At 38.0% G+C, this 144,179-nt stretch overlaps 3 protein-coding genes across 7 annotated transcripts in view; 2 read left to right on the top strand and 1 right to left on the bottom strand.

Moving 5' to 3' along the window:
* Positions 1 to 23,900, top strand: part of HTRA3 (HtrA serine peptidase 3) — a 23,952-nt gene extending 52 nt beyond the window's left edge. Inside the window, exons 1-9 of the mRNA XM_084517169.1 lie at positions 1 to 773; positions 8,559 to 8,658; positions 10,429 to 10,651; positions 11,331 to 11,525; positions 14,179 to 14,211; positions 14,865 to 14,979; positions 20,222 to 20,270; positions 21,883 to 21,978; positions 22,931 to 23,900. The exon at positions 1 to 773 is cut by the window's left edge and continues 52 nt beyond it. Of these exons, the coding sequence (XP_084373295.1) occupies positions 350 to 773; positions 8,559 to 8,658; positions 10,429 to 10,651; positions 11,331 to 11,525; positions 14,179 to 14,211; positions 14,865 to 14,979; positions 20,222 to 20,270; positions 21,883 to 21,978; positions 22,931 to 23,096 (1,401 nt within the window). The 5' untranslated portion in view covers positions 1 to 349 and the 3' untranslated portion in view covers positions 23,097 to 23,900. The remainder of the gene's footprint in view (positions 774 to 8,558; positions 8,659 to 10,428; positions 10,652 to 11,330; positions 11,526 to 14,178; positions 14,212 to 14,864; positions 14,980 to 20,221; positions 20,271 to 21,882; positions 21,979 to 22,930) is intronic.
* Positions 23,901 to 82,269: 58,369 nt separating this feature from the next.
* Positions 82,270 to 118,454, bottom strand: ACOX3 (acyl-CoA oxidase 3, pristanoyl). Of its 5 annotated transcripts, XM_084516430.1 has the most exons (19): positions 118,303 to 118,454; positions 116,153 to 116,226; positions 115,196 to 115,379; positions 112,744 to 112,977; positions 111,485 to 111,556; positions 110,239 to 110,328; positions 109,511 to 109,654; positions 108,760 to 108,848; positions 99,940 to 100,036; positions 99,361 to 99,543; positions 97,847 to 97,969; positions 94,869 to 94,989; positions 94,260 to 94,379; positions 93,471 to 93,584; positions 91,682 to 91,797; positions 88,790 to 88,964; positions 88,169 to 88,236; positions 87,422 to 87,508; positions 82,270 to 83,583 (listed from the first exon to the last, which is right to left on the bottom strand). In XM_084516430.1, exons 3-19 carry the CDS (start codon positions 115,361 to 115,363, stop codon positions 83,464 to 83,466), a joined length of 2,121 nt encoding a protein of 706 aa, XP_084372556.1. In that variant the 5' UTR covers positions 115,364 to 115,379; positions 116,153 to 116,226; positions 118,303 to 118,454; the 3' UTR covers positions 82,270 to 83,463. The 5 variants fall into 5 exon arrangements, with proteins under 5 accessions (XP_084372556.1, XP_084372554.1, XP_084372558.1 ...); XM_084516428.1 differs by lacking the exon at positions 116,153 to 116,226 and having other exon boundaries at positions 118,298 to 118,454; XM_084516432.1 differs by lacking the exon at positions 110,239 to 110,328.
* A 16-nt stretch (positions 118,455 to 118,470) lies between these two features.
* TRMT44 (tRNA methyltransferase 44 homolog) lies at positions 118,471 to 135,162 on the top strand. The gene is made up of 11 exons (XM_084516448.1): positions 118,471 to 118,933; positions 120,886 to 121,003; positions 121,842 to 122,061; positions 123,286 to 123,354; positions 125,612 to 125,719; positions 126,096 to 126,167; positions 128,676 to 128,782; positions 129,367 to 129,550; positions 130,396 to 130,783; positions 131,725 to 131,841; positions 133,418 to 135,162. The coding sequence occupies exons 1-11, from the start codon at positions 118,540 to 118,542 to the stop codon at positions 133,651 to 133,653; spliced, it is 2,013 nt and encodes a 670-aa protein (XP_084372574.1). The 5' UTR covers positions 118,471 to 118,539; the 3' UTR covers positions 133,654 to 135,162.
* The last annotated feature ends 9,017 nt before the right edge of the window (positions 135,163 to 144,179 follow it).

Here is a 144,179-nt window from a genome sequence, read left to right as displayed (position 1 = left end):
AAAACCCCCCTTGCTCCTCTCGGTCCTGCTTGTCCTCACTGCTTCCCCCGGCCCCCTTGCGCGGCGGCTTGGCCATGGCTGGGCGCCTCAGCGCTGCCAGCTAGTGCCGGGGAGCAGCTGGGCGCCGCGCCTCATAAGGACGGAGCTGGTCTTCATCCCGCAGCCTCCTCCTCCTCTCCGCTTTTCGCTCCTCCTCGGGGGAATCAGGACTTTCCCACCCGTGTGTGCACCAAGCCCGACTTTCCCTTCCCTCACTGCACCGCGACTGCACTTTTTCCCTCTCTCCTCCTCCTCCTTTTTCCTTCCCCTCGGGTCGGGCAGAGCTCGCACCCCTTCTCCGCCGCCGAGGATGCGGGTGTCTCTGCTCAGCCCCTTGCTCCTGCTCTCCCTCGGCTGCAGCCGAGGCTCCGCCGAGCTCCCGGCGTCCCGAGCCAAGTGCCCGACCCGCTGCGATGTCTCCAAGTGCCCGAGCCCCAGCTGCCCCAGCGGCTACGTCCCCGACCGCTGCAACTGCTGCCTCATCTGCGCCGCGGGCGAGGGAGACTCGTGTGGCCGCAAAGAGGATCCCCCCTGCGGGGACAGCCTGGACTGCCGCTACCCCATGGGCAAGCGCTTCGCCAAGGGGGTCTGCCAGTGCAAGCTCAGCGCCCAGGTGTGTGGCAGCGACGGCCGCACCTACGACAACGTCTGCCAGCTGAAGGCGGTGAGCCGCAAGGCACTGCAGCACGGTCTGCCCGCTGTCGCCCAGGTTCAGAAGGGAGCCTGTGAATCGGGTAGGAGCATGGCGGGGTCTGCCTGGGGTGGGTGGTGTGGGGAGTGCTGCTTGACAGGCCATAGTGAGGGGCTGGGGGCTGCAGGAGGGCTTCGAGGCTTCCCAGGGGCAAGGCGGCTCGTCCTGCTGTCAGCATTCACTGTGGTGTGGTGTAGGGGTTTTTGGGTGCTCAGGTCCTCTCGGAAGGGATCAAATCCCCTTCCTGTATCCTCTGGGTGGGCTTAGAGCATTAGGAAGGTTGCCCCGTGGCAGCATGGCCACAGGCACCTCAATGCTGTGCATGCTGCTGAGCATGAGACAAGCACGGTTTGTCGTGTGGCAGTGACCACAGGCATTAGGCAATCAGGTCAGTCACCCCTTTTCAAGGCACACTGTCCATGCTACAATCTTGCTCTGATATTGCCAGCATCACGTTTACTTCATAGGCTTGGTGCTCATTATTGATGCTTCTCAATGGCATTGCCTTTGTGAGCTGTGCTGAAAAACCATGGTGCCATGTCCTGCACAGAGTGCAGAGCTGGAAATGACTCTGCTCTGGGATTGTCCCTGGGAATGTTATCAGAGGTTGCTTTGATTCACCTGACAGGTATCCTGGCAACAAAGTGCCTGCTAAAGTAGTGTATCTCAGACAGTGCAAAAAAAAAGCACCAGGTAGTACATAAAACATCTAAACATAGTCTTTTATTTTCTTCTCACAAGATGTTTTACAGCTGGAGTCTTACGGAGTTTAAAGGGGAAAGGATGCCTGTAAACCTTCCTTGTGGTTTAAAATGATGACACTCACGATATCAAGCAGTCTTCTGTTTTGCAATAACATACCAAGGCCTTTGCTTGACCTAGGATATTGTAATAATCAGCAGTAACTTCAGGCTATAACATCAGAAAGCTTAGTAATCACCTATGTTGGAGTTCTGTTTTGTTTCTTGTTACTAAAATTGGTCACTTTATATAAGGGTTAACATTGCTAGTTTCTTTTTCCATACTTCCTTGTATGTTATTTTTAAGGGTGTGCTTCTACTAGCTTTCTAATACCGTTCCTAGAAAGAAAACTCATATGCATAGTGGGGTTTTAAGTCATGTATTAGGGCATCCATGTCAGGTGAACCACCAACCGTTAGATAGCAAACTTTCTAAAAGCTATTGGGAGGAGTTAGAGGGAAAAGGCCAACCGTTGTTGGCCTTTTAAAACCTTTCTGTGAATAGGAGGGCTTTCATATATCCCACTTTTCTGAGAAAGCAAAGGGAGGCAGAAAGAGGGAGGGGGTAAAATGATATTCCTGAAGTTACTTCTTGGCTTGTCAGAGCCAAAAACTGCTCCACTGCTAGTTGGAGCTGTGATAATCAGTCTCTCCAGTGTTTAGCAATCAGAAACTTCTGTTTGTCTATTCATTTTCTCACAAGCATCCGTTAGCTTTAGTACTCCTAATATTTGGTTGGAACTGATCCACTCAAAATAACAAGAATGTTTAACCAGAATGGGTGAGCTAGCCTGCAACTTAGGCTTACAGAGTGCTTGGGGCTTGGTACACATGACATTTTCTTTAAGGAATCCTCCTGAGTCTACTGTTTAATAGGCTTAGGAATTCAGAGCAGTAAGGTAGAGGTATGATTTATTTTTTTTTTCCAAGCAACTATTTTAATGTTCGCTTTATTTTGGCTTTATTTTTTGTCCCAGTAAACCACAGCTTAGATGAAGCATCTGGTTCTCTGTGAAGTTTTAATTTTTTTATTCAATTCTACAGCTGCACAAACTGAAGCTCAAAGAAACCAAGTGTCTTGCCCAAGGTCAAACTGAGTTGGTGGTTGAGCCAGGAATAGAACTCAATTATGTTTTGTGTTTTTTCTTTTTTTTCTTTTTTTTTTTTTTTTTAACAATAACATGCAATGGCTGTAATGAGAGGCTTTAGAAGAAAATCGACAGTTTAAAACTGCTGTTGAGTTTCTCTATTTTCCCTGTTCATGAAAGCAATCTGGCCTCAGATGACTCAGAGGTTGGAGACCTAAACTAGTTACAAAGTAAATCCAATTTTACTTAACCATACATACATTAAAACAATCTTAGATAATGGTAGCCTTACATAGCATGAATTAGGTTGTTTTCAGAACATGCAATGACTTGGAGAGCAGCTCTTGAAACTTCTGCTTCTGCCCATTTGTAGTTTCTTACCTTGATGCTAAGTTAGATGCTCGTTGTGATAAACCAAGGTAGGCTAAAAAAATTTAGCCGTAGTTTCATGGTGACAGAAATCTGGTGAATGAATGCATTAAAAAAGGAGTAGTAGGTGCAGAAAGGGAGAAAGGTGTCTAGAATGACAAAGCAAGTGATATTTCCAAAGCTTACAAACCTTAAATTTTGTTTTTTCCTTATTAAGGACCTGTATTAGCTTGAAGAACACCATGCTACATTGAGAGTTTTAGATGCAGGGAACTGCAAGGTGGTGGGTACTGCATGGAGATGCAGGAACTCTGTTATGGGTTTTCTTCAGTCTGCCTGTGTGCTGAAATGGTTATTCATGCAATCAGCCTTATGCATCTGAGCAAACCCATGAACTTACTGAAGACACCAATGGAAATTGTATGCAGAACTTATGGACATATTTGAACTATATACTACATATAATTGTGTGTTTGTTTTTTCCTTGTTCAACACAAGGTACCTTATGATATGGTAGCCTTCTGAAACAGCTAGCTTTTACCTGCCTTTTGTCACGTTCTGTCACAAAGACAAAGCAGTATATGCTAGTGTGTAAGTAATGGCATAAACATTGATAGAAGACAACCTCTGTAGTCAAAGACCCATTCTTACAGAGCTCTGTTTACCACTGTAGCAAATGGAAGTTTTAATGTCACACTCCTCACGCAAAGTATTCATTAGGTCACCTGTGATTTATTGCCAAATTATGTCAGATTTTTTTTCTTGCACAGAGGGTTGTTTATCAGCTCTCAATACGACATGCTCGGTACAGTTAATAATTCTCTGCAATGTTATTTTGCTAATGGTTTCTTGGAAGGCAGGTCATATGTCAAACAATTTGGGTTTTCTCTCCTAGGATGCAGAAGCAAAGGGGAAAAAAAAAAAGGAATTTAAAAAAAAAAGGTGTTGTTTCATCAGTGCAACAAGAAAAAAAATAGAAAACCTTTGAGGAAATAAATTCAATAAATTCCAGGAAACAAGACCCATTGGCCTTAATACTGATCTTTTGCAGGGTTCTGCCTGAGAAACTCTGCCCTCTGCATTGTGAATTGAAGTCATAACTGAAGTCACTGTCAGAAAGCAGTCATGATATAAAACATTACCCATGTCAGTCAAATCTTTGCAAGCGAGGAGTCTAGAAGTTTCACTCCTGAAAAGAAACACTTGAAAATACAGTTAAAGTTTGAGCAGGTCATTGCACACAGTTCTGCCTAGGGCATTTGGATTGTGTAAGAGTGTAACCTTGAAGATGCAGAGGAATAACTGAGGACATCATTACTTGCATTTCTGAAAAACTGGCCCAGTAAGAGATACTGAGGTCTCCTAATGGTATTATTGTCATCAGAACTTTACACCCGCCTCCAGCTGTATTTAGGGAAATGCATTGCGGGGTATTAGCTGGAAATAAACTCTAGTCACATTCCTTTACTGATTGTTTTCTTTATGTCTGAGTTTGGGTTTAGTTCCTGCAGGTGAGGATGAACATAGTACAATGTTTGGTATATATTCAGAGTGTAGCACTTCACTGTTTTCATAAAAGATATTTGTCAGGAAAGAGATGTTCTCATGTCTCATCATGAGAGTCACTTGGGAAGAAGGAATAACAAGCCTCTGAAGTCAGTGATGAGGTGGTTAGGTGTCTGTGCTGGAAGGCATGTGCCAATCTTTGTCTGGCTGTTGTGACTGCTGTACTGCACAGGAAAGCCACTTTGGTGTTGGTTCACCAAATTGTTTTCATCTGTGCACAGTAGACATCCACTGTATAAGCAAGCTGCCTGAACCATAAAGTGGCATTAAACCCACCAAGGCTTTATGGTCAGTGCACAGCTATGCAACTTGATCTTAATGCTGAATTCATCAGAAAAGCTGCCCATGAACCTATGTTTCCAGCAGATGTTTCTGTTTTTTAAGCAGAGACATTATAATCTTTTATTTGTCTTTCATTTCTTGCCATGAAAGCGTAGTAGGGACAGTGTTTATCCCTGGTGATCAGATCTGCCAGGTTGCAGTCCTCCCTTAGACATAATAATTTTGCTGAACATACAGATCCTTTCTGACGCTGGTTTTGGAAGGGTAATGGCAGAACAGCCTCAAAAGAATGGGTTTCCCAGGCTCACTAATTCCTAATGAATATAAATTTGTGGATTTTGATAAAATGTATCATCTTTAAGAAGGCGTTGAATACAATTTGGTTTGATTCCACAGGGAATAAGTTGGCAGATATTCAGAAATTTTCAGTCTTCTTCAACTGTAAACAGTTCAAGTTTTATTGTCTTCAGTGGGATAATGACAATTTATTTCTACTAATTATTTTTTTTTCAGTTCTTTTCATACTAGCTAACTCCACAAATTTGTTGGAGTTGTTCCTGATTTACAGCAGTGCTAATGTGGTTGGAGGGGGTCTATTGCCTCTGCAAGAAAATAGATATAAAGCTATTAAATGAACTCATAGGCTGTAGATAATGCTACTATCCAAATCTTCAGCTGATAATAATGGGCTCTTACCTGATTGTCACTTAGCTTTAGCCAATTGGATGTAAATCCGTAGTAGTTGGAGCCCATAGAGCTGGAAACGCAAGATCAAATTTAACAGACTAGACTGAACATCTTTAACTTCAGTTCATACACTTATACCCAAGTCTGGAATTTGAATTCTCCATGGGAGGTGCCTGAAAGCTTTTCAAGATTTAATGACTTGATTTAAATGGTAGGATGATACTTCAGATCTGCTGAATCTGGTTGATTTGTGGGTATGGATTGGAAAAAAAAAATCTAGCTATTTTGATTAAGAAAGATGCAGAGAGCTAAAGACTTTGATAATATAAGTTTGTTTTTGTTTCAGGTACAACCTGCTCACAACACTTTTCATGTCTTGGCTGTTCTGCAGAGAGTTACTTGCATCATATTACGCCTTCTTGCCAAGATAAATTAGCTTTGACTGATGTGAGATGATCTTGAACATGCAGCAATAACATGGAGAAGAGTGGATGCTATTAAGAGACCTTTAAAAAAATATGCAGCAAATCTCATTAGGTCAATAGGTCAAAAGCCCTGAAGCTGCTGTAAACGTGGAGCTTTTACATTCTCAGTCCAGCAGAGGTCTGAGAGCTGCATGAAACTGAGAGACAGCAAGAATGTCTGGCGGGGGAGAGGAAGGAATAAGATGTGATTAGTTTTATGTTTTAGTAAAAACAGTAGCTAGTCCTTACCACCTAATGCAAATTAAAGGATAGATTGAAGGTCTGACATAAAACCCTGATTCTATTACTCCAGCTGTGACACTTCTTTGAGGATGACTTTATACAGCTTAGACAATGCTGTATATTCATTCCCCATTCTGTTTCTCAGGCTGCAATACCTGCCTTTTAAAGCAGATTGAAAAGTTCTGATGAAAATCAGTGGCTTAACAACTGTGCAGCACGCTGTTATTGATTAGTAATAACCAACATTTTAGTTCCCTTAAATCAGTCTATACATCTGAGACCAAGTATTAGTTGCCAGTTACTTCTTCCTGGTCCACAGTTTGAGCTTCCTTGGATGCCATCTAATGTGGCTAAAGCTTCTTGTCACTCCCAGCTTGCAGAAAATGATTCAAGAAAAGTCAGTTTCTATGCAGGCATCTCAAGATTGGCAGTATTTAGCCCCCACCAGAAACTAATAAGAACAGCTCATCTCTCATCAGGCCAGGAGATCTTCAGCTAGACTTCGAAGAAAAAGTTTGCATGTCTGCTATTCTTGATCCTTCTTTGTTTGAAATTTCCCCTTCCTCCAAGGAAGGCAGGTTTGGATTCACCTTCACATCTGAGTGGTCATGGTTTCTGACCCCAGCACCAAGCTTCTGGACTTTGCTCAGACTGAGAAATGCTTTCAGTATACTGTGGAAAGACGAGATTTGCTTCAGTTTTACTCTCTTCTCTTTTACTGCATGCTATTTTCTTCCACTCTTTCAATATTTACATTAATCCACTGTTTCGTTCAGATTTTATCTTTCTGCTTACCCCAAATGGTACCTGGAAAGCCACTGCCACCCATGATGATTGCGTGGTGGTGGGTCAGGAGTGGTGTGAAGATGAGTTCTTTGGCAGGCTTCCTCCTCTGCTTTTGGCAGAGTGCAGCACTGTGACAATTTGGCACGAGTGGAACAGTTCAGCACTCAATAGATACAAAGCATTGTAGTTGCCCTGACTCACATAGTACATCACTTCACTGATGTACACCGACTGAAAAAAGCTTTTCACAATGCTTTACCCCCCACTTTTCTGATAGCTCATCAGCTGAGGGTCTAGCCAACTGATTTTCATAGATGTGTAGCCATTTCTATTATAATAAATGTGATGATAATATTATATCTTGTCAGTGTACACTGCTGTGTGTGCAACCATTTAAAGTCATGTTAGTAGACTTCAAAGGATATACTGCGTAATCTGGCAAGCTGCTTGTGAGCTGAAGGTAAGATCAATCTTCAGTGCCCCAGAAAGCAAAATAAATAAGTGTATTGTGCTTACATGTGTCTGCCTCTGTGATTCCTGTTTGCAGTGTTTCTTTTAAACCAAATACTGAAAGAAGTATATTCAATTGGATGGAAGGATTTTTCAGAGTGCGTGAGAATGTACATAGAAATAATAGCCTGAATCTGCTCTTGCCAAGTTGTTCTGTCTGTTTATACCGTACCATATAAATTTAGCTTGTAAATGTAAGCATGGTTTCTTTACCCTCAAAAGTAAATCCCATGTCCAGTAACAGGAAAAAGAACGCATGGACTTCTATGGAGAAATGCCTAATTTTGTTGATCTGGTTTCTTTAATGCTTTCTTCCTTCATACTGGTGGTGTGTCAATTCCAAAGTTCCCTTCTTTGCTACAAGTCTCTACATATTGTGGTAATGAAAAGAGTCTCACTTTCTGACTTTGTAGGTCCTTTAACAGTTTATTGTGAAAGAATTCTGAAAGACTATGTTAACTATGACAGCTAGTTAATTAATCTTAGGAATTAATTCAAAGAACAGGGTAGATCAGTGAGATGTCTTTTTTTTTGTAAATAGGTTAAACTCCATGGTGCTGTAATCTCATGACTCATAAACAACTTGAATACAAAGGTTTCATGGTCAGTAATACATATGTAGATATGGATTGGTGCAAGTGACCTTTAAATTAAGAACTATGCAGCATACCAAAATGTGCGAGATCTGTTTATCAAACTTCTCTCCTTCTTTTCTGTGTATCTTTCCTTTTTGGGTGATTCCCCAGGCCCCCTTTCCTTTTAAAGACTTGGGTAAAGGGCATCTGAAGAAAGAAGTGTATACTTTAGAAAGACAGAATCTTTATCTGTAGCCATTACTATGTTATGTCATCTAGAAATAAGCAAATCTAGTACTCCTGAAGACCAGGTGTTGACTTGGAGTACAAGACCTACTACTGTGAGGTCATTCTTCAGTATGAGCTGAACATAGAGAAAATCATGGTGGCACAAAAGCATTGCTTCTGATGATTTGATGTCATTTAGAAATTATAATGTAGAGCCTCTCCTTCATCTCACCTACTTAGTAAAAAGGGTATTGTCTTATTAACATATCCAATTCTTTCTGCTAGTATAGGTCACCTACAGTCCAGCAGCCCAAGATATAAATTCAACTTCATAGCAGATGTGGTGGAAAAGATTGCACCTGCAGTTGTGCACATTGAACTTTTCCTCAGGTAATTCTTCTAATTCTTTGATATGTAATTGCATTGTTTAATGAAGGTCTAAAGATTTTCCTTTTCCTCTGTTTGCAACCAAGTTGAATTGTGTGCTAACTTGTGAGTTCTTGATATTCCCAAAAGAATCTGAAACATTACAGAAGACCCATTTATTCAGAGAAGGTTGATACAAAGGTTGTGAAATTGAGGTATCACATGAATAATACAATTCCCATTATGTGTTTTGCTCCTGTTTAGTAGATCTACTATATTGGTTTTAGAGTCTTTTAAGTACTTTACATAAAAAATAAGTCTATTTCATCTTTGGATGTCTCTTCAGCCTTAACTAAGATGTGCTGTTTATTAAATTATGTTTAATATCTCCAGAATTTAAAAAAAAAAAAAAAAGTCCAGAAATAAGCTGAAAAAACATAGCACCTTGGTGTTTATTCCACTTTCAGTGAGACATAATGTCAGCTGGTTTTATTTGTCAGGGAGAACAGTAAGAGCCCTGTTGACCATCTCTATATAACCTATCTAAACACATAAATGATTTCTGTTGGGGAAAAATGATCTAAATTTGCTGACCAAGACATACCGATATTCAGTGTTACTGAAGCTGAGGAGCCAGGTTTGATGTTGAGTGTTCAAGCCAACCAGCTGTCAGAACAAGTTACTGCAAATATTACAGATGTTCCATTACCTGAATATCTCTCTACCCAGGAGATATTTTTACAGGCTTTTTTATTATGCAAAATCAAGATAATCAGATTTTCTGAGACCTTGCTTTATGCACATAGTCTTACTGGTCTAATGAGAGAACATTAAAATTGAATGTGTTTGAGATGTTTGCATTCTATATGTAGTCAAGATTGTTTGTTCTTTCCCTATAAGTAAATGTTTGTCCAGCAGCCTGCTGGGTGCTAATTGTAGCACTGCCTTCTGCCTGGGATTGATTCCAATTCTTTACTGCTGAATAGCCCAGAATTTTCAAACAATTTCCTAATACGGACCACATCTTGGAAGAAGGAAGAATTTGTGGACCTTTTCTCATCTTCTGCCACATTTTCCGTTCCCCTAACAAATTTAAGGTCATAACGTCAATTGTTCACAGAGAAAAGTCACAGTACTCTAAACAGTTTATAAAGTCTTAACTGTCTATATTGCAACAAATGTCATTCTCCACCAAATCTTACCCACTGTTAGTGTTTTTCATTTCTTTTGTCTTTTGTGTTCCTAGTCCTTTCAGTCTCCAGACATATTTTTTTTCCTGTCTTTCTACACTTGTGTTTCATGATTCCCTGAGAAGTCATCTCTTCCTTTGCTCCTCTGTCCAGCTGCAAGGTTCTTCTTTGTCCCTGGTCAGCTTTTTCCCATTAGAGGATCAGTCCATTTGTTAGCCTTACTATTTTCTGTCATCATTTTCTTCCCATATGGAAGCAGCAATTAGTGGGTCAGACGGGCTCCTTCTCCTTCCATTTTTGTTACCTAGCCTCTCTGCAAGGAAACCTATAGGATTAGAAACCAAAGGAAAAGGACCATGCCAGCTATCCAAAAAGCTCAGTTTCTATCTCCCTGGCTGACTACAATCAGTCTGCAAGAGATGCTTTCTCCATCAATGTATTTTTTGTTTGTTTGTTTTGTGGGGTTGTTGTTTGTTTTGGTAAGGGTTATAACATCCGTGATCAAATGCTTTGTTATTGGCTGAAAGATGGTAAATGATTTCTGACATAATCATCTCTACATTATGTTTCCCTTATGAATTACAATTACTTGCTTCTTGCACAGGCACCCCCTCTTTGGTCGAAATGTCCCACTTTCCAGTGGATCAGGGTTTATTATGTCTGATTCTGGTTTAATTGTGACTAATGCCCACGTGGTGTCAAGTACCAACGCTATATCAGGGAGACAACAGTTGAAAGTGCAGCTACAGAATGGAGACACCTATGAAGCAACTATCAGAGACATTGACAAAAAATCTGACATTGCAACAATAAAGATTCACCCTAAGGTTAGTAGCATAAAGACCTTGATGAATTAATTTGGTAACTTTATCTCAATTTCATTTAGTGCAGACATATTGACTGGCGTATATGCTTAGGGATTCCTTGGGAATATATCTGGAGACAACAATGTACTAAACAAACATTTTCTATTGGCCTGAAAAAAATTTCCCACCTTAGAATTAAATTACCTTGTCTTCTGTACTACAAACTGCTTTTTTTTTTTTTTTTTAATATATGGGGGAAATATAGTTCAGCTAGTATGTGGCCAGATTCTGCTGTCCTTACCTGAAGACACAGGGCATCTTAGTTAATCATTCTAGCTTAGTGCCAGTACATGCTCTGGCAGGTAATGCAGGGGGAGTGGCAGGCTGATCTACAGCTGGTTTGTATGCTGTTTCCAGGAGGAGGAGGTAAAAATCTGCTGGAAAATGGGGAAATCTGGTTCAGAATCTTGTTAACATTTTTCTGGAATTACTGCTGCTAGCAGTTAGTTTCTGAAGACAGTTTAAGGCAGTAATGCCATGCAGTATACTAATGGTATCTGATGTAAGTTTTGGGCATATGCTAGTGAGTTACATTAATGTAATGGAAAGTATGTGTTCCGAAGTTCATGCTAGTTTATCTTTCTAAGCAAGTTACTATCAATATAAACTAATGGCTGTTTCTTTCTGTGTTTTATTTAAGAAAAAATTGCCAGTATTGTTACTGGGTCATTCTGCTGATCTGAGACCAGGAGAATTTGTGGTGGCAATTGGAAGCCCTTTTGCCTTACAGAACACTGTGACAACAGGTATTGTCAGCACTGCTCAGCGAGATGGCAAAGAACTTGGCTTGCGGGACTCTGATATGGATTACATTCAGACAGATGCTATTATCAATGTAAGTACTAGGTACAAGAGAAACTGGGCTTCACAGTCCTGGGACTTTTAAATCCCTCCCTTTTTAACAGATAAATCCACCAAATGAACCCTGTGTTTGAAATCAGTGATAGGCACTTATTTTTATAAGACTATGCACTGTCTGTTAGCTGCACTCAGGCATTAATGTCATAAAAGGGATGTTAAATAAAACGGACCTCTCTGAGTTTATCCATGAAGATGTTACATATGACAGACCCGTCTCACTCTGTAGATCTCGTGCAGTAAGACATGATTATATAGACCCACAGTAAATCAACACATTTCTCTCTGTGCTTGTTCAGCTGGTCTGGCCCAGCATACTGTAGAATAGAGCCAAAGTTTCTTTCATCTCCATCCATTAGAACCAGATGGAGCAGTCAAGTTGATAGCATCTGCTTGAATTTAATGTGAGAACACCAAGGTAAGAACTTAAGGAAAAGGTTTTTCTGTTGTTTTTCTTTAAGGAGAAATGGGGGGAGGGAGGGTGTCTTCCTGTTTTGTTTTCCCTTTGAGCATCACATAATTCAAATAAGAGTCTAGATGTAAAAGAAATTAAACTTTGAAATACTGTACAGAGTTAAAGCCCCCTAGTGTTGCCTGTTGTATAGAAAAACACGAAAATAATACTCCTTCAGAGCTTCAGCTTGGAGAGATCCAAAGTGCTTTAGTGAAGTCCTTGGGTGTGTATATAACTTGTAGTGATTCTAAAAAGAGCACTGCACGCATATCTGAGGTTTTACAGCTTAAATCTGTTATACATTAAAAGAAAAATACTTTCAGCATTTATTTGCTGGACCTCGATACCAAATTTCACATAAACACTAAGCATTATGACTCATTTACACATGCAAAGCTCCTGACAAATATGTATCATCACAGAGCTATTGAGAGAAATTTTATGAAAAAAACAAGGTTAACTACACTTTTGTGCTAAGATATGACATAAAAATGAACTTTTTGAAAAAGGCTTTGTACGATTCAGAAGCTGAAGGTCCTAAGACATGTAATTAGAATTAGTTTCTTCAGTTGTAAAAAGAAGATAGGAAAACTTATGCAAAATGTTTTACTTGGAAGCACACACTGATTTGGTGGCAGAGGCAAAATTAGAACATGGGATTCTTGACTTCACGCCTGTGAACATTCCTCAAGATCAGACTGTTTCCTTGCATATAGTTAGGCATTCACTGCACTCAAAAGCTAGTGGACAAGTTTACACAAGGATAACAGTACATCAGATAATACTAGAGCAAATGGAATACTGATAGTAGAGTAGGTAAGGAAAATGACAACGTGTAAGTTGCCATCGGAGACCACAAAACATGAAGATAGTCCCTGGCATAGGGATGCTGTGTACTTAGCTAATGCACTAGTTTTCTCCTGAGAATGGGAGGAGTTTGAGTGCTGGTCTAGTCAGAGCATTCCTGTGGCTTAGCCAAGATGTTACTGTAGGAATGTGCATGCAGCTGCCTTCTGAGAAATGCTAGGACAGCAGGAGCAGGAGAAAACAGGACCGTAAGTTCCTAAATGGAGCTATATTGCATGTGCTACAGTTCTTTCACTGAGCAGATCCTTCAAGCAGAGGACAAGTGGATCAAAGATGGTAGGCTGAGCAAGTCTGAAAAATCAGTCTCAGTTCTTTTGAGTCAGTGAGACCAAAAAAAAGTAAGCGTGTAACCTCTGATCACTGAAAAGATACATTGTAAGAAACTGATCTCTTTGTTTAAACGTGAACTTTGAAGCTTATTTTAAAACGTTAATGTCTGTTTTACTGTTCTGAGAATCTATAAGGTTTGCTCAGTGCTATCTAAGTGTAAACAGTTTATATGGCTCACGTTGCTGTCATGCATCACTTAGCTTTTGTTTATTTTGAGTGGTAAGTTGCTGCTTTTGGCTGTTCAGTAGACCTACTTGAAAAGTCTGGCCTTGCTCAAAAATGAACTTGTTGAGCCAACATGAAGATGGACAAGGAAATTCTCCAACTCCCACTTCCTGTAGTCCTGTTGGATGTTTCCTTTGAAGGACATTAAGTATTAGGTCATTCCAGATTTTTCAGAGCTGCTATATGCTCTCCCTAGAGGGGAGTGCATCTCTGTGGCTAAATCAGTCCTTATGTAGAACCTACCTCATAGGTGATTAAACTTCGAAAGCACTGCGTTCTCTTCCAGTGGAGAATGAGAGATTGACAGTGCTACAAACCAAAGTGATGAATAAAACTACTTAAAAATGATGCATATGTTGAATGTACCTCCTTGAAATATAACTGTAACCAGCAATTACTTATTTCAAAACCTTGTTCTAACAGTGTTTAGAATAATTGAAATACCCATTTTTAATTAGCGATTTAGTGATTCTTCTTTAAATTTAAGGCAGAACTATTTTGAGTTTTAAATTGCTGCTCCTAGCTTAATTCCGGTTATTGAAAAGAAAAAATAATAATAATCATCATAAGAGGTGTGAGCAGGTAGTGTAAAACCTACTTGCAATACTGATCACAGAAGATTACATCCTTCATTGCTGCCTAAGAAATGCCTTGTTCTCTTTCAATTGCTTACAAACAAAATACTACTTGAAATGCAATCTTCGTTTCCTACGGTGGAGCACATATTTATTGTTCCCTTATGTCATTTTTACAGTATGGCAACTCTGGAGGACCTCTAGTTAATCTGGTAAGTCCAGGTGACTTGTCTTTAAGAACTAGTTTGAAATAAGTTGGAGAATATTTCTTTGTAATGGTTCATAGACTATACCATCTTCCAGCCATCCAGCCTAATGGTGGGCAGATAACCTGAAGCTAATACAAGCAACACCAATTGAGCTTCAGTTCATACATCTTTGAGAAACATTCCATTGTTGGGTACAGGAAATTATACACAGCAATGAGGAAAATGGGTTCTGGTAGGAGCAGTTATTTTCTTTCATGCTCTGAAACCTGGGGGACAAGGCAAAGATGGGACTTGCTCAATCTACACAACTGCTTTTAAAATAGATTACTTAAAACCAACCCTGATTTTGTAGGTCAGTGAATTCTGGCTGTAATGATAGTTGTGACTCTGCTGCCTGCTCAGCAGAGAGGAAATCTTGATGAGTGGTTGGATGTACCTTGGATGAACAAACTGTACTGTAATCTCTCTGGCCATCACAGTTAAATGTGAGAGGGATTGTGAATCAGAGCCCAGATCCTCCCTTAGAAGTAATGTTTATTTCTTGAGTGATTACAACACTCTACAATCACTTACACCAGACTTTAAAATGAAAGGCTAGGTTGTGAGCTGAATCCTGTCACTTAGGAGCACATTAATTGAGTGCTGTCTCCCAACAGGATGGTGAAGTGATTGGAATTAACACCTTGAAGGTTACAGCTGGAATTTCCTTTGCTATTCCATCAGATCGCATCACTCAGTTCCTTACAGAGTCACTTGACAAACAAAATAAAGGTAAGGTCTGCAAGATACAGTGATGATGTTATCTTCCAGTTATTATCCTAACCTGAAGTTTGGGTGAAATGCAAAAAGGCTCAGGTCTTGGATCCTACTGCTGAAAGAAGTAGCATTATTTTACCATATAGAACACCTTGAACTTGAAAATAGAAGACTTCTTCATAGAAGAGAGAGTGTTGCTTTATTATTAACAGCCCCAAAGAGTAGGTATTACCTGTGTAAATCTGGAAAAAGGAGCTCTGTGGTCACAAATGAGTCATGACAGTCTCAAATGATCTTGAGACCAGATGGTGACTCAGCAAGTCTTCTTCTCCTCTTTCACATTGTCCAAGCAAAAAGGAGATTAAGATGTACTGTGGACAATAAGGAGCAAACTCATAAAACAATTATCCAACAACGGTTTGTAGTGTGCACATTATCTGTGGTTGATCTTTCTTTTGTCCTGGTCATCTATGTCTGTGCTACGTAACTGAATATTGCGATAGATCCTCAGACCCATGGGGAAGAACAACTACGTGCTAGTTCACAGGAGAGGAAAAAAATATCTCAGAACCAAAGAACATATACTTCTAAATATATCAGCGACTGCATTGCTCTGGGGTTTTCATATGTGCCTCATGTCTAACACTGTACTAGTAGGTGTCATAGTATGTGCTACACAGCCAAAGTTGATCTAGCAATACTTCATCCAGGCCAAACTTTCTTTTCTCTCGTTTGCCAACTTATCTGTCCACACCCTACTCATCTTGCTTCACGACTGCTGGCTGTTGCTTTTCTTGAATCTTTTTGATTTTAATCTCATCCTCCTCAGTTCATCCAGTTTCTGATGCCAGAACTGCTTCCCTGCACTGCTGTCTTCTATGTTCTGTCAGACACTTTTAATTCAGAAACTTCCATTAGAGAATTCAAAGTTATGCATCTGCCTATATATTTGAGACCATCACTATTCTGACTGGGTTTCCTTCATTCAAGCTTTGCTACTTTCCCCAAATCAGGTTGCTTTCCCTTGTTGATTTGGAAAAAAATGATGAAAATAGGTACTAACTATGTACTGAAAAGTGCATTTCAAGGTAGCTGTCTTAATTTTACTTCAGTCAACAAGTCAAAAAAAAAAAAGTTTCTTTACTCAGTTTACCAGCTGTTCCATTTCTGTTGCCTTCTGACAGAAGCAGCCTATACTGTTGGTGATGCTGCCCTGCAGAATCAAACTGCTTGCTCCAAGACAAGGCAGAGTGATGGTGTACCCTGCAGGCTATTGAGGCTGAAAGCCTACCACCTGCCAGCAAATTCTTGGTCACTGTATGGAAGGTGAAGGCTGGATATGCCACCACTGAAACAAGCCCTCTTGTTTCCTTAGGCACCCTCAGGCACCTTTGCTTCTCCAAAGTGGTGAACCTGCTAGGCCCAGCTAGAGGACCTGGAGATGGTGCTGCCTATGGACCCCTAAAAAAAAATAGCGAAAGATTTAAGCTTAGTTGGCACGTGACACTCATTATTTTTGATCCTTCTATTTACCCTGTGATGAAAAGAAAAGGATTCACATTAACTCTTAACATCAGCAAGCTTCACTGTCTGACATATGCTCTTGGCACAGGCAATTTTTACAAATTTTTTATTTGTTACTTATTGAAGGACCTTGTACTTTCACTTCATGCATTTAGAGCCCTTGATGCACAGAGGAGGAGAACTTCTAGCAGATATTTTCATAATGTCTGAGATTTAGTTTGCATTTTTTAGACATTTGTTAATAGTTTTAATTTTTGTTTTATAGACGTTATTTCTTGTCATAAAGAATTTATGTAAGCAAGATTTTTGGGATGTTTTTATCATGCTTTATTTTGCTCCAGTTACATTTCAGTAGTTTCAGTGGGATCCACCCTTATGGTACAATTAGGTCATAGAAATAAATTTAAGGGTATTACCATCTTGCTGTAAATATCATATTGCCTGAAGATGATAAAATTCCCAGCGGAAACATCTCTTTCTTCAGAATCTTTTCAGATTCACTTTGGCCTATAGGAGATATTCAGGGTATTATTAAATAAGTCTGATTTGAGTCTTTTAAATCTCAGTTGATCAGTTAACTGCCAGTTTCATGTAGAAGGCATAAATTCTCGAAGTCTCATCCATTATATACCTGGAAATATACAAATATATAGTCTACCTAAGTACAGGGCAGAGGGGAAGTAGAAGAGAATGGCATTTGAATTAATTATCTAAACATTCTTTGTTACCAAATATATTGTATGGTCCATACAAAATAATTTCTAATGTATTTTTACCAAAAACATACCGTGCTTTGTACAGATCATGCTTACTGCTTGAAAGGTCTGGAACTTTGCTAATTTTGAATTCAAGTCATAATGTCAACCTACTTCCATAGTTATGAATTCCTAAACAGGTGGATGAAATTAAGTGTTTCCATCTATGTCTCAATTTTAACCATGTGTTGTGTTTTTACATGTGGAAATCAGTCTATATATTTTGGCATCCACTGATTTATTATATATTTTTTATTTTTTTACTTCAGTGCCTTTTGCTAGTGTCCAACAGGAATTTCTTCCTACTGAATTAATTAAGCTCTGCAGTTTATATTGAAGATACACTACACATAATTCAGCATTATAGTTTGGAGTTATATTTCCTGATTTCTTTTTGGCTGTGGAATATCTTTTGTAAATGCTTTCAGGACTGCTCATGCAACCTGCAAGATCTAAGTGTAGAAGTGGGAATTTTGTTTGCCATTTGAATAAAGAGTGCAGGTTTTGTTCCTACAGTCACATCGTGGTGATATCCTGGACCCACTGATATTAACTGCTCATGTGACAGATGTTCATGTCCATGAAGAGTCTGAGTGACTGACTCCTTAATTTAAATTTATTGGTTATTTTTGTCAGTTTATAAACATTTCTGTCTTCAGCCTCTGTTTATCGAGCTGCTTTGTATATCTATATACAATCTATATAGATTGTATATCTATATACAATCTATGTATATTGTTATAAGCATCAATTAAAAACAGTTTAATAGTAAAATAAATACTTTCCTTACTGTGCAACAGAAAGCTCCTTAAATAACGAACTGAATCTAGATACTTGATGTCAGCTGCTTGTCACTTTCCATTAACACAAAACAGATTTAATTTTAAGCTGATGGCTGAGGCTGGTTTACTTGACTTTGTACCACTGGAATCAGTGTTCAAGCTCACCAGGTGTCCACAAAAACTAAATGTGATTTGAATCTCTCCTTCTGCCATGCTCTGCTAAAACTCAACGCTGCAGTGATTTCACAATTGTTCAAACTGACTGTTGTAATATATTAACCTTCTTTTAACCTCTGCTGGGACTTAACCCTGGTGATGTGCTTATTAAATGTATGACCTCCCTTTATTCCAGTTCTCTCAGTTATTTTTCTTCTTCTGCCTCGTGATTGCACAAATTGACAAAATGATAGGTTTTGAGTCTTTTTATTTGCAGAGGAAATATATGACGGGTAGTTCCAGGTGCTGCATACTGTTTTGCCAATGTGACTCAATCCTGACCCATCACAAGGCCCCTTGGGATGATAAGACAGTACAACTGGTTGTCTGTGCCCATTCAGTCTCTGTTGATATTTCTAAAAAAAAAAAAAGAAAAAAAAGACAATTTTACTTGTTGTTCATGAAAACTTAGTGTAAGACTTTTGACTTGGCTTAAATTGGATGGACTTGTACAAAACAAAAGGCTTGAAGCTTTCTTTACCTTTCTTACCTAACACATTTTGGTTTACAAAATGACAGTGATTGGGAAGGGGAGGAATCTAGATTCTGCAGCTTAAATAACTTATGCCTCATAGCTTATTGTTCGTATTCTGCATTTCATAGGCAATGAGTGACAGCAAAGTGTTCAATACAGACAGTAAACTGTCCCCAGAAAATTTGTCATCTATGTGGTCTAAGGAAGTCTAAGGATGACAATTTCATCACTTAACTGTCCACATTGCAGAAAAGGGGGGGGAATTGTTTGTCAGGTATCGGAGTTACCATGTTTATTTTTTATTTTATTTTATTTTATTTTATTTTATTTTATTTTATTTTATTTTATTTTTTTTAGAGTGGACATTTAAGTATTTGTATATGCTGTGTATGCTTGTGAAGCACTGTGAGCGTGCTAGTTCATGGCTGTGCCCAAGGCTTATGAGACTTCAGTTTTGAGTAATAGGACATCTTTGCGATACTTACACTAAAGCTGATTGTGATCTCATTAGTTTCACTAATACAATAAAATACAAGAGACAGAACATTTCAAGGAAAAGCAGAGATGACGGTTACAGATATGACTGTCCAGAGTGTCGTAAATTCCATGTTTTAGTACTCAACATTTTCACTGACATTAATGGGAATATTGGACATGCTTAATATTTAGGACTAATTCTTTTACTTGGGACTATTTTTCTTGGAAAGAATAAGAGTTAGAGGAGGCTCTACATCTCCTCTTCAATCTTTTTCCTCACATGAGAATATAGAGAAGCTCAAAGAAATTGTGGAGTAGTTATGCTGGAACAAGTAAGGGGAAATACTGTTTCATACCGGAGATAACTAACTACTGAAGCACTCACTTCAGGAAGTCATCAGACTGCATTTGTTCACAAAACAGCTGTGCAATATCATGACTGCTAAAAGGCAGATACAGAAATTTGGTGCTGTTCCTGAAGGAGTGAATTTGTACCATTTAAAATTCTGTAGAGTCCTGGGTAAGGTCTATGGTGTCATTTTGTTATTTTTTTTTAACTTACTTTTCATTCTTTGGAGTAGAACTCGTGAACCTTTCAGTTGTGTCTTTATAAGGCTGTCTTTTCTCTGAAAGGTGGAAATTTTCCTTTCTTTAAATCCCATTTCTACAATTTTAATGAGGATACTATATGATTAAATTGTTTTGACCAGTTTCAGATGAAATGGTAGTTGGTTATGAAATCTATTCACTGAAGTAGTATGATACTAAATCACTGATTTTTTCCTAAATTTCCTGAAGGAAAACTCTTAGAAAGCATAAATGAGTTTCTCTCATACTTACTGGCAGAGAGCAGGATTGTCATTCCATATACCAAGGTTAAGCGAAAGATGACCTCAGCGTAGATGTGTATGACTCGTTTTTAGATTTATGATACTTCCTGTTTTAATTGACAAGTACTTTAGGGGAAAAAATAGTTATTTTTTGCAGTATTTGTCTGAATTTTTCAATATTTTTTATGTTATTTTCAGATAGCAAGAAGCGTTTCATTGGCATCCGAATGCTGACAATAACACCTGCGTAAGTATCTTGGAAAGGTAGTCTGTATGACTGTGCATAGCATGTGTGGCAAGATACGTCCAGTTGTGTTTCAGAACTTCACCATTCAGCTTTTGCCATAAGTCTCCAGAGAATCGAGAAGTGTGTGGATTACACAGTTAGCTTCTTGGAAGTCTGTTAATAATTTAATTGTATTGGTGAAATGTGTGTTCTCAGACTTGAAAAAGCTGTCCTCTAAATACTGATAATGGTAAATGACTTATTGGAAGCTGAGGGAAATTAGGGAGGGCTTGAATACTTCCTTTCCTTCTTGACAAGGTTGTCTGGAGTGACACCAGGTTATTTAAACAAGCTGCTGCATTCAGGTGACTCTGAGTGCCAGTAGCAGATTAGCTGCCTGAGGGTTTGTTGATGTATTTTTCAGTGCCAGTAGAGGCTATATGATATGAGATTTTATGTCTAACCACTAACTGGGAAGAAAGTAGTTGCTAAAATTCAAAACTATGCTTACATGTTAACAAAAGCAGGATATGGACACCTTCCTCCATTTTTTTTTTTTTTTTTTTTTTTTTAATTTTTTTCTTTCTCGTACTGCTTTGTGTCTTGCTGTTATTCGGACATGTCCTGGGATTACAAATGAGGGTTCTTACACTTTTGTTCTTTCTCAGCAGTAGGCACGTTTCCAAAGTGGCAGTAGACTAAAAAATTAAACAAGACAATTTCCAGCTGGGGTTGTAGTAAAGCCATCTTTATTTATTGAGTTACACTCTTGCAATCCTCCCCAAAGAGTCAGATCCTCAGCTGGAACAAATCAGTGGAATGGCATTAACATCACTGGACTGCCACCAATAAAGAGGAACTCAGAATGTTTCTCTGTGTAGCTATGACATGAACACAATGTGAGATTTTACTGGCTTTGAGTTGTCTAATGAACCAGTGTAAGATGTCTCCAGGCCTATTTTCAGGAAAAGGCTATTTCACTCCATGTGTTTGCTTTAGTCATGTAATTATGTTTGCTTCCTTAATAAAAAATAAAACAAAGTGAAGCTCTGTGCAGCCATTTGAGCTTTCTTTCAATCTGAGGGTTTTCATGACTGACAGCAGAGAAATCCATCATTAATTAAAAAATTCTCTGTTTCTGGAAGTGGGTTTTAACCTACACAGTACACAAAGCTGAAATAATGTCATCATCTCAGAAATTAGAGAATGTTTTTAATGCCTCTATTTTGCAGCTGGTTCCTGTCTTCTTTCTTTAAAAAGACGAGCACAACCCATTTTATATGTGAGAAAATTTGAGGAAGATGAAGTTTCCCTGGAAAACTCACAGTTCTAATCTCCTACATGACAACTGAAGTTGTCAAAAGCTATGTTGTTCTATGGATTTAGACTATCTTTTAAAATGTAAAAACGCAAAAACATTAGCAAATTTCTGCATCGTTGCCCGTGTTAGCTCTTTAGGGCAGAAATGTCTTTTGCCTCTGTAGTGCGTAGGACACAGTGCTACTATTTCTGTGCTGCATTCAGTTTTAGTCACAAACATTTGAGAATAAATAAATTTGAGGTTATATATGAATTTTTGAGTGCTGCTGCTTTTGTAGTGGATTCAAATGCTATATAATTGTGTTCTTTTTAGCTTGGTGGAAGAATTGAAACACAATAATGCTGATTTTCCTGATGTCAGAAGTGGAATTTACGTACACGAGGTTGTTCCAAACTCACCTTCTCATAGGTATGTAGAGCACATTATTCTCTTCACCATAAACAAATTTCCAAATAGATATTAGTAGGTAGTATTCCTATTCATATTCAAGTACATCATTATATCAGTCTTGATTTCTGTTTAAACAATTTAAAATAGTGCCTGTGTGGGTTTAAAAAGAAAAAAAAATGTGCTAAGATTCTACTGCAATGAAATATTTTGATATCAGAACTATTCTAAATGACACCAGGCAGTATTGAATAGTGTGCAAATTTAAATAACACCCTTCATTTAATGAACCAAAGTTGTGTTTGGAAAGTATGTTGAATATTTATAAATAGAAACTTGGACTTAGTTTAAACAGGAAACAGGATAGCACTCACATAAGATACTGTCTGAGCTATTGTCTGAGACAATGCTTTATCTTAGAGGAAAAGACTATTTTACAGAAAAGCTGGAAAATAAATAGCATTTCTATAAATTATTTCAGGAATGATTAAAAAGATGCAAAAGCCAATAAAAGTGGCTATTGTGGCCTATCTTTGAACAGCAAGAGAAAAATAATTTGCCTATTGTTCAGTTGGTACATCACTGCTTTTCTTGAAATTTTGATAGTGTTCGATTTCCAATGCCTGACACTCTAGAGATAAAAACATATTCTTGTAAATGGATGGAGTCAGGAAGTCTTGGCTAAAAGTCTTTTCTATTTCTCCTCTGCTGTAGTTTTGATGAAGACAAAGAAAACTAGACTACTTTAGCTGTTTTCTGTTTTAGAAGAAAATCCTCAATGAAATATTGTAAGATAAACTGCATTTAGCAGTACTACAGTTTATTCTGTTCCAGTCAGAAGGGTGAAATTCCCTTTCAGTGGAAACTAAAACACACAAAAATTCATTACATCAGCCATAGAGGTGGTGAGTTTTGGTACTTCTCTACACAGAAGGCAAGGCATACTTATTGTCTGTTTCTTCTGTCTTTGCAGAGGAGGGATCCAAGATGGAGATATTATTGTTAAAGTCAATGGGCGTCCTTTGATGACTTCCAGTGACCTGCAAGAGGCTGTGATGAATGAATCACCTCTACTACTTGAAGTCCGAAGAGGAAATGATGACTTGTTATTTAACATTGAGCCTGAAATTGTCATGTAAATAGAATTGAGGAAGCTCCCACCATAATTAAACTCACTTATTCTGGAACACTAGATACCTCCTTTACAGCTACAGTAATTGTACTTCCTGTTGACTAATGACAAGGTGGACTAACTTAATTGCCTGAACCATTTCTGTACATAGTAGCTAGAATAAATTCAATTATGCCACGTATTGCAGGTTTGACTTTCAAAGCAATTTAAGACACAGGTTCTGGGGTTGGGGAGGAGGAAAGTAAGTTTTGGGTAGCCAGTGGAAACGGGGCCTACTTCCAGTTTGAGGAGATTTCAGAGTAGGTTTAATTCTTTGTTCTGAAAGATGAAAATACAACTGGAAGCTAGAAAACACACCAAAGGGGTAAATTATTCTTAAATTACAGTCATAGCTGCAGCAGAACCAAGCTATTGCAATTGAGCTTTTTTTATATATAACTTTTTCAATGTGAAACTACTATTGGCAAAGCTTGTATTTGTTCTTAGTGCTTGTATGCTACATGTCAATGCAGGTAGATTAAATCTGTAAATATCGAAAGGAACAAAAATGGTATCAGGCTATAGAGTGTTACACCTAGGTCATGCGATTTTGGAATATAGTAAATGATTCTTATAGAATTAATGCCTTATATAAATCAAAACAATGTGCTGAACAAAGTTAAGTTTGAGAAAGTGCACAGTTTTTTTTAAAAAAATGATACAAATTAGTTTTGCATTTTACTGGTAAGCTTTGCTGTAAAATTGTTATACTACTTTTGGCTTGTACTGTGTAAGTTTCTACTGTAAGGAGATTAAAGTTTACACAAATAAAGTGTTGGTGTAAACCTCTTTTTAAACAAGTGTTTTCTACCTTCCCTATTCTATCAGACTGGAATAGACTCTCTCAAGCCAAAATTTTCTTGCGGAAAATTGGGTCCTGATGCTCTGAAACCCCTTTGCAATCCTATGGTATAATTATTCAGCCCGTATTTAGGCTATGTTTAGAAATGCTTTGTACACAAGTCATTTATTTACGCTATTTTTTTCCCATATTTATGAATCATGCTTTGATGTAATTTAGAGACTATCTAGCTGGGTTCCTGTTATGCTCTATTCTGCAAATACGTGACAAGAAGCAGAAAGGAAGCACTACTAAGCTCCAGCTAGAGTGTGTGAGATATATGTGTAATAAATACAGCACAGAAATTTCTGAAAGCTAAATCCTGATCTCATTTTGAGGTTTAGGATACTTATCTTCTTTCTTAGTGAATATTGCTACCATTACCAAAGAGAGACAGCAAGTTTTTATCTGGAGCATTTTATACATCTAGCTGTGGTTTCTAGACTTCTATTTAGATTACTTGTGCCTTTAAGACATTTTTTAATCAAAGCAAAATCCTTGGGGCAACTAGAAGCTCCTCTTTAGGTAGCCGTCAACTCTAGACATGTGGGCTATACCAACTAACTTGTGACAATTCTTGTGCCTTTGTGGTCGTATGATGGCAAGCATGTGGAAAAGAGAAGTCTTGTTACACACTGGCTATCTGTGACTGCAACTATACAGTTGAAAAATGGGTCATATTAATCCTGAAAGTGAATGTGTTTTTTCTTCCTTCTCATTATTGCCTATGTCTTTGGTAATGGCATGACACCCATGTTGTCACTAAAATGTGAGCTGTAGACCCTGTCAACAAATGTGTCTTAGTTATATCTGTAGAGTATTCACTGTTCAGGGGGATTAACTACATTCCCATGAGTTACAAAATTTGCATCTAAGCTCGCAAAAAAACATAAGTATGTTGAATTTAAGATAACTGTGGCATGTAGGATACTGTCACAGCTAAATTCAAGCCTATACATAAGTGTGTACCATGTTAGGACTACCGTATTCTAGTTCATGAAGGATATTGGACTGTTTGTATCCACTTATTAATATTAGACAAGTTTAAATATTTCCAACAGTTATTAATTTTTCAAATTTTTGACCGAGTATGTGGTAAGATCAACTGAGTGATTAGCCATTTCTGTGGTGCTTCTTGTAACAGAAGCCTTATGGCTTCCTGATAAAACAACAATGATTTTGAAATAAATTTCTTACAACTCTTGTTACAATAATACTGAACAGAGTCTGAAAGTGACAGAGCAATGTTAACATTTAAGCAGTGCACTCTATAGAGTGCATTGGCCTTTCAGTCATCACACTACAGAGGAGAGACACTACTCATCTAAAACTCTTGTGTTCCACCAACACCTCCCATTTTTCAAAGCTCTGTCTGAAAATCTTGTGGAGCTTACACATCCAACAGTCTCAAGTGCCTTTGTATTGGGGGGGATTTTACTCTGAGGAAATAAGTGTCAGATGTGGTTCTCTTAAGGAGAAAAAAAAAAAAAAAGTCATTTCCTTTGGACACAATAGTGTCTGTGTCACTTCAGCTGTTGTGTGACCCTTTACTGCTGAGATATGAGAGCCTATTTTATTAATTGCCACTTGTTCCCTGACTTTGGTCAGTGCTGAAAAGGTTAATTGCTCTGTCATAAGACAGAGTCAGCATCTACTGATAACAGCAGTTAACACTGGATCTATAATACAGCCTTATTATCTTTCTTTGTTTCTGGGCTAAGACGTTTGGAGTAAAAAATGGCAGTTGGTGTCTCTTTACAAAAAGAAATGTTCAGGCAACTTTTCTGCAGTATGCAATTACTGCCTGTCTCTTGTTTAAAAAAAAAAAAAAAAAAAAAAAAAAAAAAAAAGTTAAATAAATAAATAAGTTACAGAAGCCCAATCTCAATCTTTCAAAGAAACTGGCAGCTACAGCTTTTCCAAGTCAAGTTTGAACTAGAAAGATGAAAATTTTGGTGTTCATTTGTCCAACAAGCCTTTTATTACCACAAAGATTTCTAAAGCCAATTCATTGTTTCTGCAAGGCCCAATGAGCAAAAGTAAGGAAGTAGAGAGATCAGTAATCACAGAATCACAGAATTGTAGGGTTTGGAAGGGACCTCCAGAGATCGCTGGGTCCAACCCCCCTGCCAAAGCAGGTTCCCCAGAGCAGGTTGCCAAGGTCGGTGTCCAGACAGGCCTTGAATATCTCCAGAGAAGGAGACTCCACAACCTCCCTGGGCAGCCTGTTCCAGTGCTCCGTCACCCTCACCGTGAAGAAGTTCTTTCACATGTTGGTTCCTCTGCTCCATTTTGTGGCCATTGCCCCTTGTCCTGTCCCCACAGATCACTGAAAAGAGGTAGGCCAAATCCCTCTGTCTCCCACATTTCAGGTATTTATAAACATTGATAAGATCCCCTTTCACTCGTCTTTTCTCAAGACTAAACAGACCCAGGTTTCTTAGCCTTTCCTCATAGGGGAGATGTTCCAGGTCCTGTATCATTTTTGTGGTCTTCTGCTAGACTCTTCCCTGTCCTTTTTGTACTGGGGAGGCCAGAACTGGACACGGTACTCCAGGTGAGGCCTGACCAGGGCAGAGTAGAAGGGGAGGATCACCTCCCTTGACCTCCTGGCCACACTCTTTTTTATGCACACCAGGATCCCATTAGCCCTCTTGGCCACAAGGGCACACTGCTGGCTCATGGCCAACCTGTCGTCCACTAGGACCTCCAGGTCCTTCTCAGAGCTCCTCTCCAGCAGGTCATCCCCTAGCCTGTACTGATACATGCAGTTATTCCCTCCCAGGCGCAGGACTCTACATTTGCTCTTATTCAATCTCATTTTGTTTCTTCCTGCCCAGCTCTCCAGCCTGTCCAGGTCTTGCTGAATGGCATTACAGCCTTCTGGCACGTCGGCCACTCCTCCAGCTTTGTGTCATCAGTGTACTTGCTGAGGGTGAACACTATTCCCTCATCAAGATTGTTGATGAAGATGTTGAACAAGACTGGACCCCTGGGGAACACCACTAGTCACTGACCTCCAGCCGGACTATGTACTGCTGATCACCACCCTCTGAGCTTGGCCGGTCAGCCAGTTCTCAACCCACTTTACTGCCCACACATCTATTCCACACTTTCTCAGCTTTGCTAGCAGGATGTCATGGGAGACAGTATCAAAAGCCTTGCTGAAAGGCAATCTGAAGGACATGAGCATTTTGGGAAGTTTCTATGCTGCAGCCCAGCAAGGCCTACAAAGCACAGCACTCTAGCAGGCTAACCCCTGACTTCAAGCTCCCTCTCACCCACCCTGCCTACCTGTGGCTGCTGTGGGACTGAGGAAGTTAAAGACAACTTTACAGGTTCAGTGTACATTAGAAGGCAGGAATGGGATGGTATCATGCATAAAACAGCGTTAGTAAATGGCAATGGTGGCTGTTACACAGTATGCATGAAGTAGACAACAAGAAGAGGAAAGAGCATGAAATAACAAGAAAAAAAATAGTCCCTGTAGGAGATAAATCTTTTAAAGACAAAAAATCTTTTATATAATTATATAGGCACGACACTGGGCCAAGACTACTGTACAGCTGCCTCAACTAGGTATTTGAAGACCCCTCTCTGCAGGGTTGGCATCTTATTATTATCTCGGTAACCTCATAGCAGTTTGGTTCAAGGGAGAGGTAACATCCCTAAACATGCACAATTCTTCCTGAGAGGAACAGGTGATAGAGAGAGAGACTGCAGTCAGTGGGGCACACACCTTCTCACTTTTCCTAAGCCCCATCCTCAGCAACAGCTCCTGTGGCTGATGATTTCTGCCTATTTTCTCCTCCACTACGCAAGTGCCCCGTTGCACTTGTACTTCTGATATCAGTTCAAAAATATGACGTCAGTGGAGAGACAGGCTTTTTCTATTTGCAAGCAATGAAAAACAAGGGAGTGCCTTTCACTTACAGAGGATTCTGTAGCTCTGTGAAGGAACTGACAGGAAATGAGGTGCATGAGTTGCAGCTGGCTGCAGTTGAAAGGCAGGCAAGGAAAGCTGGTGATCTGCAGTCTGTAGCTGTACACCACAATGCAGTCGTACCTGCTGCAGCTCCAGGAATTTTGGCCTCTGGGGATCTGAAAAATCTTGAAAAGGTTGCAGAAATATGAGCTACTGAGGAGCTTCAGTGGTCACAAAGAAAAATCAGTGCATGGCAGCTCTTCTGCAGAGCCTGTTCCTTGCTTGCTGTTCTGTATTTGTTCTGCATAACCACAGACAGCCAGCAGTCCCTCCTTTCTATATATCTATTTTGACTGCTCCTGAACTGGCTCCTCTCTGCAAAGCTCTTCTGCATGGCTTCTTCCACCGTAGCTGTTCTGCACTTTTGCATTTTGCCCTCTACAGCAGCTGCTGTGTTTATTTTCTCCACTGGTTTTGCACCAGCTATTCTGTAGCACCATATATCCCAGACAGTCATCTCACACTCTTTTAATTTTGTTTTGACTGCTTGTTTCTTGCTTGGGGGTTTGTTGGTTTACCAGAAATCCAGAATAAATAGGATTTATTTATTTATTTCTTCATAAGCTCTGAAGTCTGGAGTGCTTTGCTGAGCATTTCAGGTCTGTAACATAGTCTAGGGTAGTGGTTTGGTGATTTTTAATTTTTTTTTATATATATAAACTGAAGATACTACAGGATATAAAAGATGATGCTGTCTCTGTTCAGGCACTGCTGGCCAGGAAATGGTGTTCAAAGACATGTGAGACTGAGAGTTTATCCCAGAGGTGATGTTATGGATAGTATGGGTATGCTCCCTGTACCCACATCTAGGGCTAAAGTCTGAGGATTACTTTGAAGTGGGAAGAAGACCAAAACAGGGAAGGAAAAGGGGATGTAGCAGCATGTTTATTTTATTTTATTCCCTTTATTTACTTGGGTTCCCGTAATCTTCATTTAACTGAAGGTGCCTGGGGAAACAAACATCCAGGTCTGTGTTCGTTCCCATCCCTCTTCCCACAGTAGCAGATTATTTTTGCAACTTTGGTGTTCCACAAATAGTAGATTTGGTCTTTTATCCAGACCCTCCCAGTGCTTGGATCAGCAGACACAGCTTGGTGGGGTTGTGCAGTAGAAAACTGTATTGGCTATGCCATGGAGTGTAAACCTAGGCTGAAAGAAGCAGAACCACCAGCAGTTAAAGCAGAGCTGTTTAGAAAAGATTGTTGGCTGGTCCAAATCTCTATCTTTTGGCAAGCATGCAGGGCAATGCTATATTGCATTTTTCTACCAAAAAGTGCTCAGCAAAAAACAAAACAAACAAAAAAGAAAGAGAGAGGGAGAAAAAGATATTTATTTTTTCTCTTTTTATTTTTATCCTCTGGAGAGAAAGGTCAGACAAAGCAGGTCTCCCCCAATCCTCCTTCCTCTTCCCCTCCCTCTCTATCAAAGGGCTCCTCTGGAGACTGTGAGAATATGTCAATATTAAACAGCATTTTCCCTGTAAGGCTCCCTGGAGAATAACAGAAGTAACTGCTCACTCTTTCTTTCTTCAACAAACACCAGCCAGCCTTCACAAACAGCCAACTGAGGCATAGTCAGGAAAAAACAAGTTCTTAAAGGAAGCAGTCGCCAAGGAAAATAATTGGGCAGCATGAGGGGTTTGGTGACGCAGCTGCACAGCTGCGAAGTTCAACGACTTCTCGATTGCAGCATCTGAAGTTGTGCTCCACTATGAAAAGATCTACCTCCATAGCTATAAATAGTTGGGCATGATGGTTTGCTGCTTGAAATCCCAGATACAGCTTGGGAAAAATAAAACAAAATCAAACCCTGACAACTAACCCAATGCATAACAAGAAAATAAGAAGCATTCAACATCTTCTCAGTAAGATCCTAAATGGCAGAGACAATGAAGCTGGAGAATACAGTGCTAATGTCTTCGAAGATGATTTTCTAACTTCTCATCTGGTCTTGAAGATATGCACTGATATGGCAGCAATGCCAACTTGTCTGCTCTCCTGGGCAGGCGGAAACCCACATCAGGGTTGATGTCAGGTAGACTGACTGCCAGTTTTGCATCTGAGCTACCTGTCTAGATGTCCTTTAGCATCAAGATAAAAAAATGGTAGTTTCATCTTTTCAGAAAGTGTAAAACAGATCCAAAAATTGTATCCTAAAACTATTTACTACAAGCCTCCTTCCTGTAAAGAGGGCCTCGGGTGACTAGAATTGATGTACATGTCTGGGTCATACAAATCTCAAGGTTGGTGAGTTTCAACCCGCTGATCTTACAGCAGGCTGTAACGAAGGTTTTGCCTCTGGTTACCAGCATACTTTCAAATAAGTAAAAAAAAAAAATCAGAATATTGTCTCAAGTCCAGGAGAAGTAATTCATAAAGTTCTGGTCAATCGGAAAAATGAACTCTGAGCGTAGTAATAAGTGATGTTTCATGGTATAGTCTAGAAGGTATATTCGCAAAAGCATTGGATACCTTTTTGAGTCGAAGGTAACAAAATGATTTCTGCCTTACACAAAATGTTATCTGACAAGTTATCTGATCAGAGTCTGAAATGCATTGATTACATTCATCTTTCTAGCCATGTTACTTCTCAAGCAGTTTCTTTCCCATCTGTAAGTCCAGATGTAAGGAACATAGGAAATATAGATTGAAACCACAAAAAATACTCCCAAATACCTTTTTTATGTACATAAAAATATCTGAGCTTGAAAGTGCATTATGTTGGTAGTCTTTGTGATCAGACACCAGTGCTGTTTCCCATTGCAAGTTGTGCAGGTCACCTCCTGCAAGCTCTATATCCCCCTGAAAAACCTGTTATTGATTACATTAGGGGCATAAACTGCCAGCTGTGCCTCTACAGAAAGATTTCAACATTTGAATTACATTACTCCTCTGGGATTAAATATTGCCATTCTGGTGTACTAAAATATTGCCATTCTGGCCTATAAATCTTACAATGAAATCCCATATTCAGGGGAAAGCAGGAAAAATGTTGTGGTCGGTCAAGGGAGTTCTGATATTTTGAAAAGCCCTTTACAGCTTCTCAGTGGTTTGGGTTGTCAGATGTTATATGAAGAGAAGAAATCAGTGGGCAGAGTGTGAGAAAGTGATGAGAGGTACAGTGATAAATTTATACCATTGTTCCACGTTTTCTTTCACCAGAATGCATATACATATGGTCTATGTTTTTGCTGGTTTTGCTTTTTTTTTTTTTTGTTGTTTGTTTGTTTTTTAACAAATTATCTAAATGCTAGTGAGATTTTTTAAAGTAAAAGTTCTCTGATTTCTTGCAGACCAGTACCATTAGTGTTATTGGTATGAGGCTAAACAACCACAAACAGAAATCTAGCATGGTATGAGGGAGCTGAGGGAGCTCTTTCTTTTTTTTTTTTCTTCTTCTTCTTCTTTTTTTTTTTATTTTTTATTTTTTTTTGGCCTCACATCTGCAACAGCAGCTGCAGAAAAAAGAAAGACATGAGTAAATCCTGGCAAATCGAAAAAGAGCAGCCTCTGAAAGCAGCCTGCCTAACTCCTGTAAATCACCACCAGCCCTTTAAAATACAACAAGGTTTTCTACAAATTAGTTGTACCACTGAAACAATTTAATATGTGTTGAAAATTAAAAATGGAATCTGTACTCGTTTTGCACTGATAGGCATTATGAATTTACCTTAACTTGGGACAATATTTACAAAACATACTTTTTGAACAACCATATTCCAAAACAGGATAGGTAATTAAATAAAATTGGAACAGAAAAGTGAACCTTGTCTAAGAGTATTTTTTTTTCATTGGGACATATTTTCATAACACATTTATTTTGCATAGTACTGAGGAAATTTGACCCAGTAGAGTTAATTGCTAATGCTGTCAACCCTAATGGCATGGGGTCAGGCTCTGAAATTAAAGATAAAGGCACAATGGCTCTCTAAAGAACACCTGAAAATCATCCCATCAACTAGCAAAACCCTCCTTGGATTTTGGGTAGATTACCATAATTCTGTGGGCTGCTGCAGGTGAGGCATACCTTTGCCTGATGGCAATAGGTAATTGTAATGGTTGTGGGGGTTTGCAGCAATTGCTATTAATTACAACATCTGGGCAGAAATTATCTCTCCCAGCTTGCTCATATAAAAGAGGTTCCTTATCCATCTCCATCTGACCATGTTCAAGAATGTGCTTCTGCAGATGATAAAATGGTATAAAATATAGCATTTTCCAAGAAAACTCTGATTCCTCTTTAATGACACTGCCATTCCTCTTCTATAAGGTAAAAATTTGCTACAGTTATCATCTTGCTCAGGTCAATGAACAGACAGCAAGGAGTTTTGCTGTTTAATCCTAGGTTTTGAACAGAAAAGATTTTGATGTTGATGCATTTAAATTTTGTATGTGCAAGCATGGATTTATGAGTCACAGATGCACCCTCTGTGAAATCAAGTCTCTGTGGTCCTGTTTTTTTGTTTGTTTTATTTTGTTTGTTTTTGTTTGTTTGTTTTACAGAAGAAAAAGAAAGGAAGAAGTCTCTGAACAAAAGAAAAAAAAAAAAGAGCTACGCACTGACCTCTTTCCTCTGTTAACATGGGTGAAGAAGAGGAAGTGAAGTGTCAGTAGGCTCTGCCTGGGATTAGGAATAGCTGGATTATATAGAGATTTATTTATCTGTGTCTTTATACAAACCTATTCCTATGGCATTTGAGGTCCAGGTTCTCCAGAAGATGTAGGTGGTATGTCCTGAATACCTTATAGATTATGTGATTCATCATGTGTGGCTCATGGGTACTATATCTGCTAGAGACTGACCATAAAACAAAATTTATATGTGTGTGGCAATTTCTGACACCACAGCACTGGTCTGTGCCCTGATTCTGGGGAGAAAATGACAGAATATAAACATCTTTCCTGGAGTTAAGATTTCCCACCAGTTCATCTTGACAATTCCAATCACACCAAAACATTTCAATACATGTATTTGTCTCCCAAAACCAGAGCAGTACCTCAGACAGAAATTACAGTACTTTACAACACAGAGCTCACAGAGAACATGGAATGAAGATAGGAAGAGAGAAGGCTTTTTTTTTTTTTTTTTTTTTTTTTTGTATCGGAAGTTATTAAAATGCACAGAAATTTGTTAATAAGTATATGATATAACTTAATCCCACACTATGTGTGAGTAGTAGGTAAAGAAATCTTACCAATATTTGGTCTTGCTTATACAATCAAGGAAAAGAAAACCATAAGAGTCATATTTTGACACTGTATACAATTTATCAGGATTTTAATGGCCAGTATATATTAATAATAAGGAACAAATGGAGTTTCACTCTAATAAAGGTTTTAGGGTAAAATTATACCATTCTGAGAATCTGCTTCAGGACCAGTTTTTAAAGTTACACAAAACAGGAAAGAACTGCATGAAGTTAAGCCTTACTGGTTAAAAAACACTGTGTAGCAGAAGTGTTTCTGCTGTTAGTACCAAAAATGTTTCACCCCATTCTCACAGATAATTCCCCACGTATTTTTTGCCAAGATTAGCAAATAGAAAGTTGTGTGGAATGTAATGTGCTACACAGGTAGGGTAGGTTTGGATTGAAATTATCCCCTCAAAACAGAAACAAAAAATCCTGTCAATGTGCTATTCAACTCTTTTCATCAGTGAGTGCAGAGATTAGGAAAGGGGATTTTAACTGCACAGAGGGCATTTTGGATTAAACCCAAAATCTAATCCCATGTCTGTAGCAATAGTATTTTGAAAAATCATTTTCAGCTGCTATGGTAAATGTTTCTAAAAACAGAGGAGAGGTTTACAATCTGTTACAACAATGAATCAAAATAACTCTGCTCGTTTTCCTCGTGCAGTCTCAAGAGCCTTGGTAAGCACCACCTTGACTCATTTGAAATGGAAGAACGATTGACAAAGTAATACAGCTCAAAAGCTGAAAAAGAAAACAGGTAGATTAATTATCCATTAAATTAATACTCATCTGTTCCCAAGAGTTCCAGTCATTGAAGCTGGATGTCCTTAATAAATTGTCTGTGGCTCCAGTATGAGTGCACCTTAGAAACCTAGGGCCTGATCCTAAAATCTGTGAAGCAAAACATATGCTAGAAGTTAAGTACATGATCAATACATCAGTGAACACTGCGGTCTGGGCCATGCTGCAATTCTCCTGATGTGAATTTTAAAACATCCCTGCAAATTTCTGCAAGTGATTGATCGCAGTTTGCTGTTCCAACAAAAATTTTGTATGCCATTGGTAGCAGGCCCATGGTATCACTGATCTTATGAATGACAACACAGCATACAAATCTAATTAACCCCAGGTTATAGATACTATAAAACATGCAAGATGCGTTCACTTTTATTCATTTCACATGCATGTATACAGTCTATACATGTATAACAAATAAAAAGGGAGATGAATATGCAGAAGAATAAAAGAATTGCAGAGGTATTTATCAGGGAAATGCAAAGATGAAAGATGAATTCTGTGCCTTGCAGATGTTAAAGTATCTGATACTGGGAACTTAAAAACAGCTGTTCTAACTGACCCTTGTCAGATAAAACACCCTGCTCAGAGTATTGGCAATAGTGCAGAAAACACATTGTCTGACAGATATTTCCTTCTGTGATTAGTGCAGAGGTATTATCAAATGAGATTACACCACATGTGGTGATCAATAGGATGGTGCTGAAATTCTTTGTAGTTTAACAGTAACTCAGGGTGCAGTTAGACAGCTATATCTAGAGCTAGTTTTGTTTATTTTTTATTGTTTTATCAGCAGATACAGATAACTCTTATCCAGCTGTTTTATAAGCTGTCTAATGATTCATATTAATTTTCTGTAAACCTTTGAACTGTAGCGATGCTCCATGGATTGCTTCAGGTGAGACTGGAAGATCCCTGACATTTTTAAGGCCTTCTAATTAATAAGCATATAAATAAGCATCCAAGGATAGCTTGTGATGTGATCTTTGAGTCATGCTAATAACTTAGCAGCTCATGTAATGAGTTGAAATTGGAAATGATAAACTGATCTGAATGTCTGGGGGAGGAAAAAAAAAAAAAATTTTGTTTGCATTTTATGCAGACCACAGGAATGAGTTGTGTGACAGTATGAAGGCAAAAGAGGAGGTGGCTAAGGTAAATAAACTGTAGTGCAGATAAAATGTTTTCTGCAACTCATTTGAAAATTAGGGGGTTTGCAATTCAAATATATTCCATACAGTGATGCTGGATTAGTTGTTCAACGTTCCTTATGCTTCAGCCCCATACATTTACTGTCACTGGTTACTGACATGAAGCACTCAGGCAAATAATATTCTGCTATCAAATCACAAATGCTGTCTCTGTGTGATTAAAAAAGAAAAACACCACCACCACCACTAAAAAAAAGAGGCTCAGTGAGCCTGTGTGGTCTACAACAAGATAGACGTCTAAATGGAGATTGCCTCCTCTCTGGTTTTCAGTCTCGTCACTGAAACCGTAGTTCATGACTGTGAATATGTGCTTTTATAGATGTCTGAATTCAGTGTCTCAGCAGGGCAAAGGCAACGTGCCCAATTACCCAGGATGATGTCTCTAAGCCTCCCAATGTTTAATTTGGACTGCATTTCAGCTGACAATTTAAATTTCATTGATTATTATTATTTGATCTTGATAAGCCACAATCCATTGTCCAATGTCCAGCAGGTTTTGCTTTCCTGGCTTCATTTCATGCTCTCTGTTTCTCCTTTGTCAGAAAACTTTTTTTTTTTTTTTAATGTATGTTTGGTTTGTGTCAATTTTCAGCCAGAAAACAGGGGATTAAGGCTCTTATAATTTTAAGATAGAATAGTAAGAAAAATAAAATTATCCCTTGGACCTTTCTTTTTTTAACCTCTGTAAACTAATGCAGTTCATAGGAAAAACGCAGAGCTAATGCCAAACAAGATAAATTCAGCCTTGGTTGAAGATCTTCCACTTTCTTTTAACTCTGTGAGATTAAATTTCTAGCACTTGAATAAAAACTGGAAGCAGTCAAAGGGAAAGGATGTACTCCATTTTTATAGGACTTGGAGGGAAAAAGTCCCAAATGAAATTTCCCTCCAATGAGAAATATTTTGTGAAATGTGACCTGCTGGTCTCTTTCCTACGTGTTATGAAATATTTAAAGAAGATTGCATTAATATTTGGATATATTAATATGACAGATCCATTAATATGATCTGTTGCCATCCAAGAAAACAAAAGGGCACCAAGTAATGGCAAGTTCTCGAAGTCTATGGCTTTAATCACATCTCTAGGCTGTGTCGAGAGCTTGACCATGGTGTGTCCCTCAGACTGATCTCAAGCAGGTAGACGTGTGCCTCTGGCCAGTAGCAAAAGGGCCTGGCTGACTTTGTAAAGCGTTATTATGCAGAAATTGTGTCTGTGCTGACAGATCTTATCTGCACAACGATCCACAACAACATGAGCAGACACTTGTCTGAAATGGTCGGCTTTTTGGCAAACAGCCTTTATTATTGGCCATCTGCAAAGTATCTCAACATGCGAACAACCAGGAACAGGAAAAAAATCCTCATAAATATCTGCGCACGTTAACAACGCATCTGATTCTGGAAGGTCAGAGACATCTGGGAGCTGTTTGGAAAGCTGGGAGTGTTTGCACTATGAAAAACAGCTGACAGCTTTAAGGTGCGCTGGAAGTGGCTAACTACGAGTCACCTGTCAGCCTCCTCATAAATCTGTTAGAAAGGAGATTATGCACAAACTGGCTGGTATTCTTTATTTTTATGCACAGAATGATATAGCAACAGGTGACTTTAATATAAGTCAAGTAATTTGTGCACATTATGCAATATAAACTCTTCAGGCAGCTATTTTGATACTGGCAAGACTTCTGAGCAAGCCAGTTTTCAGGAGAAAAATAGAAGACAAGATTTATTCCGTTTTCTTTGATTCCTCAAGATGCAAGAAGGCATCCAGCCTTCCTACTACTAAAGCATTCAGAAGACCCATTAGAGATCATACTAGAACTATATTTCATGTGCCTCACCACTTACGGTAGGTCATCAAATTAAATAGCCTCTAGCTTTGTGAACCCTGCCTTCCCACTCCCAAAAATTCCTTTTTGCCAAACCATCTTTTCCAAATAATTGTAGCAAAAAAGCATGGGGAAGTATCTTGCAAAGAAAGGGATTATTTCAGAGCAGAAAATTCTGAGAAATTCTGACTTTTTAATGAGAGTTTCTACATTGTTATTACCTGCATACAATACTGTAAATCTAAGAGGAAACTTAGTAAGGCATTATTTATTCATTAGCTCTCATGAAAGGAAACCACATGAAAAATTTCTTTTAGCATGGAAAATAGTAAATTCCCCAAAATAGACTTTTTTTTTTTTTGGGGGGGGGGAGGGGGAGGGCAATTTAGGGGAAAAGGTAAGCTGATAGATACTGCTGAACTCATTTTTAGTGGTGAACCAGAGAAGTGATATGAAGAAGCCAAAAAATAAATCCAGACACCAATCAATCACTTTCCTCTTTCTTGCAACTACAGACAAGGTTTTGCCTTTGTGATTACAATAGCAAACTGCTGAGAACTGGACTAAGAGCAACAAACTCCTTTTACATTTGTCACAAAACAGCTATAATTTTACATGAAGGGGTGACCTGGATTTGAGCCAGCTGACCAGCTGGAAAATATACAGCCAGTTTTAGGATCTGTATAAATTACTACTTTGACTCCTTCTGAAGAAACCAAGCTAAAAGTGTTTAGATCCCTTTGAAACATTGCAAGAATCAAATTGCAGATAAATCAAATTAAATGTGGACCACTGGCTATTCTATTCTATTCTATTCTATTCTATTCTATTCTATTCTATTCTATTCTATTCTATTCTATTCTATTCTATTCTATTCTATTCTATTCTATTCTATTCTATTCTATTCTATTCTATTCTAATGAATAAATATGTGACTGAATAAATAAATTGTGACTGTGCAGTCATAGCTTGTTATTCTCTGATTCTCTCCTCAGGAAGAACATGCAATCAATAAAAGTAACATGATTAAGCGGTGATTTATAGTTTTTAGCTAAATCAAATCAAAAGAGTTTTACCCTGATCAGGATGAATTTCAGATTAGCTTAAGAGTTTCCTTAATTATAAATATACTTAGCTCAGACATTGACAATTGTGGAGTAAAGGGATCAGGACCTTGAGATTCATTTGAAGTATGTGGGGAGTCAGTGTTGTACCCAAGTTGTCACTGAGATGTACTACAGTATTTTGCGTTAATATTTCCTAATGGATGAAGGGTTTTAGACTAAATACATAAACACTGCTGATGTTGAAGTGAGAAATATAAAGGCACAAGTAACTGTGATTACTTGAAAGAGAAATTAGAATAAGTTGCAATAGCAACATTTGGTCCAAGTCTCTATTACTGTGAGAGTTTGTCAGTCTACCCCAGATGTATAAACATGGAATAAACAGGACAGGATTTCCAATATAGATTGCTGAAGCAAGATAAAATATGAACCAATAGGAAAGTCAGTTTCATAATGGTTTTTATGGAGTAGGATATACGAACAGAAAGATTTAACTTCAATGACAACACTTAGTCTGTTACAGCCTGGAGACACATTTCTTATACGTGTTGAAATTATTTACATGCCATCTCTTGCAAGAGTACCTTATTGTTCAATAGGTTTTGAGTATGAAATAGATGTATTTTTCTAACTCTATGAATTTGTGACAACTGTTTCTTTACAACAGATGTTTTGTTCCCCTGGGAGAATCTCACAATTATTGGTGACCTTCTGCAAGACTGTTTTTAAACAAGGTTTCTTAAATCTTTGGCTGAAAATTGAAAAAATAGCCCATAGCATTTTATTGTTGCCTTGAATATTGAGTCTGTACTTGCTTACTTCTGCAATTAGATCAGTTTTTTTTTTTGTTTTTTTTTTTTTTTCTTCCTGTTACTTTTCTAAACCCATTTATGGTGATGCAGAAGGTAATATGGCCAATAATGGAAGATTTAGAAGGCTCCCATAGAATAGCTTTAATCTGATCCTCAGCAGAGTGTAATAAAATTCTATCCGTTAGTAAAGAGCTATCAGATCTCAGAAAATGACCTTTACAACCCTACTTTCCAGTTCTAAATAAAGTAGATGTAGTTCTGATACAACTGTTACAAGATTTTTTTTCCCCTTTTCTTTCTGGGACATAAATGAATACAAATACTACTTTGAAAAAATAGACAAGTAACTGCTCCATGTACTGCACTGAATTGGGTCTTCTTTCCTACTGGTACCTCTTCAGAGCAGCAACTGACTACTCTGTGCATGCACAGCCTGTAGTCTATGGTCTGAGCCCAGCTATTACTGAACTCTAAATAAGTGTATTGACTCACACACTCACTCTGACTGAGCCTAGATTTGTGGTTTCATGTATTTCCCAAAAGCTTTGAGAATTTAGGCTGAGATTGTTTGTGTGCCTGGCATATGGCTTAACGCACAAACAAGAGTGTGGGAATACATTTTTTTTTTCTACTTCTCCCTCATCAATAGTAAAAGACTTCATCTGTGAAATTTCCTAACCCCAACTATAGTGCAACTACAGAGCTGCGGAGGTAGAAGCCAGTGAACAGAAGTTGTCATGGACTGAGCAGTTCTGGGATCGTTCCTACAGCTTGCATGCAAACTCTCATCTCCATCTCAGCTTCTCTGATGTTGTGCTGAAGACCTTATCCCAGTGTGGGCTATAGGGAATATCTGTCAGTCCACCCCATACAGCAGATGTGCTGCAGTCAGGTCCAACCTCCCTCATTAAGAGCAGGAAGGGACAGCAATTGCCTCACTTTTGTACTGAATGGAAAACAAACATTATGGAAAATGTCTTTTGTTGTTGTTGTTGCTTTTCCATGACTTTTATTTCTTCATTTCTGCATAGGAGATGGAATTAGTTCATTCAGGCTGATTGACCTTTAAGTTCTCAACAGATCCGTTTCATGAATCACAATAAATATGTTAGCTGATTGCACTAGGAGCAAGAATGGGGAAAAATTGAATTTCTTATTCAGTATCCTGTGAGCAGGGTGTGATTTCTGCCCCAAAGGAAAAAACAAAGATCCAGTCTGATTAAACTAGAATATGAGGAACAGAGTCTGATAAATTATCTCAAATTATGTCTTAACTGAGATTAAGTATTGAGGTATCACAATATTGAAATCTCTCTAAAGTGTCATCAATGCTGAGAAATGTCTAAACTCCATGCCTCTTTTTTATAGGAAACAAACAAAAACATACACACTGCTAAGGATCAGATTAAAGCTATTTTATGGGAGTCTTCTATATCTTCCATTATTGATCATACTACCTTCTGCATACACCCTTTCAATACAGTATACTTGCGACACTGCTGCTTGTCCAGGAAATGTGAAATCAGGCTTTGATTCAATTCTGTGATTAAGGGAGCTCAAACTCGTGTCTCCTATCTCCCAGTGAATTGCCTTAACTAAACCAATATTGGAGAAATGGTGAAAAAGGTGTTGCTGTGACAAAAAAGATTCAAGAATTGCCATGGATGCAATGTTCCTGGGTTAATTTTGGCTTTAGAGTCCTTTCCTATCTCCTGATTTTTTTAATTGCACTGAGTTTCTGGCTGTTTTTAGTGATTTTTTTTTTTTTTTTTTTTTTTTTTTTTTTCCTAAAGACAGTAGAAGTGAGCACTGAATGGGCTCTCCTGATGGAACAAAGTCCTAAATCAATGTGAGATGTGCTCAGAAAGGGGTTGTCCATACATATCCTTTCTTCTTTGTGGGTGGCTCCAGGGAATAATGATGCTATTGCTTATACAGAAGCAAAGGGCAAGAAAGGGGAAAAAAGCTGACCCAATGGCAACCATCACTGCAAGCAGCTCAGAAGGATGAGAGTAATGCAAACACAGTTCCATAAGATGGAAATTGCTTTATTAAAAGCATCTGGCATGGGATATTTTGGCACCATCAGAAACTTTATCAAGACCTAGCCATGTAAGGCTGTGTTGATTGTTATTTATAGCATTGGCTTAGAGGGGGTATGGAAATTATACCAGGAACCTCATTAGTATCAACATGAGAGTCATGGCCAATCTTGCGGCTCGAGTGATTGTGTTCATTCCATAGTGCAGATATTGCAAGCAGCCAAGGAAAAATCTTGGTGCCTTTCAGCTTTATTATGGAGGAAATGTGAAAATGGAGTGACTACAATACTGACCAGACAACACCTTTCAGGGTCCATTAATTATTTTCTAGAGCCAAATACATATTCTGAAATATCCCGTCTGCTAGCTTCCAGGGAAAAGTAGATTTCTATTTTCTTCAGAAATAAACCCAGTAGAAAGGGGAAATTTCAAGAAATAAAGCTTTAAAAAATCAGTGATTTTTTTTCCTTAAGATAAAGTGTAATATAAACTGAAGTTATCAAGGGATGACATATGCCATTAGCAGATTTGCAAGTTATCTGTTGCATGCATTCAATGTGGCAAAATCTGGCATGAAGTTGTTTTGATGTAAACCTCTTATCAGTTTGAGAACTTTTCAGTCTTGCAGGCACTTTCTTTAAGTTGATCACCTGACACTCAGTCAAGTAAAAGAGATGTCTGATTTATTGTTTAAAGCAAGATGCTGCCAATTACTAACATTAACTACACAATACACCCACCCACTGTAGGTGTTGGAGCCCTGACTTATCTCTAATTTTCAGGCTGCATGTATCTGCTACAGGCTCATTTTGACTGTTTGGTGTGCTTGTGGCTTTTTTTTTTTAAGGAAAGCCCTTGTTGAAGTCCAAGCAGCTGGTGTTGCTGTCACACTAGCTCTTGTCAAGGGAGAAGCTGAAAAGGTTTCATTTCAAAGGATCTAAAGTACTGGTACATGTGCTTGCTAACTGCATCACCAGAGTTACAGAGGGGAAAGGCTGAACTTAAGGAGTCGCCATGTGTATAAAGAGCAGAGCTGCAAAAATGTTATTGAAAAGAAAAATCATGGCTTGAATTGTAGAATTTTCCCTCTGTGCTTGCTACTGCTTATTGTCTGAATTTAATAACATATCCAGATTTTTTAAATTCAAGCTGCTATGCAATCCTACTTTAATCTACTAGTTTTATATCAGGTAGACGAGTGGAAAAAGACATGCAACAGTACTCAGTACTGTATTTTGAAATTTTGCATTCCTGTGGGTGTCTGTTAATTTTCAAAGGTTCCAGTTTAAGCTGGAACAACTGGGATAGAAGTTACAGTCTGAGAGTTTTAAGTATTATACCTTAGCTGAATCAGATTTCTTTTTTTTAAATTTTTAAATCAAGGTTGACAATAATATATTTTATTTGCAAGATTCTTTATTAGTAGTAATCTGAGTGATAAAGTCCACATGAAATACAGCCATGTCAGTAACTGAAACATCTGATTTAACTTGTCTCTCCAGTTTGGTGCAGCCATTCCTAATTGCTTTACCTCTGAACTTTTCTCCTCTGTGGATTAATTACCCAGGAAAATTTATCAGCCTCACTAATATCTGGAGTTACATTCTGTTTAACCAGTGCCTCCATCCTTTTTTTTTTCCCCATGGGCTGAATGTCAGTTTAGTACATTCTCTTGTCTTTGGATATTACAGGAAAATCTGAAATGTCTAGGCCTTGGCATGTTATTTTCAGAAGGGATTTTTATACGCAAATTCATTTTCTCTTTAATAACTCTCTGTTCTGATCCATCCTTTGCAATAGTTCCTTTCCAATCCTTATAAGAGCCAAATAAATTTACTATAACATATGGAAATCTGAACTGCCACTTTAAAATTTATTCTTATATTTTTTTCTTTTCTTTTTATATTCTATTCTTTCCCCTTATTGTTAAAAATTAGGTAGCCAAACAACACATATCCTCAAATGACTACGTGGTATAATTCTTACTGCCAGTGCAGAGATCGTTGTGTGTCATTTATCCTACAGCACTGCTTCCTCTCCTTGATGTTATTACATTTGCAGACAAATTTGAGGATTCATAAAAGGATTTTTTACTGATAAATTACCTGCAATACACATTTGTCTGTAACTTCTGAAAAATGTCTCTTATTTCCTGATAATGTTTATGCTGCTTAGTTTAAGATTAGACTCACGCAATCAGAAACATCCAACCCCCAAATAATTTTTTAACTAATTCCCCTGTAAGCTGTTGATAGGTGACTGAAGTTATATAATCTTGTTCTGTGTTTTTTGTGCCACAACTGTTGAAAATGGAATCACCCTGTTGTTCTCAAATGAGGTTTAAATAATGATAGAGGATTGCATGGTTTCTGGTAACTCCACTTAGAGTGCAGCAGACAGACGTTAAACATCCTGTGCCTCCCATTTGTATAAACACTGGTTTGGAAATCAGTAGGCTCAGTAGTCTTCAAAATCCTCAGTAACCACATGGCTACCATTAGAAATTAGAAGTACAAGCCTGACTTCAGGACACAAGTGACCATTTGGGAGATGTGGGTTCAGGATCATGCCCAGGCTATGACTAACACCTGAGCTGGCGTGACATCTGGCAGCCAAAGGGATGCTCTGTACACATCACTTGATAAGCGGCAGAAGGAGAGGAGCAGAACATCAAAAGGACCACTAGCAAGGACCAATGGCTTTATATTTATACATTGCAAGTCATCACCCCTTTTCACTCCTTAAAAATTTAGCAGGAATACAGAACCACAAGAAAAGAGGTTTCTGTTTTCCTAGAAAGAAATTATGTTTCCTGCATGAATGCTTTTAAGGCTTCAGTATCACAAATTTTGGATTATTTAAGGATACTCACTGTGTCTAGTACCTGTGCCCAAGTTAGAAAAAACATTATTCTCCACTGACTCTGTGGGAAATGAGAGCTTCTTAAGGTAGTACCGACTGTTAAGATATGAATATTTCCCTTTGTAACTTGTTAGGCATCCATTTGATTTTGGTCAGGGAAAGAGCAGTATTATGTTTTAACTTTAGAGTCCAGAAGTAAGAGTTAGGGACACAAAATAATTATGAATATTATGGAGAGGATTTCACAGAGATCATGACAGCTGAGGAAAGAATTTGATCAAGAAGGGAGGGAAGGAAATGCTATTAGGCAGGTAGGAAATCTGGGGTAATGTGGTGAAAAGGAAAAGTCTGAAGAACAGATGAGTGTCTGGCAAATGTTATATAACTGGAGTTATTCTGGACAGCTTTGGGTAGAGAAGAGCCAAAGCCCAAAGCAGGCTTTGGTAAGGACCGCCCAGAAAGAAGTGAAATGGAAAAAACTTGTGAAGCACTTTCCAACTGTCCCAAATTCCTTCATCAGTAACGTTGAGTGTGCTTTACCAGTCACCTTGGATGGGGCTGGAGGTGATGAGGTAGCGTCTAAGCTTCAACATATACATAGCAGCTTTCATGCACACTCAAGTTGTACTGGAGAAAATAAAAGATGAGTACCCAGTATTTTTACAGGGGAAAAAAAAAAAAAAAAAAAGAGCTCTGCTTAATTACTGAATTTTGCTTAGTTCGCCTACCAGCAGTAAGCCATTGTAAGAACATTCAGCTCATTGTCTCCAGAGAAGACGTTACCAGTGGAGCAGCTGTGATGTTTCATGAAGCATCTAAAATTAAATCACATGAAGCTGTCTAATTTCTTATTTTCCCATTCCAGTAAAGCCTGTTTTCTGGTTCAAAAACATCTCGAATGCCCTCAGCTTTTCATGACCTACATTCCATGCGTTAGATAGTCTCACCCTTCCCCCCGCCAGTGACAGACACCCAAGGACTAAATGTCAATAATATTTTCCCAGAAATAGAGATGTTGCATGTCTGAGTCAGGAAAGGAGAAACCAACGGGTGTATAAACAATATGGGTCCAAAAAGAAGAAAATAATGGAAAAGAGAATCTGAAAGAATTTGTCTTCATAATTTTACATGAACGCAGAATATTCAATATCTAAGTGATGCTATCTACCGTTCAAAGACTTGGAGATGAAATAATCATTGCTTCACCATTTTAAAGATACAGTTAAATTAGGCTTCTAATTTAATTTTTTATATAATTCTCTATTTTGTAAATTGATCTAGGCCATGTTTTTAATGTGTATACCTCAAATATATGATGATACAATTCTATTTTTTTTTTTTATTTAGGTATTTATTAATGACAACTATTAGCATGACATATGAAGGTTGTAACTATAGATTAGGTATATGTTCTTGAAACATGTCTGAACAGTGTTATTACTGAATTTGTGAAGCAGAGGCAGAAAGATTTAAAGATATGACAATTTTTAGGACTACCCAGGGAAACCAACAATGTCATAGACTGACACTGATGAAATCCTTCTTAAACGTCTTAGCCCACTTTTCTATCTTGATCCATGTGATTACAATCTCATGATTTGGAATATTTGGCTTTCTTAGCACTATAAGATTAAAGACTGTGATACAAACCTGGCAGTTTTCAGCCTGTTGTTTTTTTAAAACAAAACCCCAGATGATGAACTTAATAGGGTATGGAAAGAATAAAGGTATTTTTAGCCTTATATATATAGGATATACTTATCCTATATTTTACAATGGCCAGTAACATCTCATAAAGAAATAGAGTAAGAACAGGGCAAGTAATCAGTGACATTTTGTGCTTGTGTTATATTCCCAGAAAAATATTCCCCTGTGATGAGGGGATTTTGAGCTTCAGGTTATATCTGTATTTTTGTGTATAGTAATATTCTTATAAAAGACTTCCCTTTCCTTAGTTTACCCAGCTGCTGTAAGACTATCAGTCTACGTGCTCCTTCTTTAACATATTCTCCCTAAGCATTTGCAGAGTATTCTCAAAGACAAAATACTAGACTACATTACCAGAGCTGGTTCTCCCTCTGGAAAGGTGCCTTCCGTTCAGTGATAAATTAGTAGGCTTCTTTGCTTAGATTGACTCATGGCTGCAAAGTTGTAGAATCTTAATTCTTGTAAGGTTTCCAAGATTAGGCTGGACAAATACAGGTGACTGGACCCAGCACTGGTGATTATCCTGTTTCCAGTAGGAAGCTGGATCTCCAGAGGTTCTTTCCAATCAATATTTCTATGATTATGATATAACTGATGTGGTTGAGATAATCTGAAACAAGTTTAATTTCTTCTGCTTAGGCATTTGTAACACTTAAGAATGTAATTGGAAAATGTGGATAAATCTAGTATAATCGTATGTCTCTGTAGTCCCATTCACATTAAGGAGAAGCTATAATAGATTGAGCTAGTTCAACCACTAGCATTAGCAAACTAGTTGCACAGGCTTCAGTGGAATATGCTGGATGGCTCCAGTGGGTGGATGGAAAAGTGTTTAATCAGAATTGCAAAGTGGCAATGCTCCAGTCAGTGGTTTGCTGTGACTGTGTTACAAAGGTTCTTTATGCCTCCATTTCTGTGTCAAAAAAAAAAAAAAAAAAAAAAAAAAGTGTTTAGATTCTGTAATATCTTTTGTAAATATTCTGTAAATATTATTTGTTGGGGTTTTGTTTGTTTGTTTGTTCTGATGGTAGGTCTCCAGGCTGTGAATGTTTTGGATAAGCCAAGTAAACTGAGAAACCAAATTTTGTTACATACACAGGCAAGAAACTTCATGATATGAATCTATCCCAGAGGTACCTGAGCTGGTTTTCTATGAGGACTTTGGTACCTTTAGACACCAGCATTTTTAGTTCATTGACCCTCTGAGTGCAAAGAAGTGTTTATGAAGTACATAAACCCTTTGAAGAGCAGAAGGAAAATTAGATATCTTGGATAATACATAACACATTCATTAAGCAGGGAGAAGGTTAATGTTAACCAATAGGAAAAATTAAGAACAGGGACTTTATATGTTATGAATACTATCCCTCTCCAGAGCATAAACTCTGGATTCAAGCCTACAGAATGGTGTATCCATTCATTTTAGTGCCTAGGGTCTTCTGTGGCTAGACATTTACATCTGTGTTTTTTTTTTGAGAGAATAAGGCTCATGAAAAAAAAAAAAAAAATGTGGTGCTCTTGTTCTTTAAGGACTTAACAGGAAAACGAGAGACCGCTGGTCCAGACAGGCACTGAATATAAGGTGTTTGACCATATTGTTCATACAAGTGGCCTGGCTTCATGGGCTATGCTGTGGGGAACTGGAACTTTCCCTTTCCTTTCCTATTGTGCCAGATCCTCTCAAGGTCCAGAAGAGAACAAAGAAAGTGGGGTACACAGCTTGTGCCCAGTGTGGAGGAGAAAATCTTTTAGCAGAACTAAAATTTTCACTGAAAATTATTTGAGCAGAATATGGGAAGAAAACCTCAAGAAAATATACAAACATTAATCTGGTGTTTTTGTTGTTGTTTGTTTGTTTGTTTGTTTGCTTTGTTTTGTTTTTAGTGTTAGGATTTTCTTGAAATTACGAATCTCTCAGAATAAGCTGCCTGGGCCTCTGTGAGCATAAGCAGAGGAAGGAGTTGTTCCTTTGTCCCAGATGAGCATGGGGCAGCGTGCGGCCCCAGCTGGGACAGCTCTCAGTGCTAAAAAACTGTTCAGGCAAACCAAGCGCTGTGCTGACAGCAGGCACCAGCTAGGCTGAGGTTTGGGGGCACTGAGGCCTTTGTTCCACCAAAATCCTTGCTTTATGTGCTAAATACACAAGTAGTTTCCTGCATCTGGACTGGGGCAATCCCAAACACAAATACAGGCTGGGCGGAGAATGAACTTAGAGCAGCCCTGAGAAGAAGGTCCTGAGCTGGTGGTTGAGAAGCTCAACACAAGCCAGCAATGTGTGCTTGCAGCCCTGAAAGCCAACCATGTCCTGGGCTGCATCAAAAGCAGCATGGCCAACAGGGTGAGGGAGGGGATTGTCCACCTCTGTTCTGCTCTTGTCAGACCCCACCTGGAGCTCTGCCTTCAGCTCTGGGGCCCACAGAAGGACAAGGGGCTGGAGCACCTCTCCTGTGAAGACAGGCTGAGGGAATTGGGATTGTTCAGCCTGGAGAAGAGAAGGCTCCGGGGAGACCTTACAGCGGCCTTCCAGTACCTAAATGGGGATACAGAAAAGCTGGGAAGGGACTCTGTCAGGGAATGCAGTGACAGGATAAGGAAGGGGGAAAGGTTTTAAACAGAATGAGGGTCAATTTAGATAAGATATAAAGAAATTCTTTACTATGACGGTAGTGAGGCACTGGCACAGTTTGCCCAGAGAAGCTGTGGATGCCCCATCCCTGGAAGTGCTCAAGGCCAGGCTGGATGGGGCTTTGGGCAATCAGATCACCTCAGCCTAGCCTTCAGCCTTGCTACAAAGCCATTGCTCCTCAAATGCATAGCACTGCTTTAATAATCAGCCTGCAGGCTCTTAGGCTTGTGGATAATTTCCTCCTCTGATAATTGTTCTCAGATTTCTGCCATTTCAGGAAGGTGAAAAGGCTTTTCTAAGAAAATCCCAAACCAATGCTGCTTGATCAGAGTGCTAGCAAGTAATTGAAACCTTTCTGTTGAGCCTTGCAGTATGAAGACTTGGAGAGCAAAGACAAAATATAAGCTGTTTTAGCTCAAGACAGGCTTCAATTTTTTCTGCTGCAGGCAAGAGGAAGAATTTACCTCCATGGAGTTTCCTGTGTTTGATGCTGAATGAAAGGGAAAACTTTGTTGGCACTGGTGGGCTACAAAGTTAAAACGTTGTCATTTTTCTGTTTGTTTTTGTGTGTTGTTGTTTAGTATATGAAAATTGGAAAAGATATCTAGAGTGATTTTTCATTTTGTATTTTGATTACACAAATAAATGAACACTGAACTGAACTAGGGGCAATATGAAGTCTGGTATCCAGCATAAGATTCCTTACATGAGGGTCACAGATAAGGAAAGCTGATGTGATGAAAAAAATAATGCACAACAAACAATTCATAATTTAGGAAATAGGTGTAGGCACATATGGAATATTTTAACATTCATCTAGTGATGGTCCAGCTGTGGTGACAATTAAATCCCCCATAGAAAAAAATAATCAACTTCTTGGCAGAGTGGACAGTGTCATCTTAAACTACCTTACCTACTTCTGTCAAGGCCTGATTTCCTATTTAGTTTCTTGTAAAAGAAAGAGAGAGATGTCATTGCTGACCTCAACAGGGTGCTGTCAAGTAGCTTAATAATTTACAGCAGAAGTAAATTGACATCATTCATAGAAACCAGCTGCAGAAGAGAAAAATACACATAGATCACCCCAATGGGTTTCGCAGCTACTATCTGGCAACAGAGAAAGATGAGACTTAGGAAGCTGGGTGCCCACTGCAAGCTAAAAAAAGTATGTTATGACTCCCAACTTGTCACTTTGTGTCTCATCTTTTCCAACATGTTCATATGACTGCATTGATTCTCCTGGGCTTCTTATTCCATGTAATTCAGCCAGACCCAGTTCCCATCCTCTAGGAAAGGTTTAAATATTTGTTCAAGAATTTTCAGAGCATCTTTCCCTTCACCAATCCGTGTTTGCCTCCTCTTTCATTCTCACTAGCCAATTTCTCCTCTCTGTTCCCTCACATCCAAGTTCTTTTTTCCTCTCCATTTGCATTACTTAGCTTCCCCTACCAAAATGTCTGTGCCCCAAAAAGGAAGGAATCTGGAGAAGACAGGTATCCTATGTCTCATTCTGAAAGCCCAGAACTATGGAAAAGGTAAGAAGCTTGACTGCTCAGTGAGGACAGCTGATGCTGTTTAGATTTTAAAAGTTAAGCTGTTTCTGCTGAGCCCATTTAAGCTGTGATTTCATACAAATTTATACCTTGTAAAACTTTATCTAGATTTTGTGGAAAACAGTGAAAGCATTCTCTCTGTAAGAAGGCCTCTTTTCAAAGTCTTTCCAATACGTATTGTAATGTAGACTTCTAGATTCTCCAAGAAAATATCTGTATACTTTTAACGTCACAAAAAAAAGTTTTATTTTTGCAGTTTTGTTATTGAAAAAAATGAACAGTTATGCAATTCTGGATAATATTTTCCAGTAAAATTTAGCCCAAGGCTAATATTTCCATGCAACATGTAAAATTTTAGCACAGATTGTTCAGGTTTGGCAAAACTATCAGCTGTTGAATACAAGGTCTTATAAGTGGAAGCGTTAGAAGAGTTTAACAGTAAGCAATGCTACCAACTCCACCTACAATATATCTTAAATCTACCATTAGATCTATAAATTAGATCATGGTAAAAAAAAAAAAAAAAAAAAAAAAAAAAAAAAAAAAAAAAACAATAACAAACATGTTTAAATAGAACCTGATATGTAATAAAAAAAAATTTAAATGCTTAAGCCGATATATAAATTTGGGTTTTGATTTTCCAATATATCCTAGCCAGAGGCAGAAGTTGAAACTTTTCAGTTTTGGTCTTTCTATTCCCACAATAGCCTGTTGGCTAAGCTTCACTGCCTTGATCTTCTAAATAAATTTTCCGTGGGAGTTCCTGTGCTCTGCAGTTCATGCCCTGAAATCTCTGCTCAGTCATTACATGACCAACTCCCACTGAAGTCAAGTTTCCCTGAGAGAGTATTGAGCAATGGCTGAATAAGGACCTCTGTGTGTAGAAACATTTTTACTGTAACTCTAGTCATGTAGCGTATTTTCTGTGATGTTTTTATGATAAGGGAGAGCAGGATCAGGGTGTGCATATGGAGGTTGGAGCAAGAGAGCAGTGTAATAGCTAATATCTAGCAGACCTAAATTCTTTGTCATTTGCTGCAAAGCAGCTGTTAAAGTGATGAAAACAAAAAAGAAAGAGCACAGTTGTTTCAGACAAATAGGTCCACCAAAGTTTTCTGAAGTATATGTTGAAACTGTGCTAGACAAACAAAAGGGAGAATGGAATGAAAAAACAGGTATCCAAACAGTGGTTTTTTTTGTTGTTGTTGTTTTTTCTTTTCTTGGATAAAACTGGTGGACAGACCAATGACACGATGGCCCTCTCTTTCTCTCCTTTTCTCTTTCTCTCCCTCTCCCTGCCCTGTTCGTTTTTCCTCTCTCTTCACTTTTCCCCTTTCTTTGTCCTCCTCCTTCATTTGTCCTCCTCCTCTTTTGTCCTCCCTTTCCCTCTTCCTCCACTTCCTTTCTCTTTCTCTCTCCCCTTCTTCAAGTCTGGGATTCTTAAAAAATAAAAATAAATTAAAAATAAATAAATAAAATGTCATGAAATGGGCAAGCTCCCACAGGTGCCACAACTTTCTCTTGACACTTCAAGATCAATCAAGATACCCCTTTCCCCTCCTCTCTCTCCCCCCTCATTGTGCCAGATATGAAGGAGCCAAATCGCATTGTTTCTTCTACCTGTTTCAGCTAATCTCTAACCTCTTGGGCTCCCAATGTCCTTTCTTTTCACATATATCTTTTTCTCTTACCACTTTATGGCTTTGCACAACATTTTTTATTGCTTTTTAAGAATTAATGGTACCTACGTAAGGCTCCTATACTATTTTTGTTATCTTTTTGCACAGAGGCAGCTGTAAGCATCAGCTTGTCTTATCCACAGCAGTCTTATCAATTTGTATGATCAAAAGCACCTAATGGGATTTTGTGCTCCAAGTCTTCTGGACTGAGATGACAACTATTGGCTGCCAACTGAGACTGAACCTTTGCTCTTCTTTACCTCTTCCCACTCGTGTATGTTTATTCTGCAGAATCAATGTTATCAAATGCACAAACTACTCCAGCACCATCCTTGTTGATAATTACTTTACTGCCTGAGGAATTTTATTACTGTATTTAACACTATCTCAAAGGTTGTCAAATTATGCTTTTCTAGCAGAACAAGGCTCACCAAAATGAGGGAAGAAGGAATGAGGAATACTGTCAAGTAGAAAGTTTTGCTTGCCACTTTATTCCTATCTTTATTTATATTCTTTATTATCTTTAAGAAAATACTGGAGATTTCTAATTGCAGTTGTTGGTACAGGACTAGCAGGTTGATATTTGAAATGCTGTATATCACCAATATCTAACATTTTTTTGGGACTCTGGTTCTAGTTTTTCATATAAGTGAAATACAAAAGCAGATGCCTGTCCCTTTTCATTCCTAAAAAGTTGGAGAAAATCCCCCCTTCTTACTGGTTTGGGAAAGAACCACTTCTCTATAGCTCCCTTTCCCCATGGATTTAATGGAAATAATTTCTGCTACTGCATTGCATTCTTATGCTCTCCTGTGGGGTGATGGTTTGTTAGTTCTTCCCACTGCAGAAGGTAAGCTTTTCCTTACTTAGGTTCAGAGTTCCTGCAGTCCCAGTCATGTATGAATCAGAAGATTTTCAATTCCCTCCATTTTTCTTATCAATAAAGATGAAGGTGGAAAAAAATCAAGCAGAGATGGACTTTCAGTGAGGAAAAAGCTAACCATCTTTCTCACTGATTACTATATAGTAACAGGAAACAATAATCAAGGCAATAAGGGCACTATGGGGTGGGGTAACTTTAATATAATCTTAAGACCTGTGAGAGCAATTACTATTATAAAAGAAGGTTTTGAAAAAGAGAAGGATTTAGTCCTTAGAGTACAATGAGATTGTATTGAATAAAACAAGGATAATCATACAAAACTAATTCCCCCCTCAGAATGCCAACTTTCCTGAAGGTATTTAGAAGACTAATACCAATACAAATAAACTATGTTTCTAATAATGTGGATGAATTGAGCTCACGCTTATGAATTCTTGAGGAAAATGAATAAAAGCAATGTCAAGCTGGTTCCTTGGCATAATGGTAAAATAAGACGTCTGTACTGCTGCTGTACATAAAAGGCATATGAGTATTTCTGTATTCTAGAGTCATCTCTTCAACCTATCACATATATTTCCCTTATTCTTTCTGTTCTGGGAATGCTGGTTCTTAATACTCCTTAGGCTTTGTATTCTCCTCCGACTGACATCTCTGGTAAAATGGAGTGGCAGGATTAATATACAATAGGAATTCAGAATATTTGCTGAATCTGGACTCTATAATAGCATGGCATGGAGTCTCATTTTAGAAATGAATTAAAAATGACTTGGATGACTATGCTTTCAAGTAGGCTGGCAAGCAGACAAGGGACCATAAATCAAGGTTAATGATAATGGCAAAGTACCAATTTGGAAGGGAAGATGAACATAAGGAGTATTGCAAAAATTGGTGCTAGGCCCAGCTATACTAAAAGCCATTATTTATTATGTTACTGGAAACTAAAGAATACTGAAGTCAAAGCACTTGCCAAAACCTGTGGAAGATGGAGAAGTCATCTTGCCTAGTTTCAGCCATCTGAGCATTACTTGCTAGAACATGATAGTTTTCTAAATTCTCCTGATAAAAATGGAGAGAAAAAGGTAACTCAAAAAGAAGTAACCAGACTAAGAGCAAGGATCTACTGTCTAGAAGCACCTTTTTATAGATTTGGAGAAAGCCTGGAAGACTGTAGCAGTTAGATAATTGAAATAATTTCAGTTGAATAAATTAAATTAAATCTGAAAAAGGGTGAAATTATATCCCCCATTTGATTTGCTTTGAATTAAGACATTCAACTGGAGAAAGATGTTTAAAAATATTAGTTTTAATAAAGAAGATTTAACAAGGATCAAGAAGTGAAAATTAAACTTCTAACACTAAATAGATCCAGAGTCAAGTGTACTGACACTCAAGAGAGTGTTTTAGAGCTCAATATGTAAAAATCAGACAGGTATTAGATAATTTAATTGCAACAATAATACAAAATATATGTTGAATTTGAAGAACAACAATATTGAATGAGAAATCAAAGGGTTAATTAAACAAATCATGCACTGAAAGATTAAAAAAAAAATCAAGTTTGGCCTAAGGATGAATAAGAGATAAAAGAAAACCTGCTAAAATTATTTGTTTAAGGATGAAAACAACAAGGGGAGTGATAGCCCAAGGGGCATGAGTAAGGAGGATGAACTCAGTGTAACTACAAGATGAATATTAAAAGTATTGCTTAATACTAAATGTCTTTATATTGAAATATTTTGCAAGAAAGGCAAATGAAGCTCAATATCATCAGCATTTTTTTGCCTTTGTTGTTGTTGTTTGTCATATTATTTTCAACTAGTTTTATAAAACAAAAGAGCACACAACAGAGTTGTGCTATGCTTAAGGAATGTGCAAATTAGAAATGAAGTGACCCTTTAAAGATGAAGGAAAGAAAGTTTCTGGCAATGGTATTGTAATAAGTGTTGATCACGTTCTTAAAGCAAGGAAAAGTGCCTTCCAAGGAAAAGCGAATGAGGCAGAAGAAGCAATGAAATCAACACTCTAATCTAGTAGTTGGGTCCTTCCCTGAAAGATTGAAGACACTCTTCCAACTTCACTGCATTTGAGAACTGTGCATCCTATTTCTACAGTATCCATAGTAACTAGACAAGATACCTAAACAGTTCTTACAGTTAGGACTGGAACCCAAGTCCACTGTTGCAAAGGAATTATTTAAACTGAAAAAAAAAAAAAAAAAAACCAGGATATTCTTTTGGCATAGTGATACTTTTATAACTACAGGGAAATTTGGCTGGCTAGAGGGGTGCGTGAAATCACCGCCCGAGAGCTCAATGTTTATATCCATTCCTGGGACACATGTATTTGATATTTCTTAGGCTAAAAAAACAAACAAACAAACAAAAAAAACCCCTGGAAATAGGTGTTTCACAGGCTGTGTGAGTGCTCTGCCCAATGCATTCATTTATGGATGACAAATCAACCTTACAACCGCCAAAACTTTTGCTGGCATTTCCATGAAGAACCTTGCCCAGTAGACATGCTCTAAAAATCTTTAATACACTAGAGATAGAAAAGGAAATTTGTTGTCTTCTGAGGTAACTGATGTGCTAGACTTTTCTCCATTGTCAGTGCTAGAGCATATGTGGAAGGTGTTGACCAGGCCTATAAGTTACTGGTGCAAATGGAGACATCAAAAGGCCACCATTTTGGAGTTAAGCATACAAATGCAACCTGTGTCCCATATCCGACTTTATATCACTGATTCTAAAAAACATAATGTTCTGACAGAAACATCTGCCTGCAAATTCACTGGAGAGGATTGTCCCACAGTCAAAAACTCCACAGCTGGCTTTCAAGAAGCAGGAGTGGAGAATTTACTTCTTTGAAGGCCACCTACTTGCACTATATCATCTTTTTTATTAATCCAGAAAACTTTGTCATTGTCTGGAAACAATTTGCTTTGAATATATGCAGGAGTTTTTGACCCTGTTTCCAACTGCCCCAAAGCAATTCCCTGCACTACAGGTAGTCCATTAAATAATACATAATTCCTGTTTAGGGTTTAAAAACAGGTTTTTGTCTTTTGCATTTCTGATTGCATTTTTATTGACTGCACATAGTAGAATACTGTGTCACTTTCCCTGTAAAGATCTGGAAGCTGTGAATAACATAAATGTCAGAAATAAAAAGGAAAGGCCAAAGTCTGCAAAGGAGTATAAGGTACTTAAATACCAAACATAGATCCTTGGAACTTTTTCATATCTTTCAAAGAAATAGAATTCCCATCTGTGCAGATTTCTAGAAGTGTACAATTCTAGTGTTGGAAACATGAATTTCTTTCAAAATCCTGATAGCAGATCAGTATCTAAGTCCTCTTGGGGTCCCTAGGCTTCACATGTTTTGTCAGTCTTCCTCCTAAGGTCCATGTCCCCCCTCTCCCAGGACACGTTCCAACTGTGCAGAACAAAACCTGAGCAGAAGGTGAAACCTCTTTTGAATTTTTGACAGAGCAGTGACCAAGTGACACTCTCTTGTTAATTCAGGCAACTTTAATAATATCTGTATGTTCTCATGAAGGTTGCTGAACCCTTTCGTATCTGCAGTTCCCCTCAGTCTTTTGTGAACATCGTCTATCCAAAAACAAGTGCATGCCAGTCTGTCAGAGGGGGTTCAAAACATTGGGTTGCTCTTGGACTTTTGTAATGGAAATATAATGTTGTGGATATCTATTGAAAAATCACTCATTTTGTGGAGGAAAGTTGTGAAAATATCATCTGTCATCACTTGCTAAGGCACCATGCCTAGAGTGTAGGCAATGCAAACCTAGGTCCCCTACCTAGATGAGTGCCCTAGTTGTGTGAATATTTGGCAGCAAGAGGAATCTGTATCTTCATTTAAGGTGCTTCACTGAAAATTGCTAGGAGAAACTGCGGTCTAATTCCAGCAAAAAGTTATTCTGGATCCTAAGGGAACCAAGCACCATAAATTTTGAAGAATATGGCAATCAATCCATAGGCCAATGATAGAATAGATACATGTAAGCAGAAGATCTGATCTAGGTTCTCAAGAGTTCAGGAAATTTCAGGTTTATGTGTCTGAGCAGGAGTCCCTAACCAAAGGGGTAAGGGGTTGTGCTAGGGTGAGTTGAGACACTCATGTAGTAGTGATATGGAAAAAAAGGAACTGTGTCTCTGAACAGGCACAAGTAGGCCATGGCTTTCAATGACCAGAGAAAATGAATTTCAGGATGGCACTCACAGAAAAACTGCCAGGAACATCATTGAAATAGTTTTCTTGTTTCTCAGTTGTGTATACCATTACCTACATCATAGGTCGGCTCCGGACAGATGTTTATAAAACTCTTACACAGCCTCAAATAGCCCTTGGTAGCTTCAGATTGCTGCAGGCAGCCCTCCCACTGCCTGCAGGGTGTGTTAAAGTGAGGCTGAAGAAGTGGGAATTGGAACAGCATTCTTTAGGTGGGCGGATCTGCTTGTCACCAGCTATTGGCAAGGTAAATGCTGTGTCAGGGTTGTGCCTGCCTTCAAGTTTGGATTTTTAGACAGTGTGTTCTTCTCTCAGATCTTCAGATATCCCTGGTGTTCTATGTCACTAGTAATGAGAAAAATCTCTCTCTCTCTCTCTCTTTTTTTTTTTTTTTTTTTTTTTTTTTCCCTTCTGTTAAAGATCTGCACTAATTTTCTAGCTCCAAATGCATCTTTGCTTTTCTAAATGGTCACTGGTTGCCTTTTTAAATGGTCACGTGGGCTGCCTTTAAAGTGAAAAAAACATTTGCCTCTCTTTGAGTCAGGTTTTTCAACTATGGCCTCTTTGCAAATGTAATTTCCATCTAATGCTTGAACTAGACCTTGTGAAATAAAATGCCAAGAAAGATTTACAAGTCACCAAGGCTTGAGCTAATGTGCTGATAGCTGCGGAATTTCAGATGTTCAAATAGAAGGCCTCACAGCTGCAGGAGGAATTTCCTAATTTGCCAGAATATCTTAGAAAATAACCCTCCAAACAACAGTAACTGAAGGTTTAAACTTTATGTGCACACTTTATTGTTTACAAATTTAAATAGTTCTTACAATCAACAAAAATAATTTTGGTATCAACTTCATATACAGAGGTAATTCTGAGGATGGAGCAAGCAAGGGATGCTGAGGCAGATCTTTCAGATTGCTCTGCCACTGGAAAGTCTCCTTGCCATGTACACCTGCTTGCACCTCCCCTGCAGAATAGCTGCGAACACATCCAAAGTCCTCTGGGAAATCTGTTACTGGCTTCCATTTGACTGAGACTTTCCTCAGCATCTAAGCACAACATACATAGTTGAATACTGCCTTGAATACTTGTTTGAAATATTCAGTGATATTAAGTGAATATTTTACTTAGGCAAAAGCTAAAACATTAATTTAATCATTAAAAATAATGGAGGATTTGATGCAAGGGAAAGCTGATTTACTAATGTGTAACATGCTGAATCCAACTTTCATTTTTTTGTTTCACTTGATGTTATTTTGAGGCATTAAATGGTCCATTCCCTATGTTATTTTCTGCAGGAAAGATAGAGAGCAATCCTCTTTTATACGTTTCATCCTTGAAGTAAACATTCAGAAGAGGGATCAAAAGCTGCTTAAGTATCCATCAAGGGAGATAGGCAGTGCTTATAATAATGAAGCTGGAATTGCTTAAGAATGTTATTATTTTTCCAATGTATATATCCTGGCATAAAGTTGGTTTGGAGAGAGATAAAAATGTATATTAATAAAAAGTTTTTACTGGTATAATTCTTTCCCTGGCCAAAATCAGCCATACAAGTGTAAGCATATGCATATAAGCATAGCTATGTTTATACAATTACCAGGCACAGTTGAAGCTGGATAGTGTTTCATCTAGGCAAGCATAAGTCCTTCATCTCTTCAGAATACACCAAAATGACACCCACCTTAATGTTTAGAGAGCATTTTTGTGATCTAATTATAAATCACTTTTCATTCCCCTACATTTGGGGAACAGTCCTTAAGCAAATATGTTTCAAGAGAAGACTTGCTTCCAATAGACATTGGAAATATTCATTTTTTTTGTGTAGCGTTTTCAAAAGCTAGTTACAGCAAGCATGCCAAGTGTTTGATGTTGGTAAACTGACACTAGCGCTTAGAAATATGTTGTCTGTGATCTGATTTTGGAGAACACAAGCATAACTATTATTTGATGAATCCTTGACACTTTAGTTCTTTAGGGAAACTAAAGAACTAAAAACAATAAACTTCAGCCACTAAAACTCTATTCTATTGCAATTGCATCCAGATATCCAACTGCAGGGTAATGAAAGTCAAAAACATTCAGGTGGAAAAAAAAAAAAAAAAAAAGACTGCTGGTCAGTACAATCCTGTGAGAGAGCATTGCTTTCACCCTACAGTGCTTCTTCAATAGTACACGGAGTTATATTAGGACCCGAAGCAACATTGTCATGTCCAAACTAGTAAAGAGACACAATAGAGAGATGTGGCACAACATCTAATCATCTCAGAAGAATCTCCAATGACCAGCTTGATTGCCTATATGTCCATAGTATTATTTGCAACTCCGATAGTTGACTAGCCGATTTTGGTTGTGAATGCATGTACGGGTGAAGAAAATCATCTTACAAAACAGTGGAAATTTTCAAGGTCTGTCCCAAAGTTCATCGAGGTCTATGGATGATTTGGTGTTGTTTTTTGTGGTGTTTGTTCCAGCCTCTTAGTAAGTCTGTATGTGTAATATCTGCACTTCCATGGTTCATTATATTGCTCAGATTTCACACTGAGATGGAATAAATGCATGATATCAGTTTGAGGAGAGTAAAAAGCCTTGGAGAATTGTCTCAAAGCCATTTGGGACAATCTATTACAAAATGCGGTTATGTATTTTCAGTCCTTCATAATGCAATAAGTCAGTATGTGTTATTCCAAGAAGAAGCAGTTGAGTTAGGATGATTTCCAGGCCACTGTATGTTTTCAGGAATTTGCTGCAACACATGAAAAATCAGTCTGTCATATGAGGATAAGGAGTCTACGAGACATCATTGGGTGTGTGGACTTGGATGAGCTCTACAAAACAAATATCTTCCAAAGGATAAGAAACTTTAGATGTTATTTGAATACTGATAAAATAAATGTGTTAGACACAGGCAGTTCAGAGGAGGCTACAGTAAATTTTATAGTTTGCAAAACAAATACCTTTGCAAGTGCAACTTCAGCATTCGGTCAAGGTCTGTGGTCACAATGAAGTCATCACTATTGTTTTCCTTTGTTCATTATTTTTTTTCCCTTGTAAGATTATTTTATTAAAAAATTCTTTCATATGTCATAGAAGACTTTTCTAATTCCCTGGTTATTTATAAGAAATATGCTGCTAAAAAAAATTACTGTTCAAAATGTCAAGCTTCCCGTAATTTTCAAGTTGTTTTAAAAATAATCTATAATTAATTACTGTTTAGTATAGGAGTCAGAATCACAGAATCCAACCTCAGGGTTGGAAGGCATCTCTTGAGGCCATCTGGTCCAACCCTCGTGCCCCAGCAGGGCCACCCAGTGCAGGTTGCCCAGGACCATGTCCAGGTGACTTTTGAAGATCTCCAAGGAGGAGACTCCACAACCTCTCTGGGCAACCTGTGCCAGTGCTCATTCACCCACACAGCACAGCAGTGCTTCCTGATGTTTAGAGGGAACCTCTTCTGTTTCAATTTGTACCCATTGCCTCTTGGCCTGGCCCTAAGCACCACTGAAAAGAGACTGGCTTCTTCCCCAATGAACCTTCCTTTCAGGCATTTATAGACATTGACAAGATCCCTCTGAACCTCCTCTTCTCCAGGCGGAGCAGCCCCAGCTGTCTCAGCCTCTCCTAACATCAGAGGTGCTCCAGGCCCTTCAGCACCTTGGTGGCCCTCCATTGGACCCTTCCCATTATGTCAATGTCTCTCCTCTACTGGGGGCCCCAGAATTGTGCACAGTGCTCCAGGTGTGGCCTCACCAATGCTGAGTAGAGGGGAAAGATCACCTCTCTTGTCCTGCTGGCAATGCTTTGTCTAATGCAGCCCAGAATACTGAGCCTTCTTAACAGCAAAGGCACATTGCTGGCTTTTGTTCAACTTGGTGTCCCCCAGGACCCCAAGGCCCGTTCTGCAGAAAAGCTTTCCAGCTGGGTGGCCCTCACCTTGTACTGGTGCCTGGGGTTACTCCTCTCCAAGTTCAGGACTTTGAATTTTCCCTTGTTGAACTTCATGAGGCTCTTGTCAGCCCATCTCTCCAACCTGTTGAGGTCTGGATGGCAGCATGACTCTCTGGCAAGTCAGCCAGTCCCACACAATTTCATGTTGTCTGCAACACTGACGACAATTTTGTTAACATGGCTTGTATGTGACATATTGGTATATACAGCTTTATTCTCTAATCATTAATTTTGTTTGAGATAGTAGCTGTTTCATGTGCAGCTATTTCAAGCCAAACTTACTTTCTAAAATCCTTCTAATCAGATTGGATAACCTTCTGATGTAAATGCTTTTTTTTCCAAAACACACTAGTGATCATTTTGTATTGTAAGTTTCAAACTACTCTTATGAAGAAGGTGCTGTTACACTCCTATAAACACTAAGACATTAACGTTTATCTTCTACTTCCTAGACAGCTTGTATATACATACTACTCCAGTACAGTTAAGTAGTTTAATATTTAGGACTGAATTTGGATGTATGACATTGTTGTGTATGATCCTGTCTGTAGCTCTAGTAGGAGATTTAAGCCCATATTTAACAGAATACCTAAATTAAGACTGAAATTCCAACTTAATGAATTTAGCAACCTTTGGTAGGGATGGAGATGACATGCATTGGGTTGGTAATGCAGAGTAGGGCTTGTGACAGGTTAAATGCACCCAGCACCCATGGATGGGCACTGGGAACCACTGAGAACCAGAACTTTCATATGTGGACTTTCTTGAAAGCCTCCGTAGAGGCCAATGGGATGTGTTGTCATCACACTAGCACGCATCATCTGGGTTTCCAGCCTCAGCAGACAGGGTAAAACTCAGGCTTTCACAAAGAAACAACTCAGAGATGACTTCTCAAAAGTAGCTGGAGGTAGAGAAGTTTGAGCCACCATTAACCTTTTAGGTCATATCCTAATGCCTACAGATTGGGTTAGGAATTGAGAGCTCAAAAATTACTGATTTCATTTACTTACTTATTTATTTATTTATTTTGCCTTTTTTAGGATCTCCAAGTTTTCATGCATCTTAAAAGCACTCCTGGCCAGGCTTGACCTCTGGGCTGTTGTGGTGAGGAAAGTGGTTATGTACACCAGGGAGACTTTACAGAGAAAAGTTACTCTAACAGTAAAGCACAGCTTTTTCTGGGATTAACAGCAGCTGAATGAGTTTTCTATATCACACCTATGAATTTAGGGTATTAGTCAATTAGATCTGACTTCTTTGGAGCTAACCTTTAACCTCTCTGCCAGTCTTTTACACTATACTGGGGATATGTACCTCCCTCCTTGTACCTTGAAGAGGGTTTTGATATCTATATTACCTTATACCTTCCATGTTCCTGACAGTGTTTGATTGTTTCAGGGAGAAGTACTTAGGACTTTGTGTGGTCCAGACACAAGAATTCCAATTCATTTTAGCAGTAGAAATGGTATTCCAGTTTAAATTTTCCTAACTTCTTCCTATGAGAGCTCATCTAATTACACCAGGCAACTGAGCCAAACTTAGTTCAGCCAAATTTATGCTGGCTAAGTTCAAATTTGATGAGTCTAATTTCCCTTTAACTTGGAAAGCCCCTTGCACGTGTCTGAATGGTAAAGCTAAAACACTCTCCTAACAGTGTTGAATTGGGTTTCTGAGATCCAAACACCTTCACATCTTGGCGTAAGTCTAAGTGAAAGCTTACTTCTTGGGATTGTATCTCCACCATCCAGCCAGATTTTCCATCAGTTTAATATCTCTTCATGCCAGCTGCTAAGAAATCGATTATTTTTTTTTACTTACAAAACTGAACTCTTGCATTTTTAGCCAATAAAAAATGTCTTCTTCAGTCCATTGCAGCCACTGCCTTTTATCTTCATTGGGACTGAATCTTATTTCTGTGTTTCCACTCCGTGTTTCACTTCCTGAGTCCAAGTTACAGGTAAATATGAAATGCTCTGTGGCACACTGCAGTATATGTGCAACGTACACTAAGTATTTTTAAAAGTCTCTGGAAAATTTTGTGTATTTAAGATGGAAACGCTTTTGTTTCTAATGTGCAGTTAGGGAGTAGAAAATCTTTCATGAAAATCTGAATGGTGAGGATAAAAGATTCCAACAGACTAATATCCCTTTAATATCCAGGCCTGGTATTCAGATTAAATGTCTCTCTTTCAAGGTGTGACCATTTTGATTCTTCTCTTCATGGCCACAAAGTACCGTTTAGTAAGTCTAAGATGCCTACTGAGAAAAACTGCTTCTACTGCTCTACAAGAGAACAGTTCTCCCACCCTTCCGAAAGCTGGGAAAGAGTTGCTTAAGCTGTGACAGTTACCTTAGTAGGATAAATTGTTCAATGGGAATTGGGCCAGGTTTGGGTCTCTTCCAGAGCAATTCCTAGAGCAGCAACTGTGAAGGTCCTATAAAAACACCAGCCTGAATCATTTGCTTGCTGTCCTTTGCCCCTATCTCTGAACAAACTAAAAATAGAGATGAATTATGGGGCTCCAAGTAACTATGTAGACTGTAGCATTTGAGATGGTGGTGTGTATTCAATGAGAAATGCTTTATAATTGAAATAGAAATAGTAGGAGCTAAATATAAACTTCCTAATTCATTTGGAATCTGGAGTTGGCAGTTTCATCATTTCCTTATTTGAACCAATATGAAGTGGGATGTATTTTTTTTTTCCTTTTCAAACTCCAAGCATTTCAGTGATCCAATGTTTTTAGTACACATCAGCATGGACAATCTGACAATTGCAAGTCAAAATTTAAAATCAGACTTTGCCCCCTTGAAAAGTGCCTGTGAAGAAGAGGTCAAAGTAGGTGTTAGTTAACCCTCAAAAGCTGACAGAGGGAACTACGCATTTTTGCCAAATCTTTCCCTTTTTTTTTTTTTTTTTTTTTTTTTTTTTTAACTTCAATAAGCAAATCTAAGGTGTTGTTACCTTCATTCTGGTTGTAGAGATATGCAAGTTACTTCCTCCCACATTAATCCCAAGTGTTCAGGGACACTTGATGTTGATGTACATCTATTTATTGCTGCCAATCCAAGTTACAGAGTTGATATGTATGATCTCCTGCTTGAAAAGCTCCTGCAGAAATCTCTACACTTCCCTGCAGGTGTAGATCTTCTCTAAATTCTCCTGGGTGAATAGGAAGCAGTCCCATTTTTTATAGAAGAGGTGTTGCATGCTCAACAAAAAGCAAAAGCACGTCAGGTGAGGCATGGCCTGTGGATAACCAGCTATTACTGAGCAATACAAAGTGTGGCAGAAAAGCAAGCAGTGGAATGCAAAATAAAATACCAAGGTTACTTAGTCATTAAATTGCAGAGTAAAGGGGTAGTAAGCCACTAAGAGTAGTTCTCTCATGTGCCTGTAGCTGCCTAGAAGTCTAGTTTTAGCTAATTTTCTCCGTCTATAATTGTGGAAAAAGAGAATTCATCCCCTTAACACTAAGATGTTGAGTGCTGCCTATTGCAATTTGGCCTCTCTGTACCCATTAAAAAGCCTGGATTCCACTTCAGGGCAGCTAAAACCAGAAGGGAAAAATTCTAACTTAATAACAGAATAATACATAAAAACTCAATATCAGAAATTAACATCGATCAATAATTAACTTGAAGGCATCCCTTCAAGAGAGATTTTTGTACATTTTTCTTTCCAAAATAAATAATTTTGCTAAAAATAACTGCACTGCTTCAGTTCAATCTCAACAAAAATAACAAACAAACAAGAAAGTTTTTCATTAAAGACTACAATTACTGAATAACAGGATATGACTTTCCACCACATCCTATTTCTAGCTGTAGGCTTTTTGAAAAATGCACCAGCAGAACTGGTGGTGTTGACTGAGCTTGTTGGCAGCTGAGCTTTCCAATGACAGCAAGTTTTGCTTTTACCTCTCCATCAAATCTGCCAGTGGCTGAGTTCAGAATTAAGTCAGGAGGGGCAAAGACATCACTGCATCATCTTTCAGCCCTTCGAAAAAAACAAAGAGCACATACTTGGCAGTACTTTAATTTCTATGGTTACTGATGAATAACAGCACAGCTGGGGAACTGTTGCTACAACCCACTAGCAGAGATAATTTAAGAGGTCACATTTAAGCAGCAGATCCTTTATAAAAACACTGGTGGTTTCTTTCAAAGATAATAAAGCTGAAGACTGTATGTTGTACTCTTTGGATTAGTATCAAGTAGACTACCCAGATAGTCATAAATTTGTCCTCATTACTGTCCTTGTTTAGAAAGTAATAAAAAAAGGAGGGATGGCTCTTTACTTAAGATGCTAAACCACTGGTGGTGGTCTCTGGACAGAATCTTGACCAGGACCATGATTTTCTTGGATTTTGTCATGGTCTCAGATGGTGGTATCTCCCTTGTTAATGCAGGCAAATGCTCCAGGCAGCCTGGAGAACCTGTCTGGCAGGGGAGACCTGTATCAAAGCTTTGCTTGCTACCAGGGAAACAGTGATACATGTTTCCAGGAAAACACAGAAAAATTAAGTGAGTAAACCTGAATCAGAATGGTTTGGGAGTTCTGACATAGACTTACTGCATGACCTGGGTGAAATGGTTGTTTTATTCTTTCAATTTTGATCTGTAATCCCTTTTTTATCTATTAGGGTACTAGTCCTGCAGCCATGGTGACTTCACTGCAATAAAACATATCTGTAAATAATGAGAGGTGAGACTATAAAGGTCTTTAGGGCAGGGAAAGCCTATTACTTTTTTCATACAATGCCCCATTCAGGAGGGAAATGAGGACAAAATTCACTCTTCTTTTAGCCTACCATACCTAGACAGGGGCTTGGCTGAAGAAAATCCATTTGTAAAACAGCCAGCGATAACAAAAAATATTTTTGTTTTTAATTTTGCAAATTCAAAAAATAAGAATAAATAGTATGTAGCTAAGGAATAGAACAAACCTTATTTTATGTGTCTGTAGGTATAGTTTTAAAAGACCTAGTTAAAAATATAAATCAGTTGTTAATGGGCTGAACTTTTGAGTTGGTCCACTGAAATACACTGTTGCTCTCAAAGCAAATGTTGCAATTTTGCATTTTATTCAGTGTACCCTAGGATTAGTGTTAGAAAAGACAAAGGAAATCCATGCAAGTCCTTTTGCAAGACTTCTCTTTCTACATGTTGTCTACACACACTGGAACAAACACATCATTGAGAATAAAACCATTGACATCAGTAGTGTTTCACCTGGGACGGATTTGGCCTACTTCTGCTAATTGCGTCATTACCCTCAAGCTATGCTGAACAATTCATTAGTGGCAGACAGCTGAGTTTCTAAAAGTGTGTGTAACCTAACTCTAACCACCAGCACAGTAGAAACTACTCTCAGTAGCTCCTCTGGGCAACCAAGGACACCGTGAGAGTGAATAAATAAGTATAAACAGAGAATGTTTTTCAAGTTGCTCTGCATCTGGAGTACTGGACATTTTTCCAGCTCTGAAACCAAGGCACGTTTGCAGACTATGACCAGCAGTTCTCTTCACCTTCTCCTATTTCTGATGATCCCAGTGCATTTGACAGCGTTATTTCTTTCTATAGGCAAGAGATTTTTCATTATGTGCTGTCACTCCCAAAGAATAAGTCAATATGCCATTGGCTACTTAATTTTTGAAAATTTCTGCTGAAATGTCTTTTTTGCAGCCTTGGGCAGCCCTTCCCAGCAATGTCCTGGCTTTTCCTGGGGCTGTTCCTGGCAGGTGGTGGCTGCAGGCCTCTGCCCTGTCTGGGAGGTGACACAAGCAGACAGGGCTTGTTCTGTGCCAGCTGGCTTGGGTGCCTGACAGCTCTCTGAACTTGCTTAATTTACTAGCAGAGGTGCAACAGAGTCTGCAATAGTGCCTTTGCTGGCAGCTACAGGTTGGCTGTGCGTGCTTGCTTTCTTTTGTTGATAATCCATCTTAAAAAGGAATGGAGTTGATTAGTCCTTTTGTGTTAGACTGTGGATAAGCAGGTTGTGTCCTACCAAACTTGCAGTTCTGCACTCCCAAGAGCCCAATACTCAATGTAGGACTTCAGTAAGCAAATAACCCCCCACCCAAATAACCTGATCGTAAACCTGAAGTTTCATGCCTTAAGACATTCCTGGATTGAACTAATCTGAAGTGTTATTGCGTTCTTCTTCTTCCTCTCTCTCTCTGGTTCGTGTTCATACTTTTGCTCAGTAAAGGTGCTTCAGGAGTGGAGGGAAGCTCCTTCCATCTATGGGATATCTGGGTAGATATTCAGAGGCTTGTGTCTGGGTCTCTCTGGGTCTGGTTGGCTGCAAATGCAGCAGATCTGGGGACATGTAAATGTAGACTTAGAAGTATTGCACCTAAAAGATGTTCCAGTCCAGAAATCAATGCCTTTCTTAGTGTCTTTGATCTTCAAGTGCAGTGGAGAGGGCTATTCATCTCATTCCAGCACAAAAATCTGAAACAGGTGTGATGAACCGTATCATTTAAGTGCCTGTTTCTATTCAGTGATTCTAAAGGGAGTTGAGAAGATCACCTTACCCACACCATTTGATCGATATCTAAGGTCAAGAGAGGTTGGGTCAGATGCCAAATTACTGTGCTAAGTCTACATGGAAGGTTGTTCATCTTGTACCTTGAAGAGGTACCACAGAAATTAGGTGATTTCCTTGCTCAGATACTGTCCACAAAAAGAAAATATGAGATTAAATCTTCCCATTCTTGTAGAGGTCCCTCCACACTCTGGTGTGTTCAGGGCCCTTTGGCCAATGTCCAGTTTATGGGCCTAACCCAAGTTCTCCTTCAACCCTGACTCGTATTTCAGGAAGATCTCCTTTTTCTTTCCACAGAATTAGCAGTTTTGTCAGTTTTTCAGGAGATGTAGTCATGCTTAGAGCAGCATATTAATTCTGGAGGTGCTGGGACTCAAGTTTGTGAATATTCCTGATAGATGTTGACTAATGTGCACCTGCTGCTCAAACAGGCCTCAGTTAACCTACTGGTCATGGTCTTGATTTGCTGTTGTCTCAGATGTGCTGATTCATCAGAGCCTCTCCCCTTGCTTGGTGGTGCTGTCTTCCCCTTTCTCCTGGATCTGAGTCCGGACCTTACTGCATCCAGTGTTCCCAGGAAAACAAATCACTCTTCCTGAATCACCTCATAAGGCAGGCATTTAATCATCCTCCACCTCTGGTGATCTACAGAGATCCTGTGTAAATAAAGGAGATGATTCATAATTTTCACAAATGTTTAACTGTCCTTAGTCTAATAATAATAATAATTTAAAAAAAAAAAATGTATCAAAAGATTTTTATACTGTACATGGCCAGTTTGTCCTGCTTCAGCAAAATGTAGCCATAGACTACAGAGATGCTGATCAATAAGCGGAAGAAAGCTTGTTCCTTATGTATACATCCTTTGACTCCTCTTTTCTCGTCTTCTCTATATCTCTTTCCTTCCTTTGCCTTCCAAGGAAGTAAAATTGCTGGTGACAAAAGAAGCAACTGCAATGGCAGTTTCTCACTTGCTCTAGTTCTAGGAATAAAGGCCAGCTAATGCCTGATGCTGTCCTGCACCTCCTGCCTGCCCAATCAACCCAGCTGCTGCAAGTCCATCCATTTTAATGCTTCTCTGCATTTAATAATCCTTTGCCAATTCTTAAGTGCTCAAGCAACACATTACAGGTAATCAGTGATAATCACAAAATATCACACTGAGACTGTTCCAAATTTTCTTAAATACATGGAAAATTTCTAGTCTAGTGGAAACGGATCATTCTTGAAACTGTGGTAGCTCCTGCAGACCCTGGTGGGAAGTGTAGCCCCACGGTAGATGTGATGCATTTACACAGCTGATGGCACTCCTCATGCCAGGCTTCAGCCTGAGCATGGGTCCTGTTGGGAGAGTCTTCCTTGCTGCTGCCTGAGATATTCCTGATCTCTGACACACCAAGCACTTCATTTTAGGCACTGATACTGGCTCTTTCCAGTGTCTCTGGATCTTTCTTCTGGTATTTCCTCTGCCATTTTTGGTTCCATTTTATATGTCCAGGCAGATGAGACGGTTCACCTTTTTGCTCAGATTTGAAATGCTGTTTCAAAAAGGGTGCTCCGCTAAGACAGCACCATCTCATTCCAATTTATAATAGATACGTATATATTATAAAAGCACATTTACATGCTTATAATACTTATGTTTATGCTTTTGCATATTATACCCTTTCAACCCATAGTGCTAAGAGGTTTTGAGTAACATAACTACACTGAGTTAGATTAATACTTCAAAAGTAATGTCAGAATGAGCATTGGCATGTTCAAAAGGTGCAAAGGACAGTGTAGGTTGGGACAATAAACAGCTGTCCTATTTAAAGCAGATCCCATGCCACAGCTATGTCAAGGAAATATTTTTGTCTTGCTCTGTAAAATGGCTAAAAGGTTTTTGGGACCATTTAAGTATATACAGTCCAAGGAGATAAACAGGACAACAGAAAAAAGAGCTCTTCAAAATTCAAGGAATTGTAGCATGCAGCAATGGTAATTTGGCACAGAGCTTGCACAATAGATTTCATTTTTTCTTAACAGAATGATAATTGAAAACTGACTTAGCCTCTTAAATAAACCAGTGACAGCTGGGAAAATCAGCAGATTGGCCCTTTATGCCTGTTTATAGTAGATTTTGGCAGCAAGATAGTTGATGCAGTCTCTATAGGACACGGTCATTATGTCTTCCAGATGTGCTTGACCTTTATCTTGGATAAAAAAACATCTTGCCATAGAAACTATCAATTTATATACTCCTAGCCCAAGTCATCAGCTACTTTAAGATGCTGAAAAAGTCTTCTTGGGATGGTTATTCTTCCATTGCCATTCAGTACAGGTGTCTAGCGTACACGAGTGCTTAGATTTTCACATGTGGGTATATAATTTCAACTCAATGTGCCTGCAGAGCTCCTAATATGAGGAAGATCTGTAATATGATGAGACTTGTTCAGTGCTTACAGAAGGATATTCAGGAAGTTCTTCCCTGGTTGTAGTGGGTGGAAGGAGAAAGAAAAATTGTGACAGCTTCTTTGTGTCTTGTCCTGTTAGTACTTACTTATGTGTACAGGATGATGCTACTGTTCTCTCTGCCTCTTTGGGGAAACGATATCAAAGGCAGTTACCAGCAAAGAGTTAAGGTACAGACAGCTTAATGCCAGGGAAGCTGCTCTGAGGAATGGACCTTGTAGCTGAGATGGCATGGGAACCACCTCATAGCTATTGACTCTAGGGTACTTCAGCAGGAATTCCACCAATGCCAAACCTGCATCACTTTAAATGTCCTACTGGCAAAACCCCAGAGCCAGGAAACAAAACAAAACAAAACAAAAACAAACAAACAAACAAACAAACAAAAAAGGAGACGAACTAAAAGAGGATTTTCAGTATATTAATTTTCAATCAGAGAGGGACAGGCTGAGAGGGTCACATCATAGAATCACAGAATGGCTCGGGCTGGTAGAGAGGACCTGCTGTGTTGGGAAATAAAACAAGGCATGTGTTAATTAAGTGGTTTGCACTCACTGTCACATGTCCATGTCTCCAGAATGGTAGCTGAAAAGTCATGGTGCCCTGCTCCTACTGGAGAGTCCCATGGTTGTTCTGGCATCTGAGCAGCTTGGTTAACCTTATGGTGAATGAAATTCTTGCCTTTCCTTCTCATATAAGCCAGATGTGAGAATTTCTAAGGCAGAAATTGAAGTTCAAGTTCAAAAACAAGAAAACAGTGAAACAGTACTCTGATGAGTCATGCAACCTGGTGAGTGCATTCCAGACACCCGCATTGCAGCACTGCAGATATTCTACCATCCCCATATTTCCAGCGTAGTAGATCATAAATCTGTAGACCAACTGAATCTAGCTCTGTGCCCTTATGCAGGAGCTAAGCATGTGTGGCAAGCTGGTTATACACTCAGAGATACCTATGGATGGCACCTATAACATTTTACTGCACTCCTTCCACCATCACACGAGCCATATCTCTTGGCCTCCTGTGATCAGACAGACTCAGAGATGTGTATCCAAGGCATAAAGCTCCCCCAGGGCCACCTCATTACATTAATTTGAATACTGATGCCTTGTGTTGGGAATTTGAAGGTCTGGAAGGGGTATGACAGGTTGGATTAAAGTTATGGCAGAAGAAACCTGGCTTAACGAAGTAGAAACCTGGCTTAACGAAGTAGAGCCAGGCTGCATGAGTGAGTGACCCACCAGTACGGCCCACAGATGGCAAATGTGGATGTGACCACGTGGCTCCACAGAACCATCTACATGGCTCTGGGACAGGCAGATGAGCTTAACAAAAGCTAGAGTATAAAAATGCTGAGTAGAAAAGACAAGAGGGGCTGAACAGATTGCACTCTTGTCCACATTTTACCCAGAGATAAAGTTTTCTGAGATCTTGTGACAGGAGAGTAGGCCAGTTTCAAAGGAGTAGGAGGATTCTGGAATGCAGTGTCTGGAAGACCACGTAACACTGTTTCTGAAACTGATTTTCTGAGGAGTTGTTTGTGGGAAATAAGAAAAAAACATCATAATTGTTCAAATTGGACCAAAATTGCATGCAAAACAGAAATCTTGCTTTTCAGCCTTGCTGGCTGTCTTCTGGCTTTTCTACTGAGGCTAAAATGCTAGCTGGCAACAGACGGACAGTGGTTTATCTGATGTTGTTTCCTGGAGATTGGAATATTTTTAGGCAAGGTAATAGGCAAGACAGAGCCCTGCTCCATCATATAAGCCACTGGTGTAATGTCCTTGGAGGGTATGACTTAGGTTTGCAAAGTGGCAGCTCTGAGCAGGGCTTGCTGTCTGTATGTAGCAGAGTCCCCCCTAAGGATGAATTCTGTCTGTAAATCCCTGTTTCTTTCACAGTTGAGGAGGATGTAATGGTACACGTGCTGATCTACCTATGTTAAAAACTTATATCATTTCATGGTATCTTTAACTCAGGAGGGAAATTAGGAAAGGTAGGAAAGCAGAAGGGTATATGATTAAGTATACTTAATCAAAATAATGAAAGTATTAATATAACCAAAAATAAAAATAACTTTCACAATGTGGGAGGAGAAAACAGCTCTGTCAGCTGTTGCACTGCTGTGTAAACAATTCAGAACCATAATAAAGCTGCTTCTGGTCATACTGCAGCACAAATAAGAAGGTTGTTTTTTGTTTTATGTTTTTTTTTTTTTTTTTTTCCCCATTTTGTTTTTTTTCTCATTTTTTCCCCCATACTTTCTTCCTCTGTTTTCAGATGCCCTCCTCCCAAATCATAGGCTGTTACAGTAATTTGGTAACATTTGGTGAACTGTGTTTGCAGAGTGATGTGCAGACATTTCAGCCTGAGCCTCCACAGATGTTGTTATTGTCTGGACCACTAGGGATGGGCAGGTGCAGCCACAGCGCGCTGCCAGAGGTGCTGCTCTCGGGCCATGTCTCAGCTTTGTGTTTGGGCTGAGGAAAACCACAGACTGTCTTCTCCGTACCCCTTCTGACTCTTCCAAAATCCATGCTGTGGCTGCTCAGAATTAGCTTGTATGTATGATTTTTGCCAGATTTAACCAGTTTGAGAACAAAGAAACATGACATTTCCCAAACTGTAAAATCCACCAGTTAGAGTGATGGACCCTTCCTAGCTGAAAACTTGGCTCTGGCACCAATGCCTGAATACAGATTATTCTTTTTATTTTATTTTATGTTATTTTATGTTATTTTATGTTATTTTATGTTATTTTATGTTATTTTATGTTATTTTATGTTATTTTATGTTATTTTATTTTATTTTATTTTATTTTATTTTATTTTCAATGTTTGTTTTGTCCTAATTTTGTTTTGTTTTCCTTTGTTTTGGTTTGCTTTGTTGTTTAACTGTTGCTTGCTTTCCCACTCACAAGCACTGTAACACGTATGAGACACCACTATTTTTACTGGTGTGCATTGCAGTGAAATTCATATACTGCATAGTAAGGAAGGCTTTTAGAGTGAGTTTGCCTTTGAAGTGTGGAAATGGTAAAATGTAATTATTTATAATTAAATGTGCTTAAGTAATTAGGTGTGAATGCATTGTAATGAAGTTTGCATGAAAACTTCAAGCTTTTATAAGCATTCAGAATTTACATAGCTATATGTTAATCCACAGACATTATATAGTTTCTCGTAGCAACCAGAGAACAACAAATGATTTCCCTGGGCTATTTAGGCATACCACTGCTATTAGGTTCTCTGGTTTTTAATTAAAATAAAATAGCTTATTTCTGAGCCCTATCCATCTTGAGGTAATTAAAACTGTAATATCTTCTGTAGGATGCATTTGTAACAATAATTCCTCTCTGTGAGTTTATTACTTAAAAATAAAACAGCAACTTCGTTACACAAATGAGACTATTTGAATCTTTTTCATAAACTTAAAACACAAAATATGCTTGCAGTTCTGCTGCAGTTCTTGAATGTAATAAGAGAATTTCCTCTCCCATTTTTTTTATAGTATACTTCTTGAGATAATAATCTTGTTAACTTTCATTCTAATTTAGAAGTAGTATTCCATATCACAAATTGCTCCTTATTATCTCTCTGCCATTCATAATGCTTTTATAAGGAGTTAAATACTGTGCTATTGTTGTGACTCCTTGTTAAAAAAAAATATCAGATTCAAATCTACACACATACCTAGCTTTACACTTTCACTTCTGGCTGAATTCTGACAAAAAGAAATAACAGCCAGAGGGAAAACTGGCTAAGCCATTTTTGTACATGCACTTAAATATTGCTTACTTTTTTGTCTGTACACACATGCATGGATTGAGTTTTGTAAATGTGTGTGTATGAAATCTGTATCTTTAAAGTTAAAATGTTGCAACATGCTGAAACAAACCACTGAATTTCTAGATGTTTTCAGAGAATAATATTATTCCAGGTGTTGCCTAGATACATATGGAAGCAAAGAATAACTGAAAAAAAAAAAAAAAAAAAAAAAAAAAAAAACAGATGCAATTACTTAAAGTAATGGTTTAAAGAGCGACTTGCATTGTGGACGAAATCCTACTGTCAGACAGTCTATTCCTTATGCCCAAGCTCTCAATCATTATTTTTTTGGGGAGTTTTCTGCAAAAACTGTTGACTTTACTCTCTCCGACATGTAAAAACTTACTCAGTCATTTCAGTACCCATTTCTTTTTTGTCTGGCCTTGGTAGAAGCTGCTCTCTCCACATCATTTCCATGAGATTATCTGTATGTTCTCTTAGCACAGGACCTTGGCACTCTCCCTTGTTCTCTGTGTCTTTCCACTGTCTTCTGCACTAGATTAAGCATGAATTCTTGGTCTTCACTCTCAAGACTCCTCATAGCCTAACCCTAATTTTGAAACCTTTCATCCACTGATAATGTATTTACTCAAATATGATGCCATAATTGTTGACAAGCTCTGGCTAACTATTTTCTCATAAACTTCCTTTCCAAAGCAGGAAGGTCTCATAAAATTTCCAGAGCAATCTCCCATTATCTCCTTTTTAATCTCACATTTAAACTACCCTGACACTGAGTTTATAAAAAAATAAAATAAATAAATTAAACGGCCAAAATAGGCAACTGGAACACTACAATTTCTGCACATAGGGCTATCCCGTACTGACATTAATCTGCTCATGATTCATTATTTCTTGTCTTCTATTTAAATTGCCAGGGTTTGCAAGATAAGGGAGCATATATTTGTGAGAGCTTTGTACAGTACTTAGGATGGTGGGACTCTGGTCTGTGACCTCATCTCCCAAGCATTCCAGCAAGTCCTCTCCTCTGAGAATCCCACAAAAACATGTGAGGAAAAAATACCAGATTTCTAGAGTAACAACCATGCTTGCTTGTTCCAGAATGTTAATTGGAATTCAACATTGAGTCTATATCTGAGAAAATGTCAGATTTAAGGACTAACACAGATATAGTTAACGCTGTCTTGAAGAACAGTTGAGCAGAAGACATCTTGAGTCACCATAAGACTTAAAATGTAGGAGCACCTACATTTTACAGACCATAAAAGGTCTGTACCTTTTATTAGTTTTTGTCCATCAATTATTTCATACCTGAATGGGAATTTGAATACAGAAACATCCTGGCCATTCTGAGGTGATGTGATGGTACTGAGAAGTGGTATGACACACCCCATTACTAACGACAATGCTACCATGTCCCTCCCAGACAAAACAAATACTAATCCATCATGTTGTAAGTTGGACATCTCAGGAATGTACCTTTTTGCAGAAGTTTTTGCTCTTGAACTTCAACTGAAGTAAAACATAGCATGACTCTTCTTCAACTCTGAGCTTTCTTAGGTCAAAAAGAAAAAAAAAAAAGGAAAGTTTTTTTTTTTTTAATTTTATTATTATTATTATTTTTCTCTGAATGTCTAAAATCTTGTCTTGTGAGATTAGTTTGTGAATCAAGTTTTGGATAATATTATTATGGGAGAAGTCAAGCAAACAGAAAGATGACTCAAACAGTTTAGTGCCAGGACTATTTCTTAACACACAGGAAAATCATCCCCTGGTTGCATATGGAATCCTCCCACAATGAGCAGGGACCCTGGCAACAAAAGTAAAACTGCAAATTGCTCAACTTTTGCTGCAGAACTGGACACACAGTGGAAGTATAATAAGGAAAAAACAGAAAAACATACACTGTCTGAGGACGAGAAACTATGACGTGGCTAAGTAATGTGCCTAGTTCTTTGCTTGTCAAAATGTCAAAACAGACAACTTAGTAGATAGAAAGGTAAAATTTTCTTTAATTCTTCCTCCCTCCTTCTCTCTCTCTTTCCTTCCCTTCCTACCAAACAAATCAACCAACCAACCAACCCCCCAAAACCCAACAAATGAACCCCAAAGCCCAAAGTAGCCTGAATACTGAACACTGCCTCAGTGTTCACAATAGCCTGAACACTGTGATGGACTACATAGGCTAAGAGTGGAGAGCATAGCAGACCATAGGAGGACAGCACTGCAGCAGCTGGTGACTGTCGCTGGGCCACCCTGAGTGAGACTAAAGAGTGGCTCTGACTGCATCCACAGTGATGGATCATGCCTTGCATGAACAATGCTTGGTGCAACTGACTATTGGGAAAAACAAAACAAAACAAAACAAAAAAACTGTTTTAATTGGCTGTATTGCATAGCTCAACTGCACGAGTGCTTCTGCATTGAATGAAGAACTGGACTTCTTGTTGCTCAGTGTCTTATGCACTTCAATGTTTCTTCTATGTTCTTGTCAAAAATCAGATGGTGGTACCGTCCCTCAAGTGGTTAAGGAAGTCTTTCTACAGAAGTACTGTGTGAAAATTGCACTGCCACTGCCCCATGCTGCTGGCTGTGGGGTTTATGGCATAATAGCGTGGCTATGGATAAATAGGTTTGGACTGGAACAGAATATACAGTCTCTATGAAGCTGGAAGACATCCTTTCAACAAGAACTTGTAAAGAGATCAAAACAAGCACAAAAACCCAATTCCACCCTATATGTGTCAAAAATAAATTTACAAGTGGGAATACTCCCCAGGAGATATGTTTTTCCTGGCTCCTCCATCATGCTAGTAAAATACAGCCAGCACTCAGTTTTGAACTTTTCAAACACTCATCATTGATAAACTACATGAAAAAGCCAAGAGTTTGTGTGGGCTTAAAAAAAAATCACTATTTAATGACACTCAGAGAAGTACATTTGGGGAGGGTAGTTCAAATGGCACCAGCTGTTCTGAAAAGGAGATTTAAAAGATCTTTGTACAGCATATAACAGAACTATAGACCATTGTTTGGTTGTCCCAAATAATGTGTATATAAGCACACACTTTCCTTCAAAGTAAACCATTTCCTTAAATCTCTCCCTAGTGATTGGACACAAATTAGTTTTGTTTTGACATTCAACATTTTGTTCCACTTTTGGACAAGCCAATAATACTGTAATCGCATCATATTTTAATCTCCCCTTTGACATGCTAAACATTGAGTTCTTCCAGTTTCCTGTTGTACCACACTTTTCTCCAGCTTTGAAGTCAATATTGTTGCTTTTTTTTTTTTTTTTTTTTTTTTTTTTTTTTTTTTTTTTCCATCGTTTCCTGTTTTTTGAACAGGGGAATCAGTTATCTGGAATCTGGTGTCTGTGAGCATGGACAGACACAAAATTGCCCTCTTCCACTCTATTATCCTAAGTTAAGCGCATCTAAAAAGGGTTACATGAGTCTTTGTTACCACATCATGCTGGGTGATCACACACTAAATTGCCTGTCTGCCTTGACTGCCTTAAGTTTCTCTTATAAATCTTTGTCTTCCACGCTAGTTTCCATTCTCCAGGCAGGCCTGCATTTTTATGGGTTCAACTCTTGATGTGTTCAGGCAAGAAGAAACTTCCATTATGTCAAGGTTGTTAGGATCTCTTGTCTTCTTACTCTTCTTCTGACACTCCTGTAACCTTTAAAAAATTGTAAAACACATCCTTGTCTCCCAAATACATCAAAGCAGTTGTTGATGAGAGCAATCAGCTAATGTGGAAGGAAAACGCTCACCTTATCTCAGCCCACGCTGACCTAGAATGACAAAACACCTCTCTAGCCCTATATTTCTGAAGGAGCTCTTTGCATAGTAGAAATCAGGAAAAAAAGACTGGTTTGAACTTATTAGCTATTTGAGACTATGCTGTATGTCAAGTCTGTTTTCAGCTCTATTTACCAGTCCACCAATTCTGCACATTTTAATAAAAGAGATTTTGCAATTATTTCCAGCTCACTTGTGAAAATAATAAGCACTGGCAGGTTTAGCATTATCCCTAATAACATACCAAAAGCCAGACAATAATTTCTCCACTGATAGGTTTCTAAGCGGTATGGTTTCTAAACCATATCGCTCTGATAGGTGATATGGTTTAGTGGAAGACTGTTAGTGTTAGGTCAGAGGTTGGACTTGATGATCTTGAGGTCTCTTCCAACCTGGAAAATTCTGTGATTCTGTGATTCTGTAAGATCTTGTCAGTTTAGCAAATGCTTAATCCAATTCATGTGTGTGCTACTGATAGATAGAATGCTGATTTTTTTATATCACAACAGAACATAAAGCTAACTATAGTGTCTTAGATGTGTATATGTACATTGTGTGTCACATATGCTAAAAAGAAATAAAGAGTTTGGGAACACCTGGGAACTCCTCCAAGAATGAAATCATGGTAATCTGAAAAAGTCTATTTCCTACAAACCTTTTTATTGACATTTATGGTACTTCTATATGCTACTTGTTTTCTTAATTGAATCCTATTTCAGATTTTATGTTATTTTGTTTATGGTAGCATCACATTCTCCACTTTTTTATCCTTTCAAAATATTGCTATTATATTCTGCAAACACTAGTAGAATTTTTTATACACTTAAATGTAACAAAAATGAGTATCAGTAGGCCACTGATCCTTCTAGTCAAGTCTTCACAATCTTTTGTTGCCGGTTGCATTGGTCTGCTGATTTTGAAGTGTTCACCATAGTACATGTCGCTCAACATCCTCCCTCATTACTATTGGACTGGAAAGTACTCCACCACATCCCAGTGATAAAAGCATGTAAGTACAGTGCAGAATCACTTGACTTCTTTTTTTTTTTTGCCCTTTTTTGACTCATCATAAACAATTATATATGTATTTATATAGCTCATTTTTGCTACAGAGAATGATGTCTGCATATAAATTCCTGTTTTGACTTTTATATTTTACAAAGATGTTATTACATTGTTAAAAGGTTTCATGCTCCATTGCTAATGTACAGGCTGCCCCCAAACACCTCACAGAGGTGGTGGGCTCACTGTGCAGTTTATACACATTTTGTATACAATGCTAGTAGTAGGTTGCTGTTTTCTGGATGCCTTAGAAGGTGGCTTGGCCTATGGATCACCTACTGAAAGCACAAGGCATGGCTCTATCACAGTCTGACCAAACTAGAGCTCCATGTTGGTCCTTACACAGGCTATTTCAAAATCCTTGTTCTCTGTGGCAAATATACTGCAAGCAATTGCCCCTCTAAACAGAATTGCCATTATTGATTGAGAAATTTCCTCTTCAAAGAACTTATTGTTTAAAGATATTCTTTGCATAAAAGGAGGAGTAACAATGGACATTTTAGTATTTGGCAAACTGCTAGTTTTTAGCAAAGCTATGAAAGCAGAGTAGGTCAAAACTAGGTGACACGAGCTGGGCAGGGCACTCTGCAGGAGGATGGAAAAGCACAGGCAGACTGGGGGTGACAGACCAGTGGCACTGTGTTGTTGGAGGCTTATGTAGATCCCAGCAGATGCTGGACACTGAAGCTGACCATGGTCAATTTGCTATAAGAAATCCACTGGAAATTGTTCTAGCCACATACTCGCCAACCTGTACTTTGACATGGTGAAAGAAGTTGTGATGGAAGTGGTATTTACCCAAGACTGATTCATGCTGAGGGCAGACTGAACAAGTGCAACCAGACTGCAAAACTTTGGGAGAGAAAATGGCAAGGAAACCAGCAAAACTGTTGCTTTCAGCAAAAAATAAATTCATCCCTTGTTCTGCCTCTGAAAAGAAATGATGTGAAGTGCTTTGCTTGCATTTGATAAACCATTGACCTGACTTGCTTGGTGAAGGGTGAAGCTTTGTGCTTCTGTTCCCACTGACAGCGTTGCGGGCTGCCTGCTGTGCTCGCAGCTGACCCTCCCTGGCTGTAGCTGTCTGTCTCCGATTATGCTGTCACATGGCTGTCTCATGCAGCGAGCTCCCCTCTGCTTATGGTGCTCCTTAGGCCAGTGAACCGAGCTAAAATGATCTGGAGCCTTACTCTGACCTCGGGCTAATGAGAATTGGGAACAACAAAACAGTACCAAGACCCATGGAATTACAGGGCTCCGAGAGGAAACACGGGCCCTGGGATGTTCACGTTGTTGCATCTGAGACGGAATGGTCATGCTGACAGCAGTGTGTGCTAGCATTAAATCACCACTCAGGTCTGAAAACACATTATGTCAGTAAGGAAAATCCATGAATAAAAGCAAACAGAAGAGAAACTTGCTACTCTGCAGAATTCATGGTAAAACATTTATTATAGTGGGAAAGAGGTTTACAGACAGAAATGGAAGAGCATGAGTCTACGGCTTAGTGCAGAAAATAAGCACCTCTGGGAAAGCCGTATCCCCAGATCCGCAGCTGTAAAGCTGGGAGGACTTCCATCTGACTCCCTGTTCTTTTCTTCTGACACCATCACTCCTACAAAAGGTGATGTGAAATATCTACGTATGTCTCTTGCCACACCAGCAAAGGAGGTGTGTGCATTCAGTGTCCTAATGCACATGAATAATACATTTTTTTCTTATATAAAAAAGCTTTTTTGCTTTAATTGACTCACATCAGCAGAAATATCACATCACAGAGGAAAGCAGTTTGAAACACCCTTGGTGGGGACGCAGCCTGACAAAATCTCAAAGAAGAAAAATGCCACTACTTAGGAGACGAGCCACCCTGGGCACAGTGAAACCTTGTTGATCAGGGCTCTTGCAAAAATCTACTTGAATTCAAGTTTCTGGTGACAGACTTAGCTGCCTTCATGTGGCAGCTTGAAAGGACAGATTCCCATGGCCAAATTGTTTTGGGTTGAAGCTATTTGACAGCCTTTGACCCAGCTCTCTGCCCAAGTTAAAATGTCAGATCCAACCTTATTTGGCTTTTGAACTGGGAAGGAAATGACTTTTCTGTTCAGCCAGAAGTCTCTTTTATTTAATGTCCTGTGAAGAGGAACAAACTGCATATAACAATGACATCTTGTGGTAAGTGTTGAATTATTGACCTATGATTTAGTAGAGAACTGGATGCCAAATTTCATTACATCTTTCTCCCTCCATGCTACTCTGCATACAGCTTCTGGCCTCCTGACACACTGGATATAGAAGTCCTCTAGAACCTCTAGCTTGTTACTGACTTAAGAGGAAAATGATCTTGCTTATTTGGTTGTGTTGTTCTGGCTTAATACACAGACCAGAACTTCATAGTAGTAACTGATTAAGGAATGCTTATCCAGATATTCATACATAAATTATTAAGGCTTTGGTAATCATTGAGTGCAGAATGCCTTGGAGCTACATAGTGAGCCTGCTGCACTGTGGCTCTGCATTGAGTGTGAGAGTAAATGGAGATAGCCTCTGTTGGCAGCACAGAAAGCCCAACAGCTGCTGAACACCTGGCACTGAGTGTGCAAAGTCTTGGTGAGCAGCCACCATCGCCCCCTCGGATGGGGTACAGAGATGTTGAGTGTCACAAACTCCCTACGGTCCCCATGTACATCTGCTTCATTTTTCCTTGTTCCAGTTTAGCACTTTGTTATCCAAGGTGTGGTAAAATGTGTAGGTGGCCAACTCCTCCCATGACTGTATGGGTATTCAAAGATCCCATGAAGCTCTAAACTTGCAGCAAGCCGCTGGGTATCCAATTCTGCCTACCCATAATCATATGCTTGCTGGCAGACTCTGCAGTGCTTGTTTTAGTCAAAGTTAGGAGGTTTTCAGTACAAACATCACATTTCCCTGTCAGTTTGTAGTCCTTATCAGCACGGAGGAGCTCAGCTTTTATCAGGGATTTTGGATGTTGACTTAATAGTAGCCATAAATAAGATTAGCTGGAACTGTTTAGGGATATATTTCTACAGAAGTGATAGGATTATGTTTTTCCTGTCATGTTTGGTAGATAACTTTGCGGCTTACTGTGTCTTCAGTTCGGTTCTAATGCAAGACAGCTGATTTTTCTGTATTTTTTTTTGAAGAAAAAAAAAAATGCAAAACACTCTTCTTCTGGACTGCAAAGGTCTCACAAATAAACTTCTAGTATATATGCAAGATATAAATACAGCTCTGCTATGTTTCTTCTTCCTAGGTGTGGAAAGAGGCAGGAAAAGACTGCACCACTCACAAACAGCTGAGAGGTGACGGTGAAATCCCACATGTGTAAGACAGTTCAGACATAACGCTGCTGTGATCAGTTGGTAGTAGTGAATGTGGAGTGGCAGATCAGTGCTGCTGCTTGCTCCATTTTGTGCAGAGCAGCATCTCTTCTCCCTCTTGCCCCTTTTGATACCAGCAATCCTGGTATTCACACCAGATATCAGGCACAATGTGCTCTACCTACTTCCACCAGGTCTGCACACATGCAAGTAGTAGACAGCTGCTGGATTCCCCAGTGATACAGAAAATAGATAACGTTAATTATGTGACTATAATTCTATAAAATCTAATCTAGCTGTAGTGATCTAATATTTTCCATGGGATGATGCCATCTATTGGACATCCTTAAAAGAACCAAAACAGTTCAAAGAAAATAAATACTTAATACTGATTTGTTTATCAGCAAAGATGGCTAAATTTTTACTGTTTCATACAGTTCTACAGACAAAGAGCTTGCGTTGGAACATCCTGAACTGTGGTACTTCGTTAGAGAAGAAGAAAGAATAGAGACAGAAGAAGAAAGAATAGTTCCAATGGAACTACACAAAATATTTTTGTTTTTAATAAAGTATGTTGCAGGTGATCTTATAATTGACCATGAATTGCTCTTAAAACCTTAAAAAAATCTGTTTGGTAAATAAATGTACCTTGAGGTCCTCTGAGGGATCTTGACACTGCCCTTTCAATGCATTCTCCAGTAATGAAATGTTTCCCGAACTCTGTGAGATTTGGATGGAACTGTAGAAGCCTCTACAGAACTACCTGATCACATTGTAGCAGTCTGTAAAGACTTACTTTCAAATATTGACATTGCAGCTATCAAGGAAATTGTAAATCTCCACAAAGACAAGGGTCTGATTCTGCTCAAGTAGAATTCAACACTCAAGTATTGAATTCACATTCATTTAATAGCCCAAGCCAAAAATTATCCATAATTAGCCACAAATACTCAACTTTTGAATTGATAAATAATCTCTTTGGCTTGAAAGGACTGTTCATAACAAAAAAAGAAACAAGATTTAGGCATAACAGTACTTCAGTTCATAGACACAATAAAGGAAAAATTAGTTTTTCACAACATATCTGAAACAAAATATTATGAATTTTCAAAGTTCTGTTAGTCTTTTCTATTTCTGAAGAAAAACAAGTTAAAAACATCTGACAGTTAATATAGCTGAAAGAGAAAAATACTAATACATTTAATAATGCCTATCACTGTTGTATGTACTTTTAATTCCTTATTTATAATAATTCAAGCATATTCTGACCTAAAACATAGGTGCAATTTCTGTGCGTCAATATATCCCAGACTTGATACTAGTTGTGCAGCAGCAAAAATGTTATAATCAACAAAGAAAATATATACAAGACTTTTGAATTTGTAGTACTACACATTTAAAAAAAAAAAGATGCATGAATCATGTTTGATTTGTTGTATGTACAGATATACACACGATTCAAAGGCAGATTATCTACAAATCCAATCCTTTTCTTGCATTGGAAGAGCAATTAAGCAGTTTAACACAGACGTGCATGAAGTGAATCAGAAGAGCTTCATAGCTGTCAGGAATTAGGTTTACCACTGTTGATGTTCTTGATGTCTTTTTCCTTTTTTTCTTCAGATTCTCTTTTATTTTGCAAATATTATCCTAGAATCTCAAAAAAATACATTTGTTGAGCTTTTTCATATGCCCTGGAGGAAATGTTTTTTGATTATTTAACTTCTGCAATATGCCAGTGGTCAAGAGAGCAATTGGAACACTTCGTTTACAGAAACTTTGCAAAGCAATGATCATTATGAACCTTCATTCTTTGTATTTAACCGAGTAAATATGAATAGTGTGCAGATGTGTTGCTCCCACTCCTGTCATTATTATGTTAAGAGTCCTTGAGACCAAGTTGGACCTGATTTCAAAGTTATTTTAAAACTTGGCACTTCTATATGAAATTTCTTGCTTTTCAGTGTTTGACATATGGTCTCATTTCCTCTTGACGTTTGAAATATGGTATCCATCTCAGGCCTATCCGGCCTTTTACAAGTTGTTTGGTTTACAATCTTGACCTCAGCCTGCCTGTAACAGGTTTATTAATACAAAATTCTGCCCACCATGAAGGTCTGTTCAGAGCTTTGTTGCCTTGAAGGATCTCCGACCACATATTTTTATATAACTGAAAAAAAGAGAAAAATATACATAAAATAAATCCAGGAAAAGTATCAAACTTACTGGTTTAAACAATACCGTGACTGAATTTTTAGGTAATTAATGTGAATAATTATGTACAGATGAGAATAAATAAAAAGACTAAGCTCAAAATTTCTAAGTACTGCTAACATCAGATATCCACCCAAATCATTTACACCATCTTTGGCATAAGAACAGGGAAATAGTAATCTTTATGATTTTTTTGTTACATATTTTACAGTAGTTGTATTATCAAAGGCAGAAATTTGGAAGCAAGTTAAATTAAGCTAATCTTTGCTCTGTCCAAACCTGAAGACTGTTGGAAAGCACCCATGCATGTCTGTTTTCACCTTTATTTCAACCCATTTCTCAACAGTACTGCAACTTCTCTCCCAGATGTGCACTGTTCAGTCTAAGAAAGTTCTCTCTTATATGCAGACTGTTAATTCGTCACTCTTCATCAATTTGCAATTTAATGTGGAACAGTTAAAAAAGGTACATGAGAGGTACATTCTGTAGAAGTGTAATTTCAGAAACATTTGGCAGCTCATAATTAACTTAAGCTTAAAGCTTTAAATAAAGTTATAGAAAGGTGAGGTCTGTATCTTCAGCAGTAGGGCTGAATGCAGCACAATACCATATTAACTTAGTATAACAGCAGTCTCATACAAAGTGAAAAGCCTTTCATCCACATCAAAAGAAGGATTGGCCCTATATATTTATGGTGATTTAAATAAATACTGACATAAATCCTCTGAGTATTAAATGTATTTTCACATTGATTATGTGGACTTATGTTAACTATCTCACCCATTCCAAGCTTGGCTTAACATTGTCTAACAATTTTTAATTAACCTTGAAATAAACACAGACATAATTTTACATACTTAAACTGAGATTGTCAAAATTTCTTTTAAATAAAACCTGAAATCTTATTCATTGCTTAAAGCTGCCCATAATAGATTTGGAAGCTTCTGCTTATGAACTGTGGCTTGTGGTGAAAGCCACTCCACTTCAGTGCACCATAGGTAATCCTGAATTAAATTCATTTTCCTGTTATGTTTGGATAATCTATTCTGTATCATACTGTAATTTGTACTAAAATGATTGCATTGGTTTTGTTAAGTTGCAAAGATGGCACTGAACAAAGAATTAAATATAGACAGTCAGGAGACAGGGAGCTTGAAGTATTTTCTCTGAGTGAGGGATTGGCAGACTTTTTCAAACTAGAGTTGAAAATACATGCACAAGTTAAAAACCACAGACTTTGAGGCAGTTCAGAAAACCTCCCTGAATTCTGCAGAACATGGGTTAGATATCACTGCTTAAAATTACTTTCTCAATATAACTCAATTATTTTAGAAAAAAATTAGCAAGTATTTAGTATACTAGGAAGTCAGTAGTGTTTACAGTCCTAATCTGCTTGTCTCACATTGTCCAATGTCTGTACTGCAACTGATGTGGTGGGTTGTCTAACGGTTTCCAAAGTCCTAAAATGCTCTTGAGCTAAAGATACACAGTTGCTGGAATAAACTGACATCGTTCTTTTGTGATAGATTTTCTAAACAAAGGAAATTCTGTAAGAATGGGGTAAACGGCATTGATTTCAGTGATGTACATGGAAATAAATTAGTTTCAAATTCCCAATATTCATCCTTAATAAGTCTACATGGCTTCTGTATTTGTGTGAGTAATCAAGCCAAACTTCTTGTTAGAGTGCACAAAATAACCCCAGGTAGGGATAGCCAAATCCACCACATGACAGTTTTATCAGCTAGTGATAAGCAATCTCCAGATGACTGACAGGGAGTAGTACTCTAGGAACAGATCACTGTGTACTAGCCATGTATTCTTGGCTATAGCATCCACGGTCAGCTTCTGCTAGAGACAGGACATTGGGTACCAATGGGCTTTTGGCCAATACAGATATTTTTACAGTCTTACAGATGATGTTCCTTCCTTTAGGATTACATTGGGAGCTTCCCTCCCTCTTTCATTAATTTAAGCCTCAAAATCTACAGGAAGGAAAACAAAGCTTCCTATCATGATTACAGTCCTCTTGTTCAGGTGGCTTGATATGTAGAGCAAGCCCTTCCTCCTTTATTTATAGAGACTGTGTTACCAAAGTAATCATTCTGTGAGGTCAGTCTCTTCAGAAACATTTGGGCTGCCTTCTGTATTGCTTGATCACCATGGGAACTATGGACAACTCGAGACATAAAGACACAGACAAAGAATATTGAAAACCATTGAGTACACTTGACTCAGCAATCCTGTCAAACTTCCTGGCACTCTCCCTAGGCTCTACTGATTCTCTGCAGGGTCTCTCCACACTAAACCAAACTGCTGTACTGTGACACCAATCTCCACATAATAGTTATCCCACAGCTTGGCCCTGCTGAGTAGGGCTGGCCAGTAAGCAATAATTTTTGTTTTACTGAGGCTTTGGAATGAAACACAGCTCTTTAAATATGCCAAGAAAAAAAAAAAAAAAAAAAAAAAAGCAGAGAGGAACCATGACCTAGTAAAGCCAAATCCATGGTGCACCCACATCCTGAATCCTGCTTGTAGGTCTGGTGACACCTCTGAAAGGATATAAATTATATATCCACCTACATCTGCTATATTTTATATATATAACATATATATAAATAATATATTCATTAAAGCAAGGAGAGGTGCTCACAAAACACTGACTTTCACATCTGTATTGAGATCACTGAGACCCCTTGGGTAATGCTGTACCTTGTACTGGTTAGCAAGGGAAAACTGCTAACATACTGCTTGGTAAGACATTTGGGAAGCACTTCATGACAGGTTGTTCCTACATGCTCACAGCAGAGTAGAAAGATGAGAGTAAGGAGGAGATGCTGGCTTCTAGGAATCTATCACAAATAAAGTAAACAAAACCACAGTTTCATAACAACTTATCTGTCAACTTGTGACAATTGCTGTGTATATTCTACAATTCTAGCAACCCTTAACCTTTGGGGCTTGTGTTTCCTAGGCTATGAATTATGTAAACATACACTTACATTGAAAGGTTTCTAGGAGCTTTAATTAAGCGGGATTTTTAATTATTCCGAGATTGCTAGATGAAAGATAGCGTAAAAGTACTTGGTGAGAATTAATGACTACACAACTGCCAAGGGTTACAAACATACTGGGTAGATTAATTAATTTGGTTGTGGTGTGTGCCAAACTCCCCTGATTTACTAGGAGAATGATGGCAAACTTGAATATCAACTTCCTCGACTCTCCCATATATGCAAGAAATTCCAAACAGAGCTGATTTTGGTGTTGAAACATGCTGGCTGTAATTGTACCTTGGAATATGTGACTTGTTGCTGGATGTTTGACACACTGCTGTTGAAAACATACCAATTTATTTTTGTCTTGAAAAATACTTACATATTTGAATTTAAAATTCTCATTTCTCCTACTAAAATTAATATTTTATGAAAAATTAAGAGAAGGAACTAATTTTTACACCATTTAAAGGTACATTACACAAAACTGGGAGTTAAGTGAATACCAATAAATGCAGCACAAGGTATAACTTTTTTTTTTTTTTTTCAGCAGCACAGGTCCCCGAAAGAGCAAATTCAAACAATACTGTACAACTTTTTTACTAAAGTGTATCTCCAACAAATAAATTCAAAACGTAATGCTTTGCTGACTTCGATTTAACTAATATAGTTTCTGCTGACAAAGGGTCATCTTTTCTTGCCTAGCTGTGAAGTGGTTTGAATATGTTATGGCTATTTACAGGACACATCATTCTTAATGATTAGACTTAACAGTGCTAAAATAGGTTTTCTTACCTCACCACTAGCTTTACCAATGGGAGAGTTGAGAATGAAGTCAGGAGGAGCAAAGACATCAACAAGGGCAACTGCATCATCTTTCAACTGTTTAAAAACAAAAGACATACATTTGGCAACTTCTGAAGTCCTCTACGGCTGTCTGTGAACTACAGATCAGCATAAAGATTATTTCCATAAAATACCAGATAGCTGTAAACTTAAGAGAAATACACAAGGAGACTCAATTTGTTTTCCTGTTTTTCCTCCCAGTGAAATTGCCAGAAAGAGACTGTTTTCTAAAACATATTTCAACCAAGATCATACTGTTTATACACTTAAAAACATAGAATTTAGAACTTTAAAGACATAACTTCTAGATTCTTCTTTTAAATTTTACTTACCTCGGAAAAATATGACCCACTCTGAAAAGCTTTTGTGCTGAGAAAAACAATTCATGAGCTAACACAATAACGAAATAAGGAGCAGTAGATTACAGTATTTTGATGGCTTTCCAACAAAGACTGCAAGACTACAGGTAAGAAGAGTTCATTATTTTGTGAGTTAGACCATTTCTCATTTTCTGTTAAATAAGCTAGGACCAGATTCTGGCTCAATGAATTACTAATCTTCTCTTAACATCAAGTTATTTGGAAACTACTGAGGCAATATCCTCCTAATTTATCCCTTCAAGTATGGAATATATGACATCTCTTTTTTAGTATCTATATATTTTTTAAACACAACAAATAATATTGATTTGCTTACCCTGTAGCAAAGCTCCAGAATAGCATTCTGAATAAACCTACCAGCTTGTTCACCTGAAACATAGCCACCTGCAAATACATTCACAACAAAATGATCAAAGAAACTTACAGCAGTTAAGATTACACTGATACAATCCTTTTAGTAAGGAGTTAAAAATCCTTTTAAAAATTCTAAAAATCCTTTTAGTAAGGAGTTTATCGGTTCAGTATTCAAGAGACCAAATGCTCCTATATAATTGGATTGACTGTCGTTTATTAATGAGCTGGCTGCAAAACCATTAGGCTAAGACACTGGGAGACTTTTGCATGAACGAGCATCTACTACAACATTTGGCTTCCTATCCTGCCATCTCCCCCAAGCACTGGGCCACATCAAAACTTGTGAATCCTCCATCACCTCAGAGCTGAGAGAGTCTTTTGGGTTAATTTGTAGCTTCATATCCCTGCTCCTGAAATTTTTGTCCAGAATGAACGTTCTACGTTACACAGGCAGTAAGAAAATGCTGTAATCATGGGGTCCCTCCCCCTGCTAAAATACAACTTAGGAAAAAAATCCCTAATCTTTAGGTTAGGGCTTTTATAAAGTGACATGCATAATATGTAGTCAGGGAGCTGATCTCACCTTGGTAGAGCACAGCCAGATGTTTACTTAAAGACCAGAGTCCATACAGAGCACTGAGATTCTTAAGCACTGTCTGCAGAGTAGATGGTATGTTGGGATCATGAGTGTAGTCATGGTATCTTTGTAAGACTGTTTGTTCAATAAAAGCAATGGCTAGTGACCGACAGTAGTACACCTTAGGAAAGAGAAGAGAAGGATATTGAGTAATGAAATACAAGGAAACAATCCTCAGCTGCTGCAAAATGGCATTGCTGTGGTGGTGTCAGTGGAGAATTGTTGGTTTAGATCTGCTGTTGCAGCTTGAGATAAAAGAAAGTCTAAGACAAAACTCTAGAAGAAAAAACTCTACAATTTATTTGCAAAGGTTTTATATAAAAGACTGCATGAAAATCCCCTTTAGAAATAATACCCTAATTTTCCACCGTGTTCCAGTTTGAGTAGTCTCATGCCGATCTAAAGGGAGCAAAGATTGTATGCCTAAAATATAAACTGACTTGGCAGTGCATGTTGCACCCAGACCGTATGGGAGCAAGTATTTACATTAGAGAGAAGACCAAGCAAAATTAGGACTGCTAACTTCAGGGTCACTAATAAACCCATTTAACTCTAAAATTATAAAGGATGGTTTATATTTATTTAATATTATGCAGAATTTTATAACAAGGATAAAAATGTCAAAGGTGTTCAGTAACCTACTGAAAACTTACTACAGTCCATTCAAATAATAAAATCTGATCATGTTAGCATGAGTCTATTCAGTGCAACATGCTTTGAAAGAACTACCCAACGAATCCCTGCCAACTATGAGATCAGAAAGGCAAAAGTGACCACTTACTAATCACTGTTATTATGGAATATGAAACTTTAAGTGATTGTACTCATACAGAAAGGCTTGTCCACTTTTTTGTACTTCACCTTTGTTGTATGATGGTGCATGTATGTCCTGTCCTCAGACTGCTGACTGAAAACATTTTAGTTGAACAGAACAGGAATATATAGAAAATAGAATATAGTGGCTGATTTGTAAACTGATGTTTGCTTTTAGCCCATTTGTTCAATTTGTTTCATTTAGAATTGATTGATTAGTTTTCCTTTTTTAAAAAATAATTTTATCATCTTTGCTTTTAAATCAATTGTAGCATTAAAAACGGGCATATTCCAAAGATCACTGTATCTCTATTGATAACTGTATAGTGGCATACTTATGACCAAGCTCGGATACAAGTATAAATTGCAAAATTGCTATTACCTGCAGGTTTAGGGATGACTTCCCCCTTAATAGACAGACTTTTTAATATCAGAATATTGAAATGTCAGTTCTCTAGTCAGAATGAAATAGGTTTCAATATCCCAAATGCAACACTAACAATTAATTCCCTATTCTTCTCTCCTACAAATTCTATTTCCTTCTTTACCTTTCCTTGCAATTCTGTATTGTTTCTATCAAGCTCCTGGCTGAAAAGAAATGGACCTTCTTGCTTCCTGAAGTTGGTAAACTTCCAACCAGTGTGAAACATCATAGACAAGTAATATAAAGTACTTTCTCCTTTCTGCCTCGGGACCTAAGTTAGGAATCTCTTCCAGATTTCCCATAGCAAGAAAAAATACTATATATTAGTCAGTCAGTGGGCTGACAGAGAAGTGTTTCTTCATGCCCAGAAAGTTTTAAATCAAATATGCATTAAAGCGCACCCTGTAAATCATTTTCAGATGGTTTTGAGGCATGTCATTTAAAATAAGAAATCCCTCTGTTCTGAAGATGAATTGTAGGGAGAAAAGAAAACCTAATGACCTGAGGTATATCAAAGCCTATCTCAAAAGCAGCTGTGTGCCTAAATTTCTTTAAATTTTAGCACACTGAAGAGAAGTGAGGTGAGTAATCTTCATACCGCTGTGCAAACCATCCTCTCTGGCCCTGGCACAAGCCTCCCAGGAGCTGGCCAACTGACAAGCAATCAGATTTAAATTTCTGAAACTTATCTTGCATTCAGCTGTAGGGCAATTCTCATTCTGAATTTCACCCTGAAGGACACCTCTAATAGACTGCTTCTAGGGTAAAAGCAGGAAAGGTTTCCTCTCCTCTACCAGTGGTTTTACATAGATTATCCCTTGTTGAAGCCAGACTGGATCTTTCTAGGTGAAGAGTTGAATTTTCCTTCCTGCTGCTTTTTAACGAGCTTTGCAGATAAGGTAAACCACATTGCCCATCTTCAGGGAACAGATCTCTTTCCTCGGTGACAAATGACAAGTCTTATTTTCTTGGATACAAGCCAGTTTCTCATGAAGGTACCAGAAGAATTTGGGGAGCTTGGGGATATAAACCAAAATTTGGAGTTAAGCCATTACTAGCTGTTAGAACTTTCTGGTGAGAGAGTGGATCTGCAATTTGTAGATTGTCAACGTTTCCTTTTCAGGTTCCAATGCTTTCAGTCTGGTATCTTTCATGAGTGCTTTGCACTACAGAAACTGGAGATGGAAAAGACCTATTAGGTCATCTAGTCTACCTATCTGCCAGAGCAAGATTCTTTCCTACAGTATGTATTTGGCCACAAGAGCAGATGGAGATGTAATAATCAGATGCCACAGTAGATTTAGTAGTAGCAGATTTGGTTTTCAGAAGTTGTGATAAACTTATACACACCATCCAGCACATGCCTGCAGCTTTTCTGAAAGGAAATATATCTTGGAAGACTTCTGCTGATCATAACTGTCCTCCTTCTATCATGTTCAATACGATTCATATGGACAGGAATTACATATTATAAGTTATATAACTTGCTGCTTTTTGCTTAAGGAAATTGTACTTCCTGACGCAAGAAGATAAAACTAAAAGGATCTGGCAAACTTGGATGAAAATAAGTAAACAAAATAGGAAAGCTGAATAAGCATTACCTGACAGTTGTTTTTTGCCTCAAAATCACTCTGCCCTGACTGCTTCTCCTTCTTCAGCTTTAGGTCACTTTCTCGGAGCAGGTAGCAAACCAGCCACTTATATGCTGCTAAAGGAACTGTGGAAAAGAGAAGTCACATGCAGATTCTACTGCAGTCTCAGTGCATTTTTTTTTTTTGTTTTTTTTTACCTAAGATGAAAAGTGAAGATGTTAATCAATCCATTAACATGACACTTTGCCCATTATCGTAGCTGCAGTAAATAAATGTTGGGTAAAATAGATTAAAATGATACAGCGAAGACCTACTGTACCTGACCATGTACTAGTTCCAACTGTGCCTAAGCTAAAAGACAAGATATGTCCACAGCTCAATTTAGATGCATTTTCTGATTTGATCATTTTTTTTACCTTGTTATACTCTCTTCCATATTAAGACCTAGGTCTATAAGATACTCATTCTCTTCTGAAAATAAAAGAACAGAAGAACACACACAATCTGTGGGCCCACTCCATTTGCAGGTATGATGTTACATGCTTGCAAAACACATAATTTCTAACACTGCAAAGGTGGCCAAATGTAATTGCATGTGAATGAACTATTTCGTATGCTTGTGCTACATTTTTTACAGCAGCCTGGAACTAGTAAGGGGACAAGTACACCAGCATAAAGTCCTTTTAATAAATCTCGATAGCTTGTGTGTTAGCTGAAGATTTTATGTAGGATATTATCTAGGTAATTATGAGGGTTCACATGCTGCCTAAACCTATGCACCTGTTTTAAAATCCCAGCTTCTAGCAGAATGCAACAATCAACAGATTCATATATTTTTTAAACTGTAATCTGGTCCAGTAGGAAACACAAGAGAAAATATTTTAAGGTATCAGTTTGTGCTCTGTTGGATTTCACAAGCTGGAGACATACAACAAAGAAGAAAGCATGCAGTCATTCTGAGTTAATCTTTTCCTTATAAGCCTTTATATTTTGAGTTTCTTCATATTTTCCCCAAATCTATTATGGTATCATATTACTACTTTGCATCCCTATCTAAAGCGGAGGTTTTTTTGCAATTATTTGAGCACTGAAATGGTTATTGCATTCAGAATCAATATTATTGTCCCTTATGCATTAAGACTGGAGTTTCTTCATCTAGTATGTTCTCAGTTTCACAAATCCACTTTTGCTCATTTCCTTGTCACTATCTCATTATCTCTTCATTTCTCTGTTAATTTTTGCCTCTAAGGGCCAATCTAGGCTCACAGTGATACAGAAGTGGGAACGGCATGTCATGTCATACTCGATTATAGTACAGTAAGCCAGAAAAATTGTAGGGAGTTTTCTTTCACCGTTACTCTTTTTTCTCCATGCAACCAGAAGCAATTGTCAAGAGTGCACACACTTAAAGACCTTCCCAACACATTTCTAAATCATGTGTATGCTTTCCTAAAATAAGAAATTTTAAAATTCCAAGGTAGTAACGATCAATGTCCCTCACAACAGTTTCACTTGAAAACAATCATGTAGTGGCAAAAAAAATAGATTAGAAATTATATTTTAGAAGAACAAAAATGGAAGAAAAACAGCTGATGCTATCTTTGATTCTAAAATTGAGGCTGGGGATAAAAAAGCATTATTTTGAAATGAAAACTGAAATGCATTTAATACAAAGAAAGTCAGCATATAGCAATGTAGAAAAATATGTAATAAATAGCAGAAAGTGAATCTCCAATCTCTAGATCTGGAAAGAATTTAAGATTCTAGAGTTTAGAATTTAACAACAACAAAAGGCTACCTGAGGAGTCCATGCAATCTTCAACACTAACGGCAGTGAATTTCCTGCCAAGGATGTGATGGTAGTCTTGCAAAAAGTTTATTGTTCCAAGAGGGGATTCGAAAGGAACTTTATCTGAAATACCAAAGACAATAAAACTGATTTATGAGAAAATAAATTAGACTCTTTGGAACTAAAAACCTATTACAAAGCCATGCATACCCTTGAAAGGCCAGATGCAATTAGGACATAATATTTATTTTATTATGGCCTAGTCCAGCCAAATGAGATGGCTGACAAGTACTGAAAAAAATTACATCACTGTGTATAAGTCCCATAAGATTCAACTCCTATTGCTGTGTTTTCCAGCTGGTGAAAATTACTGCTAGAAAACTGAAACAAAATCATCGATCTGAAGAACTACAACATGTACCGATGAAGACTGCAACCAAGTTAGGTGGTATGAACTGTTTTAAGTATAATGAACAGAGCATATGCAGGCTTACAGTGATTTTAGGAGTAGTTCCATTGAACTAACCTGCACTTCACAGGGAGTAAAATACTGCATAACATGATTAAGAATGGCAAAACATCTAGTTAGCTACTGCAAGACACAGGAAAAAGTATATTTCTTGCAGCAAGTATCTGTGTATTTGTGAATGTATCATATGATGGAGTCTGTAGCACATTATTTATGCTCTACAAAATAATTAAATGACTATCAGTTGCTTTCAGTATGAAATTACCTCCTAATTCCATTACCTACTCACTGCTGGGTCCAACACATGATGCCACAATAAAAAAACTTACCTCTTATGCAATTCATCAAGCTCATTAAGTAGTTGCTGGTTTGCTGAAGCAGGACATTGTTATCTCCCTCATATGTGCAGTTTGGATCATTGTCATTTCGGATTTCACCCAGACGATTCACTTATAAAGAACAAGTGAACACGTTAATATATTGCAATGCACCAAAAGGAAGCTAAAACGGATTAAATAATTATACTGTAACAAAATGTAAGAGTTGTCTGTTCCTGTATATATGGGTATTCTTACAAACATGTGAGCTTGAAAGTTCACTTGTTAGCTTGTGAAAATGTATACTGTGAAGACTTTAGAGAAGTGTGGCATTCAACTTAGAAGAAGAACTTTCCTCTATAAAATCTGCATCTTTACTTCTGGAATTGAGACTGAAAAAGAAAGTCTTATTTTGTCCAAGTGCTGCTGCAGATACTGCACAGGTTTAGTTCTTTTAATGTGGTATTAGGAATAAAATTTTAAAATATGGATGTGAGGAAAAATCCCTTTCTAAAATTCGGATACCTTCCTAAAATTCGGATACCACGATGTAACAGTCAAAATACACATGAACATAATCATTTTATTTCTTATTAGTGCATGCAATAGTTTGTGACTTACTTGCAAGGTAACCATGCCCTCCACAAGCTTCTCGACACTCCTGGGCTGCCTGCTGAGCAGTCCAAGAAGACAGTGGTTTGCTGGCAGCACATAAGGCATGAATCTCACGTCCCAAATCAGCCTTGTAAAAACAAGCTACAAGTTAGTAATAATTTTCACGCAAAGTAGGCTTCTGACCAATAAAAGCCACAGCTCAGTGTACTGCTTTTAAAGAAGAAAAAAAGAAAAAGAATAACCTGAAATACATACATACAAATTTCTGAGATCTATGTAAGTGCAGAATCTTTTTTTTTTTTTTTTTTGAAACCCCTCCCCCCCAAAAAAAAAGGAAAAAAAAAAAACTGCCATAAAAAACTTGCTAGATACTAGCATTCTTACATGGAACTGGAAAATTTTGTGCCAGGTAATAGATACATGGCTCAGTTGTGCCAGATGAAATGGCATTACAGAATCACAGAATCACAGAATTTCCTAGGTTGGAAGAGACCTCAAGGTCATCGAGTCCAACCTCCAACCTAACGCTAACAGCCCTCCACTAAACCATATCCCTAAGCTCTACATCTAAACGTCTTTTGAAGACTTCCAGGGATGGTGACTCCACCACTTCCCTGGGCAGCCTGTTCCAGTGCCTCACAACCCTTTCAGTGAAGAAGTTCTTCCTAACATCTAACCTAAAACTCCCCTGGCTCAACTTAAACCCATTCCCCCTCGTCCTGTCACCAGGCACGTGGGAGAACAGGCCAACCCCCACCTCGCTACAGCCTCCCTTGAGGTACCTAAAAAGAGCGATAAGGTCGCCCCTGAGCCTCCTCTTCTCCAGGCTGAACAAGCCCAGCTCCCTCAGCCGCTCCTCGTAGGACTTGTTCTCCAGGCCCCTCACCAGCTTCGTTGCCCTTCTCTGCACCCGCTCAAGCACCTCGATGTCCTTCTTGTAGCGAGGGGCCCAAAACTGAACACAGTACTCGAGGTGCGGCCTCACCAGAGCTGAGTACAGGGGGACGATCACCTCCCTAGCCCCGCTGGTCACGCTGTTCCTAATACAAGCCAGGATGCCGTTGGCCTTCTTGGCCACCTGAGCACACTGCTGGCTCATATTCAGCCGACTATCAACCATCACTCCCAGGTCCTTCTCTGCCTGGCAGCTTTCCAACCATTCCTCTCCCAGTCTGTAGCTCTGCTTGGGGTTATTGCGCCCCAGGTGCAGGACCCGGCACTTGGCCTTGTTAAACTTCATGCAGTTGACCTCAGCCCATCGGTGCAGCCTATCCAGATCCTCCTGCAGAGCTTTCCTACCCTCAAGCAGATCAACACACGCACCTAACTTGGTGTCATCTGCAAACTTACTGAGGGTGCACTCGATGCCCTCATCCAGATCATCGATGAAGATATTAAAGAGGACCGGCCCCAGCACCGAGCCCTGGGGGACGCCACTAGTGACTGGCCTCCAACTGGACTTGGCTCCATTCACCACGACTCTTTGGGCCCGGCTATCCAGCCAGTTTCTAACCCAACGAAGCGTGCGCCAGTCCAAGCCAAGAGCAGCCAGTTTCTTGAGGAGAATGCTGTGGGAAACAGTGTCAAAAGCCTTGCTGAAGTCAAGGTAGACCACATCCACAGCCTTTCCCTCATCCACCCAGCGCGTCACTCTGTCATAGAAGGAGATCAGGTTCGTCAGGCATGACCTGCCTTTCATAAAGCCATGCTGACTGGGCCTGATCGCCTGCCCGCCCTGCAAGTCACGGGATATTGCACGGGATAGCTCACTGACTGCCGATCTATTCCTCCCAAAGATGGAGGAAGGTTGTTGAAGGTGGTACATCCAGAGAAAGCTTCTTTCTCCTCTTTGACATAAGCAATCCCTCTCTCCTGAGTCAGAAAAGGGATATTTATATTATTTACTGCTTTTTACTGCATTGACACTAATGTTGTTGGCCTTCCTTTGAAAGTGTGCTTGGAACCTTCATACTACATAGATTTTCTAGAGGTGTTGGGTTAATACCACCAAAATTGTTTGAAAGCAAATAACGTTTTTTGTCTTTTCTCTTTTTTTTTCCTTCAGATCTCCCATACTACAAAAGAAGTTCATAAGGATTACATTCTTAACACTGTCAACAGGCAGATTTTTTTGTTACAATCTGAGTTTTATCTAGGATTAGTGACTGCACTGGAGACCTCTAGAGATAAAATAACAGATCAAATAATCAATCAGACTCTTCTGTGGTTTGTGCAAAGAGGATAAATTACAATACCCAGCCACTAGTACAGAAATCTATCACAGGCTTTATTTTAGCTGGAAAAAAAAAAGACTGTTTAAGTGAGATCTGAGCAATGTGTAGCCACTGTGTAGGCCCTTACAGTAAAAAATGTCAAGATTTAAATACACACACACACACACACACACATATATATATATAATTTATATGCTATAAAAAAACATACTGCACTTACTTTGGCTGAGAATCAGTCCGTGCAGAGACTGATTGATAGATCAAACTACTTTATAAAGGGGTAACTTCTGATTGTCTATGAGTAGTTGAGAAATTCAGCATAAAAACTCAAAAATATTAACGTTTTTCTCCAAAAGCATATTTCCTAATGCATGAGTATGAATTGCAAACTCAAGCTAGACTTGCATGGTTTGTGCAGTAATTACGAATAGTACCATTTTGGAAAGTGCTTGATATATGCCCCCTGCAATATCATTTTTATAACAGTCATAAACTGAATTTACATCATCATATACTTATGATAAACAATTTGCAAGGGGACATAGTCTTAAATCCCAGTGAAACCAATAAAACTTTAACCACTCCATTAAAACTCATCTGGGGGCTTTTCCTTATTCATCCATATTTCTGAGACATTGCTCTATCATTCTTGATCATAAGACAGCCTACTTCTAAGTAGGTCCTTCACTTAACAAATTCCAGTTTGTTGAAGTAAGAACACAGCTAAGAGGAAATGTGTAGATATCTCACCTGCCTCTGACTCCTTTGCTTTGTCAATAAGCCTGCAAAAAATTCAACGAAGTTCTCGAACAGTGATTTGGAGAAATAATCTAAGACATATGCAGCAGCCAAATAAGGAAGAAGACGCCATTGCTAGAATAAAAATTAAATAGATTTGATTGTAAACTGATAAACATATATACTTTGTAATTATATGTATAAAAAATATCATTTGGGAAACAACATTCCTTTTTACCTTTTTTAAACTGGAGATGTGTGTGAAGTTATGGTGAAGAGAACTTAGCAATAATAATTTATAAACATAATTAAATATAACTATTCTGTGAATAAGTCATTTATATTATTCCAGTCCATGGATTTTGTGAATTTGTGATCCACATCCTACATCCTGTTAACCCAGTGCAGAAGTTCACTGCAGCTTTGCGGACCAATGACATTTTTTGCTCTGTGTTTACACAATGTCTGGCATACCGTGGTCCACCACCATGGCAGAGGGTATAACTGTTTCACTTGCTTGTTCATTAAAGAACCTAAGTTAGTAGTGCTCTTTGCACTTTGTGAGGAAAAAATAGAAAAAAACAGGGCTGGAAAGAAGAAAAAAAAGCATCTTTATATGCAAATCAGATGGAAGCCCATGAAGGAGAAGGGAAACTGCTTAAAGAAGCTTTTGTAGTAGAGAAAAAAGGGAATAAAGGTTCAGGAAGCAAAACCTACAGAATAAGCTGAAGTCGAGCAAAATAGAGGTTCACAAAGTAGTGGGAAGTAGAACCAGGTTTATTTAGATGAGGTGGAAAGAAGGCAGCTTTTGCTAGAGTTTGTTGAAATGCATGAAAACTTAAAAAGTTGCAAGCCTGGAAAAAAGGCACCTACTTTGCAAGGACAGAATGGGTGGGTTGGTTATTCTAGCACTTCTTACCTAACAACCTTTCTCATCCAGCTGATCTGAGTTTTCTCACTCTTTTCTAGTTTACCATTACTACCCATTTTACCTTTTTCAGACCAAAAAGTGTTTTTCATTTGCATATTCTGTGGAAAAAAAGGTTGGCTGTATTCGACTTAAAATCAGTGCTGGCTGGATGTTCACTACAATGATTGTCATTGATTTGTGTACTTTTAAATAATAAGGTCTAAAAAAGAGAAAATGAAGATAGTAGCAAAAGATGCACTGACATTTTTTAATGCTAGTTTCTTCATCAGTACTTTTTTGTGCACATAGAAGACAGCCTTTCTCTGAAAAGGTTACTATTTTAGAAGACATATGGTTCTAGGTACTTCGGAGAGACATAAATATTTTTTTTCTTTTGCTTGTCCAAGAACTTATCTCAAAAGTCTGATCATGCCAAGAGAATGGGTAAGAAGCCTTAAGCTGCAATGAACACCCAAAGCTACACTGCATCTACACTTCAGATGAAAAAGACAATTTTAATTTCATTAACTTCGGTGTCACTATTTTGATTTGCAGTAGCTTTGAATCTGAGTGTCATTACATAAAAGTCTATAGATGCAAAGTCTGAAGTTTTTACCTGTGTTTGGTATTCAAGAACAGGTATTTCCTCTTCATCAGTTGGTCCAAACTGATGGCGAGTTGCTGAGAAGCGAATGGCTATTGATAAGGCAAGCTTTAAATTGGTTGCAGAAACTGCTGTGATCAGAATTCTGCCGATGGACAAAGATCCAAGAGATGCGCTAAAACGCTCTTTAACATCCTAAATGGATAAACGGCACAGAGTAAATGGAGGAGCTAACATTTCATTTGCCTACCCCATAAAAATACAACTCTGGAGCATGATCAGAAGCCCAGAGGGCTGGACAATTTTATTTACTGACACAGTCAGTTAAGGTGTTTGGAAAAGATCCAAAGCAGTTTCTTTAAACTACTTTGGGACTGCTGTGGTACCTCAAAAAGCAAGAAGTCAGTAAAATCAATAAGGTGAATTTAGACATCACTGAAAGACAATTAGAAAATCAGCATTCATGCGACACTGTGTCAACAATCATTTAGGTACTAGTGCTTACCAACATACGATGCTCATGCTTTATCTCATAACCTACTTGTGGCTTTGTATATTTACATATTAATGAAACAAAACTTTGATTCATACCTTGAAAGAACTGGAGTATTTCCCCTCAGCTGTGACGTCTCCAGCTATATTCAGGATGTTTTCTTTAGGTATCCTGACATTGTGAAACATGGCAAACCTAGTCAAACAAATACACAAGTAATGTAAAATCTATCTTGACATAGTTTAGGGTGTCTACATTTCAGAAAAAGGTCACAGCATGCATATCAGTAAACCCATCAAGACAGGTAGGTAATTTTTGGATAGTATGTATTCATACTCAGGCCAGTAGAGGAAATTCAATATGGGAAATTATTTGCTGTCACTCTTCAATTCGTTTTTTAAAAATTAAGGTGATGGTTAAAAAACAAACCCTCAAGGGACCCTTTGAGCAACTCCATAAGAAAATAAGTTTAAAAAAAAAACAAAAAAAAAAAAACACACAAAACAACCAAACAGAAGGAAGAGCAATTTATTCTCTTTGAGGACAGGGACAGTCTTCTGGGTAGTTACTTATCAGAGACCTTATACAGAGTCTGTGTGATAGACGCTTTCAGCGACAGAGTATAAACGTCTCAGTCTGCATGAACTTAGGAAAGTGAGTTAGCTTGGTGACTCAGTTATCAAAAAGCTTGGGAAGATGAAAAATTCAACTCTCTCTGCTGCTAAAACCAGGCTGGGCCATTCTGACTCCAAAGAATTCCTTGACACTGTTAATTCTGCTGAACCAAATGTCTTATTGGCTTACTGAGGGGTTGCTCATTGCAGTCTAGAGAAGGTAGTGCTTTCGAAAAGGGGGAAGCTATTTGTGTGAGTCTACAATACAGATCCGTGAGGGTCTTCCATGTTTCTGTAATACAAATGAGTACACAGCTGAATTAGTGCACTAAGAAGGAACAGAAAGGATAACCTTCCTTTGCTTGAACTCAGACTAGGACTTCTATTCCCTGGAATGTGGCATCTTAAGAAGGGATGAGTGACATTGTCTTTTCTAAATTGTGGCATCCTAGCAGCAATAAAGAAGGAAGCTGTTAGAATAGGCAGACTGTCCTAAATATTCATATTCTTCAGGAAGAAAGTGTATGAACTGTTTCACCAAAATGGGCAGTACAACTAGGCTCGATAGGGGTAATATCTGCTCCACTCACAAATATCTCAGTATCTAATAGCACTTGAAAAGCTGCATTTGTAATCAAAGCAAATTCCTTTTGCCTGCCAATACAGGCTGATCTACTTAATAAGGCCCCTGAGAGCCAGGTCTTTCACATTAATAAATTACATAAGGGCTGCATTGCTGCATGTGCTTTAAAATTACGAGTTGTTTCCAAGGAAACATATCTGCATACTGAATTTATTCAGCCTTAGAGATACAGGCTATTTTCAAACTTAGCCACAGAGAAAAGCAGGCTATCCTAACCAAGAACCAGCTGCTTACTGGCCTTATAAATGTGCTTTATTAAGTGCGAGTTTCAGTGAGACAACACTACATAATAGAACCAAATTCAGAATTTCCAAAGATCTCATATACATCTTTGTTAATATTTCTTCTTATCACTGAAAATAAAAAAATCTAATTCCAAAAAGATATTTTGGCTAAATTCGTGTTCCCTGCTCCCTGTACACCAAATAAAATTAATCACATCTAAGAAAGTATAGCAACTCTATTATTTTTAAGCAATAGCATGCACACTAGATAGAATTTGAACTTTTTAAAAATTATTACTTTAATTACAAGACAGTGTGTGTAGCAAGGATTAGATCCCTAGTTTAGCACTCTGCTTAGCGAGCTGTACATCCACAGAACTAGGAGGTGCCTTCTCCTTTGACCTTACAACCAAAGCGCACAGCAAGAAACTACCTATATAGTTCAAACTGTGAGGCAGACACTATCTGCTACAGAATACTTGCTTGATGTATCAGCCAGTCACAGTAGCTAATCATTTCTTAATCATAACCATTTCTTACATGCCATTAGAACAAATGAAAACTTTAAGGAAGAATTTGAGTGATGAAAGGAAGCCTTGTAGATTTTTCTAAAGAATCCCTCCCAAGCAGGAAAAGATGCATGGAAGAATGCAATGAAACATCATTTAGAAAAGCTACTGAATGGTGATAAAAACTGGACTCGTGAGCCAGGTTAGAGGAAAAGTTGACTTAACAAAGACATGATACAAAGAAATTTCAAAAGGCTCCAACTCTTGGGACTTCTATTTGCAAATATACATCTGGAGTAGGTTTAGACCTGTGTATGATGATGGCAAGATTCATAGTAGCATTAATGATGAAGATGACAAATTGTCTTTTAGAGTTTTACACTGTAGTGATTAGTTCAATTCATTAAACAATGCTGTGCAATTGTAGAAAGTCATTATATTGATGTGTGCTTGAAGCTCTGTATCTACTAACATACACATCTTCCATATAATAATAACCTGTTTTTAGGAAATGCAAGTTTACTTACATTGAACACATTGTGTGTCAAACAAAACAGCTAGCAAAATAACCTGAACAGTTTAACTCCATTTCTTCAACTGTAATATAAACCTAAAAACCTAAACGTAGAATAAGTCTTTATGGAAAGAGAAAACCTTGTAGAAAGTTTTGTTATAACCTGTCAGCCATAAGTGTAAGGTAGGTAGGTCTGCACGTTATAAAGTGTTACCTAGAATTATTTTGATTAAAAAAGTATACCTTCTTATAATCACTATTCTTCATAGCTAGTGAACAAGAATACTAAATTTCTACTCATTATGTAACAACCTATTTTCTTATTATGAAAATTGATTCAAATAATGCACACTGAGACAGGTTTTAGAAGTTCGGATTTCTTTCCTTGATATTGGCCATTAAAGATACTTTATTTCCTTCTTTTTCTGTAAGCTGCTATCAAAATAGAGGCATGTAAAATGGCAAAAACTTTAGGAAACCAAGGAGAGAGATAGAATTAGCAATTAAAAAACCCACAGAAAGCTCCCGTGCATTAAGAAATATGATATATTGCCTATAAGCACCAATGTTGAAAATAAAAGCAGAACCTTATAGGATCTGGGAGTTAGTCGACGTTATGAAATGACTGCCAACTGCTGTTATGCTCCCTCTCCAAGAATTTTGCTATTTGAAATTATTAGACATGCTGGCCAATTTGAACTTGATATTGGAACGTATTAAAAATAAATAGTAAGCTTTAATGAAGTCAACGATCACATTTCTAATGGTTATTAGCCTAGGAAGCACAGTGAATAGACATGGACCACATCTGTCAACGCATTTAGGAGAAAATCTCCTCAAATAATTGAAGAGAAGTAGAAATATCTTACAATAATGGAACTGTATATACAGCCATGGGGATATCAAGTACCAGCAAGTTTGGAAAATGTCTGTGTTTCACATGGTGATGACAAGACCATAGGTTTGAAAGCTACCCTAATTAGGGACTCTTCTGCACAGCAATTAGTGTGTCTGAGATTAAGACCTCTCTGCAAAAGAGACAGATAGCTGCCACTTTAAATATGTTTCACAGAGCTCTAAAGAAATGTGGAATTTTACAGAATCTAGTACACAGGTAAGACAACTGTATTTCATACATTTCTTCTACCAAGATTAGCTGAGCTGAGTGAAGCACTATTCCAATAGTAACATTTTTGTTTGGGTTCTTTGGCCGGTGGTTTAGGGAACATTTCAAGTAAAGTTAATCTTACTGACTTTAAATCATGCAAAAGTAATTCATCTGGTGTGCAGTAATGCTGATTAAAAAAAAAAAAAAAAAAAAAGAGCAGCTGGAAAAGCCACGAGCTCCTTTTGCCAGTACTAAATTAATAAGCTGTTACCTATGGTACAAATAGCTCAAATATGCTTTAGTGAATTTCAGACCCACAAAAATGCCTGTCCTGCCAGCTTTTATTACTGACTCTGTTAGAGATGGTGCAGTGACAGTTCTGTCAATCCTTTTAGCCAGAAACAGAAAGCAGGTGAATGGTATTGAAAAACTGCAAGTCAAGTGATCTCACGGCTGTTTATGAGACACAGTAAACCTTCGGAAGAATAACATTTAAGAGGTTTGGTGAAAAACTTGTGGAAGAGAAAGAAAACAGCCGCATATTCCAGACTGAAACTCACAGAAAGGTTAAAGTTGAGAAGAGTTACAGTGAGGCTGAGGAAAACTGAAACGCGGTATTTTAGCTCCAGTTTCTAAGAACAAAACTAATCTAAGAATGCAGGTCTGTAGAAGAAACATTCAACAACAGTAGTAAAACAACAGAGGCCTCCTAATCCTATCTTAATGGACTCCATGGAGACACAAAAATCCAGTCACCCTACAGTTCTTATAAGTTAAGTGCCAGTCAGGCAAGGAGTTCAAGGAGTTCCGGATGGTTAGACCCCTGCAAAAGTCAAGAGCAGACAAAGCTCTGCTAAGGAAAAAGAAAAAAAAAAGGCTGTCTGAAATACACTACAGATGTGAGGCCCAGTTTCTGCAGGTGATAAAACAACTTTGTGATCAGATCTGAATCTGCCTTTCCCCGTTAGTACCATCAGTGCCTGTCATTATGACAGGCATCACAATATGTCTTATTGGCTATCGTGGCTGAACTAGCTGTGGTTACGCTGTTGTTGTGTACTTGCAAGTGATAAAAATGAGAAGGGGATAATGCATTTAGCTCTTTAGCGATGTGACCACATCTTAGCCATGTATGCAGCATTATATGTATCCATACATCTCACCTTGACTGTAGAAACTAAGTGGAGAGAGTGAAACAGGGAAATATCAGTGAAACCACTGCAAAATCACTGTTTTGACTTAAATTGCAAATATACAAGACATGTCTTACAAAATATTCCCCACAAGGACTGACGGTAGTGTATTCAGGTAACTTAAGTTCACGTACAGGTATTTTAACTATTATTTGTATTTTATAGCTGCTTCATCTGTTCTCTTCAGACACTTGTTTGTGGCTCTGGTCAGTGGCTCAAGGACAATAAAAACCTCAAACAGGCATGAGCTTGTTATTTCTAGAGAAGCACAACTGACCTCTATGCTTGCTTTCTTATTTACATCCCTATACTGTCACTTTCCCTGTACCGGAACAGCCTCTACTGTGGCCTTGCAGTGAACCAGACCTGACAAATCATCTGCTTGAAAATAGACTTTTTTTTTTTTTTTTTTTTTGGTGAGATTAGTTTTCAGACAGTTCCTGTTCCCTAGCTGAGTCCACTGCACAGCACAAATGTTTGTCCCAGCACAATGAAAAAGGCAGTGTGGGAGTAGAAACAAACAACCAAAGGACCATAGTGTGCAACTTATCTTCAGCAACTACTGCTCTGGATTGTAAAATGAAGCTCCAAGAGACTACTTAAGCTCCAAAATGAACTTCAGCTCCAACCTTCCAAGTGAAATAACTGCAAACATTGGGAAATCTAAGATTTAAAGGCATAAATTCTGGGAGACAAAAATCCTTTGAAGGACTAGGCTTTCATTTGGTCTACACTTCACATCAGCAGTAGCAGAATCTTAATTTATTGTGTGTTTGTTAGTATTTCAGTTTCACTGCCAGTAATTCATTAACATTCTGCTACTGCTACAGCTACCAATAAATAAATTAGCTAAACATTTAAATGACATAATACAAAGGACTTGAATTTGTATGATGTATGATATCTCTAGCATGCAAGGAATTGCAGTGAGGGCTTTCAGAACCCTCAGTTTCTTTCCAGGAGGGCTTCTTTTACAGGACTTACTGCTTTTCTGTCCAACAAATTCCCTTTACCCATTCCTCTTGGGTTTTGTGTTTAGTTTTCAGCATTCAGAACTCTGAATCTAGCTTTGTTGTTACAGAACACATTGAATGTCACAGCAGGTTGTATGTGCAGAGATCACATGCTAACTGTATATGAAAGGTTGTTAAAACTGCTAGTAAAAACCCTTCGGTTTTCTGAAGTCCATCATTAAATTAGATACCACTAACAATTCCTGTTCACCCAGAAGACCCTTTTTTCCCCTACAAACAATTCAGTTCAAATAAACAGCTTTCTCTTTGGCAGTGGTCTGCTGTATTATTGATAGCTTAATTTCACTAGTTCTTCCCTTATCATAGGTTTTGTCTGCTCAACAGACCGTATCCACACTACCAGTAGATACAGCTGAATGAACTCCGAGCACGTTTTATAAAGACAGGCATGTTCAGCACTATTTAAGAAACACAATTAAAACTAATTTTCAAACTCTTTCCAACATAAATTCAGGTGGGCATGTTTTCTTTTTCTGAATTGGAAAAGCAGCAGTTTACTCTTAGTTACAACAGGATATGAAATTGTTTCACTACTGATTTGGTGGCAATCATTTACTGAGGTGCGCTGCATAATGGGAAGGTTTGGTAATGTTACATTACCCAGAGTAGACAAAAAACAAAACAAAACAAAACCAAGACAAAGGGGAAAAACAGAAATGGCCATCAGCAATTAAGCTCTTGTTTTACGTTTCTCAACTTCTGTACCTGCCATACATGTTACTGAAAAGCCCCTGGATCCTAACTACACTTCTGTTTTTTTTTTAGTGCTTGTTTTTTTTCCCCTGATATTTCGATTTTGGGACCACAGTGAACAGCATATTTCACAGAGTGCTAGACTACTAGCAACAGGTGGACATTTTTGTATTATAAAAATAAAGACTGAAGCACTTGCATCCCCTAGTGGCAGCCCGATTTATTTTTTGGAGTCTAAATTTAACGTAAGAAAAAATGTATTTCTATCTTTAATCACGTATGTATTTATTACACCAAATTTTGTGAAAGACAAAAAGAAAGGAAGATAATTTAAAATACTTTGAAGTGATTTTTTTTAAATGTTATTCTAGTTAAATGACATTCTAGTTAAGAAGTTATGAGAATTATTTGGAAAGACAGACTCTGAAGGAGCAGGTTAGTCAGTTGAATTCACACCACAAAAATTCCCACATTATTTCTGCAACTCTTACTGAAAACATTACACTTTGTATTAGAATGTATCAGTCAAACTTCAGCCAAATGACAGAGGAGATTAATCTTCTAAAACCAAAAGGGACTGTTACAATCACCTTCTCTGTTCTCTTACATAGCATAAATCAATTACAATGTCCAAGCAAACTAGATTTTTTTCTCCATGCCCTACAAATATGCTCATGAGTTTAAGTCTGTATACCCATGTTGAAAAGGCATATCATAAACTTCGAGTACAGGAACAAAATCTGACATCTCTATCAGTTTCCCTGTACTCCGATCTTCACTCTGACCATTTATCCTAAGTATTACTCTATGGAAATATATCTGATTTACTTAAGTGTCAATGGTAGTAGAACCAGAATTCATATGTACATTCAAGAAACTGGCAAAGTATGAGGTAGAGGCTAATGCTTTTAATAACAGCATAATGGGATCTAATACTTTATTAGATGAACATACATACAGATTATATGACAAATTTTCATTTTTTTCTTTTCCATCCTCATGTTGTGCTTAAAACAATGCTGCAAATTAAGAATGAGCAGCAGAATTTGACTATTTCTACTGAAATATGAAGCTGGATTACATTCGGAATACTCAAACCCATGTTGCTGTGCCATCTGGTGGCTACAAGTTTGTAATGCAGATGCAGGCAAATCCCAACTAAACCTCCCTAAATTCTTGTCCAGGCCTCTTCTCACATCCATCCTCTATAAAACTTCATTTGCTGTATGCTTTTTTTTCTTCTTTCATCTGTGTCTTTACACTACAGAGCATCAATAAGAATTATGTACATACACAGTCAGAGCCACTATTGACACTACAGGTTATTTGGGGTATTAGGAGGTTAAAGTCAAAAGACAAGAGTTTTTGTCTTTTGGTAAAGACAAAAACTACAGAACACCTATGACCTGCTGGAAAGCCAGTCAAAACCATTACATTGCAAAGAAGGATACCTTAAGATATCTGCTTTTTGCAGATGGCAATGGCACATTGCAATGACACACTATGTAGGTCAACAACTGAACAACAAACTGAATCAACAGAAAAAAAGTAAATTGCAAGCTTAAAGAAGTGACACCCACTAACACCCCCTTTATTATTTCAGATTTCTTGTCTTTAAACAGAGCTGTAAAAATAATGTAGGGGTTTAAAAAACAATTTTAAAAATTTTCTGTTTCTATGCACAAATCGATCAGATTCCTTTGGTCAGCAGAGACTCAACATGGCCACTCAATGCCATGACTGAGAAATGAAGTCCAGGAACTTCTTTATTTCAGCTGTACACATAGAATACAGAAGAAGTAACTAACCTCCTCATCTGAACTGGACAGGGTTAGTCCAGGAACCTCATGGCTTAAACAAGACAGGTAATGAGTCTCTGACTTGTGTCAGAGATCCAGACCTACTTGGTCACAGTAATCTTATGTCTTTACTAACAATAAGCCTTGTCTGTGGTCCTCTACTAGCCCTGCTTTGGGCTGGAAATTAATGTGCAAAAAAAATGAGAGCTTACACCCATGTGGATTTATAGACTAACATGCTTTAGCTAGTAACTTTTTTTTTTTTTCTTTTTTCAGTATTACTGTTGCAGAGTCTGACTATAAAATCACTCGGTAACATCCACAGAGTTATCAGTGGCACTTCGTACTCTAAAAAGTGAGTGGAACAGAAAGACTGAAAGTTCCAGGAATAGAAAATAATGAAATTCAGGATTCTTCAAAATTGATATTTCATTTTATTTTAAATAGCAACATATTAAAACTACTAGCTACCTCAGCCCTTTCACCATCTCAGAAGGACAGGCAGAATTGACACAGGATTTCAGGATTTTGCACCACTATGCATGATATAATGTAGAATGTTTCCTCGTTCAAACAGATAGACTTACCCATTATCTAAACCATTCTGCCCAAGTTTCTTTCCTATGTCACCTACCATCACACCTGGCATAGGTAGGAGAGTTTTTGTATCTCGAATCTGCATAGAAGAGGAAGGAAACATTAGTTCAGTTGTGGGACAATTAAAGTTCTTGGTTGAACTCTTCAAACAGTGAAAATATTCCCATATTTGTATTCTGTCATTAATACTAAAGAAAGCTCTCTGATTTTCCAGGCACATAATCCTAGATATAACTCATACTTACATATCCATTCATTCAGGACATAGGTCCCATAATGAAAATTACTTAAGCTAATAACAATACTTCGTTAAATAAGCCTTAACACGGACCAAACTAACACTGAAACCTCCTTCAGGTGCACGCAGAGAGCAGGAATCAACCTAACTTCAATTGAACAATCATCTTCGAGATATTCCCTGACCTTAAGCCTTGTCCAAGACTTTCAGGACTTCATACAGCATAGGTTATTTCTAACTGTATAGGCAGTGTGATAATCTTCAGGCTTCTTACCTCTTCTGCATTTTCCAGTTGCAGAAAACTGACATAAAATTGGCTGAACAACCAGCACAAAAACACAGTGAACATTTTAAAATGGTGCACTGTTCACAATTGCTATTAATATTGAAGGCATTCATTAAAGTTCTGGTCAGCCGTAAGAAACAGTATTAACAGAAGATCTTTAATTTAATACCCCTCACCCACACAGAAAGACAACAGATTAGCAATATTCTTATCCTACCTGTACAATAACGGAATGTAATCCTTGGCATTGTCCATCAGGAGTATACAGTTGGGCATACACAACTGCATGGGTGGCGTGTTTCCCCATATTACCAACCCAGAACTTTGCAGCTTCAAAATCAGGTGTATTGATGATAAATTCCTGCAGCCAGCAAAAAAGGAACAAAATGATTAAAATGATAAAAGCTATTCATGGACAAGATCATGTTTTGAAAGCATCCTTTAGCTGCCAGTATTTCATCCTGTACTGTGCTTCAACAGTTAAAATGTCTCTTACAGTGTTCAACTTTGGAGAGAACTCATGTGGCGAGGAAACCTTTAAAGGAGAAAAAGTTCATGACTTGACTGCAAGGCCTAAATTTCAGCCTTTAAATTGTTCATTGAAGCAGTTAAAAAAGTAAAGCGAAGTGATGGACTTTGAAGCATTTCCTAGATCTTGGGTTAAGGTGAGCTGAGTCCACTGTGGGCTGAAACTTCTGCAGGGACCACCTCCTTCTTGTGCAGTTTTCTATGGAAAGGAATGCTGGCTAACAGTGTGAAAGCACATTTTCCAGTTCGGACAACTAAGGGACCACGAGTAGGATCTATTCTCTAGAATACACGTATCACAAAATGCAGACATAGCTTCAACATTCAGATTTTTAGATTACAAGTACTGTGTTTTCTGAAGAAGTCTAACCTTCGATTAACAGTGTTAAGTATTATTCCTGTGCATTAAAGACTAACCTGAGTGCTACGATCAAATGTGGCAGTGGTCCGTATGCCTTTGGTATTAGTTCCATGGCTGAGTTCAGTCAGAGCAAAACATCCAAAAATCTAAACAAAGAGATATAAGGCACAATTCAAGACTAGTTTATTAGAGTAATTAAAACCATAAGACATGAAAACGATTACTAATTTAGCTCTTGAAAAGTGACTTGCAATTACAAAATCTACCTGCAGTAGGGTAAAAGATTTTTTTCCTTTGCTGATGGCTGATTTATTCAGACAGGTACAGATTGTTACATCCACTGACTGATAGTTTTCAACTGTCTGGGCTGAGAGAACTCTTTTGCGATGAAAATGGGTGAATCATATGAATATATGCATACACTTGATTCTCCATCAGTATTTGGGAACACCAGCTGTTTGAGGTCACACTGAAATGTACATATTGCACCCTTTTACCTAGGCTGGTTTGGCCTGTGGTATGCACTCGTAGTTACCAAACCTTTGAAAAGCAAGTGAAAACAAAAAATGTAGGAGTATATTGCTGTCTGTCTACTGCTGAGACATAAACAATTTCAGAAGATTTAATAAGCAAGGAAGGTGAATGGTTGACAAAGAAACAAGATAAAAAATGATAAAGAGATACAAAAGAAGCATGATGCTCAGTTTGAATGCACTCAGGAGTATTTATCTTGCATAATCAATGAGGGTCAGGCAATGAGTGAATGCTGAGCAGGAGAAAATGTTCAGGATTGGCTCTTTCTGTATCAGGTGGGCTCGACTTACTGTACAGAGCACTTGGTTCTGGGTCTCCTTTGGAATCCCTGTGGAGTTTCTGTGGCATTAAGAGATTATTGTTTTCCAGTTTATAGCATTTCTATGGAATATTTACAGCATCATGCCAAGGGCTTGTGTTGCATAGCATATGATGTAGATGTTGGAGTCTTTGAGAGTGCAAAATTTACTACCATACTGTTAAAAGACACTGGGCAATAACAAAACTGGCATAGTGTCATCAATGTTGCCTTTTTGGGAGAAGTCTGCAAACTTTGACTGCATGTTAACTTGGACAGTCTAATACAGATTCAGGAACTGGCATGACAACTAGCAGTGAGAGCATTCAAGGCTCAGTGCTTCAATGTGCTCCTTGGTCTTCTTTTTGCTATTTAGAAGTACCTAAGTAGATCAGAAATAATACAAAGGTACAGGTAATGCCATGTTTCTGACAATGCCCAGTTCTCACAAGCTATTCAAAAAAATTTACCTCCATGTTAAAAACTTTTCCCAGTAGGTCTGCAAACCTGTTTGAAGCACTCAAAATTGTACCTGCAAATACCTGTAAAAACAAATAATGAATGAAATCGGTAATCCCATGATAGAAAACACAAATATATATGCAATAGTGATATCCATTAAAGAGACAAGGGAAAGGTTGGTTGCATAGTAAACTACTACTTAGACTATACCTTAAGGAAGCAAGTCAAGACTTGATCTTGTCATGGACCCTTTGCAGAGGATTGAATACTCTCTGAAGAGAAAACACTGAGTACTGAGATCAAAGACTAAATGGCCCATTGCTGCAATATTTTCAAGACAGGATCAACTTTTCACAGTATGAACCTCTTCAAGCCTTCCATGCAAACTCTTAGAAATGCGTAGTGAGCTCACTTTCCACTTTTATATGTGGATATCTCCTTGAATAAAGCAAAATTTTCAGACTATTCTAGTTTGTTTCACAGCAAATACATTGGGAACTGAAGGTAGCTGCTTCAGAACCAGTAAGATTATTGTTTTTAAATCTACCTTCGTTTTTTCTAAAGAGATGTTCACATAACAAAACTCCAGACCTTCCCTGCAATGAGTAATAATTTACTAATTCAGCAAATATTATTTGACCACCTATCATAGAATCACAGAATGGCTTGTGTGGAAGGGACCTTAAAGATCATCTAGTTCCAATCTCCCTGCAATGGGCAGAACACCTCCCAATAGGTAGTGGGAAGTTACCTATGTTAAGTATTCCTTCTGAAGTATTTTCTGAGAGACTCATCTAGGGGGGACCTGATGAACAGAAGCCCAGCCACTGATGTCAGTGATAATCTCTACACTGATTTCAATTCCTTCTGGATTCTGCCTTGAATCAACACTCAAGGGGATGAGGCAAGGAAGTTTCTGATACTTGTCTCTGGAGCTGTAGAAGTTCTTTTAGCTACTGCTGCCATTGAAGAGGCAGAAGAGGACACAAAAGGTGGAACTGTAAGCATCAAAATACCTTTCTGTAGCTGTGCCCATACTGTTTCACCTTTACTCTCCAGGCAGGATTCCAACAGAGATGGGGCTAAATGACAAAGATCTACTAATGTTATCCCACAGTTCTGTGATTCTTCCAGACAGATAAACTGAATTTGATTTTTCAAAACAATGAACTGGAAAAAATATTGCTTTAATACAACAGACAGAAAACAACAGATTTATGGTATTATGAGACACTTAAATTCAAATATATTTTTGACCTGTACTTACACCACAATGCAAGAAATACTGGAGACACGGAGACCAATCATACATTCCTATGCAGATAACCATATTAAATATTTTTAATGGATTCTCTATGATCTCTTGCTGAGTAAGAAAGTCATACTCAAAGAGTCGTTTACAGCGCAGGAACGTCAGCTCCTGATACTTCTCACGGCTCAAATCTTCTCCAGGACGATGTGCGAAGAAAGGATCATTTTCTAGAGCAGAGAAGATTCTGTTCTTGAGGGTGGAAAAATGACATGAGAATGTTAACAGAAAAGCATTAATAAAACAAGTTAATGTTCTTCTAGGATAATACTAGGCCTCAAACTACAATAGTTTGATAGACTCAAGTTTATAAAGGCAAAATCCCCCAGAATTAAAAATATATCAAAATTGTCTGTCATTATATATACAGTTCATGCAGCTAAATTTTACAAAAGCTCCTTTGTCATGAGTAACAAGTGTGAGACTGATTCACTCTGAATGTAAGAAAATGGTTTGTTAAAAGTTACTTGCTTTTTATAGCCACTTAAATATTTCACCATGAAGCTGAGGGAAGGACTCTAACGAGCAAGGGCTCTCAATCTGAGAACAAAGGCAGAACTCCAGGGGTAGCATCCAGTTAAAAATATGCTGTAACGTTAAAGGCATTAGGGTACCACAACTGTTCTGTTCCCAGGTGAAAGCAGAAACGTACTCCATTTAATATGTAAATGTGCACATCTTTTAAATTTTTTTTTTTTTTCCCTTAATTAAAACCACAGAATTATAGAATGGTTTGGGCTGGAAATGACCTTAAAGATCATTTACTTCCAACCCCCTGGCCATAGGAAGGGATACTTCCCACCAGACCAGTTTGCTCTAGCCTGGCCTTCAGCACTTCCAGGGATGGGGCATCCACAGCTTCTCTGAGCAGCCTGTTCCAGTGCCACATCACCTCCATAGTGAAAAATGTCTTCCTTATATCTAATCTGTATCTATCCATTTTTAGTTTTAAACATTACTCCTTGTCCTATAACCACAGGCTCTAAAGAATACGTAAGAAAGTTCTCCAGCTTTCTTGTAGGCCCCTTTAGGTATTGGAAGGATGCTCTAAGGTCTCCTTTTCTCCAGGCTGAACAATCTCAACTCCCTCAGCCTGTCCTCATAGCAGAGGTGCTTCAGCCTCATCCTCATGATCATCCTCATGGCCCGCCAGTGGACCCGATCCAACTGCTCCATGTCCTTCTTGTGCTGGGGGCTTCACATCTGAATGCAGTACTCCAGGTGGGCCCTAACGAGAATGATATGCTACAGCATTTTTATCACCTCAAATCTCTGTCTTGATGATATGATATCTGCATCTTCTTAAATATCTTTTGCGTGATTTAGAAAAAAAAAAATAATAAAGTGCCTTAGGCAAAATCTTATTTTTTTTTTAATTTTTTTAAGTCCTTTTCGCCTCTTTGAAAGGAATGTTGCAGTATAAAGGAAAAAAACAAACAAACAAAAAAAAAAAAACAACAGATGATTCCCCATGCTCCTGTTTCAAAGTTAGGGTTATTCTCTCTCTATGAACAATACCATTTGCTCAGTTTTGAAACTCTTTCAGATGCAGAGCACTCACTTTCTCTTTTTTTTTTTTTTTTTTTTGGCATACGCTTTCAAGTATATGTTAGATACAAAACAAGGCATTTTTGATTTCTTTGATCCTCCTTGTAAGATTTTAATACCTACAGTGCACCTTCAATATTAGCTTAAATCCACATAAATCTACACCATCCAAAAAAGGCAGTTCTGTCTCCTCCTACATCTTCCACATCATGCATTCCTACACCACTTTTTGAGCAGCAGTTCATCTCCTTTTTTTTTTTTTTGTAGGCCCAGCTTTCAGCCAGGTAGGCAAGCTAAAGTGTCCAACACATGCCACATAAGCATTAATACAAGCACAGAAGACAGTAGGAACTTACATCAGGTCAAAGAACAGAAGAAATACCATGAGGCATAAATTTAGGTGACTGTAAATTAATTGTAAAACATGATATATAATATTAATAAATATCAGCATTAAATAGAAATACATAATACATGATTTAATGTCTTATTATTTAATTTTTAATTATTATTTATTTTTATTTTAAAAAAGTTTAATTATTTAATTTTTAATGATTTAATAATCATAAAGAAAACTGATAAAATATAGTTCTTTCTCAGTTTGGAATGGATAATGAAGTCCTGTAATGTAGCATCTACTTGTCTCCACTGTATTGACAATTAGTAATGAAATAAACCTTAGCTGGCATCGAAGTAGTTTGCTTAAAAATTCAGGTCTGCTCTGGAAATTGCATGTGCGAAGGTAATTTCATGCTCCATAAGTACAGAGTGTTATTAAATACTTTGTGTTTGAAAATCACATGTGATTCTGTTGAAAAGACGTACAAAATTTAAACATGCTTACTGTTCTTGCTAAACTTACTTTAAGCTGGATGATATCCTCACCATCCAGAAACACTGCCATCTCCTTCCAGTTGAAGGAAGCTTTCTTTCGATATTTGCAGAGCGGCCCCTTGGGGAAATCTGGTAGCAAAGTATCCCAGGAACTTTGGTTGCCATTGGCTTCTTTCAGATTCACAGTGGATGCCATTGATAGCTAAACCGTTCTGCACCAAACAAGAAAACATACAACATGCACTGAGGCACTGCAGATGTCTAACTTTTAATAGTATAAAGAAATAAAAAGGGTTGTTAATTTAACCTGTTCAAATCTGTGAATACAGCAGTGCAAAGCAAACTAAAAGACTGGCTGTACGTTTTTCTAATTCAACTGACGTGGTACAAGCTAAGGAAAAATGTCTTTGATCAAATGTAAATGAATTACATGGCCTTTGTTACTAAAATATGGCCTGCACATTTTAAAATGAGCAAAATATGAAACAGGGACAGCATTGGTGAATATTGCATAATAAGAGGTGAGAAAAGATCTAGGGAAGAAAATTGCATGTTCTGAATAACCTAATGTGAATGATTAAGCCACTTCACTTCTATCTGTAGTGCAAAATAAAATATAAAAGCAACCAAACATGCACAACAAAACGAAACCCTGTTCAGAAGATACCAATACTATCTCCACATTACTAGTTAAAATTCAAGCAATTCTTATGTAAATGTCATGTTGGTTATGCATTAAGGCTTATTATTGCATAAGTGAAGTAATAAGCTGTTGTTCAGGCATAAACAACACAAGTCAGAAGACTTAAGGGAAATGGTAGGAACTCTGCCCTTATGTTCCACTGGTTGAATATATGAATGAGTAACCATGCAATAAAGTCATGTACACCACTGCAAGAAACAAACTCCTGTAAATTCTGCACATTTGCAACTCCTTTGCCTGATTGAAATAAGGCAAGTCATTATGAAAGCAGACTTCCCAAACCTCCAGAATAGTTAGCGTAGTCCTTTGTTAAAGAATTAACTCATGACCATCTACTTTCACACATCTGCAAAGTTCTGGAGAAAAAAAAAAAGACACTGTGTTTCAGTTTCAAACTTAGATAGAAGATCTATTTTTGGAATACAAACTAAAGTTCTCATGCTTTCAAAACAGGTAGAATTTTCTTCACTAAGACAGAAACTGTACAAAGACCGTAAACCCTCCTAAACCTGCTTCCAAATAGTTTTGTAATATTCTAATACAAAAAAATACTGCTTTTGCCCTTCCTTGTATTTTGCCAAAATGTTTCTTAAGGCCTGAAGTACTGAATAGTGCATGTTATTTTTTTTGCAACAGAAAATTATTATTTTCCTCTTAATCTATTATTTTCCTTAATTGATTTTTATAGAGAATAGTCAGTGAAATGAAGTTTTTCCATCTAACTTATATTTTTCAAAAGTCTATATGATTTCTAGGTATGTCAGATACCACTATATAAACTGGAAGCACTTTTAGATCAGTGTAGAAATGTTACAGCTGAATTTTTCAGGTGCTGGGCTAACATATATTAATTGATTTTAAAATGAAGTTTAGTAATTTCATTTCCAAAATTGGTTGAATAAATCCTGTTTACTAAGTTAAGAAAATTTAAATTTCAAAAGTTAAGTTTGAAAAGTTAAATTGGAATCTTCCAATAGGAAGATTCATCATTATTTTCTCAGGAAACAAGGACTTTTCTGCAGCTGGAATTCTTCCTTTATTTGGTGAAAAATTATGCACTTAAATTCATTAAATAAGGATAAATTTTGGGGACTGAAGATCAAAGGCACTAGTATTTGGCTAATGTCAAGCAGTTTACTTAAGTGAACAGAAGGTACTCTAAAATTATTGCTGTAATGGACATTTGACTTAATTAGCTAAAAGTCCATTCAGTTATTTGGAGTACTAGGAAATGGGGAGCAGGAATGGTGGAGTGGATAGATTACTGTAGATAACAGTACTGTAAAAGTACAAAGCAAATATCTGATCAGACCAGCATGGAATGATATGGTGCCTTCCAAAGCTCCTACTAATTTAATATTGTCCAGAACTGGGCTAGCTCTCACAAATAAACTTGGCTATGTATACTATATATGCTAACAGTTCCAGGAAGGTGCAGTTCCTTACAGTACTGAGCAACTGGTTTGGAAAGGAAAAAAAAAAAAAGAAAAATAAAACCCAAATCCCAGGCGCTGAGAAAAAGCATTTCAACCTGAAGCCATACCAACAGACATTACCCTTTTACTGGCAAACAAAAGTGAACTGTAAAGCATTTAAATCAGGCTGAAGCTTCTAGCTCAGAACAGAGAAAAACATGACATCAAAATACTGCAGTTATTTAAATATGTGTGTGTATAAACATTATTTACATTGTAAATCAATGAGACTGTTCAAATAATAAAACTAAGCATTCAAGAAAAGTGTTCCTGCATAGCAAAACAAACAAACAAAAAACACATTTCCCTCTCTGCTTTCCTACAATGCTTTGATTAAGTCCTTCCAAGCAACAACTTCAAAATCAACTAGAAATCAAGCCAGGTATTTATTTACACCAGAAGAATGGCAGCCAAAGGACTGCCCCAAGGTGTTATGTCCATCCTCGAACAACAGTATTCCACTGCCAGTTTGAAATCCGCACATGGATGTGGCACGAAACAACGGTGCAGATTATCTTTAACTCTCTGAGAATTGCTGCTTATATGATACATGTTGAGTTTATTTATTTATTTAATTAAATGTGGAAGGTGCTCCTGCTGGTAATTCAAGTTCCGTGACTGCCCAACTCCCTTTGAGGTTTCAGTTGCACAACCTCTCTTTGAATTGCCTAAATTAAGCAAAAGGGGCTCGTTTCTGGCCGGAAAGCAAGAAAAAAAAAAAGACTACGTGAGATACCACGTTTTACTGCAAAAGCGTGCTAACATTTGTTTCCTCGAGATTGAGGGGTCAGATAGTGTGTGACCTGCGGGATTACAGCCCTAAAACCCCGATCAGCTTTCCCAGAAATGCGTTTTCTACACCGAGGTACGGCAGTCAGCACGACAGCTTTGAACTTTAAAAGCCGTAAACACGTTAAAAACCCTTCAGCCTTGCTGCTGGGACTAAAGGTACCTTACACGGTGCTGCTTCAGGGAGAATTCGCAGCGTTTGGCGCCCGCTCCCCTACACAGCAGCAGAGCGCTTCTAGGAGCCGCTCCGCAGCCGCCCGGCACCACAATTAATCGGGTTTGCAACCTTTACGGGCGAGAAGGTGATGAAGGGCCGCTCTGTTTACCGTCGCCGTCCCCGCCTCAGGAACTGACGGGAGCAGGACGCGCCCGGTCCCGCCTCCTTCCCCCCGCCAGCAGGCGGCCATGGGGCCGGTGGGCACGGCGGCGGTGCGAGATGGCGGCGCCGCGCTGCCCAGCGGTTTCTGGGCGGCGGTGCGCGTCTGGCTGGAGAAGCCGCAGGTGGCCAACAGGCGGCTGTGCGGCGCCGCCATCGAGGCGGAGGGGACGGTGCTGCTCGGGGAAAGCGAGGAAGGGTCTCCCCGTCTCACCGCTGTGCCAGGAAGAGGGACAGACGAGGGGCCGGAGGGGGCTGCGGAGCTGAGCCGGCTGTGGAGGGAGGTGACCAGGCACCTGCCGCCCTCCCTCACGGCCCGGGGCCGGCCGGGCTCCGAGCTCCGCGCCGTGCTGAGGACGCTGCTGCCTCGGGCACGGCCTGCCGGGCCCCCTGCCCCTCCGACGAAGGAGCTGGTGGTACAAGGTGAGCCTCCAGCCTTGGGCACCCCCTCTGATTAATTGGGAGGGGGGAGAAAACGGCTTATCGTCCCGTCTTCCTTAGGGAGGCAGGAAGGACTGTGCATCGTGTGGGCTCCTGTCAGAAGCTTCCCCCCACAGAAACACTGCTCGTTGTGCAGACCTAATGACAGCTTGCAAGGAGTGACTGTACCCTATAAATATGCTGAGTTAGCTTTCAGAAAATACATAGACAGCTTTTGCATCAGCCTCGCCACTTCCAAACTGCTTGTGCCAGTTTGCATGCTGTTGGTTTTGCTTTAAAAAAAAAAAAAAAAATGCTTTTTTTTTTTTTTTTTCTGTGGTGGAATCACACTGCAGGAAGTCCTGCTAGGACTTAGAGTGGTCCTACTGTGTAAAATTACTTCTGAGTACTGAGGAAGCCTTCCAAAAAAAGTCTATGTTTAGGCTTGTTTGTTTTCTTTTGATGTTGTAAGGTGATGTTCTGAGCTACACCTGGAAAAACCCTGTAAAATTTTCTTGTTATTAAGATTTTTAAAATCTGGAGCATTGAGAGGGGATTGGCTAAGGATAGGCTGAAAAAGCAAGACTTAATGTTTGCTCTATTGCAAATTATTCTTTTCCATCTCACACAAGAAATTTTGGTGTCCATAGATATTTTGGTTTCTTTGTCAACGTAATATTTTCATAGCTTGGAGATTTGCAGTTATCAGTTTTGATGTTAAGTGAAGGATTAGTTTCAAATAGGGAACTTACGTTATTCTAAAGAAATTCCCTTGGATAAGCAATAGCTAAGTGTTGTTTGTTTTTTTTTGCAACTAGTATGTAAATTAATAATACATACGTATCGTGCCATATAGAATAGAGTAAATCCTTTTAGAGAAAATTTATAGGAAGGATATAGGGACTAAATTAAGACGGTAAAAAATAGTAGCATGTGAATACTAGATTGTATGATACCACTTATGTTTCATTACAGTTTCTTTTGTTTTTATTTGAAAGTTGTTTCAAAAGGATGTATTCTTTCCCTCTGTGTTTCCCTTTGTGTAGGAGTTAACTGATACATGCATGAGTAATGTTAGAAAATGTAACATGTTAAAAGTTGCAGGATATCTTCTTTAAATATGGTAGAAGCACTGAAGAGCATGGCCAGCTGTTACTCTGCCCATCTCAACTTTTTCAAAATCCATAGTGTTCGGAACTTAAGCATAAGTATTTTATTCCACAGGTGACAGATACTAAGATCGGTAGGATCGCTGCTGAACATAACTTACTATTTAACATATTACCTGTGCCTTTACCTAAAAACGGGTCTTCTCAGGTAGTCTCCTTTCAGAGTTACAGAATACTAATTTAGTGTTTGTATGTTGTTGTTATTTTTCATATGGCTACATCCAGGAAATCTAATTGGGAAAGTTGGTGTTGCTAAAACTGAAGAGTGGTTATACTTCATCATAATCACATGGTAGATCATACTGATCATATTTTCCATAGTATTCCATAATATTATAATGTCATGGAATTCTGCATTTGATAGTTTCTCTAATGTCAGGCTGAGCAGGTAAGTCTGCAATAAATTGGAGTGTGCATCCCATAACTCCAGATTTGCTGTGTGGAATGGGAAAGCATCGTTTTTATACTAAAAAATCTCAATGTCTCTAGCTTTTCAGATATTTATAGATTGTGAATAGTCTTGCTGATTGGCCTTATACCTTTTGGGAAACAACATGCAGTAGAGTGTTAAGAGTAGATCTGCTTCTCAGTGTGCCTGATGTCTGAAATTATTAAACTGTTTGAATTCCCAAAATTCAGCGTTGTGGTTCTTCCTTCATTGTCCTTGATCTTGCCTCAGTAGTATGCATTTAATATAGTAAGAAAAAAAGCTTTTTTTTTTTTCTTTTGTGCTAGATGGTTTATACCATGTAATAATAATATATCACCATTTACATATCTTTTCAGATGTTTACAATGGAACTGTGACCTTTCTGCCTTTGGAGGAAAACAAGGAAGGAAAATACCAGATTAAAAAGTGCAATACTTATGAAATTCAGCTTATGCACATAAAAGATGAAGAATGGTGAGTGAGTGGAAGGAAACCCTGAGTTACTTTAAGAATCACATCGTGGTTTAGCGTTGGTGTCCAGGTGATTTGGTTTTTATAACTTGTGTGATTAGCAAGTGGCATTACTGGTATGATCTCAGTGCATAGTGTTCAGTTAAAAACGATACTTAAAATACCAAAATCAACACAAAACGAGTCTATTTCAATTTCAAATGTAATATATTGACTGTATGTGTATCCTCATCAGTAGGAGATAACTATGTCTGTGCTGGAAGTCAGGTGTAGGTCTTAGTAAGGTTAAAAAATGAAAAGGAATTGCTCTTTGGAACCTGCCAGGCTTCAGTCATTAAAATGTGTGGACATCTTGGTCTTGAGCGTGGAAGATGTAATTGTTCATGCTGACAGCTTACATAACTAACAAAATCTAAATAAATTTAGAGATCGGAAATAGTGAAATGTACCAACTGATGATATTTTGCTCCTAATTTTTGTTTGTTTTCATGAGGTACCCACTTGTTAGCATTTGGAATATTGTGGTAAATCAGGTTGTTTATTGTATGTGAGTCTTTGGTCGTTGTAGTAAATCTAGCATAGACTCTCATATGGTGTTTGAATTAGGAGATAATGAGCTGTCTAACAAAATCTAGGAAAGACTGTTTTATTATTCATTAACTTCACTTTTATTTTCCTCTTGTTTGTGCATTTATGTGCTTACAGTGTACTCTTAGGCCTTTATTTGATCTTCTGATTTTTTTTCCACTTTATTATATTTTTCTCTACTCATGAGTTGGTGAGATGTGTGAATCCACTGTATGTCATCAAAGTTTTAATTTATTTATTTATTTATTTTAAGGTCTTTGTCTATTGTTGCTCTGTCTTCAGAAGATTGGTTTTCAGATGGAATTACATACCCCAAACTAGCATGGCTTGGAAATGAACTTTTGCCCAAACTGGCTAAGTGGTCTGTGGAGCAAAAGCACAGTGAGTTTAGAAGTACACTCTCACTCATTTCTGTAGCAAAGTACTGCAAGGTTTATCAAGACCTTAAAGAAAAATACAAGGAGATGGTAAAGGTAAGTTTGGCAATAAATGTAGTAATAACATGCTTTCCTGCCGTTGTTTTTTATTTCTGTTATGTTTCCTGAAACTGCTTCTTCCATTTTTTTTTTTTTTAATAAAGGAATCAGTTTAATTAAAATGCATGCATTATAGTTCGTTGGATTGTTTTTTAGTCTTTTACTGCATATGTGGAGGAAAAAAATAGTTTTTATAGTATTTGGAAGAACTGAACTGGAAAATCTTGAACCAAATTCACACTAAATATCTGGTGGTGATAGACATGTTCCACAGTCTTTGTCTTCAAAAAAGAAGTAAGCAGTAGGTCAGTGGATGGAAATACTAAATTACCCACACAATAAAACATAAATATAGTATGTTCTTGTAAAAAGCATCAAAGAGTTAGGAAGCAACGCTGGTTAAAAGTCTGTTGCTTTATTTACATTTTGATGCATTAGTATGCCTTTCTGAGTTGGAGCAGCAGTGTTTTAGTAGTGTCTTATCCTGTGGATTCCTAAAAATGACCTTAAATGCTGTATGATGTAATATCCTTATACACCAAACTCTAGAAACCAAAGAAGTTGATAAATGTTTTTGTAAAACATTATGGAAATGTTGAAAGGTTTTGCTGTTGATGTTTCTCCACTAATAAAAAGATACATGTGGCAGGAAAGTTTGAATTGTGAGTAAGGTAATGGGTTCTTTTTTAATCTCTTCAGTAGCGTTTTGTACCATAGAATGTTTTAGTCCGTCTCCATTTTTCATTTAGAAAATAGGGATTATACTTTTTCTATCTTTCTCCTTCATATTTTGATTCTTCATGTTCCATTTTGCCAGGATAGTTCCTCATCTTTTGAAAATAAATTTATGAATACTGTAATTAACAATGCACTTAACAGGAAGAATAATAATATGAGAATTAGAATAAGCAAAAGAATACATGCTCTATTACAGACCAGATGCAGCAGGTTACATGCAAGGTGTGCATATGGAGCTGTAACGTTCTTGGAAACTTTATTGACTGAAAGCAGACATTCTTTATACCAATGTACTTTTGTGTGACTCACAAAATCTTTGTTTACGTTTTTTGTGTGTATTTTTACTCAGTTCAAAATGTATGAAGTATAGAAGTCTATTGAAGAAGATGACCATGCAGGTAATTCTGAGCTCTCTTTGCAGTATTTTAAGATGGCACAGAAAATAATAGTTTTTCTTTTTTTTATTTTCTTCTTCTCCTGAAGGTATGGCCTGAAGTAACAGATCCTGAGAAGTTTGTATATGAGGATGTTGCCATTGCTACTTACTTGCTGGTAAGCTTTTATTAGTGTTTTCGAACATAACTTGACCAAAAGTGGAATTTGTGGCTCAAAGTGTATTCGAATTGAGCTTGTATTAGGATCTTCTTTGGTAGTACTCTCAATGGCATTTCAGGGATTTATATACAATAACCGATTACAAAAAGTAAGCATTTTACAATAGAATCTGGAAAAAAAAATAATGTGACAAAGCAAGGGGAAAACAGAATTTATTTTTTTTTTTTTATACTATGACATACCACAAAAAATAAGCACAGTAACAAAATTAAAATTAGAGGAAAATTAACACTTTTTTTGAAGACTTGCAGTCTTTTGTCATAGGACTCTTATGTCACACAGGCAAGCTGTAGTTTTTTTGTTCATTTTAGAGTGCTTAAAACAAAAGCACTTACATACCAAAGAAATAACGATTATTGTCTAGTTTGGAGATGAGAAGCTGTAGGCACATCAATATTTTGATTACTATCTAGAGTGCAGTAAGAGTTTGTCTACCTAGAAGTATAATGCAGATACCTGTTGCATCTCCTCTAAATCAGTATTTGTAAACAAGTTAACTCATTTACAGATCTCATTGAGGACTATTTTAGTTTACTAATTGTTTGTTTAAACTTAGAAACTCAGTTCCTTATCCCATCAATTTTTTAAAATTGTTTGAGGAAGCCTGACTGCCATAGGCTGCTCTCAAAATCTTGAATATCATATTGATGTGACATTGGCTTGTGGAAAGAGCTAGTTAACAGACTTTTATCGTTTTTTCCCACCATGACAGTAGTAGCTGTTGAATGTTGAAAAATAGAAAATGAAGTCAGGTACATGAGGAATTATAATAGTTGTAGCCCCAGGAAAATTCTCTGATGACACTGCTGAAGATGTTGTGCATACAAATTTGCAAGACAGTGTTTATTTACAGTCATAATGTTTTTTAGTTGAAGTAGCAGTAACCTTCCATAAGTTATTAAAATGATGCAATAACTGGCTTGTATAAATTAAAGCTTAATATATTAATAACCTAACCTCACTGGGGAAAAAAAAAAACAGATATGAATAACTCATTATTTAGAAATATGTTAAATGAGTGATAAAAGGTCCAGTGTTAAATTAATATGGATTTACAGTACTTAAATTGACATGATGAGAGGAGGGGTCATCTGACCCCTTCATTATACTCTGCAGTCATATAAATGCTGCCTACTGTCTAGACATATTACCAGTGAAGTACCTGTTCAGTTTGAATCATAAGAAACTCATCAAGGGATGGAGGATGGGTGTGATCTGAGTAGGAGGCAATAAGAGTTTTCTGGATTACAGTTTGGAGAGCAGAAGAGCAATGATTGCTACATTTAAAAATGTAAACACAACAACGTAATCCTATGGTTTATCTGGAACTTCTTTGCCTAAACTGGCAAAATAACAAGCACCGATGTTACTAATTCTTGTGGTTAAATATTCTTGACAATTTCTGTTATTCATGGGGAAAATAAGAATTGAGAAGCTTCAGCGGACACACTCATTGAGCAAAAAAGAGTTTGACAGGAATAAGAGGAGACTAATCTATATGCTGAGGACAAATATCCTATTATTAAGAATAGCAATTTCCAGAACTATGTAGGAGTAACTACTTAGGTACAGAGCAGGGGCTGGAACTGGACTAAGAGCTTTGGGGGATCCACTTCATCTGATTCAGAATTTGGGGAAGCTGATTCTTGCAAAGTAAATTACAATTTCTTGTCTGGTCTATAGAAAGTTGCAGTTCATAGCCAATTGATTACAAGCGACATTTTTATTTTTATCCCTGCACCCAATTCTTTCTTTTATACAGTGGATATAAAGGCTTCTGTAGTGTCACATGCAGAGATATTGTTGTTAATTTAGTTGCTGTTTCGTCATGTTAATCTCTTGTGCCATTTGTTTCAGCAGCATATTTTTACCTTTATGCTTTCCCTAGCCCAGCCAATATTAATTTCAACTTCAGGCACTCAGAAGTGAGTGGAGGATGCTTAGCACTTGGAAAATGCTCGATACTTTGAAACGTAATCTTACTTCCTCCATTAGTTGTTTTTTTATATTGTTTTTTTTTTTTTTTTTTTTTTTTTTTCCCTTCTCAAGTTGCTTTCTCTTTGAGTGCTGTGGCTGTCTTCTGTCACTTCTTCACTCTCCCAGCATTCTCCTTTTGTTTCAGACATCTTATTACTGTTTTCTGACAGGGAAATTTGAGAGTATAAGTCTAAAATGTTTTCTTTTCTTGTCTTAGATTCTCTGGGAAGAAGAGAGAAAAGAAAAAGGATTGGCCAAGAAACAGTCATTTGTAGATCTTGGATGCGGAAATGGTTTACTGGTTCATATTCTAAGCAGCGAAGGGGTAAATAGAGTGCATTTTAAAACAGACAAAAGATATCTTCATTATTTTTGTTTTGCTTTCCTTTGGCAGGCAAATAGTCAAAATTCAGTTAATTCTTGTCATTAGAACAAGACTTTACTACTCACTAATTATCAAAAAAAAATAGAGCTTTAGAAACCTTCTAATTATTATTAATAGGTAAATAGAAGAATAGAATGGAAAACAAGGGATTAGAGGTGATCAATTTATGCCTGAAATGATGAAACTGTGTTTCGTTATGTGTCCAAATTTTAGTGTGACTGAAGTAGTGTATGTTAATATGTACATTTAGTCAACTTGTCTGAGAATTTCTACTGCAATTGATACTTACAAATGATACTTTGTTCAAATATTTCAGCACTCTGGTAGAGGAATTGATCTGAGGAGAAGAAAAATATGGGACACGTATGGACCAGAAACTCATTTAGAGGTATTAAGCAAATGTATGTCAATCTCATTCATTTGTAACTTTATTCATTCGTTCATTGCTTCAGGCTGTGTTGATGCAAATGTAATTAAAAGCATGGGGTTATTGACAATTGTCTAAAGCTATGTGTGGGTTTGGTATGCTGCCACTCGTATGTCCTAAAAGATTATAAAGTAAGCTGTAGAGGGGATTAATAGAGCAAAGCTATATCATATGCGTGCTTATTTGCAATTTACTTAGTTTTTCAGCTGAGAACACTAGCATGATTTCTTACTGCTTGTGCAGACATGCACATTATGAAGCAATCCTTGATTTTACTGGAAGTTCAATAGTGAGCAGCTTTATTTGCACCTTCTGTACATCACAAAAGATGTTGGTTTCCAAAGTTGTGGGTAGTTTATTCATGAATTAATAACAGAATCACTCTCAAAGTGATTCTGATCTTATAGTGCTCTGTATTGTTTCGGAACAAAATTGTTGAAACTCTAAGGAGCCAATTCCTCTGCTGTTCTGACTTTGTGGTAAGTCATTGCAATAACAGCCTTCAAAAAAATGGACAGAAAAATGAGTCTGAAAGAGGGATTGTATTTCAAGTTCTCCATTCTTGTTTTTATGAGGACAGGAACAATCTGAGCACAGGCACATTTGCTTCAACTCTAGCTGGTTTTCATTTGATGCTCGTTTAAGTGTGGCAGTGATGAACAGTTGCCCTTTGGAGGTGAAGTGTTCCTGGTTTCTTGTTCTCTAGACTCTGGAGTTTCTCACCTTATTCCTTCAAAAATTGTCAGCTTCCAATACACTAACTTTTCTGTCCATAGCTATTCTCTAGTAGGTTTGGTTGAACATCAGTTCAACAAATCTTTAAATGCTAACAACTTTACATCAAGAAAAGAGCAGCAGCTTTCATAGTTGGGAGGTGGAGCAGTCATATTGTACAGCCTTTGCTTTGCTTTGGTTTGATATTAATTTAAAGCATGAGTTGCAACATGGATATTGGCATTTGTGACATTCAGTGTCTATGCTAATGATATAAACGAATGTAAGAGGTGATTATGGGTTACTGTCAAAATGTGGAGTATAACGCTGATAATTCATGCTATGCCTAAACTGAAAAATGAAAACTGAAATATAATGGAAGAGTAATTTGCTTAACCATAAGAAAACACTTACAGAACAGTTGTTTTAACATATGCCAACCTTTCAAAAAGGAAATTTGTTAAGTATGTTATCTGGAAATTATATACATAACTAAAAATTGAGAGGGATTTGGTACTTCAAGTAGATGATTATATACCATATTGATACTTAAAGCACCTAAAGCAATGCTTTCTGAAGAGGACAATTGGGATGGAATAGGGAGAGCCTGAGATTTCTGAAATTCCCTGTTAGCTTTTTTGAATTCCTGTACAGATACTATTATACATGTGTGTGTGAATTTGGCATATGTTCTATATATAAAATGAGAGTAAAGGCATCATTTTCAGAATTGTTATTAAAGTTATTTGGAGATTTGAATCTGAAACATGATTGTTTATTCTTCAAATCTGTCCAGTAATTATTGTGAGATTTGTACATGTTTTTAGAGAAGAACGTATTCTTCCATAGTATAAGGAACTTCAAGTATTTTCTTTGCTGAACTTATTTTCTAGGTAGGAACATACTGAGATGAATGTTAAAAGGACTCTGGAACTTTTAAAATTTAGCCTGTATGAGCTGTTCATGCTGTTTGATGGTTTTTGTTTCTTGTGTGTTTTGTTAAAGAATAACAGAATAGGGTATTCTTAAGATTAATAACCTGTCTCCTTATTCCATATGTAATGAAATAACGCAAGCAAAATGCTATCATAAAGGCTGCCAATGAAGCCTTCTTTCCCTGGCGTATTGCTTTCCCATTTCTACTCCTGATATTGCATGTATCATAGGGTACCTCTGATACAACTTGGATAAGAGCGTTCTGGCAACGTACACAAGGAAGAAAAAGTGGTGGGCTGGATTAGGTTGATTATAAACAAATGGTAAGGTTGAAAGGTGGTGTTCTGTGTACTTGGATTTAATTTAGGAAACGCCTGTGAAAGAAGAGAAGATAGTAGGGAAGCTGTGTTCTGATTCATTGCTGTGTGAGACAGAGACATAACAAATGAAATGAGTCTGAAAAACTGGGCCCAGAAATACATGTGATAGGAGAATGGCAAGAAATCATAATCGATCTATAAGATTTGTTAACATACATTTAGGATGTCAGATACCTTCATCAGACTTGTCATTCCTCTCTTTGTCTGACCAATATGTTGTGGGTTGTTGCTAAATTAATTATTTGTAGCTATAAAAAAAATACTGCCTGGCAAAACTTCAAACTGAGAAAAATATTGATGGCTTCTGTGGGTTCTCATTCACCTTGTATTTTTCCTGTTGTAGGATTTTATATTGTTGTTCAGTGCTTTATTGGCAAATAAATCTAAAGAAACCTATAATAAATCGTACTTCAACTTTTTTTATTTTATTTTTTTTTAGGAATTATCTATCATGCCAGGTGATAGTCATCTCTTTCCAGATACTGATTGGCTGATAGGTAACCATTCAGATGAATTAACGCCATGGATACCTGTAATTGCAGCCAGGTACTTGGTGGTGGTGGGGAAGCAGGAGGAAAGGAATAAAAGCATAACTACCTATACGTGTTTGGTGAAAACTGCTGCTTTTGCAGCCACATCAGGGGTTCTTGCAAGTTTTGCTTCTTGTGGTGCCAATCGATTATTTTTACAAAATGTTTTTTTGCTGCAGAGAAGCCCAGGAATAGCATTTATTTTCTCATGGAATTCAGTACAGCATTTTGCTTTTGACGTTCAAACAGAATTTTGTATTTATTCTTTAGACATGAATCTAGTTTAAAAAAAATACTGTTAGTCCTGCCTTTCTTTGAACCATTCTGCTTATCACAACCAGCTGCAATAGTTTGATACCTTGAGATTTAGTCCTGCAGACTGTGTTGATACAGTAGTTTGGTATAGCAAATACTTTATGAAACAGTGACTTTGAATATACTAATAAATTTTCTGAAGGAGGAACATATAAATAGTACTTCATAAAGCTCTGTCACCTCCATAAAAATTTCCATCATTGCCTGTGTCTGGGCTATTTCTTAAATTTGTGTGTTATCTGAAATAACTTTCCATTCAGCAGTTATCCTTTATCCTTCCCATAGGTCTTCCTATTCGTGTAGCTACTTTGTGCTGCCATGTTGCTTCTTCGATTTTCATGGAAAATACAGTCGAAAACAAAGCAAGAAGACTCAGTACAGAGAATATCTTGATTTTGTTGCCCAAGTGGGATCTGTATGTGGTTTTCATGTGGAAGAAGACTGCCTTAGAATTCCATCAACAAAAAGGGTAATTTTGGACTCAGTAGGGCTTTTATCTTTATTTTTAAAGGTGTTGTCTGAAGTGGGGCTTGTTTAAAAAAACAACAACAACAAAAAAACTTTTTGCTCAGGCAGCTAGTGATAGGACACAGAATAACAGAATGGCTGAGGTTGGAAGAGACCTCTGAAGATCATCTAGTCCAACCCCCCTGCAGAGTAGGATGAAGGGGGAATGGTTTTAAACTAAAAGAGGGGAGATTAGATGTTAGGAGGAAATTCTTCACTCAGAGGGTAGTGAGGCACTGGAACAGGCAGCCAAGAGAAGCTGTGGATGTCCCATTCCTGGAGGTGTTCAAGGCCAGTTTCTATGGGGCGTAGAGAAATCTGATCTACTGGGTGGCATCCCTGCCCATGGCAAGGGGATTAGAACTAGGTGATCTTTAAGGTCCCTTCCAACCCAAGCAGTTCTATGATTCTGTGATATTTCTTCGTTATTGTTTTTTGAGATTGAAGCATAGTCAGTTGCATTGCTTTAGATAATATGCTTTGAAGATAGATTACTCAAGAAACCCATGAGTATTTTTAATCTGCTATATTAAAGTTAACATCCTAGGTTACAATCCTCAATACAAGAAAGAGTGAAAGGATTTATCGTTATTTATTATACTTGTCTGTAAGATGGAAAACTTTAACGCTGTCTTTCTTTCTGCCTTTGTTTTTCCATCAGCCTATGTTGGTTAATTGTATTTAAATTTTGCTGTTTAGAAGCCTGCATAAAACATGTGCTGTCTGGCTGGGGGGCTGTATCGAAGTATGGGACTCTGTTTAAATATTATGATACAAATAGTGATTTACCTATTTCTGCTAAGATAGGTGTGCCTTATTGGAAAAAACAGGACCTATCCACCTACAGAATGTGCTTTGATTGACGATCAGATAACACGGTATATTCATAATCGTCAGACTTGTCCTGTGGTTGCATGTGACAGAGGAGTTGGATTTAATCATAAAGATTGCTCTGATGTATGCAAAGAAGCAGGCTCAGGACTTCCTGAAAATGAAATGGAAACTTCTGGTAGAATTTGGATGCCTGGATTTCAACCCAGAGAAAAAGTAGAGCAAATCAGAAATTGTGCTGCCCTCCCTCGAGATTTTGTAGATGATGTGGTTCTGAATGTGGCAAATTTGCTATTAAATACAGTCCCCCAAAAATCATGTTCTAATACTCACGGTGGAAATATGAATACCTGGAATCAAGGAGGTGAGATTGTCTTTCTGGCAACACTTTCTGTTACCTTTTACCTTTGCTGGTGGAGGGTGTTTTTTCCAATGAATTTACATGTTTTTAAATTTAGTAAGTGACATAGACTTTAGGAAATACCATGAACTGAAAAAAAAAAACCTTTGATTGCTACTATACAATGTTTTATTGCACTCTGGGGTGCAAATAAGTCGCATAAGTGTATTTTGAAACTCGTGTCTTTGCTTGTTTTTCTTTTACTCTACACTTGAGTACTGTGGCAGAATCAACTTAAACAGAACTTCTCCCTGTTTCACAAAACATCTCTGCATCTAAGCTGGGGAGGATCTAAGTTTATTTTTGGATAGTGACATAATAACTAGCTATAGCTCTTGAAGAAGTGCTTTGAAGTGCCATTTAATTACAACATGATTAGGGATTTTTGGTTGGCTTAGCATTAGAATGAAAAGGAATAGAAGTTGCAGCCTATTTTATAGGCACTCAGTAAGTTTCATTTTCCTGCACCCATATTTATTATTTACTCACTGTAGTTTGTTATATGCTACAGGATATGCTATCGTATATGCAGTTATATGCTACTGTTAGGAAGAAAATGACTCATTCTCCTTCACTACATGCATGTAAACTTTCTACTACCTGCATGTAAACAGTGCTTAGTACATTGAGGATTACTGCAAAAAAAAAAAAAAAGCAGTGAAAGAAAAAATACGTCTTACCATGGAAATTCTGACTTGAGACCTGTAGAATGAAAACTGCCATTTTACAGACAATATACATATAAAATATACCATTTATGTGTTTGATATTGGGAACACAAAGTTGTTACAGTACTTGTGTATAATTCATAGATTCTGTTCATAATCGTTAATTTATACAAAAGTTAGGGTTCTCAAGGATTTTAGATATACACATCTTTATAGCTACACCATTATTTATTACAGAAAGCCTTTCCTTGAGAGAAGTAGCAGAACATTTAAATAAAGAAACTTTAAAGAGGCTGAAGAGTGAATATGGAGGCTTACAGACACTGCTCAAGAACAATCATCAAGTATTCGAAGGTAAGGAGTAGATAGGCATTATTTGTTTCGCTTTGCTTTTAAACTTAACTGAAAAGTTACTGTTCTAGTCTGGAAAACTGAGTATTCTTTGTGCCCCTTCATTGCTCCAAGGTACAGTTAGTAAAGCTTCCTTTTGAAGAAGACTGGTACGGTAATCAGCAAAGAACTTTTCAGACAAAATTGATCTAGAAGAGACAAATCTTCAGTTAAAGTGGCTGATCTAATACTGTTGTTTGACTAGGGAGATTTTTTTCCTTTCTTGTAATGTATTCATGATTTAGGGGGCAGGCAAATGCAGAGAAAGTTTGCTAAAGCATTTAATCTGGACCTGGCCTGGCCTTACCAAGCCCTGTAGTATAAATGGCGACGACAAAATCAAACTAGCTTTGCTGTAACTGTGAAGCTTGATGTATTTATATAGTGTGTAGTAGTATGGCTCAAAGGGCTCAGTAACACAATTTTGTGGCTGGCTTGATTTGTTTATAGCTGTGATGGTAGTGGGTTATTTGCTTTTTTTTTTTCCTTCTCTCCCCTCTTGTAATGTGGTGTGGGGGGGGTGTTTGTGTGTGTATTTTTTTTCCCTTGTTTGTTTTTAATTTGTCATGGATGTTATCTGCACGTTACCTCTGAAGAAAGACTAAGATTAAGGCCACATCTTTCACAGCATCTTGCATCGCATGGAAAGTGCCTGGGACTTCAAGACGACCAATTTTTGATTGTTTTCTTCAGTAGTCCGTCATTGTAACAAGGGACTTCTGCTAGTGGATGTTGTGGAGGGACCTTGCTCATGCCAAAGAGAACAGAGGAAAATATGTGTAGAGCTCTTAATCTCATCACAAACAGATGTATGCATTCACAAAAAAAAAAAAAACGAGACTAAGTGATCTATGAGCCCTAATAATCTAATGAGATCTACTGGTCTGCTTATTTTAAGTCTGAGAGAGATTTTAAAGCACTGAACCCACTTCTGGATTGGCTTTGTGTGAGTTTAGAGCTATTTGTGCATCACAAGGAAACTTGGAAGGATAAATTCATCCAGGCTTGAATGTGTGATATTAAACTTTTGCTGGACTCTTTTTTGAACAGTGATTATCAGAATTAATCAGACTTAAACTAGTTTTTTGCTGGTAATTACAGTTTGAACATGGATTAATAAAGTGTTGAACAAGGGAGGGATTATAGTTCTTAAAGATCAAACTTTTTTCAGAACTTGCAATCTAAATTCTGAGGATTTTGGTATAAGTTATCTTACCTGATATATTTTTTTAAAAAAATACACCTCTGTAAACCCTCTCCTCTATGAGGACGATAAATAGGTGCCTCAAACTATTCAGCACGATGGTAAAACATCTCTCAGGGAAATTGATCAATTTTTCTTTAGACCATCTCTGTCCATCACTTCAGTTTGTTGTGCACATCTTTCTGTTTTTTTTACAAATGGTACATTTGGTTTTGCCTGAGTGATCCATTTGTAGAAAATATATGTTATTTGCTGACTGTCACTATGCATTTTTTCCAGTATGATTCCCATGGCTGTCTATTAACAGCTGCATTTTTGTTTGTTTTTAAATCTTAGTTCTAAATGGGAGAGTTCATATTCGTGACTGGAGAAAAGAGAAGCCATCAAGGAAAACTAAGCCTGAAGTAAAACGATGCCTTTCAGCTGAAGCATATAAAACACGTCTCTGTTGGTTTTTCATTCATCATCCTAATGGTTGTGCTTTGCCTTCTGAATCTTGCCCATATGCTCATGGGACTGAGGAGCTAAGACAGTCTAAGACTATTAAAAAGAAAAAACATACACAGTGTTAAAAATCTGCCACTTATTTTGAAATTCATGTGCATAACTGAATTTGACTGACTTTGGGGGACCACTTAGTGCATGAAGACCTGTAAAGTTTTTTGTTTTTTTTTTTCTCATTCCTATGTATCTTGTTTTCTAGTTGGTTTACAGGTTCTCCTGTATTTTAATTCTTTTATTATTGACATGGAAAGGTTGTAGTAAAATATATACATACTTTTGGGTTTTGTTTGTTTTCTGTAAAAGAATGGCTTGTCTGATATGCATTTGTGTAAATGCGAAAGTTTACATTCTTCACCATCCTTGATTCCATCAAATGTACACGATGGATTTGCAAACCCTAACATTCAGTTGTTTTGCTCAATACTTTCCAGGATGATTTATGGTTTCTTAAAACTCACAGTGTCTCTTGGGAGTAGAAGCAGAGAGGCTTCACTCATTTCTGGCATTTCTGGTAACAGCCTCTTTACTGTGGAGTAATGCTAATTATTATCCTTCCTTTCTTGGCCAGACCTAGTCTAATAAAATGATTGTTGGATTGAAGAATTAACTTCCTGGAAAGTTATGGAGGTTAGAGAAATTGCGTAGGAACTGATTATAGGACAAGTAAGTTTAGGACTACAGGTGACTAATGCATGTAAGAACTCTGTAAGAGCACAGGGACTCTGAATTACAAAGAATGGAAATAATTGAAGACCAAGCAAAGAAACAGTGAAAGATGACACTGGAAAAGATTTTTATTTAGTTCCTTCGCTTTCAGCCAACAGATTGCAAAGAACTCTGAAGTGTCATGTTACTCTTCTCTTCCATTTCTCTTTTGATCTTGGAAGAAGTGGCTCTTGGTAGATAACAGTATCCTAGGTTGTTTTTTTAATTACATCTTTCCAGTGAAAGGGGAATTAAACACATGCCTGACTCACTGAAGTTCACAAATATGCACATGTTAACACTATGGTATTAAATTTAAAACTAACTTCTGTTTTCCTTTGTGCAATGCTATCACAGAATATATCACAGAATGTCTAGGTTGGAAGAGACCTCAAGATCATGGAGTCCAACCTCTGACCTAACACAAGTCCTCCACAAGCTATGATAACTAGTATGTTAGTATAGTACACTACTTCTGTTGTACAGACACTGTTCCCTAAACTCACCAACATAACAGCTCTGACACAGATCCATGATGGCTGTTCTTTCAGTTTGGCATCGCTGCAGGTAGCAAGCCATCCAACAAATCTGTATTTTCCTGTTCTTTGGAGAAGTGGTAAGAGAACATTCTTCCCGCTCAGTTTTGAGTAGAAATGTTAGCCTTGTATAATTCCAAATATAAATCTGAAGGTAACTGCCAAACGCATAAAAAAAAGCTCTATTTTATATTAATGCTGTATCTTGTTGCTTCGTCTGTGATCCACCATCTTAGAATGGCATTAATATGATAATTAACTTTGGCAATAGATGAAAGCCAGTAGTGAGTAAGGATCAGTTTTACTCTTAATAAAAACCTGTTTATCCACAAGGCATTTGAGCGTAAAATCTCAATCATTGATGTCACGCTGTCATTTTACTGCTAGGTTTGTTATCATCACTACCCATTAGTTAATTTAGCTTTATTTGAAATCTTTCATTATAGAGGAGAAACAGTTGCTGTTGTAGATATGTCACGAGCGTGAGAGCATTAGAAAGACAGAAGATTTGGATGACAGATTGTAATCATAGAAATACTAGGATCTAGAGATTTTATAATTGCATCTGTAGAAGAGTTACAGTTTCAAATAGTCTGTAGTTGAATATTCTAAATAGAATAACAAAAAATATGAGTTTGCTTTCTCTCTTACACCTCAGTAAAGGCCTGAATTTTTGTTTTTCATCAAGTCACTAAAACTGAAATGAAGTCACAAGACAGTATTTTCCTTATGGAATGCCTGAATGTATCTTCAGGACAGTCTATTTTCTGGCACATTTCAAACCAGTTCGATTTTCTGTGTTTGTATCATTTGCGTTGTCTGTTTATGAAGTTACTGTCAGTACTTCATGTTATGTTATTAGGTAGCCTGTAGCCTGTCGAGGAGGTCTTACAGCTTGTCTCACAGCAAATACAGGCCTCTAGGCATGCTTTGTAATGAAGTCAATCTGCTCATGAGTTTGGGGACTTGTTTGTTCAGATTCAGAGTTGTAAATGATAATTAACACTTAAATGATCTTAAGGGCATGCTTTTATGAGCTGAAATCTAGCTTTATCTAGCATATAGAATAAGTAAGAGCAAGCAGTCATCAGCTTTGCTGAAGGCATCATAATGGCAAATATTTCAAAGTCAGCAGAAATAAAAAATAAAATCTGAATCTTAAATCTGAATCTTACTAAGCGACAGCTAGAACAACTGTTGGGACAGGTGTCCGATGAAGTGTCTAAACATTCAGCATCAACTGAAGTCAGACACCTGCACCTGCTCTATTATCTTTTGTTATTGCTGGTAGCTTCAATTTGTATTATTGAAAGAATATTTTCATAGAAAAATTGTAATTACTTGGGAAGTGGCCTAGAATATAATGTCATCATGTTACTACAAGGAATACCTTCCACAATCACCTTCACCTGTTGTTGTATCATGGTGAATCTGTAAGGAGCATCTTAAAATTTTCCTTCAGGGTGTTGGTGCATTTCATCTTCTGGAGCCTGTTACAGCAGCATACGTGGCAATAGTTTCATGGCTGGGCATTGTGTGTTGTGAGTAATTTTCAGTGAATACTGTTATTTGGTGAGTTTTTGTGGTTCCTTCCTAACATTCGCGTTTTTCAGGTAGAAATACTTAACTGCTTTAGTGCTCAATTACCATCTTCCAGCTGCTGCTTTAAGCCACTTCTAAGGGGCTGCTACTAAAATACTGCCAGATGGAATCTGCTTAGCAATGTCAATCCAGCTCCCCTCTTCCCTGTCCAGTTTTGTTATAGCAGGTTTCAGCAGCTCTATATAGGTGAATTCAGCTTCAGGTTCCTTTGCAGTGGGAGCATTATAGCAAATTTTTGTAACAGGAAAGATAGATGTTAATGTTTCAGATACCTGGGTCCATCTGCATTAGTTTTCCAGCAAGCCACACTGTGCTTTGCACAAAACTGTGGAAGAGCTCAGCAAATCCAGCCTTGCCCACGTATGTGGTGCTTATGCATACTCAAGGGCAAAGCGTTGGCCGCTGAAGCTGTGTGCACCTGCCACGTTTTGGAAACACTGTCATTCAAGCTGTCAGTCAGTCCTGTTGTTTGACAGCTAGCCAGGCACCGTGTACAAAGACAAAGCAATCTTCTCCCAGAAAGACTGCCCTGGATTTTGAGTGCTTTGGTGATTGTTTTGCTGTAGTAGCAATAAGGAAACTGCCTTCACAGCTAATTGATGTTGTGTGGGGGGTGTATACAGAGGTATGACAGCTGTGAAATGACTGTCTTTTTGCTTCAAATTATAGGCTTCATGTAAGTATTTTTTTAATGCAGTGATTAAATGTGGAACTGAGAGAGGAAGGGAAAATTGGCCTTTTCTCAGGGACAAAATATTGAGACAGTAGAGATTTTTCAAGTTGTTTATCTTTTGGCACTAAATCGTACTTTTGTCTGTTTGTTTTCTTTGAATGTGCGACCTTCCCAGAGACAATGTTTTTACTCTGCAGCATCTGTGCTGTCTTCAGTGGTCTTTGGTCCATCATGAAGTACAGTACTGATACTGCTATCATCGTCTCTGTTTTACTATGGAACAGTACAGGTTTAATCATTTTGGTCCTCGTTTTTGCCTCCTATTTTATTAAATGTTTTCTCAGATTGTTTCAGAGACATTACACCCTATAGTGAATTTAATCATATATTGTCAATGATCTGAACATAATGACCCTTTCTGTAAAGCTTAGCTCAGCAGTTGTATCCTTCCTTCCATTTGGAATATAGGGAATACTTTCAGTGAGTGTAGCTTAATGTTTTTTTGAAAAGCTTTAATGACCAGGTATTTTTGCCCTTTCATGCGGTGTTGTTTTACTGTGTTGTCTCAACTGTGTGATCTCACAGTAAAAAATAGAACAGAGAAACTTCATTAATGGCCTGTAGAAGTACCACGGTGTGAATCATTGGCATCAAATGCTTTTGTGTTTGCGCTGTGCTGCTTTCCAGCATGGCCAGCAGGTGGAGAAACTGAAGAAGAAAGCAGTAGAGAGGTAACTCCTTGCAGCAACTGCAGATACCCTGGCTCAGAAGGGCCTAGGGTTGCTTCTTGCAGTGTTAGGGAAAGTAGGCTTGTGATTGCATTGAGTTTTGTTAGATGTTTTAGGCAATTGGTTCCTTCATTATTCTTCCAGAGTATTCCTGTATTCTGCTCTTCTAAATCTAACTTGTAGTTAATTGTCTCTAGGATCTTTCTTCTGTGTAAATTTAATTGAAGTACATTACAGCTAAACGGTGTTATTTTCATAATTGTCCTGATTAGGTGGAAGACACTAGGTTATTTCAAGTCATTTCTTGGCAATCTGAAATGCAAATAGTTATTAAGAAACTGTGTATGTAAGTAATGCTGCACTCTTTTTTTTTTTTTTTTTTTTTTTTTTTTTTTTTTTTTTTCCCTTCTGGAATATCATTTTCTTTTCTAAAACTGCCTGTGCTGTGCTAGGTCTTCTAGTAGATGGGAAAAGAAAGACGGTTCTTACTGACCCTCCTCTACTAGTGAGTAAAGAGGTCCTGAATTATGCTATGGATCACTCCTGATAAATAGATAGAAATGTCACAATGTTCCCTTTTCAAAGGCCTCTTGGAATCTCTGTAGTAACCAAAACAGGAAAATGCTGCACAGTAATACAAATTACTGTCTCCTTAGGAGTCCTTATGTGAAGAACTGTGTTTATGGTACAGTTAAGGGCTTTTGTGAATTTTTTTTTTTTTTTCCTTAGTCAGTCAGCTTTACAAGGTAAAATGAATGTTGTGATAGGAAGATGTTTAAAAATATTTATGAACTTAATTCCCCCAAAAGAGTAATATAAAACTCAATGAGTAGCTGACTACTAAATAGCAGGGGTCTCATTAAAAATAATAGAAGTGCTGGTTTGCTTACAGATGTTCAGCAAAAAAAGGGTGATTAGCAGGGTGCTGGCTGAGCACAACCAATGTTACCTTGTTAATTGTGTATCAGGCATGTAATTACTAGTAGCTCAACTTACTGCATAAGAGCTTGTCATCTTTCCTGCTCTTTGCCACAGGTTATTTAACATCAATTTGCACCTGACACATAGCGGGCAAAGCTGATTTGTGTGGTGTCTGTCACTGATACGCTCCTTCTGTTTAAACATCGATGCTTTACTCAGAAAAATGTTTATTCTTTGGATTTATAAAAAGGAGTTCCTTCGGTTTGTATTACTGTGGTTGCTTTCTGATACTGCTTCATGTTGGCTTGGAAAGGGTTATAAAGAAAGAGCTTTTGAAAGAGCTATAAAGAAATTAGGAAGCATTAATGTGATGATGGGAGTGAAAGAAAATGGATGGTATTGATGTTGTAAGAACAGCCAACCAAGCAGTTGGCTTGTAGTTGAATCAATAGGAGAAGGAACTTCTACTGACACCACTTTAGCAATACCTCAGGGGAAGATTAGAGATTCTAACCTTAAATACTTTAAACCAATATAAATGCCACCTGATGGTCATTCAAGAAAGCTCCAGTTCTGATCTATCACATCACTATCAATCTGGAGTCAGGCCCATGGACAATACTTCAGTGCATCACACTGGAACCTGACCCTTGGTCATTGCTCTGCTCACAGGGCAGAGGTACCTCCACAGCTAGAAGGGAAGCCCCAGTGCTCCCATGCCTCGTTTATTTACAGCCACTTTCTGGTGTAATGGAAAAAGGACAAATCACCTCTTTTCTCCACTGGGTTCAGAAGCCAGATTGTATACCTTGCTGTGGTAAACTTTACACAATGGTTTGTATGATATGATAAACCATGTTATTATGGCCCTGCAAAGGCAACGAGCTATTAATTTTTTTGAGATACAGGATCAAGCCTTAACAAAGGTTCAGGTCCCTTTGAACACTTTTGCTGCCATTGCTCATCTGTCACAGCACTCCACCTCTGCACTTCAGTAGATTATAGGCTTAACTTTTGTAAAATGCAGACATATTTTGTAATTTTGTCAAAAAGCAATCAGCTTTGGCTGGAAATACTATTCTTAAATGTGCTCACTTAATGGGAAATGGCTTTTTTGTTTGTTTCCTCTACAAATGATGATTGTCACTGTTTAATCAGCAGTGGAACAGAATCCAGCAGCTCCACACTGTTTTGATGAATAGGGGACTGATATTTGTGATGAAAGAAACAGGATATGCCCCAGCTCATTCTTTGAAGTACTTTCCTTTGTGGATCATTGTTACGCCTTTTGTAGGGTCAGGATGAGTATGCTGCTCTGCATAGGAACTAATTTCTTCCAGGCATTGTGACATTTTAAAGATAGCAACGTCTACATCTGTGTAGTATACAACAGGGAGTCAGCTGTGTGTTCTTGGCAGAGAAACCTATAGGTTGCTTTTAAACCTCCAAGCGTACGTTGAAGAGAAAGGGAGATAAGATACATCCCACTAGGAGAACACAGCTAAAGGTTTTTAGAGAGGATGAAAAGCAGGATTACACTTGTACTCCTTGGATCTTTCTGAAAGAAATAATTACTGCCTGCATTGCACAGTATATGTCCACAGGAATAGTTCTGGTTGCTGGCTGACACTGAAAATAGAGAGACTGCACTTTTTATTATTGAACATGTCAAGCATTTCGGCATTTTCTCCGAGCAAGAGGAAGGCGTGCAGGCAGAGATGAGATCCGTGTGCTCAGTTCTTTTTAAGACTTTTTTTTATAGCATACGTCAAGTAGCTTTGAACAATTCTCCTTTGACTCATTAGCTGTCAGAAGCAAATGTAGACTGCAGGCATAAAACTGTTTCTTTCAGAAAAGAGGAGTATAGCTGCAGTATAGTCTTCCTCTTTATAGAAGCATCCTTCACATAAATCTAGGCATAAGCGAGCACCGACGCATTAAATGACGTATTTATGATAAGGTAGGGAAATTTAAAAAGAACAATTCAGTTGTCTAAACATGAAGTGCCACTTGTGATAATGTTATCTCATCTCATCTCCTGGTTTCTCACCAGCTGTACAACTACTGACCCAGAGGAATATAGGGCCTTCACTGAGTTGTTTATAGAATCAACAGTCATAGAATATGTCAATAGTCATAGAATGCTTTGGGTTGGAAGGGACCTTAGAGACCATCTAATTCCAACCCCCCTACCATGGGCAGGGACACTTCCCACTAGACCAGGTTGCTCAAAGCCCCATCCAACCTGGTCTTGGAACACTTCCAGGGATGGAGCATCCACAGCCTCTCTGGGCAGCTTGTGCCAGTGCCTCACCACCCTCTGAGGAAAGAATCTCTTCCTTATGTCTATCTAATCTAAATCTTCCCTTTTTAAGTTTAAAACTATTCTCCCTTGTCCTATCTCTACACCCCTGACAAAAAGTCCTTCCCCAGCTTTCCTGTTGGCTCCTTTAAGTACTGGAAGGCCTCTATGAGGTCTCCCTGGAGCCTTCTCTTCTCCAGGCTGAACAACTCCAACTCACTCAGCCTGTCTTCGTAAGAGAGGTGCTCCAGTACCTTGACCATCTTCATAACCCTCTTCTGAATACTCTCTAATACATCCATGTCATTCTTGTGCTGGGGGCCCCAGAACTGAATGCAGGGCTCCAGGTTTGGTCTGATGAGAGCAGAGCAGAGGGGGACAATCCCCTCCCTTTGTCCTGCTGGCCACCTGCTTTTGATGTAGCCCAGGACATGGCTGGCTTTCTGGGCTGCAAGCACACATTTCTGGCTCATGTTGAGCTTCTCGTCAACCAGCACCCCCAGGTCCATCTCAGGGCTGCACTCAATCCATTCTCTAGCCAGCCTGTATTGGTGCTTGGGATTGCCCTGGTGCAGATGCAGGGTAAGGGTCTTTATGTGAATTTTGTCAACTGTATTAATAACAAGAATGAGTAATTAAAGATAGGGATGAGCTGAAATAGCAAACTGGATCTGACAATCTTTGATTTTGAGCTTTGGAATAGTGAGTCCCATAGATAGCTGTATAGCCAGCAATTTGCAGTATTGCACTAGTTAGGCTCCTTGAATAAATTTTTTCTGATGCAGAATTGAGTTTGTAGGGAGAAAGGATAGTCCCTGGCTGGTAGGAGGCAATTCCTGGGGAAAGAATGAAAGTGAAGGACACAATTATAATTCAAAATGATCTTGATTAATTACAGAAGTGGTTTGAAATCAGTGAGATGAAATCCAGTAAGTTTGAGTACAAAATACATGAAGCGTTTGTAAGCCAGGAGGGGGCATTAATACAACACGGGGAGTTGCTTACTGGTTGATGATGGTCACAAACTAAATAGGGATCAGTAGTGTTTGCTGGGAAAAAAAAAAAAAAAAAAGAAAGGGATAAATTTGATCTGGGAATTTAAGAACAGGTAGATCATATATAGGAAGCAGGAGGAGAGACCTCAGCTGAAGTAGACTGTCCAGTTCTGTACACTGTGGATTAAGAAAGACGTACATACATTACAAGAAGACCACAGGAGACTCATAAAAAATGATTAGATATTTAAAGATCAAAGGGCATGACCTTCAGGTAATATAAATCACTTCAGGCTCAATAACTCCCAGAGAACTAAGCTGATTCACACCAGCTGAGGAGCTGATTAAAAGAGTTATTTTTTAAATTTTCTTTCTAATCTAACCTTAACAGTTGCAATTTGCATTAACTTCTCAGTGCCATCAAGTTCTCTCTCCCTAAGGCTTGCAGGAAAGAATTGAGTGTCATAATTTAACTCACTCTTTTTTCTTTCATTTTTGTCTTAAACTGATTTTTTTTTCCTGTTTCTATTTTAGCATTATTTAAAAATGAGCACAGTTAAAATGGAAAAAAAGGAAGTACTTTTTTAAATACAAGGCACAATTAACCTCTGAACTGTGCTGTCTCTTGTTATCACTGAAACCAGAAGCTTAATAGGATCAAAAAAGGGCAATAGATAATGAGAAAATCTCATGACAAATTAGAGGAAATTAAAATTTAAAAAAAAGACTTCAAAATAGAAAAGACCATAAAACTACACACTTAAGGACATAAGACAGCCTTTATAGTATGACCTTCTTCCTGGAGGGAGAAAACTGGTTTCTCTAAGACCATGTTGTCCTACAGTTGTCCTTAATGAGCTTGTCTTACTTTGATGCATCTGTAGGCCCTTGTTGTATTAAGGATACTGAAAGAGATGGACACAGGTCTCAACATGTCTGGCAATCATATTTTTTCATTATTTGATTTCCGTACAAAATTCTATGCTACTGTAGCTAACCTCTTAGCAATGTGGAAAAGTGCCATGAAAGTGCCATTTTGTTTAAAAAAACAAAACAAAACAACAACAACAACAACAAAAAAACAGTAAAGCTTCTTTCTTTTTTGATTGTGTATACACGTGTCTGCATATTAATATCATATTTGTGTTCACCACTACATTGTTTCAAAATCCTTTAGGTAAGTATGTTTTTGCTTACTTGCAGGAGACTGCGTGAGTGGGATGAAGAAAGGCTTCACCCAGGGTTGGTCTAGGAAGAAGGTGGACAACAACAAAGAAAAACAGTGAAGGAAGAATAAGTAAAAGCACTGTTTTAGTACTTAAGGACAAAATCAGAAGTGACAACATCCAGCTGCAGCTAAATCTAGCAGGGAACATTAAAAATGCTAAGAATCACAGAATCATGGAATAGTTTTGGTTGGAAGGGACCTTAGAGACCATCTAATTCCAACCCCCCTGCCATGGGCAGGGATGTTGCACACTAGACCAGGTTGCCCAAAGGCCCATCTAACCTGGCCTTGAACACTTGATGGAGCACCCACAGCTTCTTTAGCTCATGTTGAGCTTCTCACCAGCCAACACCACCTGGTGTTGAAAAAAGCCTCCTTATGAAAGCCTCCTGAGGGCTGCTTTCATAAAGATGGATTCCAAAAAAAATGTGCTAGCTGAAAAAGGAAGTTTAGGAAAAAAAAAAAGTGCCTGTTAACAAATGAGAATCTAGTGATAGACAATGAAAAGAGCTGAAATTCTTGGTAACTTTTTTCTCACTGTATATAGGGAAACTTGCTTCCAGAATTCTGCATGTACCACCAGTTTGGAAAGGAGATTGTGACCAATGCTATATTCAGGCTGAATTTCTTAAAATCTGAGGGTGTGTGTGTGTGTGTGTGTGTGTGTGGATGGGATTCACCTTAGGGTGCTAGTGCAGTGACTATGAGGCTGCTGTCAGTCTTTTATCAAAACTCCTGTTGCTTCCCAATAACTGGAAACAGTACACGCCATTAAAAAAGGCAAGAAAGGGGACTGGTGAGCTACAGTTAATTCAGCCTAACACTTCTTGGAAATGTCATAGAGTATATCCCCGTGGAATCCATTTCCAAGCACGTGAAGGACAAGTGGTGTTTTTTTTTTTTT

Source organism: Aythya ferina (genome assembly GCF_964211825.1).
Source record: "Aythya ferina genome assembly, chromosome: 4".
In the NCBI taxonomy this organism is placed as follows: domain Eukaryota; kingdom Metazoa; phylum Chordata; class Aves; order Anseriformes; family Anatidae; genus Aythya; species Aythya ferina.
The sequence above is the reverse complement of the archived record's forward strand: the minus strand, read 5'-3'. Positions and strand labels throughout refer to the sequence as shown.

Bases quoted from the DNA above. Each gene is read 5' to 3' on its own strand.
- ACOX3 (XM_084516428.1), bottom strand. From the start codon at position 115,363: ATGGCATCCACTGTGAATCTGAAAGAAGCCAATGGCAACCAAAGTTCC. The intron at 112,978-115,195 runs GTAAGTTTAGCA...TCCACCCTCAAG, and splicing joins AGGATATCATCCAGCTTAAA to AACAGAATCTTCTCTGCTCT. The intron at 97,970-99,360 runs GTAAAAACTTCA...TTTTTATTCTAG, and splicing joins TTCTTGAATACCAAACACAG to CAATGGCGTCTTCTTCCTTA.
- TRMT44 (XM_084516448.1), top strand. From the start codon at position 118,540: ATGGGGCCGGTGGGCACGGCGGCGGTGCGAGATGGCGGCGCCGCGCTG. The intron at 126,168-128,675 runs GTATTAAGCAAA...ATTTTTTTTTAG, and splicing joins GACCAGAAACTCATTTAGAG to GAATTATCTATCATGCCAGG. The intron at 130,784-131,724 runs GTGAGATTGTCT...TATTTATTACAG, and splicing joins GAATACCTGGAATCAAGGAG to AAAGCCTTTCCTTGAGAGAA.